Source organism: Salvia splendens, chromosome 1 (assembly GCF_004379255.2).
Source record: "Salvia splendens isolate huo1 chromosome 1, SspV2, whole genome shotgun sequence".
Taxonomy (NCBI): Eukaryota; Viridiplantae; Streptophyta; class Magnoliopsida; order Lamiales; family Lamiaceae; genus Salvia; species Salvia splendens.
Genome location: NC_056032.1, coordinates 34,907,569 through 35,042,403, shown reverse-complemented (window position 1 = coordinate 35,042,403; position 134,835 = coordinate 34,907,569). Strand labels below are relative to the sequence as shown.

General features: G+C 38.3%; 10 protein-coding genes across 10 annotated transcripts; 5 read left to right on the top strand and 5 right to left on the bottom strand.

Moving 5' to 3' along the window:
- Positions 1-34,390: 34,390 nt before the first annotated feature.
- LOC121798982 (heavy metal-associated isoprenylated plant protein 6-like) lies at positions 34,391-36,641 on the bottom strand. The gene is made up of 5 exons (XM_042198276.1): positions 36,493-36,641; positions 36,187-36,343; positions 35,558-35,790; positions 35,391-35,481; positions 34,391-35,189 (listed from the first exon to the last, which is right to left on the bottom strand). Exons 1-5 carry the CDS (start codon positions 36,499-36,501, stop codon positions 34,630-34,632), a joined length of 1,050 nt encoding a protein of 349 aa, XP_042054210.1. The 5' UTR covers positions 36,502-36,641; the 3' UTR covers positions 34,391-34,629.
- A 2,431-nt stretch (positions 36,642-39,072) lies between these two features.
- On the top strand, positions 39,073-40,233 carry LOC121779277 (zinc finger MYM-type protein 1-like). The gene has a single exon (XM_042176605.1). It carries the CDS (start codon positions 39,073-39,075, stop codon positions 40,231-40,233), a length of 1,161 nt encoding a protein of 386 aa, XP_042032539.1.
- A 5,397-nt stretch (positions 40,234-45,630) lies between these two features.
- On the top strand, positions 45,631-48,120 carry LOC121798974 (zinc finger protein 593-like). The gene is made up of 4 exons (XM_042198265.1): positions 45,631-45,780; positions 45,871-45,979; positions 46,063-46,125; positions 47,774-48,120. Exons 1-4 carry the CDS (start codon positions 45,696-45,698, stop codon positions 47,874-47,876), a joined length of 360 nt encoding a protein of 119 aa, XP_042054199.1. The 5' UTR covers positions 45,631-45,695; the 3' UTR covers positions 47,877-48,120.
- A 509-nt stretch (positions 48,121-48,629) lies between these two features.
- Positions 48,630-54,193, bottom strand: LOC121748191 (ABC transporter B family member 1-like). Its single transcript, XM_042142421.1, has 10 exons — positions 53,695-54,193; positions 53,564-53,618; positions 53,323-53,498; positions 53,025-53,225; positions 52,696-52,955; positions 52,294-52,610; positions 51,994-52,217; positions 50,945-51,321; positions 50,161-50,875; positions 48,630-50,075 (listed from the first exon to the last, which is right to left on the bottom strand). Exons 1-10 carry the CDS (start codon positions 54,127-54,129, stop codon positions 48,840-48,842), a joined length of 3,996 nt encoding a protein of 1,331 aa, XP_041998355.1. The 5' UTR covers positions 54,130-54,193; the 3' UTR covers positions 48,630-48,839.
- Positions 54,194-69,513: 15,320 nt separating this feature from the next.
- On the top strand, positions 69,514-70,335 carry LOC121805070 (TORTIFOLIA1-like protein 3). The gene is made up of 2 exons (XM_042204826.1): positions 69,514-69,908; positions 70,068-70,335. Exons 1-2 carry the CDS (start codon positions 69,516-69,518, stop codon positions 70,206-70,208), a joined length of 534 nt encoding a protein of 177 aa, XP_042060760.1. The 5' UTR covers positions 69,514-69,515; the 3' UTR covers positions 70,209-70,335.
- A 1,882-nt stretch (positions 70,336-72,217) lies between these two features.
- On the top strand, positions 72,218-75,103 carry LOC121798964. Its single transcript, XM_042198254.1, has 5 exons — positions 72,218-72,560; positions 72,680-72,780; positions 73,474-73,590; positions 73,668-73,769; positions 74,807-75,103. The coding sequence occupies exons 1-5, from the start codon at positions 72,314-72,316 to the stop codon at positions 74,975-74,977; spliced, it is 738 nt and encodes a 245-aa protein (XP_042054188.1). The 5' UTR covers positions 72,218-72,313; the 3' UTR covers positions 74,978-75,103.
- Positions 75,104-76,725: 1,622 nt separating this feature from the next.
- LOC121798957 (transcription factor RAX2-like) lies at positions 76,726-78,074 on the bottom strand. The gene is made up of 3 exons (XM_042198245.1): positions 77,717-78,074; positions 77,452-77,581; positions 76,726-77,370 (listed from the first exon to the last, which is right to left on the bottom strand). Exons 1-3 carry the CDS (start codon positions 77,853-77,855, stop codon positions 76,839-76,841), a joined length of 801 nt encoding a protein of 266 aa, XP_042054179.1. The 5' UTR covers positions 77,856-78,074; the 3' UTR covers positions 76,726-76,838.
- Positions 78,075-82,170: 4,096 nt separating this feature from the next.
- LOC121779185 (protein STABILIZED1-like) lies at positions 82,171-85,913 on the bottom strand. Its single transcript, XM_042176537.1, has 4 exons — positions 85,799-85,913; positions 85,466-85,638; positions 84,924-85,375; positions 82,171-82,273 (listed from the first exon to the last, which is right to left on the bottom strand). Exons 1-4 carry the CDS (start codon positions 85,911-85,913, stop codon positions 82,171-82,173), a joined length of 843 nt encoding a protein of 280 aa, XP_042032471.1.
- Positions 85,914-96,364: 10,451 nt separating this feature from the next.
- On the top strand, positions 96,365-98,038 carry LOC121798948 (probable xyloglucan endotransglucosylase/hydrolase protein 32). The gene is made up of 4 exons (XM_042198233.1): positions 96,365-96,593; positions 96,671-96,771; positions 96,947-97,164; positions 97,484-98,038. Exons 1-4 carry the CDS (start codon positions 96,392-96,394, stop codon positions 97,848-97,850), a joined length of 888 nt encoding a protein of 295 aa, XP_042054167.1. The 5' UTR covers positions 96,365-96,391; the 3' UTR covers positions 97,851-98,038.
- A 3,550-nt stretch (positions 98,039-101,588) lies between these two features.
- Positions 101,589-106,290, bottom strand: LOC121748181 (E3 ubiquitin-protein ligase RFWD3-like). The gene is made up of 13 exons (XM_042142408.1): positions 105,739-106,290; positions 105,575-105,647; positions 105,407-105,496; positions 105,277-105,321; positions 104,647-104,727; positions 104,364-104,448; positions 104,199-104,254; positions 103,648-103,758; positions 103,313-103,449; positions 103,183-103,222; positions 102,753-102,815; positions 102,486-102,679; positions 101,589-102,250 (listed from the first exon to the last, which is right to left on the bottom strand). Exons 1-13 carry the CDS (start codon positions 106,143-106,145, stop codon positions 101,761-101,763), a joined length of 1,872 nt encoding a protein of 623 aa, XP_041998342.1. The 5' UTR covers positions 106,146-106,290; the 3' UTR covers positions 101,589-101,760.
- Positions 106,291-134,835: the final 28,545 nt, after the last annotated feature.

Sequence of the window (134,835 nt, the reverse complement as noted above, 5' to 3'; positions counted from 1 at the left end):
AATGCATTTTAATTTTGTGGAAATGTTTTTATTTAAATTGAATAATAGAATGGTGGGACCCTTGAGCTTGTCTTTGCGGAAGAGCACGGATGTGGGTGTTGTGCTCTTGCCTAAGAGCAGGGAGTAAAAGTGGGTCTGTGTCCACATCTGTGCTCGTTGGCAAGAGCATGGATGGGGATGCTCTAATATCTTATCTCATTCTCCTTATCCTTTATACTATTATTATTAATCAATATTAATATTATTATTTTGAATTTATAAATTAATAATTAATTATTTTTTAATATCATTCAATATACTTAATTATAATTATAGTTATAATTATATTTAATTATTAATAAAATATTATTATTGTATTACTAAAAACTAGTAGTAAGTAATAAACGATTATAGTATAATTATTTAAATTATGAATCATATAATATAATTATTATTATTATTATTATTATATATTAAATTCCTAACTAATCAATATAGTTTTAATAAAATTTAAAATTTTGAAATGTATTCATAATGATATAAAGAGTTGAATATTTTTAGTTAGGTGTTTCAACCCTAAAATCAGTATAAAATAATTTAATAAAAAATAATTCAATTGATTTAATTTTTTAAATAATTAATTTAATTAAGTGTTTTGTTCTTGGTTTATATTATAAATGCAATTAAATGTATGTATAAAACTCTAAAAAGAATGAAGAAAGGAAAAAGAAAGAAGAAAATGAAAAAAAGAGAGAAGAAAATAAAAGAAATAAGAAAGGAAGAAAAAAAATCACATGTTTAGTACTATTTGATTGAAATTTCCAAAAATATCCCCTATAACAAAAAAATCACATGTTTGGTATCTAGGGTTATTTTTGTCGCGGAATACAAAAAATGATATAAAATAAAGATCAAATACCATTTATATGCGAAAGTGAAAAATCATGTACCATTTATGTAGTTCACACTTTTTTAAATAGCAACACACGTCTTTGAAACTTTGATATAATACCGAAGAAAGAACTTTTTAAAAAAATTTAACCTTAAAGGCAAAATACCCTTCAACCATGAATTGATTTAGAGTTATAATTCAATTTAAAAATAATTTATTTTTGGGTACTGAAATTGGAATTTTTATATACTTAGATTTAGGGATGTCAATCGGGTCGGACCGTCGGGTTTCGGGCCAGCCCTATCGGGTTACGGGTCAATCGGGTGCGGGCTAATCATGTTATGATTTCTTTCGGGTTGTAAAAGTTCAACCCTAACCCTGGAAAGCTCAGGTTTCGGGCTATCCCAGCGGGCTAATCGGGTTGTTGGCGATAAGATTAATATGTGATTAATCCAATAAATAATAATGAAAATAAGTTTTATTCATAAAATGTAAAATATCTAATCATGATAAATTTGAGATATATGTTTAAACTCAATTATTAACATGATCAAATACTAATATTTGAGATATTTTGTAAAATTTTAATTTATATTTTAGAAATTTAAATATTTTTAGTGAATTTGAAATTTATAATTTATTTAACAATTATTATATTTATAAAAATTCAATATGTAATTTGTATATTTAATATAAAATTGAAAGGTTTTTTTTAGTTATCTATATTATCAATGAAGTGTTGAATTAATAGTAAAAAAATAGAATAATCGGGTTTTCGGTCCAACCCATATGGTTTTCGGGTCTGATATAAACGGGAAGTCCAAGGCCCGGGCTGACCCGACCACGACTCCCCTTAAGCTGCCCGGAAGGCCCGTCACGAGATCAATGAGACAAAGGCTTCGGGAAGGCGTTTCAAACTTCATTAGGAGGGGAATGGAGGAGGCAGATGGAATGCCCGGTCGGGCGAATCCACACCTCCAAAACGCCCGACCGGGCGTTTGTGCGCTGAGCATCGTCCACAGTCCAGAAAGTTCGCCCGACCGGGCGATTTCACCATCCCAGAACGCCCGACCGGGCGTTTGTGCGCTGAGCATCGTCCACAGTCCAGAAAGTTTGCCCGACCGGGCGATTTCACCATCCCAGAACGCCCGACCGGGCGTTTGAAGAAGCAGCGCCGAATCCAGAAAGTTCGCCCGACCGGGCGATTTCACTTTCCCAAAACGCCCGGCCGGGCGATTCAACTTTTACATCCGATTTTCCTTGTGTTTTTAGCCCTTTTCTTGGGTTTCCAACCCTAACTATAAATATCCTTTTTGTAAGACTTTAAGGGCAGACTTTGATGAATGTTATTATGAAGACTCCTTTGAGAGCATCTCCCATGTGAGATTTCTATCCAAATTCCTACATTGTAGGTTGCTTGTTTTATGTTCATTTGGCTAAATCAAGTATAGGTATGCATTTATGGTTGTGTAGTCATGAATGTGGAGCCAATGGAGTGTTTGCTTTGGGTGAAAGTAGCCTAGGGTTGCCCACATCTCTTTGTGGGAGGTCATAGGTCCTCAAAGAGGATTCCTCCTTCTTTACACTTTCTTCTCACCTTCTTTCTCTCCATCCAAAACCATTTTGAGTTTAGTTTTTGTGGCTAGCTCAACTTATCTTTACTTTATCTTTGAAAACACAAAAAAATTGAAATCAAACACCGCTTTGGGTATTTCTTGGGCACATGGAAGGTTTCCCTCACAAGGAACCTTTATCATTTGGTATCTAGAGCCTAGGTGCCTACCAAGTGTTTGATTTTAAACCTCTATGAAATTTCATTTTCCTTGTTTTTCCTTATTTCTTTTGTTTTAGCCTTTGCTTGTTTATTGGTCAATTGTTGTAGGATTGAGCTGATTTTTGGTGTGCATGAACCTTGATATATGAACTATTGTCCTGAAAAATCTCAGCCAAAAATTCTATCATTTGATAGGTCAAATTAATGTGTGAAGTTGCTGCCCTGTTTTGTGCCCTAGTTTGACAGATTTGGGGAAAACGTAAAATCGAGGGTCTTCTCGAAAACCTGCTATATTGGGGATATTTTTCCCTCTTTCTAAACCCTTTAATCTTGTTATCTACCAAGTTTCATCAATTTTGGGGTTGGGTAGCCATATCAAAAAAATTTCCTAAAGATCAGCCAAGAGTTACATAAATTTTCAGCTCAACTAAGTTTGTTTGTTAGCTTCCTTAGGCATTGAACCTTACTTTCACATGCTTGATTGGCCTTACTTGCTTGGTTATATTGCCTATGTGTATACCTTGATTGATTTGTCTTAGCGCTTGCATTTTGGAAGTTGGATATTGAGAGTGAGTGAACCTAGCCCTCACTATATTCTAAGCCTTTTTCCGAGTGACATTGGTGAGTGAATTGGGGGTGGGATTACCAATTGGGAAGTGAGTTCTTACTAAAATCTCCCCTTCTTGTGTGTGTGAGTGTGGATTTTACTAACCCTTAGGACTAGATCCTAGTTTTTTTTTTTATTTCTTATTGTAGGTACCATTGTGAATGCCACCTCGTACTAGATCCACCACGATGGGGGATCCGCAACCGGGTGCGAGCACGAGTCTTAGTGTGGCGGGGGATGAGTTGAAAAACTTGATGGAAAAAATTATGACGGATTTGAGGGATCTAAAAGAAGGCCAAACCACAATGCATGTCACTCAAGATGCTATGTTCGGGGATTTGAAGGAACTCAAGGTGAACCAAGCATCCATCCATGAAAACCAAACTTTTCTCCACGACGAGCTCAACGCTTTGAAGGCCGTGCGACTATCAAGGTCAAACACCCCTAGGAGCAATCACACACATCATGATGCCTCCGAGGGGAGTAATGGAGAGGAAGAGCCATATGGTTGGTACGATCATGGGGGGCGCGGGGGACAAGGAGGAGGACGGAATGGGAATAGGAATGGTAGGTTCGGGAACATGATGGGCGGAAGAGGAAATGGAAACATGGGGCACCATGGGTGGAATGGTAGGCATGGAAGATATAGAAACTATGAGGAGGAGATGGAGCCGCGGTATGATGATCCCACCAAGTCTATCAAGCACACATTTCCCGAGTTCCACGGCAAGTTTGATCCCGAGGCCTACTTGGAATGGGAGTCACAAATGAGCAAAATTTTCTCACTCCATAACTTTTTGGAAGGTGATAAGGTGAAGGTGGCAATAGCCGAGTTTCGTGGCAATGCGGATACATGGTGGAATGATACGATGAGGAGGAGAAGGATGGTTAGGGGAGGGGAAGTGGGTTCGTGGGCGGAGTTGTGTGAGCTCATGAGGACTACCTTTGTACCAAAGTCCTATTTCCTCCGACTTCGAGGGGAGTTTCAAGATTTGAAGCAAGGGACGAAGAGCGTAATGGAGTACTACTATGAACTCCTATCATTGATGAGCAAGGTAGGGGTGGAGGAGCGAGAAGAGGCGACTCAAGATCGATTTATCCATGGCCTTAACATCAACTTGAAGCACAAGGTGCAAGTGGAGGCATTGAGGGGAATTTCCTTGGACGAGGTGATTGGGTTTGCCGACACTTTTGAGAGGCAAAGTAAGGAGTTGGTTTCTAGCCGGGCTAAATGGGCGTCTAGCCAAACCGGAGGGACGGGGACTAGCAAGTGGAGTGCTCCCGGCAAGAAGGTGGAAAACATGGTCAATCCAAACACCCAAGGGAGGCCGATCGCGAAGGCTCTACCGGGTACTCAACCTATTAAAGCTATAGCCCCTATGGAAGACAAGAAGGTTCAATGTTTCAAGTGCAAGGGGTATGGCCATTATGCACGCGAGTGCCCAAACCAACGGGTAATGGTTATCGGGCAAGATGGTAGCGTGTATCGTGAGGAAGATGAAGAAGATGGGGAGGGTGTGGGCACTAAAGAAGTGAGCCCGGACACCGACATAGCTTTTTCTAGTGGCGAAGAAGAAGATACACCCTTAAGGGCTATGGTTGTACTCCGAATGCTCAATGTACAACCCAACCTTGAGGAGCATAAGGAGCAAAGGTGCAACATCTTTCATATGAAGTGTAAGGTGAAGTCCAAGACGTGCTTGGTCATCATAGATGGAGGGAGTTGTACAAATGTGGTGTGTGACCGGTTGGTGGCCAAGTTGGGATTGAAGGTACTTAAACACCCAAACCCCTACAAATTGCAATGGTTAGGGGACTCCGGAGAGTTGAGGGTGAAGGCTCAATGCAAAGTTCCATTGAAGATTGGAGAAGTTGAGGAAGACATCCTATGTGATATCATTCCTATGACGGCATGTCATGTTTTGCTAGGGAGGCCATGGGAGTTTGATAGAAGGGCCTACAAAAATGGCTTCACGAATGAGTATTTCTACATGCTCAACGGGTTGAAGGTTCGTTTGAAGCCATTGCTACCTAGTGCCGTGTTTGAGGCTAGCCAACATCTACAAAAGGAAAGAGAGAGAGATAGGGAAAAAAGGCTAGTAGAAGAATGTGAGCTAAAAAAGCCAAGTGAGAGTGGGGGTGGTGAGAGAAAAATAAAAGCGCCCAAAGGAGAGCACCCACAAACAAGAGGGGGAAAGGAATGTTTGATAGCTAGTAAAACCGACCTTGGGTGGGCACTAAACAATCACCCCTCCGTTCTCCTCGTGGTCCGTAAGGATTTGTGCTTAGCTACTAACCTTGACCCGTATCCTTTGATTGTCCAAAGTGTGTTGCAGGAATTTGAAGATGTATTCCCGGAAGAACTCCCGAGTGAACTCCCTCCCATGAGGGGGATCGAGCATCAAATTGACCTTTTGCCGGGATCATCACTCCCAAACCGGGCCGCATACAAGGCGAACCCCAAGGAGACACAAGAGCTACAAAGGCAAGTCGAGGAACTCCTTGCCAAAGGTCTAATTCGTGAATCTCTATCTCCTTGTGCCGTACCCGTCATTCTTGTACCTAAGAAGGACGGAAGTTGGAGGATGTGTGTAGATTGTAGGGCAATTAACAAAATCACCATCAAATATAGACACCCTATACCTAGGTTAGACGACATGTTAGAGGATCTTTGTGGCTCTATATGTTTTTCTAAAATTGATTTGGCTAGTGGATATCACCAAATTCGCATGAAAGAGGGAGATGAATGGAAAACCGCTTTCAAAACCAAATTTGGCTTATATGAATGGCTTGTGATGCCTTTTGGTTTGACTAATGCCCCTTCTACATTCATGCGTTTGATGAATCATGTACTTCGTCCTTTTATTGGGAAATTTGTGGTGGTATATTTTGATGATATCTTGATTTATAGTCGTAGTGTTGAAGAGCATGCTAGTCATCTTAGGAATGTGCTTGAAGTGTTGAGAATGCATACTTTATATGCCAAGTTGCCTAAATGCACTTTTTGTGTTGAGGAAGTTGTGTTTCTTGGTTTTGTTGTGGGAAAGGAAGGAGTGCGGGTAGATGAGGAAAAGGTGAAAGCCATTAGGGAATGGCCAACACCTAGGAATGTGAGTGAGGTTAGGTCCTTTCATGGCCTTGCTAGCTTCTATAGGAGGTTTGTTAGGGATTTTTCCACAAAAGCTTCACCCTTGAACCACCTTGTCAAAAAAAATGTTGAGTTTAAGTGGGGGGAGGAGCAAGAGAGAGCGTTTAGTACTTTGAAAAATGACCTCACGCATGCTCCCTTACTAGCACTCCCCAATTTTGATAAAACTTTTGAACTTGAGTGTGATGCAAGTGGTGTGGGGATCGGGGGAGTTCTCATGCAAGAGGGTAAGCCCATAGCTTACTTCTCGGAAAAACTAAATCAAGCCCAATTGAACTACCCCACATACGACAAGGAGTTGTATGCTATAGTCCGTTGCCTTGAGAATTGGCAACACTACTTGATGCACAAGGAGTTTGTGATACACACGGATCATGAGTCTATTAAGTTCTTAGGAGGTCAACATAAACTTGATAAAAGGCATGCTAAATGGAGTGTTTTCCTAGAGACTTTTCCCTATGTCATTAGGTACAAGAAGGGAAAGGACAATGTGGTTGCCGATGCTCTTTCTAGGAAGCCTTTTGAGACCTTGCATGATGGCACTTTACTTGTGAGTGATACCGTGTGTTTGAGAAAGCGTGTGCTTACTATGCGTGCCTCCAAATATGTTGGATTTGAGTTTATTAAAGACCTTTATGAGCATGATCATGACTTTTCTTCTATTTACGGAGCTTGTGAAAAAGGTGCTTTTGATAAATACTATAAGTTGGATGGCTATCTTTTTAGAGAGAATAGGTTGTGCATACCTTCATGCTCTTTGAGAAACTTGTTGATTAAGGAGGCTCACCTAGGGGGCCTAATGGGTCATTTTGGGTTGCTTAAAACTTTTGACATACTAAGTGAGCATTTCTTTTGGCCTTGCATGAAGAAGCATGTTGAAAAGTTTTGTAGTAGTTGCTTAGAGTGTAGGCAAGCCAAGTCTAAATCTAACAATTATGGTCTTTACACCCCTTTGCCTACTCCTACACATCCTTGGGTAGACTTGTCCATGGACTTTGTTCTAGGTCTCCCAATGTCTCCTCGGAAAAATGATAGCATCTTTGTGGTGGTGGATAGGTTTTCCAAAATGGCTCACTTCATTCCATGTCGGAAGACAAGTGATGCCAAATTCATTGCTAGTTTATTTTTCAAGGAGGTTGTAAGAATCCATGGGGTCCCGAGAACTATTGTAAGTGATAGAGACGTCAAATTTTTGAGTTTCTTTTGGAAAACGCTTTGGGGTAGGATGGGCACCAAACTTCTTTTCTCTACCACCGCACATCCCCAAACGGATGGTCAAACGGAAGTCGTAAACCGCTCATTGGGAACTCTTCTCCGTGCCTTGGTTTTTGAAAATAAAACTTCTTGGGAAGAATGTTTGCCTATAGCCGAATTTGCTTATAATAGGACCATACATTCCACCACCCAACAATCTCCTTTTGAGGTTGTCTATGGTTTCAATCCACTCACCCCGTTGGACTTGTCCACGGCCGATTTGCCTTTGTCTTATATGGTTGATGTAGGTGGGATGAAGAAGGCCAAGTTTGTACAAGACTTGCACACTCGAGTGCAAGAACGAATCCGCAAGATGGGGGAACAAGTAGCTCAAAGGGTGAACAAAGGGCGAAAGAAAATGTTGTTCAAACCCGGAGATTGGGTTTGGGTACACTTTCGGAAAATACGTTTTCCCGACAAAGCAAAATCCAAGCTTGCCCCGCGAGGGGATGGCCCATTTATGGTCCTAGAGCGTGTGAACGACAATGCCTACATCATTGATCTTCCCGGTGAGTATAACGTGAGTTGTACTTTTAATGTGGCTGACTTGAGCCCGTTTGATTTTGTAGGGGACGACCCAGATTTGAGGACAAATCCTTCTCAAGAGGGAGAGGATGATATAAACGGGAAGTCCAAGGCCCGGGCTGACCCGACCACGACTCCCCTTAAGCTGCCCGGAAGGCCCGTCACGAGATCAATGAGACAAAGGCTTCGGGAAGGCGTTTCAAACTTCATTAGGAGGGGAATGGAGGAGGCAGATGGAATGCCCGGTCGGGCGAATCCACACCTCCAAAACGCCCGACCGGGCGTTTGTGCGCTGAGCATCGTCCACAGTCCAGAAAGTTCGCCCGACCGGGCGATTTCACCATCCCAGAACGCCCGACCGGGCGTTTGTGCGCTGAGCATCGTCCACAGTCCAGAAAGTTTGCCCGACCGGGCGATTTCACCATCCCAGAACGCCCGACCGGGCGTTTGAAGAAGCAGCGCCGAATCCAGAAAGTTCGCCCGACCGGGCGATTTCACTTTCCCAAAACGCCCGGCCGGGCGATTCAACTTTTACATCCGATTTTCCTTGTGTTTTTAGCCCTTTTCTTGGGTTTCCAACCCTAACTATAAATATCCTTTTTGTAAGACTTTAAGGGCAGACTTTGATGAATGTTATTATGAAGACTCCTTTGAGAGCATCTCCCATGTGAGATTTCTATCCAAATTCCTACATTGTAGGTTGCTTGTTTTATGTTCATTTGGCTAAATCAAGTATAGGTATGCATTTATGGTTGTGTAGTCATGAATGTGGAGCCAATGGAGTGTTTGCTTTGGGTGAAAGTAGCCTAGGGTTGCCCACATCTCTTTGTGGGAGGTCATAGGTCCTCAAAGAGGATTCCTCCTTCTTTACACTTTCTTCTCACCTTCTTTCTCTCCATCCAAAACCATTTTGAGTTTAGTTTTTGTGGCTAGCTCAACTTATCTTTACTTTATCTTTGAAAACACAAAAAAATTGAAATCAAACACCGCTTTGGGTATTTCTTGGGCACATGGAAGGTTTCCCTCACAAGGAACCTTTATCAGGGTCTGACCCTAACAGGTTGCGGGCTAATCGGTTGCAGGCTAATTGAGTTTTAATTTTAAATGATTAGAAATTTCCTGGCCTAACCTTATAAATTTAGCGAGTTATTCGTGTCAGCCCACATGTTGCGGGCTATACTAACATCCCTACCTAGATCGCAAAGTTTATAACAGCAGAAAGCAAAGAACTTCGTGTGTGTCTCCGATCTGTATGGGCTTCCGTGAACCCATCAATTATGGGCTTGTGGTCGATCATCAATTATGGGCTTAAACAAACTATAATTTCTCACTACCTAACACCAACTTTTAATACTCCTACTGATTAACTATGCATAACAAATGGACCCAAATTAAACTCATCAGTGTTAGAAATGTAAAACCCACATAATGGAATGGTCTATATGTGCGCCCACCATTAATTAAAATTCAAACTACGTACAGCTTATGCTAGAAAAAATTGTAGTATTAATTTGAGTTTGAAATATATGGCAGTTGGGTGATAGTGGTCTCCTCTCCTACGTACCTCTTCATCTTATCCAAAACACTGGAGGCAAAGTCAAATTCGACTAAACAATTTTTCACCAGCAAAAAATTCGTATCTCCCCATGTTTCAATAAACGTTCAAACAAGGCGAGTTTCTGTTATTAAAAATATATGTCCACAATGGAAGGCGTGTTACATTCGACTTCAATATTATTAATGGTAGGCTATGCTAGTAGCAGTTTTTTTGGGGGGCATGGGATTAGCCTTTTTTGACTTTTCAAACTGCCCTAATAAAATAGTTATAATCGTGTTTCCCCTACTTTGGAGTTGTTTCTAGAAAATTAATTCAGCATATATGCATTATTTCAAGGCTGTATCTTACCTCTGACTTAATTGATAAATATAGCACTCTTTCTACATTGACGTATATTTTTTCAAATTCTAATGTGCCCATACCACATTAATATAATGCATCGTACACAAAATTAATTACACCTTTTACTTGTAACTTGATATATAGTTTTGAAACATAAAAAGATGATCCATATAATGTTTCATATATATTCACTTTTAAAACTCACAATTGGTGAATATAAGTCACAGGTCCTATAATCTCTCTATTTGAAGAGAACATAGTGTTTCTCTCTCTTTATAAAAGTTTTCAAGAGAGGGAGTACATACAGTTTATTTAAATTTAAATTGTTGCAATCCCAATTAAAAATTGGCTATTATTGAAGGTCTACATACGCATATAGTAGTTTTTTTTTCTCTCATAAGATTATATTCAGTACAATATCTATGAATAAATTAAGAGTAAAAGTCAAAACTGGTTCTGAACATATGTCCATTTTATAATTTTGGTCATATACTTATCTTTTGAATTTTTGCTTCCTGAACATTTCAACTCGGATCACAATTGGTCCTACACTAACAATTCTGGCAATTTTTAAACGGTTTTAACTCGAATGGGACCGTTAAAACCATCAAAATCGGTCAAAATCGGGTTAAAACCGTTTAAAAATTGACGGAATTGTTAGTGTAGGACGAATTGTGATCCGAGTTAAAATGTTCTGGATGTAAAAATTCAAAAGATAAAGTATATAACAAAAATCATAAAATAGGCATATGTTCAGAACCAGTTTTGGCTTTTTCTCAATAAATTGATGGGCTTATAATACATCTAAAATATTGTTGGTGGCGTTACACATCAATCCATCTAGGAATTAGGAGACCGGTCACATACATCTATAAATAATACTATTAGTGTACCAGTACAATTTAGCTCGTATATAAAAATTAAATTATGATAAACTGGATGAAGATATCCAAAGTGGCTCCAAGCCAGAATGACGTGGATGTGGACCCACCGTCACACCGTAGTCATGTATTTGGCCCCCCTACACAAGAAATAAGAATTCCTAAATATATAGTATAATTACGTGGATTAAATAGTATTCCAGCAGATTCTCGAACCACTAGCCCATTCACACGTACTTCCACCACCTAATTTACGTATGCGTATGGGGTCATGACCCATCAATTCACCATACATCATCATACATACCATAACACTTGATGCATGAGCATGATGCCATACCAATTTCAACATGAATATGGCATTGCTGCTGGTTGATTAGATTAAAAAACGGAAATATGTTTTGTATTGAAAATGCAGTTAGTTCGGGATTAGTTTTGTGTTCGGTAAGAATCGTGAGAAAAACGGTTATATAAGAAAAAAAGATTTAAGAAGGTATTGTTGATGTTTTTATCTGTTAACGCATTGTCGGTCGGGGCTTTTCTAGAGGCTGGGAGATTTTTTAATTTAGGATAATGATTTCCATTAATATGTATTTTCAATTATCTTTTAATTTAGGATAATCAAACTTATGTTTACACACACTTATCCTCTATTTAGTATCCCTGCGTTTTTTGCTCCTTAATTTTTGTTGCAAAAAGGTTTATTTGTTTCATTCAACATATCATTAGTCGTGTATTACTTCAAACTATATAGGAGTGAGGCTATACAAAATAAGGTAAGATCTACCCTAATTCTAATTACCTTATTCTTGGTAATTTACAATCAATCTCATATCTCCACAATTATATGCACTTGATTTGATTCTTAGAAGCTTCTCACATTGATTTCTTTCCAACACTCCCCCTCAAGTTAAGTCAGGGGATCATCCATACTTAACTTGCCCAATACTTCACGGAAGCTTCTGGAGTCCACAGCTTTGGTAAGAATATCAGCCAGCTGGTCTTCTGATCGGACAAACGGTAGTTCCACAATTTTAGCGTCAATGTTGTCTTTAATGAAGTGTCTATCAACTTCAACATGTTTTGTCCGATCATGTTGTACTGGGTTCTCGGATATGCTGATAGCTGCCTTATTATCACAGAATAGTTTACAGGGTCCGGGAGGCATCACTCCCAACTCGGTCACTAGTCTTCTTAGCCACAGGATCTCAGTCAATCCACTCTTAATTCCACGAAATTCTGCTTCAGCACTTGACAAAGCTACCACCTTTTGTTTCTTACTTCGCCAGGTGACCAAATTGCCACCAACAAATGTGAAATATCCTGCGGTTGACTTTCGATCATTTGGATTTCCGGCCCAATCAGCATCTGTGAACCCGTATATGTCCATATGACAATGCTTCTTAAACATCACTCCATGACCCGGAGTTCCTTTCAGGTATCTAACAATCCTCAGTGCTACTTCCCAATGAGCTTCTTGGGGTTTGTGCATAAACTGGCTCACCACCCCAACTGCGTATGCGATATCTGGTCTCGTATGGGACAAGTAAATTAGCTTTCCAACCAAGCGTTGATACCTCGTGCGATTAGTAGGTTCTGCTCCCTCTACTATCTGTAGCCCATGATTCTGCACCATAGGAGTATCTGCTGGCTTGCAATCCAACATTCCAGTTTCCGCCAGTAGGTCGAGGACATACTTTCTCTGATTAATGAAGATTCCCTTCTTTGATCTCAATACTTCTATTCCCAGAAAGTATTTCAGCAGTCCAAGGTCCTTCATCTGAAATTCTGAAAACAAATTCTGTCTCAACAGTTCGATTTCTTCCTCATCGTCGCCGGTGAGGATCATGTCATCTACATAGATGATCAGGCAGGTAATCTTTCCTTCCTTCTTTTTCAGAAACAAAGTATGATCAGAGTTGCTCTGTTTGTACCCGTACTTCTTCATTACTTCGGTGAATCTCCCAAACCATGCTCGAGGTGACTGCTTTAATCCATACAACGTTTTCTTGAGTTTGCATACTTGTCCACCTTTGAAGTCTTCAGAGAAGCCTGGTGGGGCTTCCATGTATATTGGTTTTGAGAGTTCACCATGCAGGAAGGCATTAGTAACGTCAAACTGGTGTAGGGGCCACTCCATATTGGCTGCAATAGAGAATAGAACTCGGATAGTGTTCATTTTGGCAACTGGGGAGAATGTCTCGGCATAATCGACTCCATATGTTTGAGTGTACCCTTTGGCCACCAATCTCGCTTTGTATCTCTCAATTGATCCATCTGGTCTCCTTTTGATGGTGAAGACCCACCTACATCCTACAGCTCGCACACCTTCTGGTTTGGCACATACATCCCACGTCTCGCTCTTCATTAGTGCATTCATTTCTATCATCATCGCTTTCCTCCAATGAGGCATTTTCATCGCCTCCTCTGCTGTTTGAGGTACCTCTTCTTCTTCATACAGAGCGGTTGTGAATGCCTTAGCCATTTCTGTGAGGTTGGCTTTAGCAAGGTTTGCTATTGAATACCTGCTCTTAGCCCCGATTTTCTCCGGACTGTATCTTTTAGGTGGAATCCCTCGAGTGCTCCGCTGGGGAAGAATGTACCGACCAGTATCTCCATCAATGGCAGTGACTTCATCTGCGTCAGGACTGTTAATAGGAATAGAAGTACTTTCGGGTTCAGGATCGGAAGTTACCTCAGATATCACTGGAGGAGGATTGGACTGTGGCGTGGTTGGCTGAGGAGGGTCTACAGTAGACGTGACTTGCTCGGCGGTGGCACTAGCTTGTTCTGTTGGCTCCGCTTCGGAGTTGCTTGATTGAGGCACCAACCAACTTGGGGGTCCGCTTATCTCTCCTAGGTTATTTCCACTACTCTCCCCCTGACCTCTAAGTTGGGTTTGGTAAAAGTATTCGCACTCAAGGAAATTACAATGCATAGTAGTGATTATTTTCCTAGATGACGGATCATAGCACCTATATCCCTTTTGATTAATCCCATACCCAAGAAAGACACATTTCATAGCGCACGCAGAAAATTTCATCCTTTCGTGTTTCGGAATGTGTACATAGACAGAGCATCCAAAAATTTTTAGCGGAAGAGTGAGCGGTTCAGGGATCTTTGATATTTTTGACAAGACTTGAAGTGGTGTTTTCATATGAAGTACTTTCGTAGGAAGACGGTTAACAAGGTAGACCGAGGTAGCAACTGCTTCTGGCCAAAGAAATTTTGGGACATTTGAATCAAAAAAAAGAGCTCGAGTTATTTCAAGAAGAATTCGATTTTTTCTTTCAGCTACACCGTTTTGCTCCGGTGTATAGGGACAAGAGGTTTGGTGTACTAACCCGTGTGTTTTAAAAAATGTTTCCATGTCTTTATTGACAAATTCCCTCCCATTGTCTGACCTAAGGACCGAGATAGTTTGTGAAATTGTGTCTGAATCAGTTTTAAAAAAATGGCAAATTTTTCAAACACCTCAGATTTATTTCGCAAAAAATACACCCATGTCATTCTTGTGCAATCATCAACAAACAGGAGAAAATACTTAAGACCATGATTACCAGTAATAGGCGCAGGGCCCCATACATCAGCATGAACTAGGGAAAAAATGTTTTTAACACGCGTATTACTGGATTTAAAAGACTGTCTATGACTCTTAGCCAAAACACACGACTCACAAGAAATGTCTTTAAGATGCGAAAATTTTGGAAAAAGCAATTTAAAATAACCCGCAGACGGATGACCCAACCTTCGGTGCCACAACCAAGCTTCCCTATTAGCAGATCCGTGAGCAAGCATCGCGGCGCCACCTTGGTGAGCTATCTCGTCCACATAATAGAGGCCTTGACGCTCAGTGCCACGCCCAATTATCCTCCTCGTCCTGATATCCTACAATACACAGAAATTCGGGTGCATCAATAAAGTACAATTCAGCTCCTTACTCACGTGACTAATAGACATCAGTTTGTGAGACAATTTCGGCACATAGAGACAATTAGAGAGTTTCAAATTTGGAGATATTTCAATAGTTCCACTTCCATGTACAGATGTTAATTTGCCATCTGCGGTTTGAATCTGGCTTTTAATTGCTCCATTAAAAGTAGAGAAATCCTCCTTATCATAAGTCATAGTATCGGTAGCTCCGCAATCAAAAATCCACTCACTTTCCGTATGACTCTTCAAATTTTTTGCCATACACACAATATGGGTGTTTTCAAGGGGTGCAAAATAATTAGGGCTAACAAAAGGATTTTTCGAAACTGGGGGGTCAGTTTTAGTATTTTCAGCTTTTAGAGGGCTCAATTGCATAGGCAAAATATTCTGGGGCAAATTATGTGATTTATCGAATCTAGAGGACTTATGTGCAATTGGGAAAGCTGGATGGGGCAAGTCTTGACATTTCTGGGAACTATCGGACTGATATGTAAAGGAAAAAAGGGGGTTAGGGTTAAACAACCCCAACCCGTTACCTCCGAAAAGTCCGCCGTTCCTCCGAAATTCGGCGATTGCTGCCTCCCCAATTGCTCCTCCTCTGTTCGCCGGCCGTCCTTGAGCGTCGGCGGCCTCTTGGTTGCCCGCTCCGGTTGCCGGGAACGTGCCCCCTCTGCTTTCGGTTACACCGATCGCCAATCTTGCTTTGGCCTTTTGGTTGTCATCCCACCATTCCGGGAATCCAACAAGAAGGAAACATGATTCCTTCGTGTGTTTGTGTTTTCCACAGTGTGAGCACCACAATTTCGACTTGTCTTGTTTGAATGGCCGGCGATTTGGGGCAGTCGGTGTGCCGAGGCGATGCGGCGGTTGTCCACTCCTCTGCTGGTTGTGGGCCGCGAATCCAAGCCCTATCCCGCCCGATAATGATGTATCGTTGGTTGCGACGGTGGATTCGGTGGTGGTTGCCGGCATGACCCTAAGCCGGGCGGTCTCCCTCTTAATCCAACCGTACGCGGCCTCGGCTGAGGGCCAAGGTTTGTCTTTGAGCACCTCCCGTTTCAATTGGTCGTACCTCGGATTCAGGCCGGTAAGAAATTTGAACAGCCGCCGCGTTTCAATGTATTTTCGGAATTGTCCGACTCCTTTGTCACAGCACGTGACGGGCTGTTCTTGGCATCGATCCACGTCTATCCATGTTCCGTGTAAGTGCCGCCAATATGTTTCAAGGCTCTGTTCTCCTTGTTTAATATTTTCTGCCTTCTCCTCCAGATCAAACAGTAGGAATGGATCGGACGTGCTTTCAAACGTCACGGCTAGGCTTTTCCATAAGGCCTCTGCCGTTTGGTGATGGGCGAAATCGATGACGATATCGGTTTCGATGTTGTCTAGAATCCACGAGAAAACGATTAAGTCCGTTTCCTCCCACTCCGTGTAACCGGCCGTTCCTCGTTCGGGCGGTGGCGGGTTGCCGTTGATGTGTCGGAGTACCCTCCTACTCCCGATCTGAATTTTCATGAGCCGCGCCCATATCGAGTAATTTGTTCCATTAAGCTTCACCGCAACGGTAACATTCTTACTCACTCTCAGTTTTTGGTCGTCTGGGAGATTTGGTTTGGTTTCATCCTCGGCCATGACTTGATTTTTGCCTTAGGTCGGGAAAGGTTTATTGGGCTATGATGATGTTTTTTCTGAGCCTTTGCTCTGATGCCATGTTGCAAAAAGGTTTATTTGTTTCATTCAACATATCATTAGCCGTGTATTACTTCAAACTATATAGGAGTGAGGCTATACAAAATAAGGTAAGATCTACCCTTATTCTAATTACCTTATTCTTGGTAATTTACAATCAATCTCATATCTCCACAATTATATGCACTTGATTTGATTCTTAGAAGCTTCTCACATTGATTTCTTTCCAACAATTTTGAACAATTCAATGCACACATTGGTATATTAGAAAACAATTAGCTAAATTAAAGCAGCTGCAGTTTCGGTATAAAAATAATTTCATATTTATATGATATTTATATCAATCTAAAAACATATGCATGTGAAGTGATCTTCAAATATACGGCGTATTCTTCATTTGTAATCAAAGTCAATTTTCCCGGTGAACTTCATTTTAGAGATTTACTATAAATTCAATTTTTAAAAATGACTACATAAAAGTCCAGATTGATTACTATCAGTTAACGATAATGTAAATTATTGGCAATAACGAGGAACTAAGTTTTCTTGCTAATATCACTCGTTTATGATTGGATATGCATTTAATTTGAAATTGTGGATTCTTTCTTTCAAGTATACATGTCATCAATTTTTTGGTATAAAATGGCTAATATTATTACTTTAGTCTTGGCTATGCGAAATTAACAGTAACTAATAGAGATGCTCTGATCAAGTTTATGTCACTTAACTAAGTTGAATTTATAAGTATAGTATATAAAGTCATTTTAGAATTCATAGCACTCTTAGAAAAAAGAACTTAATTTTTTTATACTATTATGATAACAACTCAAAAAATTAATTAACATAAAATATCTTAAATATAAAAAATAAATTAAATTAAATCATAAAGGAGCTAGATTATTTGATCTGGATTTGGATAGTGCTCCATAGAGTTGTGATCAATGTGGTTAGGATTAATTTATAATTAATTTAATATTTTATTCAATAAATACTTTGTTTTTAATTTTATTTTTTTTAAAATTTTTAAATTTTTTTTATTCAATAAAAACTTGCCAGAGTAAATAATGAACTATATTCACTAAATAATGAACTAAATGAAGTATGTTACGAAGTAATTTTGACATGTTATTAAAATACATTAATGATATGAGAAATTTTAGTGTTAAACGTTAAGTGGTAGTAATGAACTATATTCAATAAATAATGAACCAAATGAAAGTTAGTAATGAAGTAAATATGACATTTTATTAAAATACAATGTTAACTGTGTTAAACGTCAAGCAGTAGTAATGAACTTATTACTTCATTTAGTCTTGCTATTACTTCATTCCATTAGTTTATTACTTCATTCAGTAATGTTATTACTTCATTCTATTAGTTTATTACTTCATTCCATTAGATTATTACTTCATACTATGTTATGACATAATTATCTTTCAGTTGAAGTAAATACGGTATGTAATGAATGCGAAAAATTACTTCATAACATACGTTCATTTAGTTCATTATGTAGTGAATATAGTTCATTATTTACTCCAGCAAGTTTTTATTGAACGAAAAAAATTAAAAATTTTAAAAAAATAAAAAAAAAATAAATAAATAAAAAAGTTTTTATTGAATAAAATATTAAATTAATAGTAAATTAATCCTAACCACAAGATTAAGAAAAAAAATGGATGGCTCAAATTTGGTCTCTAGTTCGGTCTTTAAGACTGGATTTGTGGATAATGGGACTCGTGCTCCATATATTTATTATTAATCACTGCTTTAACATTGATTAATATTCCTTAAAGAATTTAATCAAATTTGGCCAATTTGATTAAGAGTCTACTTGAATAAGGTCTCTTCAAATCTCCTTGGATACATACTCAAGTCCAGCAATTCTATAACTATGGTCTATGGAGAGAGAATCGGATCACAAGGCACTAATTTCAATGTTTGAGATTTTGAAAATTTTAAAATCCACAAAGGGATTATTCGAAATTCCCATGTCCTATCTATCGTGATATTTCCTGTCCCCTAGCTTTATAAGTTTGCTAGTTTATTGCCCATACAATATTCGAACTTTTGAATAAATGTAATTAGCTAGAAGATTTGAGGTTGAATCCAATTGAATGATTCTTATAAAATTTTATTACAAAATTAATGAATGATTCTTAAATATTTAAAGATCACGTTAGTAAATACTCTCTCTGTCATTTGGGGTGAGGACGTATTAAAGTAAAAAAGAAAGAGAAAACATAGTTGAAATTGTGTAGTGGATGGTGGAGTCCATAAATGATAATGTAAAAGAGAAGGAGAAAAATGTTTTCGTAAATGGATTAGAATATTTGTATAGGTCTATAGGACGGATAAAAAAAGAAATATGACATATTTCTATGGGACAGATGGAGTAGTTAAAAATAACATAAACCATGTGAATCCAAGGTGATAATAAAATATTCAATGATCCATGAAGAAAGTGACTCGATAATTGTCTTATTAAAACTAATTGTGACAATTGTAGTTGGTTTGAAAGGGGAAATCAGAAGAAGCCAACAAGTTAGGCTTTGCTTAGTCAGAGCTGAGTCAGAGATCTTCAAAGTCCAACTTCAAACCACTTTTTCTCTCAGATTATATTGATTTGATGTATTAATCACACACCAATCATAATTTAATTAGATCATGTACCTCATCTAAAATAGCTATCAAAATAAATAGTGTAGGAATACGAGTACAGGACTATGATTAATACTAAACCAGTCTTAAACCTTAAATGCCGAACATCATTATAAGACAACCTGGAGTTCATTATAATGAACTAATAACAAACTTATAATGAACTTCAAATCTTTATATTATGCTAGATGATGTCATTGTTTTTATATCTTTGAATTCTCTATAATGAACTATAAATAAAATTGTAATGAACTCCGCGTTGTTTTATAATGATGTGTTTGGTGTTTAGTTTTTAAAATTAGTTTGGTATATAAAACAACCCTACGAGTATATATATGTAAGGAGGCTGATAAATACTGGACCTATGCCATGCTTGATGCTTTAGGCCATGACAATATTGTTTTGAAATAAAAAACTAGCATCGAATAAATTTAACTAGAGCATGTCCTATCTTTGATTGAATTAGAGAGTTTGTTTAATTGTTTATCAAATTAGAGCTGATTTGAATGAGAAGATTCAAAGGACGTGATTTAGTAAATTTGTTCAAGTTGAAGGTTGAACTTGTATTTTTCAGAACAGTAGCATTATAGTTCGATATGAAATTTACACTTTAAATGCGTTGAAATTGAACTTAGGAGCTCTTTGGTAGTATAAATAAGCGCTATGTTATCGCTAAATATGAAAATAGATAATAATTATTTTAATCATAATATTTAATAAAATTCTAGCATGTCATGTACTATTTGAAAGCGAAATAAGAATATTAAATCACAAAATTTCAAAAAAAATTTCACTGTTCTACCTATGTGAGAAATGACATCTTTTGGTTATGCAAAAGCAACATTGTTCGATGAAAATGGGTATTTTCTTATCATTCATTTTCTTTTATTTTTTCTTTTTCCTTTTCTCATTTAATTAAACAACGATGCTCACATCACTAAAGACAACTTTTTGTACATTTTAAACTTTGTATTTTTCATTTCTTTTTCAAATTTTATGGGATTAGCCAGAACTTGATCAAATTTCAAAACAAAATTTAACTAAATATAATTCCATATTAAAATGGGGACAAAGTACAATTAGTTATATAAAAACTACTACTACTAAAACTATTTTTAGTTATATAAAGCACCTCGAAATATTGTATATTCTTTCATTTTCGCATGATTCTTCATGCAACCCGAAAGGTAACATATTATCTGTAACATATTACTATTAGTCAACAGAATGGTAAAAATTCTACCCCTAAATATTTTTCAATAAAGTAGATATGAAGATTTGAAAGTGACAGGACTCAAACTTGTGAAAAACGTAACAACCAATGAGTATAGTTTGCCAGATATAATAAGAGGCACAAGAATAACACAATTATACGACGAACTCATTGGAAAATTTTAATTAATGAAAGAAACAACTTAAGTTTTAAAAATCGGTCAATCTTGAAAATAAACTCGAAAAAGGTATAAATTAAATTTTGGCTTGCTTATTTATGCAGCCTTTGTTGCCGTGAAAAGTCAGCATATATATAGAAAAGACTCTCTGTGGAAATCAAGGGTTTTAATTTACATCCATCACCTATTAAAACTTCTCAAGGGTCATCATCAATTAGTAACACTCCATTGATTTGTCAACATGGATATGCAAATGTAACAATCAATTAACAAAAATAATTCATCTATATACATTATTGTTGTTTCAATATCGGCAACCAAAAATTCGCGTCAAACCTTGGAATTTTTCTTTGGAAGAGATGTAGATATCATTTTGAACGCAATTTGTAAAGTTGTTAATGAAATTGAAATTGAAATATGAATATTGTATTTATTGTTAAAGCAGGAAAGGATGAATAAAGTATAGCTTCCAAAACATCAGAATCAGAGGATGCAATTTGATGATTCCGCGAATTATTGATGATGAAGAATGCTCGTAAAAGTAAATTACGACACAGGGAATTTACGTGGTTCGATTTACTGAAGTAAATCTACGTCCACGGGAAGAAGGGAGGGCAAGATTGTATTGCTTGATCTGGGATTTACAGCTTACAACACAGACTTGTTATATGATGTTTTATCTCTAGAGAGCTTAACCTCCCTCTATCTGATCTAAGTTCTATTTATATCTTGAACTAAGATCGTGGCTTGCATCACCACCCTAAGTCGTGGATGTCGTGTAGGTCATGGCCTAAGATCGTGGATGTAGCGTAGGTCATGGCCTACGATCGTGGCCTGAGTTGACACCACGTGGTAGTGGGTGTGTTGGACATCCTGTATGGGTCCACTAACTCCTTGTTCGGTCGAATACTGAGACCGAACTGCTTTGGTTGCCAATCTGAGAGTAGAGCTTGATGCCGACCTGAGAGCAGAGCTTGATTGGATGGCTTTTACCGAGCTGTAGGCTGAGGCCGAACTCTTTGGTAATGCCGAACTCATACTCCTGCTTTGGTTGCCGATCTGAGAGTAGAGCTTGATGCCGACCTGAGAGCAGGGCTTGATAGGTTGGCTTTTACCGAGCTGTAGGCTGAGGCCGAACTCTTTGGTAATGCCGAACTCATACTCTTCCTTGGGCTTTGGGCTGATGGGCCGTCATTGCTGTTGGGCTTGTTTAGTACGCACCCCATCACTACCCCCCCCGAAAAGCGAAGTGAATCACTTCGGCGAAGCGAGTCACTTCGGCATTCTGGAAAAGGGTACGGGGGAGGATGAAGTCAGGGGACGTGCCCTGCGCGTGACTGCATTAAATGCGGCATTAAATGCGACAGTAAAATCCGGCCGTCGAATCCTGAAAAGGTGGAATATGAAACGGTGCGATGATTTGAAATCTTTTCCAAATCTGATAAATACCGCCTTTCTTCATCATTTGAACACCTTTGCTATTGGCTTCTTCTGCACTCTCTATCTTTTGCGTGAAAAATTTCCTTCCGCTTTCAAAAATTTCCTCAGGATTTCTTCAAACTTTCAAAGAGTAAGAACCATGTCTGCTTCTTCTTCGTCTGAGTCTGGTAGCGGTAGAAAAGGGGGTAAGGGGTCTTCTAGCCGGAAAGAATCCGGGGAGAAGACCGTAGAGTATTTTCACAGTATCTTGAGTAAGGATACTGTGATATCCCTTTACGAAAAATACTCTTTTCCTGGGGGGAAGGCGGTGGTTCCCGACGATGATCATAGGGCTAACGACCCGCCGGAGGGTTATGCCACCGTTTACGAAGCCTGCTTAGAATGCGGGCTTCGTTTCCCTCTTCCCCCACCTTTTATAGAGCTTCTTGATTTTTTTCAACTCCCTTTAGGTCAGGTGACTCCGAATTCTTGGAGGCACTTGTCGGCTTTTGCTGCCGAACTCCGTAGGTTAGATAAGGATCTGTCTCTGCGGGCAATCCTTAATTTTTTCCAATTTAAAAGGAAGGGATCTTGGTTTTACTTGATCCCCTTACAGCCTTTTAGGGCATTCTGCAAAACCAAGTGGCCGAAATGGCAAAACCGCTTCTTTTTTTATAATAGGACAGCGGCTCCGGGCTTCCCCTGGAGAGGGCCGAAGTCCGTGATTCCTCATCCTCGGTTAGAACCATTGGCCGAGCTCGATGGCGAGCTCAACAAGATTCCCGTAGTTAGGAAACAATACACGGAGTCTGAGCTCGTCAAGGGCGACGTCGTGTTCGACATCTCGTCTTCGGACGAAGAGGCCGAGGGTGAGGATTTCTCTTTACCTTTATGTTCTACTGCTTTAACGAAGAAAACTAACCTTGCTTTCTTGCTTTTTGGCAGTGTACATGCTGAACAAGGCTACCCGAAAATCTTCGGAGTCCAAGGAGCCGGAGAGGCCGAAAACCACCAGCTCGGCGTCTGATGCCGAGAGGACTCCGAAAAGGCAAAAAACCTCTTCGGATCCGAAGAAGCCGGAGTCAACTTCGGCAAAGGGGAGGGGGAAGGCCCAGAAGCCCCCGAGAGCGCCAGAGAAAGACGTGGTCTTGGCGCCTCCTTCGGAACATATCTGTGAGCCGTTTTTATGGCCCACGGACTTCGCCGAGGTGAATTCTCTTCTTGATTTTCTGGCCTTGCTTTTTTCCTGTATTTTTTGTGGTCCCTTTGTTGACTTTTTTCTTTATTCATTTTCAGAGGAACGATATGCTCTCCAAGCTCGTCGCCGTCGAACTCTCCAAAGCGTCCAACGACTATGCTGAGATGCAGAGGAAGTTGGCGGCTGCTTGTCATCGGGCCGAACAGGCTGAGGCTAACTTTGAGAAGGCCAGAGCTGCTAGGATTTCGGCCCAGGATGAAGCTCAGTTTGCCAAAAACCAGCTCGTCATCCAGCGGGAGCAGACGAAACGGAGGGATGCTGCTGCCGTGGTTGCCCAAGGGGAGGCTCTCCGTGTTTACACGGAGAAACTCTTTTTGAGCAGCCAGTTCTCGGCCTTTGTCGGTAGTCTGGTAAGGCTAATTGCCGATAAGGGCGAGCAGGGGGCCGACGTCGTGCTGCCTCTGTACAGCCGAGAGATAGCAGCTCGGCTTCAGAATCTGCCGCTCCTTGAGGAGCTCGCTTCATCCTCGGTCCTGCTTTCTGCAGACCGAGTCCGGAGTTGTCGAGCTGATCGGGACGAGAACCTGGAGGCTATCTTTGCCTCCGTGGGACCCGTTTCACCCGCTTCGACTTACAACGGAGAGGGTGAGGCCGAGCCGCTGGAGCCGGAGGCCGAAGTCGAGCGGGCCGGGCATCCGGAGAAGGAAGCCGATCAGGAGGCGGAGGCGAGGCCGGCAGGAGGCGAGGCTGAGGCTGAGGTAGCCCAGGAGAAAGAAGCTGTACCAGACCGAGGAGCCGGAGACGAAGCTGGCGGAGTATGATTTCGTCTCCCTTCTCTAGTCTAGTTTCTTCCTTGTAAAATGGCCTTGAAGCCCTAGTGTAAAAAATTTTCCTTGTGAATGAAAAATTCTCTACACTTGTCTTCGTATAGCTTTTCGTACTCGCCTTTATTCCTGTTGTATTTTACTATCTGCTCGGTACAGCTGCCGAACTAATATAGCTGCTTTGTACCCAAGGAGATGGAGATACTTCACTGGAAACGGCTGTACTCTTCGGCTTTGGACGAAGCTGAGAGAAGAGCTATAGCCGATCAGACGAAGAATGACGAGCTTCTGGCTCGTTTAGTGAAGCTGGAGGCCGATATCAAGGACTTAGAGTCCGATAAGAAAGATCTGGAGGCCGAGCTGAATACGGCCATTGCTGAGAGGACTGCGTACGAGGATTACATCCGTGTGCGCGGGGGAATGACCATATCAGATGTTCAGAGTCGAGTTGACGAACTGTGGGAGGAATATCATGTACTCCGTATGAACAATGTGCTGGAGAGCCCGGCTTGCCAACAAGTTGTGACATCACTACGGCGTTGGGCTTCTCGGTACAACATTGTTCTTTCTCGGCGCCCCTCCATAGAAAGATTCCTTCGGCATATCGTGCCAACAGATGCTCGCACTCCAGATCAAACCTCTGGTTCCCTTGTTCAAAATCCTACTCCCAGCCAACAACGAACTCCGGGACAGCCGGAAACGTCAAGACGAGAACGGGCTCAGGAGCAACCGGAATCGTCAAGACAGGGACGGACTGAAATTCGCCGAGGAGTTGTGACTATGAGCGAGCAAGATCAGCAGATGCTTATTGCAGAGACTCTTCATCGCCGAGGTGTTAGGACTTCTCGGGCTCGGGGAAGAGGCGTTGGGTCGAGGATAGCATCTCGTCGACCTGCTTATTCTTCATCTGCTCGGAACAACCGAACTCGGCTTCCAGAGGATTTTGCAGATAGGTGGCTTAACTTCAGCAACCCTGGACAGTAGAATAGTCCTTTGTAATAGCGTAACGCCATTTTGTAGGGTAGCTAAGTTGTATGCCGAACAAGATTTGAAAAATGAAATTTTGTTTTCGCTTCTAACACTGTATTTACAGCTTAGCGAAAAAATTTCATCGTACTCGTCCTCGGTCTTATGAAGTAAACTTCTTTGACCGGACTTGGTCCTTGGTCTGATGAAATAAACATCTTTGACCGGACTCGTCTTTGGTCTGATGAAATAAACATCTTTGACCGGACTCGTCTTTGGTTTGATGAAATAAACATCTTTGACCGGACTCGTCTTTGATCTGATGAAATAAACATCTTTGACCGGACTCGTCTTTGGTCTGATGAAATAAACATCTTTGACCGGACTTGGTTTGTGTTCTAATTTGGCGATTTTTGTCGCCGGGATCGAACTTTCCCTTGTCCTAATTCGGCGAGTTTTATCGCGTGGATCGGACTTTCCCTGTTAACCGAAGTGGTCTTATGCAGTAAACCTCTTTGACTAGACATGGTCGTCCCCGGTCTTATGAGGTAAACTTCTTTGACCGATCTTGGTCGTCCTAATTCGGCGAGGTTTATCGCGTGGATCGGACTTTCCCTTATTGCAGTTCGTTTCAGACGAAGTGCTTGTTAAGCTGAATTGCGGTCTTGTATCCTCCTTGGAAGCTTGGACTCACAATCGTTGGCTTATTGCAGTTCGTTTCAGACGGACTGCTTGTTAAGCTGACTTGTGGTCTTATATCCTCCTTAGAAGCTTGGACTCACAATAGTCTTTAATAATCGATCTAAAAAGGGGATCAGTCTTTAAAGAACGATATACCTTGGTACCATTTGTAAGAGACGACAAGCACATAGAGACAAAACACATAGGGAAAAAATGAAAAAGACGAAAGAAAAAGACTTTAAACCTTTTATAAAACGACAAGTAAAAGGTGCAAGTAAGAAACAAACAAATAAAAACATATACCCCTATGACCGAACTAGACACGAGACGGACTGACCGGACTGTCTCTTACAAGTGGAACTTCTTGAGGTTGGAGATGTGCCAGGTTCGGGGTACTTGTTCTCCTGACATGTGAGTCAATTTATAAGACCCTTTGCCGAGGACTTCTGACACCCGATATGGACCCTCCCATGTGGGTTCGAGTTTGCCCAGCTTTTCTGCTCGGCTTACTTCGTTGTTTCTCAAGACGAGATCTCCCACTTGAAATTGAAGCTTTTTCACCCTTTGGTTATAATACCGGGCTACTTGCTCCTTATACTTGGCTGCTTTTATGCACGCCAATTCTCTTCTTTCTTCGGCGAGATCTAGTTCTGCTCTCAGTCCGTCGTCATTCATTTCTGAGGAGAAATTTAGAGTTCGGGGACTGGGTACGCCGATCTCCACCGGAATTACGGCTTCAGTGCCGTACACCAGACTATACGGAGTTTCACCGTTGGAGGATTTGGGTGTAGTTCGGTAGGACCATAGGACTTGAGGGAGATTTTCTACCCATTGTCCTTTGGCTTGTTCTAACCGAGCTTTTAACCCTTTCACCAGAATCCGGTTCGTTACTTCCGTTTGTCCGTTTGCTTGGGGATGGGAGACCGAAGTGAACCGCTGTTGAATGTTCAGCTCTTGGCACCAATTCTTGAACGTCTTGTCGGTGAACTGAGTCCCATTATCCGAGATGAGGATGTGGGGTATGCCAAATCGGCACACTATGTTCTTCCAGACGAAGTCCAATGCCTTTGAGCTCGTTATCGTAGCTAATGGTTCAGCCTCCACCCACTTCGTGAAGTAGTCCACGGCAACGATAAGGAATTTCATTTGCCGAGGAGCTTGAGGAAGTGGTCCCACTATGTCTATGCCCCATTGCATGAAAGGCCAAGGGCTTTGCATAGTGTATAGATCGGTCTGCGGCATCCTTGGGACATTTGCATGAATTTGGCACTTCGTACACTTCTTGACGAGCTGCACTGCCTCTTGTACCATGGTTGGCCAATAATATCCCCATCTCAGAACTTTTTTAGCTAAAGCTCTGGCTCCGATGTGGCTACCGCACGATCCTTCATGAACTTCTCTGAGGATGTAGTCCGTCTCTTCTGGTCCTACGCACCGCAATAACGGCTGGAGGTAAGACTTTCTAAAGAGGACTCCTTCATGAAGTTCGTACCGAAGAGCTCGGCACGTGATCTTCCGAGCTTCTCTCTTATCCTCGGGCAATTGTCCTTGATCCAGATACTGCAAGATCGGCGTCATCCAGTTCGGCGAGCTGGATACTGAATGTACCTCGGCTTCATCAATGCTTCGATGCATTAATTCTTCCGCCTTTGAGCTCGGATCTGAGGCCAATTTACTTAAGGCATCTGCTCGGCTATTTTCCGCTCTGGGAATGCGGATTATCCGAAAATAGGAGAAACTTCGGCTGATGCTTTGCGCTTTGTCCAAATACTTCTTCATTCTCTCGTCACGAGCTTCACTTGTACCCAACATGTGATTTACTATGACTTGTGAATCACAATGGACTTTGAGAGATTTGACGAGCAGACTTTGCGCTAACTGGAGTCCGGCCAGGAGGGCTTCGTACTCGGCTTCATTATTAGTAGTGGGGAATAGGAAACGAAGTGAGTAGGTTACCTCGTGTCCGTCGGGAGCGACAAGTAAAATACCAGCTCCACTTCCCATCTTGTTTGAAGCTCCATCTACGAATCCGCTCCAGCAGTCCGGCGGCTCTACTTCGGATTCCAAGGGCTGTGCTAGTTCGGCATTGGCAGAATTCTTCTGTTCGGCAATAACGGGAATTGCTTGATCGAACTTCGCTTCTGCAAGAAAATCCGCCAAGGCTTGTCCCTTGATGGCTTTCCGAGGTAGATATTCAATTGTGTGCTCTCCCAACTCTATAGCCCACTTGGCGATTCTGCCTGATGCTTCTGGTTTGGTCAACACTTGCCGAAGTGGCAGATCAGTTAAGACGCATACCTTGTGAGCATAGAAGTATGGCCGCAGTCTCCTTGCTGCATTTACTAATGCTAGAGCAATCTTTTCCAGAGGTGGATACCTGGTTTCTGGACCTCTTAATGCTCGGCTTGTAAAATAGATGGGAAGCTGCTTTAGGCCTTCTTCTCGTACAAGCACCGCGCTGATGGTTTGATCCGATGCCGCTAAGTATAAGAATATTACTTCGGCTTCGGTTGGAGCAGAGAGAATAGGAAGCTCGGCTAGATAACTTTTGAGCTCGTCAAAGGCCCTTTTCTGCTCGGCTCCCCACTCGAACTTTGGTGCCTTTTTCAACACCTTGAAGAACGGCAGTTGCTTTTCGGCTGCTTGGGAAAAGAATCGATTCAGTGCGGCTAGACATCCGGTTAGCCTTTGCACGTCATGTATGGACTTCGGCATTGCCATGTTCTGAACGTCTTGAACTTTTGAGGGGTTTGCCTTGAGTCCGTCCTTTGAAACCCAACAACCCAGAAACTTTCCCGAATCTACCAAAAAGGTACACTTTTGGGGATTAAGTTTGAGGTTGGCTTTCTTGAGCACGTTGAGAGTGGACTTGAGGTTGTGCTCGTACTCCGAAGTGCTTTTGCTTTTGACGACTATATCGTCAACATATACTTCGACCTCCTTTCCAATCAGGTGCCGAAAAAGCTTGTCTACCATCCTTTGATAAGTGGCTCCGGCATTCTTTAAACCGAATGGCATCTTTTTATAAGCGAAAATGCCGAAATCAGTAATGAAGGCCGTTTTTGAAGCGTCAATCTCATCCATTAAAACCTGATGGTATCCTTTGTATAGATCAAGAAAACAAAAAATTTCAAAGCCTATCAGAGCTTCTACTTTTTTATCTATGTTCGGAAGGGGATAGCAATCTTTGGGACAGTGCTTATTTAGATCGGTGAAATCTATGCACATCCGCCATCCTCCTTCCTTTTTCTTGATCATGACAGGATTGGCCACCCACGAAGGATACTTCACTTCGAATAACACATCCGCCTTCAATAATTGACGGACTTCGTCATGGATGACTTGACTTCGTTCTGCCGCAAAGAGTCTTTGCTTCTGTTTTATCGGCCGGACCGAAGGATCAATATTTAAACGATGAGTGATTACCTCGGGGGGCACTCCGGTCATGTCCAACAGAGACCATGCAAAGACGTCTTTGTACTCCTTGAGGAGCTGGATGGTTTTTTTCCGAAGTAGAGGCGTTCCCGCGAAGCCGATCTTAACCGTTCTGGATGGATCGTCTTCGTACAGCTGAACTGTCATCGAATTCGGCTCCGGTATGACTTCGGTCATTGCCTCTGACTCCGGCTGCTGTGATTGCTATGCTTGGTGGTGCCGATCTGACTGCTCGGCACTTCTAAGCGCAATTTGCAGACATTCCTTTGCTCTCTTTTGGTCACCTCGGATGACCGCTATCCCTCCCTTAGTAGGGATCTTGATGGTGAGGTGATAAGTGGAGCAAATGGCCCGAACTGTGTTGAGCCAGTCTCTTCCCAGGATGACGTTGTACGGGGACCGAGCTTTCACCACGAAAAACTCAATCATCGTACTGGAGCTAGTAGGCGCTTTCCCCACCGTGATCGGAAGGCTGATAATACCTTCAGGGCGGGTGTCCTCCTGGGCGAAGCTCTTCAGGGGAAGCGGAGCCGGGCTGAGCCGAGCTGGGTCCACTTCTAGTTTGTCGAAGCACTCTTTAAAAAGAATGCTGACTGACGCTCCTGTATCCACAAACACCCTGTGGATCAGTTTGTTTGCCACTCCGGCTTGGATGACAATGGCGTCTTGGTGAGGAGAGATGGCCGGGACGGGATCAGCATCCGAGAACGTAATCACTTCGTCCTGCTTCAGCCTTTTATGCGTTGGCTCTTCTTGATTGGAGCCTCTGCGCTCTGACTTCAGGGACGACTTGGTCTTCCCGGCAGGGAGAGCGTCAATAGTCAGGATTACTCCATCATATTGCGGCTCGTCATCGTCTTCGGGATCCGGCTGCCTTTTCGGATCCTGAGGAGCGCAGTTCGCACCTCTCTGCTTCTTATTCTTCTTTGACTGCTTGTTTTGGTATTTTTTCAATGTCCCTGCCCTCACAAGAACATCGATACCTGCAGCCAAGTTTCTGCACTCCTCGGTATCGTGACCGTGGTCTTGATGGTAGGAGCAGTAGTTATCCTGGGGTCGGCGCGCGGCAGATTTCGTCATCCGCTTTGGCTTTTCGAACAGGTCAGAGTGTAGTTCGAAAATTTCCGCTCTCGGCTTGTTCAGCGGTACGAACTGAGCGGGCGGCTTCTCGGGATTGAGACGGGGTCCCAATCTGTCTTGCACCGGAGTCCTTTGAATCCTTTCAAAAGGAGTTCGGCGAGGATGTCCCTGATCGCCAAAAGGAGTTCGGCGAGGATGTCCCTGATCGCTATGATCGGGCTTCCTCCTGTCTCCTCGGGACGATGAGCTGTCTAACGACCGTTTGCGACGGTCTGCCTCATCGGCCCGGGAGTACTGGTCCGCAATGTCCCACATTTCCTGAGCTGTCTGCGGACCGCACTCAACGAGCTTCCTGTAGAGAGCTCCGGGCAGGATTCCATTTTGGAATGCCGAGATGACAAGCAGATCGTTGAGATCGTCTACTTGCAGGCATTCCTTGTGGAATCTTGTCATAAAGTCGCTGATTTTTTCGTCGCGACCTTGACGAATGGAAAGCAGCTGAGCCGAAGTGATTCGGGCTTCCACTTTCTGAAAGAACCTCCTGTGGAAGGCATCCATTAGATCTCGGTAAGATCTGATGCTGCCCTGGGGGAGGCTATCGAACCACCTTCTCGCGTTCCCGATGAGCAGCTCGGGAAACAGCTTGCACATGTGGACCTCGTTGAGACCCTGGTTCGCCATGTTATACTGATAGCGCCCCAAGAAATCGTGAGGGTCCACGAGCCCGTCGTAAGTCATCGACGGAGTTCGGTAGTTCTGTGGTAGGGGAGTTCGGGTGATGTCGTCCGAGAACGGAGTCTTCAGTGCTCCGTACACGGCGAATCCGATATCTCGTCGGTATGGAGGAGATTGAGTTCTCCTGTGATTCCGGTACCGAGGAAGAACAGGAATATGTCGGGGTTGAGGATTCTTCTTCCTGGAAGACACGGCACTACTGCGGTAGTGACTTTCATGTCTGGATGAGGAAGGTGAATCCTCCGTTTTCGTCTTCGGCTCTTGGCTCTTTTGCAGGAAGGCTAAGAACTCATCCTGCTTCTCAGCCAAGAACAGCTTGACAGCCTCATTCAAATCAGGCTGCTGGGAAGACTCAGTGGGACGATTTTTGGAGCGGCCTGTTCCTTCGCCATGAGAACTGGTGGTGGATTTATCCCTAGGCTGTTTTCCAGACCTATGGGATGGATTGGCTTCCTCCTGGTTCTCACGGGCAGGAATACGGGTACTCTGCGATCTGGTATGCATTTTTTGGGTGGAAAAAATGGATCAAAAATTCGCTTTATCACAAATTTTGTTCTTATGTTCCCACAGACGGCGCCAGTGATGATTCCGCGAATTATTGATGATGAAGAATGCTCGTAAAAGTAAATTACGACACAGGGAATTTACGTGGTTCGATTTACTGAAGTAAATCTACGTCCACGGGAAGAAGGGAGGGCAAGATTGTATTGCTTGATCTGGGATTTACAGCTTACAACACAGACTTGTTATATGATGTTTTATCTCTAGAGAGCTTAACCTCCCTCTATCTGATCTAAGTTCTATTTATATCTTGAACTAAGATCGTGGCTTGCATCACCACCCTAAGTCGTGGATGTCGTGTAGGTCATGGCCTAAGATCGTGGATGTAGCGTAGGTCATGGCCTACGATCGTGGCCTGAGTTGACACCACGTGGTAGTGGGTGTGTTGGACATCCTGTATGGGTCCACTAACTCCTTGTTCGGTCGAATACTGAGACCGAACTGCTTTGGTTGCCAATCTGAGAGTAGAGCTTGATGCCGACCTGAGAGCAGAGCTTGATTGGATGGCTTTTACCGAGCTGTAGGCTGAGGCCGAACTCTTTGGTAATGCCGAACTCATACTCCTGCTTTGGTTGCCGATCTGAGAGTAGAGCTTGATGCCGACCTGAGAGCAGGGCTTGATAGGTTGGCTTTTACCGAGCTGTAGGCTGAGGCCGAACTCTTTGGTAATGCCGAACTCATACTCTTCCTTGGGCTTTGGGCTGATGGGCCGTCATTGCTGTTGGGCTTGTTTAGTACGCACCCCATCACAATTCAAACGGACTGTGAAGTCACTAGCTAGTCGACTTAATTTGATCATATTCACTCTAATTGAATTATGTTTAAGAGTGTGGTTGGCACGTATATATTTTTAAAATACTAGTACCACATAAACTCTCTCCAAACATATGAAGAAGCTAACGGAAGCCTTTTTTTCACGACTTGTCTTTCACTCCATGCAATGCACTTGGTTAACCTTTTCCATAGGAAGTGTCAGATATACTTCCTCCTCTCCTCTTTAACTCACACATATTTGATCGGATTGATTTTAAGAAATTGTTTGATTTTGCTAAGAAATGTAAGAGTTGAAAGTTAGTGAAATGTAGTCCTATATTTTATTAGTTTTATGGAGTATTAATTATGAGTAGAATGTGTTGTAGGAATTGAAGTTCACCTACTAAAAATGACAAAATGAGATAATTAATGAAAACTCGAGAGTATATAACTTTTTTCATCGATTTTATGGGATTTCGTGTTTCGTGCAATTCTAACTCCAATGAATTCCTATCCCAAAAGATTAATAAATAAGGACAAAACACGTCTATAGGTCCTTGTACTAATGCATTTTATTTTATTAGGTCCTACTACAATTTTTTTGTTTTATTAGATACTTATACTAGTACTCCATATATTTTGTTTCATTAGGTCATTTTTCAGTTTTTTTATTTATTTCATTGGGTCCTTATATTATTACATTTTAATTTAAGAGATTCTTTGGTTGAATATTTATTGAATGGACTTCATAATTTAATTAACTTTTCTTGTCTTAATTAAAATTTTTAATTTTCCTCTTTTCTCTTATTTATTTTGAAATTAATCTAGTTTCAATATCGACTTAAGAATCAGTGAAAAATGATAAATTTATAAATTGATAACAGACAATATCAATAAATTTTTATTTTTCCAATTATTATTGAGTTGATATTGCAAATGAATTAATTCCAAAATTAATATGAGAAAAAGAAAAACAAATAAATTCATCACATAAAAAGTTAATTTAATTCATAATTCCATTAAATAAAGATCCAACCAAATCAAAATAAAAGTATAAAAACTTTTAAAATAGTATATAGACCTATTGAAAAAAAAATTGTACAAGGATCTAATGAAATAAAATGCATTGATACAACAATTTAATGAACTAAAAATTTGTAGAGAATTCTAATGGTATTGGTGGGGATAAGTTAAATGTACTAGAAGTAGCATCCTTAACGCCACGGGCCGGACCGCACCTGGGTCCTGGCCCGCGGCCCCGCGCGATGGAGATGACGAATTTGCTGCCCTGGCCGGTCCCGGGGACTCAGTCGCGGCCCAGGGACGCGCCCGGGGTTCGGCCTGGTGACGACGAAGCTTCCGGTTGGAGGGGGTTCGGGCCGCTCCTGTGCCCCAAGTTCTGAATTTTTATGCATTTGGAAGAGGAAGAAGAGGGAGAGGGAGAGGAAGAAGAAGATGCAGATGCAGATGGAGGGGTGAGATTTTTTTGCACTTTTTTTTAATTTTTTAAATTTTTTTTGCACTTTTTTTTAATATTCTAATTTTTTTATATTTTTAGTTTATAATTTATTATTTTTGTATTAAAAATGAATTTCTCGTGTTATAATTGCTCAACGTTTTCAATTTTTACAAGTAATATAGGCTGGAGTTGTGAATAGTGCAATTTAATAGTTGTGGACCGGGATGAGGCCTATAGGGTTAAAGCAGTTATGGCTTGAGACTCAAATTTAGGGGAATGATGACGTGGAGGAGACTTGGGGCCTAAATCCGGGCCGGGGTTAATGGGAGTAATATACTCCTACAAGTCTAACTTAGGAGGGTAAAAGCGTCCAAAATATCCGTAAGGGACGACATAGCCGCTTTTAATTTGTCAAGATTAAGTGGACGCAAGTGATCCAACAACCAGGCTGCTCTACATTAATTAATTCAATGTGACATACGAGTAATTTTTATTTAGTACTCCTAACAAGTTAATTTTTACTTGAATAAGAAGACATAATCATTTTAACGATAAGTGAAAAAACAAAGTATCTACGCCAGGCTGAGCGATGCTCACATCACTATTAATTTATTAATCAGACTAAAGATAATCTAAAATAAAACTTGATTAGCGAAGCAAAAATTGAGTTGATTTTATTAACTAACAACTGATCGATAGCAACATACAAGTCAAACAATAAACCCACCTCGCAAACACCGGTCCTGCCCTGGTTTGCATTCATATACTACACCGTTACAATGTATATTTAATTTTCTAATTTGCTCTCCTATAACGTATTTTCTTTTAATTTTTCTAACTTTTATTTACATTTATAAATCCCAACCCCTTCCGCTACCTAGCGCCGTTCACATCACGGAGCATCCGTTAGGATTCTCGTCACTAAACATTTGATCGTTCATGTTCATGTTCATGCCCATATTCGTGTTCGTATACGTTGGAGGGGGAGGGGGAGGTCCCGAAGCGTATTGTACGACGTAGCCAGTGTTACCGTAACCATAGTTAGGTGGGTAATCTTGATAGTGGCTAACTGGGAGGCCATAATCTTGATTGTAATAATTTTGGTTGTAAATTGGCATGGCGTAGTGCGTTTGTAGATTCAAACCATGGTACTCCATCTTGTTAACTTCTACCTTTGCTCCCTCGCCTCCTTTGCTTCCTTCCCCTCCGCCACTCACCGCCTTCGCCTCTGCTCCCTTCTTGTCTCCTCCGCCCTCTTTTTTCTCCTCCTTCTTGCCTTCTCCGCCTTCTTTCTTGTCACCTCCGCCATCGTCTTTCTTCGGAGGAGGAACGATTTCTACACTTCTCTTGAGTTTCTCTTTCAAGTACGATGTGAGCTCCTTCACATTCATCGTCCCGGTCACCGTGACCAAGTCCTTTGCTACGTCAGTTTTAACCGACTGCACCCCTATAATTAAAATAAACCAACCATAATTAATTATGAAATTGTCATCGTAGTACTACTATACAGGTTAAGATGTCATATTTTTAGTAATTACTACATGAGTTGAAAGCCACCAAGACTACAATTAATATATACCTAATAGATTTGAATATTTAATGATACTATATACTAAATGAAATGCAATAAAATTGAAACCAAACTCACCATCAATGTGCTTTGTTATTGCCCGCTTGACCTTATGTGCGCATCCGTCACAGTGCAGCCTCACTTTCATCACCACTGTGCTAATCGCAGGCTGGATTATAATAAAACATTTATTAAGTCGGCTAACAATACTAATTAAAAATTAAATGGTCAGCTAAAAAATTCACCTCTTGGGGTTTCTTGTCACCCCCCTTTTTCTCCTCTGCCTTTTTCTCAGGTTTCTCTTCAGCCTTCTTATCTCCACCACCGGCGGCGGCGGCTTCCTTTTTGGGCTGAGGAGATACGAGCTCAACCTTCTTTTTGGTTTTGTACGCTACCCTCTCGCACAGCGCCGCCGGGTCAACATTGCCGGTGACAGTCAACTTGTTAGCTTCATAGTCGGTCTTCACTTTCTCAACACCTTCACAACGCATAATAATACTACTAATTATAAACCATATATAATTATATTGATAATACTGAATTTTGAAATTGAAAAGGTAACGGAAAATTCATAAAAAGTTTGTTCCTTGTTATCTCCGCAAAGTTCTATGTTGGTTGCGACCAAATCAAGATAATATCGGAACACACTGTTGTTGTGATAATTGATGTATAATTACTGTATATTATTAATAAAAAGTTGCATTATTTACCTAACTTATCACCCAAGAAAATTAGGCAGTTTGATTTCTAAAACAAAACAAACTTTATGTATTTTCACTTGTACCACGGTACTACTAATTAGAGTAATTAATCTGCCAATATATAAATTATTCCACTGAATTTCTTTTTTTTTTTAAAGGAAAAATTTAAGTACCTTCGAAATGGCTAACGGAGCGTTTGACCTTTTTCGCGCAACCTTCGCAATGCAAGTCAAGCTTCATCACGACCGCGATCGGTCCGGCCTCCTCCTTCTTTCCTCCGGCGTCTGCCGCCTTCTTCTCCGGCGCCGCTGCCTTCTTTTCTCCATCTTTCTGAAAGAGGGAACAGAAAACTGAGCAAAACGGCCAATTCTTCGAAATAATCACAGGAAATAGATCGAGTAGAATTCACGAATAGAAAAAAAATTAAGATTTAGGTTAGAATTAAGATGAAAATTGAAGGGCTGAAGGTGATTAGTTACCTCTCCCATTTCACAAAATCTCCTCTCTTTACTTAATAGGGGAAGAATTATAGGTTATAGTGTGGAAATAGAAACTGATGAATGGTTTGAAGAGGGAAATATAGAGGCAGCCGTTAAGATATATAAAGACCCAGGAACAGAGAAAATTAGCTGTTTCGTAGGGGCGGGGCCCACCCACCAAAATTAGACCGAAGAGAAAATTCACAATCGAATAGAATTATAGAGGTTGGAAGAATAGAATTTTAGGCGTATGTACATATGGATGCATGTATGGGCATTGCATGTATGATGTCATGGCATGAATGTCCGGCCGAATCAGATTGGATCTCGTATATGCTATATGCTTACGTGACAAATCAGCAGTGTTTGACTAATAATTACTTACTAATTAATTAGCATGACCCTTAAGCAAGTGAGATTACTATTCTACCCACTAAATTTACCAATTTCCAAAGTCCAAACGAATTGGGTGGACTTGGTACTAATTACTTTACACATACCTCCAAAGATCATGACCCAATAAAACAATAATTAGAATGATTTGTATAAATGTGTGATTGAATTAGTTTAGTAAAAGACGTGTGGTCATACGTGCATTCAACTTTTTCATGAAATACTTTGATTTGGTAAAGTTATAGTTTACTTAGGACAAGATTAAGCATAAATAAATTTGTTCTGTCACTTTGCATTGTAAGTTTGTAGCAGAGGAATACTCTGACTCATGTACATTGTTATTTTCAGTTGTATATTTACCTATGGAATTAATATGGCAATATTACCGAAATTCTTTCTCAATGTCACGAAGCATGATTGACAAGGACTACTAATTCAAGGACTATTTTGTTATACCATTAACATGTGATTGCGATAAGAAGTGAACCGTGTCATACTCAAATAAATTTGACAGATATTATAGTGATTTGCCTTTTTCTTTTTTTTTTTTATTAATGAGATAAATGCGGAATTGAACCCTAGAACTCAAAATAACAATGAAAAGTTTAAACTTATAGTACTTACAAATTTGTGATTGACATAGATGCGTCACAAATCAATATAGTGATCCAGTTAGTTTCAATTCAAATACTGAATCATAGACATAGTAGTTCTTAAGACAGGGATGTCGAAGTTATTTTTTATTTTTATTTTTTTAAGAAATAAAGTGCTACTTGATTTAGGTGCTGAATTGGTTTTTGTACAAGAACTATATTATTGGTCTCTAAAAAATTAAGATGCAGTATATGAATGGAGAATGTAATTCTCAAATAAAATTGGGGAATGGACTATTAATATTTTAAAATTTTTAATAATAACATTTAAGAATAATTCATAAAATAAATATCACCAAAATGATGAGACGCAAAATGACTACACAGATTTTGGGAAGCAAGATGACTGTACATATTCCGACGTTTCTCGCCAACGTTTTATCCACGTTGTATCGAAAAATCCATCTATTTAGATCAATACCATTGAAAACTAGAAATCAACATATAAAAAAAAACTTATTCCTTACTTTTAAGATAAAAAAATTGAGTCAAGTGCTGGAAAATTTTTAAAAATAATTAAAATCTATGACGCAAAGCAAATGGTTCCTAAATTAATGACAAATTAACTTAATCTTTTATTTTTTTAGGACGTTTTATTTGCATCCTCTAATTTTAGTTGGAACACCAACAATAAAGATGCTTTTTGAAGCGTTGGTGGCAGAAACTCAAATTAGCTTTCTTAATTGCATTAAAAAATGTCCTTAATGATTTTTTATTGCAGTGCAACCTCCGTCTGTCGCATCACATAATATTGAGCAGACGAATATGAACCATCCAAGACTAGAATCATCTTCATTCAGGGGCGGATCTAGGTGGGGTCGGGGGGGGTCGGCCGACCCCACCGCTGTCCCCGGAGAATCGCCGGATAATGCCCTCCCTCAGCCGCCGACCCCACGCCGGCAATCTCCTGCCCCGCGTCGCCGATTTTGCAGAGGAGAAGGTCTCCTGCCCACTGCCCAGCGTCGCCATTTTTTGCAGAGGAGGAGGAAGAAAGATTGCTAATTTGGGCTTTTACAATTGGGCTTTACAATTTGGGCTTCATTATTTTAATTGACCCAATTCTAATATGAGTAGACCACATTTTAACCTATTAAAATAGTAGACAGTAGTTCACGATTTCACTCATATTTTTGCCTCACCTCAAACTAATGATACCCCACAACACAGGCAAAGAGAGAATTCAAATCAGTAAGGCATACAACAAAAATTGATCTCCACTCCCAAAAACCAGGCTAATTAGCTATACGCAGTAAGAAAACAGCTTCGATTTCTGCCTTATTCATTGTATCAAGGATTCGAGGTAGGTAAAATCAATAAATCATAATTCAAGTTTAAGTTAGTAATACTATTATTTGTTTGTTTTTTTCAGTTTTTACATTTAAGTAGCCGTTAGCACTATTAAATTGATCATCATTTAAGTAGATATTGCAAATTCTTTGCTTAATTGCTTTGGAGTTGTGGATTATTCATTTATTTTGTATATGAAAAATGATTAAATATAAATTCTAAATTTATGTTACTTTTTTTTAGGTTAATGGATAAATATCTTATTAAAAGACCTCGAGTTTCTATCGGTTCTTCTAGTGCTAATGTTGAGCAAGAACCACAACAATTGGGAAATAATGTGGTAGTTGAAAATAATCCGGACGAGATTGAAATTGATAAAGAGAAAATCAAAGCCGACCCCGGATTACGAGACCCTATAGATAGTTTTGATGTGAATATTCGTGATCGAATTCGTAGAGAATATGTTGCCAAAGGCCCTTGCCAACCAAAAGGCCATGACTTTCCAAAAAAAACATATGGGAAAGATAAGAGAGGTTTTAGGGATGTTTGGTATAAAGATTATATTTGGCTTGAATATAGTACGACAACAGATGCTGCGTATTGTTTTTGGTGTTTTCTTTTCAAGCGTGGTTATTTAGCTCCAGGAGATGAAGCATTTGTTAGTGGTGGTTTCTCTAATTGGAAGAAGGCTAATGAAAGATTTAGAGCTCATGTTGGATCAACGGGTAGTGCACACCACAAAGCTAGAATTGAATATGAAAATTTTGTAAATCAAAAGCAGAGTGTGCCTTATATCGTTAGTAGAGTTGGTTCAAAACAAGAGAAGGAATATAGGATTCGTTTGACTGCAACTCTTGATGTTATTCGATTCCTTTTGAATCAAGGTTTGGCTTTTAGAGGACATGATGAGACATCAACTTCTTCAAATAGGGGCAACTTTCTGGAGTTATTATATTGGTATAGTTTAAGGAATGATGAAGTTGGTCAAGTTGTATTGAAGAATGCTCCCGGAAATAATCAAATGATTGCTCCATCAGTTCAAAAAGATATCGTTAATGCGTGTGCAGTTGAAACTACACTTGAAATAATGAAGGAACTTGGTGATGGATTATTTTCCATAATGGTTTATGAGTCTCGAGATTGCTCGGTGAAGGAGCAAATGGCTATTGTTATTAGATATGTGAATAAAAATGGAGAGATAATAGAAAGATTTTTAGCCTTAGTTCATGTTAAAGAGACTTCATCAAGATGCTTGAAAATGGCAATTGATTTTGTATTTTCTAAGATGGAATTATCTTTGTCAAGATTGAGGGGTCAGGGATATGATGGAGCTTCAAATATGAGGGGTGAATTTAATGGACTTAAAGCACTTATTTTAAAAGAAAATCCATTGAGCTTAACTTGTTAACTAAACAACTTCAAAGTTTTGTGAGTGATGTAAGAAGAGATGCACGTTTTTCAGATGTTGAAGATTTGGGAACTCTTTCAAAGAAGATGGTTGAAACGATGAAAGATAAGATTTTTCAATTGGTTTATCGATTGATAAAATTGGTCTTACTTTTACCAGTAGCTGTTTTCTGCAATGAAATTTATGAAGTCAGAGCTGAGAAATAGGATGGGAGATGACTGGTTGAACGACAGTTTGACGGTATATAGCGAGAAGGATGTGTTTGCAACTATTCCAAATGAAAGGATTTTGAGTCGTTTTCAGAAAATGGATACTCGAAGAAGCCAACTATCTCGCATAGCATAAGATTGTGGTATTTATATTTTTACGTATTTTTGTTTAGAGATATTTATTAAAATATTATATTTATAATCTTGTTCGGTTCGACCCCACGATTTTTGATTCCTGGATCCGCCACTGTCTTCATTATCGGCTTGAAGTTTTTCCATAAGCTTGGTTTGTTGAACATTCAGAACAACAAAGTCATCACGTGGCCAATCGCGCCTTCAATTGGCCTGATCGCGCAACCAATCATTTTAAATCACTTGATCGTGTTTGGATCGACATTGAATAGGATCGATCAAGGAAGCTGATACCACTTGGTGTGGTCTAGGGTTATCAAAACTCAAATGGTAACCCATAAGATATAGGAGAATAATGTAGAATTGATAGAGTTATACATATAACTGAGAGTTATATTCTTTGATTGATAAATATTGCAATCTTGTAACATATTTTAAGTATATTTACACAAAGAAAGACCACATATATAATTTATATAAATAAATAAATAAGAATGTTTAAAATTTGATTTAAAAAATTATAGCATCTGACAAAAAGAAAATGAGAACGATTCTTTTATCTTCCAACAATTACACGTATAATACTCAACAAAGGGAATGTGATTGGAGGATTATTGCCACTTAAACATGCGTTTGGTGAACATTTTATTCGGTTGTTATCAATAATCTTATTCAAATAAATAGAATCTTGTATATCTTAGGGCATGCGCAGCGGTGGCGTCCGTCGCCACCGCTGGCACGGACGCCATCCGCCGCCGCTGCGCTCGCGCCGCTGGCACGGCGCTGCTCGATGTATCGAGCACGTCCGTGCCAGCGGACGCACACGTGGCGCGCTCCCATTCGTCAACGGCATAGCCATTGTGTTTAAACATTTTTTATTTTTTTTAAAAAAAAATCGGTATTTAATTATAAATAATGCTAAAAAATAAAAAAAAAATATTTTCCAAATCCCAAAAATATGGCCGTTTTTTCCGTTTTTTCTGAATTTTTTTGATTTTTTTTATTTTTTATTTCCCCAAAATCATCTATAAATACACACATTCATCACTCATTTATCACATCAATTCATCTCTCATTCATAATTCTTATACAAACTATCAACACATTCAACATTCACTCAAAACATCAAATGGATTCCACTCATCACAATGCGCGATACTCGAATCCACAATCAACTACAAGAAGACCTAATCAACCACATGTGGGCGAAATTCGGCAACGAGTAGTGGTTTTTTTAATTTTTAGGATTTTAATTATGTAATTTTTAATTTTTAGGATTTTAATTATGTAATTTTTCATTTTTAGGATTTTAATTATGTAATGTTTAATTTTATTTGTCGTTTGTAATATTTATTGTGGTTTTTAAATGAATTTTAATATTATGGAAATGTTATTGTTTAATTGAATTTTAAATTAATTGTGCTCGTACTTGCGGAAGAGCACAGTTGTGGGTGTTGTGCTCTTGCCAGAGAGCAGGCATGAATAGTACCGCCCGGGCCCACAACCGTGCCGCTGGCAAGAGCACGGTTGTGGATGCTCTTATGTTTTATCGTCCTACGCAATATTCTTCTCAGCTTCAGTGACAATTATTTTTTCCCTTGCAATCTTTATATTAATAAGGTGTAGTACTATGACCACGTTTACAAATTTATGTAGTCAAATAAAATAAGTTGAGAGTGGGAGTACATTAACAAATACTAGTAACTAACATACTCAATTAAAATTAAGTTTACAAGCAATATAGTTTGTGTTGTGAATAAATTTGTGATAAGCTTGTCAGAGTAATTAGTACTAAGAATTAATATTTTTTTAAAATCTATTTTCTTGATTATTATATGATTATTATATGTAACTACGAATTTGCTTATATCAGTCGAAACGAATAATTACATTGAATTTCTCCTACTCCAGAACATCAATACATTAATAGAACTAATATTTTAAAGGTACGCGAATGCTTATAGGTTTAGGTAGGTAACCCATGACATATAACCAAATAATTTATAGCCTAAAATGTGGCCATTAATAAAACATGGTGCAGAGTTTATTCGTTTTCTTTATATTGTTACATGTATAATAATGCATTTTAATTAACATTATTTTGGTAGTCTTGCAGCGTCGTTATAACTAATTGATGTTATTTGAGAACCTTGTTTCTCATATAGTTTTGAGTACATAGTCCATAGCATTTTAGCACTGAGGATTGGAATTCGGAACTCATACTAAAACGAGGATTGGAATTCGAAATTCAATACTAAAAATCAAGTGGAGTTCCTTCCCAAACCTCAAAGATGCATTTCTAAAGCCCATGGACATAAGGTCATCGGCAACGCTGTCTCTTATCCGTCTCTTATATTACTATTCATGGGTCTCATTGTACTTTTTTTACTTCATCTGTTAACTAAGGGACGGAACCTGCAACCCTCCATCTCTTATCCGTCCTTTAACCGTCTCTTAAATTACTATTCATTCAATTTCATTTTTTATTTTTATTTCCAACCAAATTCAATTAATAAAAACAAACTTCATCAAATAAAATAAAATTACAACATAAAATAAAAATACAACTTAAAATTCAAAAAATAAAAAAAATACATAATTAAAATCCTAAAAAAATAAAAATTACATAATTTAAAATACAATTTTATAGAAAATAAAAAAACTACTCCGCCGGCGAATCATCCCCCGAAGGCGGTGGAGGTGCCCTGAAGTCACCTAGAGGAGGAATACCAAGTTGTCTTGCCATAAACTCAATTCCGACAAGATAGACTTGGTATTGGGGAGGCATCATGCGGGAAGTGTCCGCCATTGTGGCGGTCATGTACATGGACATTAGGGAGTTCGAGGTTGCCCCCGAGCCCGAGCCCGTCTGGCTTTATTCGGCCCGGCCCTTCCTCCCTCAAGTCGCCTTCGCCGCATTTCTCCCTTGCGGCCGACGGCGCCCTCAAGAGGACCCCCCGGCATCGTCTGTCGTGCCCTCAACCTCTTGCGAGGCAAACTCTTGTGCGGCGCTGCCCGAACCGCCCTCACTAAACGAGTATTGGCCACCCGCCGTGTGCTTCGTGCGCTTCGAGGTCGAGCCCGAGCTGGACCGGACACCGCCGACCTACCTTTCCTCGTCTTTGACGACCTCCCAAACATCGACATGTTTGAATTGTTTGGCGGTGTCGTCGAAGTAGACTCGCAAAGCCGACCTCAGAATGTCGGCTCCCGTGGCTCCGCTTTGGTAATGAGCCGCTTCACTCTTGTAGATGGCGCAAAATTTTTTGACCTCTCTGTTGACTCGGTCAAAGTGAACGCGGAACATCTTATATGTGCATCGGCGGGACCCCTTCGACTTAATCTCGTGGTAGGCCTCGGTGACCTTTTCCCAGAAGCACTTCCGGGATTGTTGATTCCCGACAATGGGATCGTATGAGATGCTGATCCAGGCGTTGTACACCGCCAGCGTTTCTTTGGGGCTGTACGGATGCCGACTTAGATCCTCCTCCTCCTTGTCCGCCTCCGCCTCCGCCCTGGAGCTTCCACCGCCTCGGCCTCCTCCACCGCCTCGACCTTCTTCCGGAGTGGGTTCAACGGAATAATCCTCCCGAATCTGGGATAATCCCTGCGAATACCTCGGCGCGGAGGGACGGGCGTATGCATCCACATCAAAATGGGGTGATTGGTACCCCCCGGCATCGACGAACCGGAACCACCACCCAAGACATTGTACATGCCCCCAGTCGCCGAACGCGTTGATGTCGAACCCGCCGGAGCCGCCACCGCCAGAGTTTCCGTCGCCGGACATTTTGTGATGAGAGGTTAGGTGAAAATTGGAGAGGAAATGGAGATGATTTGGGAAGAATAGATGTGTATTTGTGTGTGAAATGAGGATGAATTAGGAGTATTTATAGAGTAAAAAATGGTAATATTAACGGTAATATTGTCGTTTTTCATTTTTTAAATTTTTTTATTCAAAGTTTAAAAAAAATAATTTATTGCGTCAGCGTGACGATGCCCACTCGCGGCCCGGCGAGTGGGCGTCACGCATGGCGCCCGAGCGCGCCATGTCGCGCTGGCGTGTGGCGAGACGTCTCGCCATCCGTCTCGGCGGGCTGGGGACGAGACGGGGCGCTGCAACGAATCACGTCGCCGTCTCGTCCCGGCGTGACGAATTACGGGCCACCCGCGTGACGCGTTGCGGGTGGCCTAATGATTTTTTCTTGTAGTAACTAGGTGAGGAGCGTGCAATAACTTGTCCATTATCATATTTTAGGATGTCCAATGCCAAAATCGACCTAACAACATAAGACTAAGTGCTTGTTAAGAGACAACCCAACCAAGTTATCTCATACTACTCCCTCTGTCATAAAAAAATAGTCTAATTTGTGGAGACACGAGTTTTAATGAGAAATTGATAAAGTAAGAGAGATTATGAGAAAAAATGAGTAAAGTACGAGAAAAAAGAGAAAAAGTGGAAAAAGATGAAAGAGAAATGTTTCATTTTTAGAAATGAGACTATTTTTCGTGAACATTCCAAAATGACAAAAAAAACTATTTTTAGGTAGAAGTTTTTAATTTTTGTACAATTTATGATCCTATCGATTTTCAAACTTATTTTTGACGCAGATTTAAATAAGTTTGGGGATGAAGTGGTGAATCGTGAGTTTCAATTTTATAGAGTCCATTTTAATGTTTTTTAACTTTATTTTCTCTCATATTTTATTATTATTTCTTCTACTTTATTCTAAACATTTTTTTAAAATTCATGTTTCTAAAAGAAAAACATCTTGATACACTTGATACTGGACGAGGGGGTAAAAGTAAACAAAATGCTATATTTTAGTTAAAATTTAAAGAATATTTAAAATATTATTTGATGATATATTATTTGAAGAATATTTAAAATATTATTTCATGGTATAAGACCTAGCCCAATATGTTATGGGCTTTGAAAGCTCCTGAGTCCTCTGTACTGCCATGGCCCAATAAGTTTTGTGTTGATCCCCATCCACAAGCCGACTTATATGCTTGGCCCAATAAGTTTTGTTTTGGATGTAGCTTATATGCTTCAGCTAGGGTTTTTGATTTCTGAATCCCAACCAAATCAAAACTCGAATCTCCGATTTCACTCATACAATGGGTGGAAAGTGTCCGCACAGGAGTGTGAAGAAGCGCCGCTATTCTCACAAGTCTTTTAGGCGCTCCAAATTTCTTGTGAAGGATATCCTTTTATTGATAATTTCTGAGGAATTTCTGTCGTGCTAGTAGTTTTCTGTTGAAAATATTGTTTCCTTGACTCTGGAGTGCTCACGCGACGACGCCGTTTACGATGAGCTTCAGAAAGGGGAGGAAGAGAGAAAGCCCTTGCCCGTGGATGAAGATCTTCCGGGAATGGGGCAGTACTATTGTTTTCACTGCGAGTAATGTTCTAATTCACAACTTTCTTGTTATTATGACGTATATTGATCGTTATTAAAAATTTGATTTTTCATCCTTTTTGCAGTCGCTATTTTGCTAATGTCTCTGTCAGAGACGAACATTTCAAGACCAAACGGCATAGGAAGCGGTACGTTTGATTTGTTCCATCTTTTATCTAAGACCAAACGTCATATTATCAATTGGTTATTTATTAGTCATATGATAACCCTAGAATAAAATTTTTACCCTAAGCACAAAGAAGAAATGATACATTGCTGAATGAGCTAGTTTAAAACGTTGTTATTCTGAAAGTATGGTGATTTCTCAAGAATCAGATCGGTTTATCTTATTGGATTTTCTGTTGAGTCGCTTGATAGCTAGCAAACTCTAATAATTATACATCTGATTAAGAAGATCGGCATTATCTTTGGCTTGAATAACACAGTATACAAATTTAATGCCCTCTCTCTTTCTTTTTCTGCATATGCTATCATATTTTAGTAGTATATATACATATTTTTTTCTTATAAGTACTCACTTCATACAGATCTATAACGTATAGGTCTAATAACTATTTTTATTAATGATAAATTTTCTAATATGAATCATATTCTTGCCTATCTATTTAATAGAACTAACCAAAATATATAAAACAAACTATTATTAGTGCTTAAATTTGTCAAAACTTTATATGTATATAAAATTCTCAATGTTTTAAAAAACTATAGCTAAAAGGTTTTCAATGCAACCTAGTATGTTGCATATTTTCTTCTTTTGCAGTTCTTTTATGTTCAAGCCTTTTGTTTTATTGCGATTCAAATTCTAGTATGATATCATTCCAAATTTTATCTTGGATTTAATTTTTAAGTTGACATAATACTATTAACTAGTAGTTATAACTTGGAATAAGACAATGGTAAAATCAGAGTATTGACTACAGCATACAGTTTTTTGAAAAATATTACTGCTGTAGCAGTACGCGCATTATGGATGCTAAATTGTATTGGAAATCTTTTAGCTGCCATAACATGTTTGGAAGATGATGAGAATTTTGGCTACGGAAATTTTGATGACTTGGAAGGGCTAATTACAGTTTATTTCTATATATAGATTTTGTTTTGTTCTTCTTAGCATAAATAATATAAACTCATCAGCTTCAATTGCCATTGAATTTCAAATTCCGATTTTGTTCGACTAAAATAATGCAACGAATAGGATTCGTATTAGAAAATTCATCATTAATACAATATTATATTTATATGAAGTTTTGAATTATAAATAAGTAACTATTAGAGTATATATATGCAGAGAGGGCATTGAACTTACATGCATATAGATTTAAGAGTATATCCTACCAAAATCTGAAATTACAAATATCTTAAAATAAAAGTAAGTATTATATGCACGCTAATATTTGGTGATAGCATTGAACTTGTATAGAAATGGTGCCGTCTGGTGTAGAACATGGCCTACTGTGTTACTGAACACAATAGGGGATCCTTGACCAATTTAACTATTTTTAGCATGGAAAAGGACATTCTGGAGTGGTTATTGTAATGATTAAGTGCTCGGTTTTAGAATAGTTGAGAATGGGGTTGCTTATTTAGGTTTAGCAATTGTCATAGTAGATTTGCTGAACTTATGATTTATCAGTAAGGATGAAAAGGATATTTGCAGAATTAGAACTTCAGCCAAGTAGAGAAATACTACACAACATGGTTTTTTTGTGTTGCTTTAACTGACCAACATGCTACATTCAGCACTTGTATTAGAATGCTAACGTACATTTGCTGCAGTGTGAAGGTAATGTTGGGACCTGCACCGCACACGCAACTGGACGCTGATGTAGCTGCTGGAATGGGCAAGCCAGACAATGGCCCCAAGTTAATGGCAATGTAAACTTATTCCTGTGTTTTTTATGTTCCTGAAGTTTGTGTTTGTACGAATTCTAGGCTCCCTGCCTTTACCCCTTGTTTATTACAATGATACAACTAGTGGCTTAGGAGTTAGGGCTGAGAATTCTATTTTTGATCGTATTTTTGTCTGCGAGATACAACAATCTTAATTTTTAGAGAATATAAATCCATAATAATTTGATATTTTCAGAAATTCAATTCTGAAAATCTCAAATTTTGTAACAAAAGTGGAACTGTAAAAATTATACTTACTCTGTCCCTAAAGAATATGTACTTTGGGGTGTGCACGAGTTTTAGTGTAAAATTGGTAAAGTTTGAGAGAGGTTGAGAGAAAAAGGAATTAAAGTATTGATAGTGGAGAATGAGAGTCTCATCTCATTAGAGAGAAAGGACTTTTTAAAATTATAAAGTGCATAAGATGAAGGGATTACAATATACATTGGGTTGGATTATACTTAATTCTGGTTTTTATATTTATGGTTTGAAAAGAAGAATCTTAAAATCCAAAATTTTAAGGACAAAACGTGTAATACGAAAAATTCGACTAGCTTAAAATTTTCAGCGGTCCAAGTCAATTAGGTCTTAGCTTCTAATGTACAGATTCTCATGGCGAATTGCAACTCTATTTGAATTTCTCTCAAGTGTGAATTTCTTTTGAAGTTTGTTTAGTATTCTGATCATGTGTATTTTTTTAGGAGTGGTTTTACTTGTTGTTTTGTGTTGAGGTTCCTCCCTGTTTCCGGCACAATCCCACAACAATCATTACGTTGTCATTTTGCCAATTCCAAATCATCAACCATCTCATCTCCTCCAAAGCATTACCAACACCAAAGTGTTGGGTTATGAGAGAGGTAGGTCGATTCAAGGCCACATTTGTAAGAGCAGTTTAAGGCTATAATTAGATAATCCACAATATATAAACAAAACAAGGCTACATACACATCGCTCACTGCGTAGAAGAAGTGGAAGCATTCCCCAATCTCTGCAGCTGTATCATCCGTGCATACACCCCCTCCGGGCAGTTCTTCAACAGATGCGAATGCGACCCCTGCTCCGCCACCTTCCCTTCATCCAGCACCGCTATCACATGCGCGCTTCTGATCGTCGTCAGCCTATGCGCCACCACAATCGTCGTCTTCCCTCCACACGCCCTCTCCAGTGCCTCCTGTATGCACCTCTCCGACTCCGCATCTAGTGCACTCGTTGCCTCGTCCAGCAGCATCACCTCCGCCTTCCTCAGGAATGCCCGAGCCAGAGCCACCCGCTGCTTCTGCCCTCCCGACAGCTGCACCCCTCTCTCCCCTGCATACGTCTTGTACCCCTCTGGCAACGACGATATGAACTTGTGCGCATTCGCCAGCGTTGCTGCCTCTATTATTTCAGCCTCCGTTGCTGCTTCGTGCCCGTAGGCGATGTTCTCGTAGATCGTTGCACCAAAGAGGCATGGCTCTTGCGGCACCACAGCTATGTGTCTCCTCAATGACTTTAGATTATACTTCCTTATATCCTTCCCATCGATCATCACGCGACCGGACGAAGGCTCATAGAATCTCTGTATCAGGGCGATCACAGAGCTCTTCCCACAGCCACTCGGGCCGACGAGAGCTAAGGTCTTCCCTGCCCGAGCACGGAGGTTCAGGTCGCGGAAGACTGACACATCGGGTCTCGTAGGGTATGCGAAGTCCACGTGCTTGAATTCAACCTCGCCACGGAGCTTATCAGGGACAGTGATGGTGTCTTGGTCATCTGGTTCTATCTCGGTCTTGCGGTCTAGGAGCTCAAACACGGACCGCATTGCGCGGCCTCCCTTGATAAAGTCGGGGGCAAGGGTGAGCGTCTCTGCAGCGCCATTGGCGGAGACCATCAGCACCATAAAGACGCGTATCGTCTTTGAGAAGTCGGAGATGCCATGCTTCACCAGCCAAGAAGCGTACCATAGGCCTAACGCGTAGGAAGCGTAGAGCAAGAACTGAGCAATGCCATAGCCACTCCCAGCTATCTGCCCCTTCCAAAAGCAACGCCTTAGGGGAGTGTTGAGGCTCAAGCTGAATAGGCCGACGATCTTCTCTTCCGAATTGAATGCTGCAACGGTTCTCACATTCGCTACAGCCTCCCCGGCTAGCTGCGTCGCCTTTGCGTGTGAAGCTTCCAAGTCACCGGAGAATCCATTCATGAACATTTTCTGTCCATCCCCCAAAAAACTAAAAGTTAGCACTTTTTTTTGTTACTAATGTATGACTTTTAACTATGAATAAATCTATTTGTACCTGTAAAACAGTTGCTGCAACGACGATGGGGAAGACAGCAACGAGGACGAGGGCGAGGCGCCACTGCAACACGAAGCCAGCAGTGCAGGCAACAAGCATGAGAGCAGAATTCTGCATTATAACAGAAATCCTGTCTCCAATTGCAGACCTAACATTGTTCGCATCCAGAGCTAGCCTAGCTGCAACTCTCGAGCTCTCGTTCTCTTCCTGATCGAACCACGCCATTTCGTTCTTCACGACTGCAGCCAGCATCTTCTCCCTAACACGTTTTGTCAAGTTCTCCCCGACTCTATCCCAGAAGTAATGTTGCATTGTGTTGAAAATGAGGGCAGCCGACGACACACCAATCAAGAGGTAGCAGTATTTTGCAATCTCCCTTATCATGTAGGCATGATTCGGGCTGTAGTAGACGCTGAGAACGGCACTCAGCACATATGCAAAGAATGCACTGAGAGTGCCACAGACGACTGAGCCTATCGAGCCAAACAAGGCATAACTCCACTCGGGCGAATTCATCTTTGCAAGACGCAAGAATGAGCTTGCTTGCTCCTTAAACGCAAGCTTTTCATGGCGATAGTTAGGGTATCCAGCATCTAAGGAGAGGCTAAAGTCCGAGGTGGAGAAGTCGGACAGTCTTCTCGAGTAAGGCGATCTTCCATAGGACGAATTTCTAGTGATTATTGGTGAGCTCACCGAGTTTCTCGCACTAGAAGGCCTGCAGAGGAATCAAACCACATAAATACTAGTAAGTCTTAATTCAATCAAAACTTAAACATTTTAATACCTTGCACTGCTCTTCCTGGCATTATTGAGGGCCGCTTCATTAGCTGCTGCTTCTTGCATTCTGATTAGCTTGGCGTAGATGCCACTCTCTCCCCTGGCTAAGAGCTCATCGTGAGTCCCGATTTCAGTGACACTGCCTTGCTGCAACACAGCAACAAGGTCAGATTTTCGGATGGTGGAGAGGCGATGGGCGATGACTAGAGTAGTCCTTCCAATCATGAAACGGTCAAGTGCCTCTTGCACTAGCTTCTCCGACTCGGAATCTAATGCACTGGTTGCTTCATCCAAGAGCAAGATGGCTGGATTCTTGAGCATTGCCCTTGCTATAGCTATTCTCTGCTTCTGCCCGCCCGACAGCTGGACCCCTCTCTCCCCGACCTGCCACCATCCAAGTGCATCAAAACAAGAAGAGATAACTAGATTTTCTTATTCATGAAATTTAACTTTCTTGAAATTGGCCATTTGTGAACTGTTGTTTTGTTCATTTTTTAGGCAACAAATATCAAATGCAAAGTCCTTATATCTCATTTGACACCCCACTCTTAGTAGTTCTTACTCAAAAAAATATAGTATTTCTTTCTCCTCGTGTTATCCTAGTTTAGTGGCATTAATTCCTTATCCTCTGGTTTGACCATTTCCCAAAAATTAGAGAAATTCAAGAATGAATAGAAAGTAGAAACCCACCTATACTCTGCACATGCATTGTTACTGCAAACCATGTTACCTTTTATTTTTAATGCATGACCAAACATTTCCACACTTATGACTTTAATAGAAAATGTTTAGGTTTGATTGTTGACCAAACAATCCCATTTAGTCCGCGGCAGTGTGTGAGATCCATGGCTTTTTTAATGCAGCATGTGAAGTTGATGAACATTTAAGGTGAAGTGAACATGGCGAAGATTTCAGTAGAGGGCACGAAAACAAAGTCTAGATATCTAACTAACGTGTTGTTAGGTCTCTCTTCAAATCAATCCAGCATTGATGAGTAGGTACACCATAAGCAATCATAATTGAAGTGCAAGCCAAAGATTAATGTGACAATCTAACCTGAGTGTCATAGCCATCTGGGAGCTTTGCAATGAATGAATGTGCGTTGGCAACTCGCGCAGCCTCTTCAATCTCGACTAAACTTGCATCCCCTCTGCCCAACAGTATGTTTTCTTTGATGGTTGTGGCAAACAGAGCAGGCTCTTGGCTCACCAGCCCAATCTGCTGCCTCAGCCATCTCAACTTCAACGTTGTTATGTCATGACCGTCTAGCAGCACTTGCCCTGCAAAAATAAGCTATTATTAACCAACCCTTGATTGAAATAACAATAAGGAAAGATATGGGATGGTGATCATCACCCGAGGAAGGATCATAGAATCTCTCGATGAGGGACACCACCGTGCTTTTACCCGAGCCACTGCTTCCGACAAGGGCTATCGTTTTCCCAGCCGAAACAGTTAGACAGAAATTGTTAAGTATTTGAGTTTCTGGCCTTGAAGGGTAGCAGAAATCAACATTTTTCAGCTCCAATTTTCCGGTTACGACTTCCAGCTCCAGGCCAGATTCACTGTCTGAGACGACGCCCGGCTTGTGGTCTATCACTCGGAAGATTTTAGCAGCTGCAATTCTTGCCTTTGCAAATGCAGCCATGCTGGGAGCAGACTGCCCCAAAGCACTATGAAATTCAAGAAATGTATTAAGTCCAAAACAATATGATATTGAAAAAAAACAAAGAGTGCAGATAGGAGTAAAGAACATACAGGCCACCAATCATGACAGCAAACATGGTTGCAATAGCAAGACCTCCATTAGTATAATGGTGCCTAACCAAGTAGCCTCCATACCAGAGCAGAAGGGCATAGCAGCAGAAAACAGTGAAATAAGTAGCTCCAAGTCCCAACCCTTTGGCCAATCCAATCTTGTATCCGAGCCTCTGAGCAACCCTCAGCGCTGCTGAATACGACTGCAACGCCCTCGATTCTCCCACGTATGCCAATACTGTCCGAATTTGAGCTATAGTCTGCAATATAACATTAGTCATTAGGCCAATCCAACCTTCATGGACTATTATTAATCATGAAAATTTCACCTGTTCAGCAATGTTTCCTGCTTCCGACAGAGCATCCTGGCTCTTGGCGGAGAGCTTGGAGAGCGTGGTGGCGTGGATGCCTCCGATCACAGCGATGAGGGGAACCACTGCGAGAGTGACAAGAGCTAGCTGCCACGCCGCGGTGAACCCCACCACAAATCCAGAAACAAATGTAGCCATGTAGTGCAAGAAATTCCCCAACTGCCCAAAAAAACAATCACAAAATGCCGAATCAAAAACTGGACGACTTAAGTGTTTTTTTTACAGTCACACGCGGAAAAAGATCCTTTTTTTTCACCTTTTCACTAATGGCATCTTGGACCATGACGGCGTCGGTGTTGATGGCGAAAACAACATCGGATGTCCGAACCTCTGTGTCGAAGAATTGAATGTCTTGGTTCAAAGCCGCCTCCAAATACTTGATCCTCATCTTAGTGGACTGCCTCTCCCCCGTCCACATCCAGCACGATATTTCTGCAAACTCATCCATTTACCAATCAATTTTAATTGAAAAAAATGATAAAGATTGAAAATCTCACCTGCCCAAGAAGACGCCCATATCGCAGCTCCAACCACAAGAAAGTAAAAGGCATACTGAAAACCAGCAAGAAAGGAATAATGTAAGTAGCATTTCTCGATATCTAGAAATACAAAGTGAAAAATCTGGGACCTTCAAAACTTGCTGCGTCATCTTATCGACATCGTTGGCATTGGAGCCGAAAGAATTAACGAGATCAGCAAAGAATCTGAGAAACAGAGGCAGCGAGCTGCCATGGACAATCGCACCAACTGTACCGATTCCCATTAGAGCGTAATCCAATCCATCGGCAAACCGGAAGAGGTCTTTGAGCGCAACCGGTGGAGGCGAGGCGGGCTTCTCCGGGTCGGCGGCGCTGGCCTCAACTTCCATGGTGGTGATGTGGTTTTGTTGAAGTTGAGTTGGAGAAGGAATAGCAGCAGCTGATGATGTGGGTGTGGTGTTAGGGAATTTAATAGACGGAGAGTTGGTGTGAGTTTGAGTTTGAGTTTGAGTTTGAGTTTGAGCTGACACCACAATTTCAACCCCTCTCCTACTTTCACTCCATCTCCACTCCTCTTCACTCATTAGTATTATTAAAATTACTATTAGTTCTCTCTCTTTATTATTACGACAAGTTTTTTTTGTTCAACGGCTGCAAATGATGGGACAATATTTCTCAATCTCTATTGAGATGGCTTTATTGGTGAAATGTAGGAGTTGTTTTTTACAGCGTCAGGTAAAAAGAGCAACACACGCACAAGTGACATCAAATTGACAGCTGATAGGGATGGTAAGGTGAGGTGATCCAGAGAGAATGTGAGGAGTGAGAGACTTTGGCACCCGACAAAAAATACTGTATGTAAACTTGAGATTGGGTTTTTGACCAAAGACGGATTCCAATTCCAAAGATGGGTGGATAATATAATAAGCAAAATGGAGTAGTAATTTTGCTTAAACAAATGTTAAAATTGAAATTAGGTGTGATTGCAGTTTTGACGGTGAATAATGTGAGTGAGGCTTCAGGTCCACGCTTGTGTGAAAATCCATCATCAAACTATTCCTCAATGTCTGTCTGTCTGTCTCCTATAAATCCGGCGCGCTTTACCCCTCTCCACCCCATCCTATTTCTCTTTTCTCGCACTCTCTTTTAAATAGTTAAAATGCTGATAAACTAAAATAATAATAGAGATAATAATATGGAAGATAATTTTTTTTACTTTTTCACACTCTCTTTATTTTTTATACTCTTTTCTAGGTTATTCTCTTTTATATTGTACTTTTGCAAAAATAAAACATCTCACTTAGGCTTAGATAGAAGGAATATTTCTTTTTCTTCATTTTACTAGAGGTCAATTTCACTTCATTTAGTTTTCTACAGTTGCAAGGTAACTTATTGCATACAGCATTTTGTATATAACACATGGAGAATAGTACCCTCCAAGTTTCTTGCTTCGTTACTAAGGACATCCACAATGGTCCAATCGCAATCCATTTTGGAGGATGATATGACAATTCTTTATATTTCTTAAAATCCGTGTCAACAATAAGAATGACTCATATTGTGGGACGAATGGAGTATTCATCTAGTATATAAATATATCTCTTTAGCCAAATTCAATGCTCACACCTTTCGCCATTCATCTCAATTTTCAATATTTTCCTTTCAATACATGTATGAATTCCAACAATGACAACAATTCATTGGATGATGAGGTTAACAATCTTATTGTGTTTGTTCAACAAGCTCATGATCAGTACTTATGTCATTATGTGAATTCTCAGATAACTAAACCAAAAACTAGGCGATAGGTTCATCGTGAGCGATAACTTTTTGCGGAAAGGCCCGTTAAGGATTACTTTGTTGAGGAGTCACTAAAGGACCAAACATGATTAATTGGTTCGACGAAGATGCTCCAGGTCGTCAAGCTCCGTTCAGCAGCTAACTACGCAGTCAGAAGTCGTCATATGATTCCGCCACCAATGACGTACTCCAACAAGATCTAGTTGAATACATTTGGGCAAACATTGGCAATAACAACGAATTATACATTTTCGATTATGTACTTTATCGTTTTCAATCAAGTGCAATTTTAGGATTTAGGTATATTTTATGACTTTTAATAGAATATAGTACTCCCTCCGTCCCGGGCTACTCGCCCCTTTCCTTTTCGGCACGGAGATTAAGGAATGAGTGTATAGGAAAGTAAAAAATGACGGCTGTAGGTGAAAATTTTTACTAAAAATGGAAAGGGTGCAAGTAATTTGGGACGCCCAAAAAGGAAATAAGTGCGAGTAGCTTGGGACGGAGGGAGTACTAATTTTGAAATTTTAATAATTTTCTTATCTTAATTAAACTATGATAATAAGTTGCTATTTCGCACAACGCAGTTATTGGATGACCTTACCCACGCTTCCTTTAAAGACTAAAGTTTATTCATTAAAAATCCAAGATTTTAAAAGTATGACGATACTAGGTAGAAAGATTCTAAAAAATTCAATAACTGAAATCCAGGGCAGATGTAATGGAATCCACGGATGCCGTGACAAAATTTAGTAATCCAGGTGCTGTAAATCCTTGATTCATTATTAATTACTAGTATAATATTCTGTGATATTTTTCTATCAACTTAAATCTTACGTACATAATAATGGATAGAAGGTGGAAACGTGTGGTGTATGTATTAGATGACAAATAGGCTAACGACGAAGAGTTATGGACAAATTTTAGTGGATACTTGATTGGATGTAGTACGTTCTTATTCCCCTCTCTCGTCTGCAAAACATAATTATTAGTGGAACAATACTTTCTTTTTAATTTATACAACACTCTTATTATATAACACAATAATTATTAAAAATAATATACTACTAGTTCTTTTCGAATTTTAGGTTATAAATTCAGAAAATATATACCGTGTGAGATGAGATATATTAAAATTTAAAAATGAAGATGCTGGCATGAAAGGAAAAGGGAAGCAAATTATGTAGATACATAAAATTAGATGAGAGAAAATGTTGGGAAAGAATGATGTAAGTTAAGATGAATCATGAAAGGCATGTTAAAAAATAATAAAAAAAAAAATAGTGGAAGGAGTGTGAGAAAAAAAGATGGAAGTAGGAAAGACATGAGTAGTTGATACTACATATAATATATAATTATAAAGGTGAGTGAATACGGTAGAGTTGTTGTAATCACACAAAAGCAATACATCGCCATTATTTGGCACCGCAATCCCTTCATATTCTTTCTTCATTTATTCTCTCAGTCTTTTGTTGTAACACATTATTGGGGAAAAGGTGAAACAAGAAGAGACCAATTAAGGTACCAAAAAGAAGAGGCATAATTCGTCAAAATTAGGGGATCTTCTGTCTTTATAACCTCAAAACAGAAACACATACACTATTGCTATTCCTTTTCTTTTCATACAATTGGAGACCAAACTTACTCAAGTTTAAACTTTGAATTCATTACTCAACCACTCACCTATTAAATTCATTACCACAAACTCAGAACTGAAGATTTTGATATTGAACATTAATCATTCTACCGCTATGTCCACACACAAACATAGCATAGCATAGCATATCAGTAGTGCATAATTTATTTATTTTTTTGAGGTGATAGACGGATTTGATAGTGAAGGCGTGTAACTAATTCAGTTACTCCTTTTCATAATTGTCGAATTTATTTTATGTTAGTCGGTGGGCGATCATTTGTCCCTATTGTTTGATAAAAATCGATTAGATTATTTATTTTAGTACATATATAGGGTCTCAGTGATTGGCTACAAGTAACATACACTATGATATTAAAAATTTAAGGCGTATACACATTTTGTTTATGAACAGGTTTTGGAGAATGAATTACAGTATTAGAATATGTTCAAAATATTTTTAGAAAATCATCAGAAATCTAGTTTGAATATATAGTAGTAGCATATTTCTGCATAAGTATATATTGCAGCATTTGCTTCAGCATCCGTACTTCCTTAGTGGCATCCACACTACTTGTGGGATCTCAAATTTTATGTTTTCTCCAATCATCATTCACGGCTGGAAAATATTCCGTGATATTAGGAATATTGCTGGAAAGAGATCTAAAAACTTTAATAAAAATTAGGTTCAGCATTTACTTTTGAGGATAAAAATAGTATAGGTACTTAATCTTGTGTTTATTTTGAAGGAGTGGAGTTCTTCAATAACTTACTACTATCATTTAAGATAATTTTACTTGATTTTTATCCCATTAAAAATGTGAGATTAGAGAAATCTCAACAATAATCATAAACTTTTTTTTATCAATCATAAAATGTAAAACATGTAAGCAAGTATTTTTAAAAACAATAAAAAAAAGGTTGAGATTTCATTTGGGATGTGATATGAGATATTATAAGAATTTGGCATTAGGTTCAAACGTGATACCATTGCAATATTTAAACTAATATCTTATATATTCATTAGTTATGTTTTTAAAAGAACATATCACTACCGATTGATCTCCCCAACAAAAAAGAGAAACATGTCACTATCAATTTTGGGATTAATAGCTACACTAGTAAAAAGTGCAAGCTATATTAGGAAAAAGTATATTAATTAAATCCTTATCTTAATTTATGAAGCAACGGTAATGTGAATGACTATTTGAAACGTTAAATATCTTTTATAGATAGCTTGAAAGAGAACTGCCTACCATGATAAAAGAATCATAATTTATTTATGAGTGATGATTTAGAGAGATAAGAGCATCCACATTGGGGTGGATGATAGGCTGCTCAATGTCTCGGGCGCGCCATCGTCCGCCACTGTGGGTGCGCGGACGATGGAGCAGACGATACAACACATTTTTCTTAGCCGAGAGTCGAACCCTGGTCTATTGCTTGGAAGGCAATTATCCTAATCATTGGACTACAAACGCTAGTTGAGATATTTTGAAAACTAATTATTAAAAATGCTTAGTGCCTCACTAATGATTTGTTAGCTTCGTTAAAGTAGGCCCCTAAATAGTTTTAGATTTACACGAATTTATTCACAATAAGGTTATATTTAATTAGTATGCTTGGGAAAATGAATAAATAAAATTATGATTAAAAAGTATAATTTGGTGAAACGAGAATTTGCTTTTTTGAGTTATTAAGATGATTAATTTTATAAATGAAATGAAGGGTTTTCCTAATTTTTGTAGTTATTTAAATATTCAAATAAAAGAAAATGCTTAGGGCGCCCCACTACAGGTGAAAGGGTAGGAGGATAAAATGCTGATGTGGCGGTACATAGAGCGGGCTTTAGGGCGCCCCACTGTGGATGCTCTAATGTCTCCAAGCCATAATACCACTTTGCCATAAGCCAAATTATTATATGGACTAATATACCCTTATTTTGAATTAAATAATAATTGAATAAATAAATATATATCAATTAATCATAAAAGGAAAGACAATTCATATCAAATTACTATCTTTTATCTAAATATACATCAATCAAATTATTATCAAAAGTTAACTCATCAAATTTCACTCTTTTACCTTAATATACTCAATCAAAAATAAAGAGATTGACAACTGCAGAAATATCTTCATTCCTCCCTCCGTCGACCAGCCCCCACCGTCTCCGTCGACCAGCCTAGTAGTATATAGATGTATGTTACTTAATTTTTACTTGTTTTTATAATCTAATGAAGGAAGGGTTGTGTAAAAAAAATGAAATTTCTTAATTGTGAAACATGACTATTAAATTTCTATAGCTAAAACGCATTATTTTGACACCATGTAACAATTTAATTCTAGTATACAAATTTAAATTGTTGTTCCCTAACATTTTGTCCATTAATAAAATAAAGCATGTATAAATTTCGAATCTTTATTTTGATGCTATAAGAACTCAAGCAATTAAATTGATTTATTAATTTTATAAATATAAATTCTAGATTCAATAATGTTTTGTAATAATAAAATTAAGATTGAGTATTAAATCTATTAAGTACCTATAAGTTTAGAATTTAAAAAATTTAATTGTATAATGTATTATTTAAAATAAAGTTTAAATTGATTATATTAGATTAAATTTTTTAACAAAAAATTGTGATTGAAGTTAGAAAGAATAATTCAAAAATTTAGCGTCATTGGAACATTTAAAATTTTGAAATTTATGTACACTTCCTAAACAAAATAGTGGAGTATAAAATTAAAGGCAATATAATGATGCAGCCGATTAGGTAGAGAGATTGGAGATTGTGGTGAGATGATTAGAGTATATATTTGCTTAAATCTAGCCATCCAAATAAATGCACACAACTTTCCTAAGCAAATAATTCTTAAATATAAATAAATATTTTATATGCACAAGGGTAATATGGTATATGTACAAAACATTTATTTAAATAAATATATAAAACAATCTAAAATGACTATTTTAACCTCATTATGGCATTGCCATTATGTCTCTAAAACATTTCTCTTTATTTATTTATTTGATAAAACACGAGTTAGACTAAAAATTTAATTAGTTTCCAACCATATTTCAATTTTAATATGCGGCGCGTCATTTTCGCAGTTTTAAATACTCCATATAGTATATCCAAACATAGTTTCGTGCTCACATTCAATTCGATGCAATTAATTTAATAATATTACTGATAAAAACTCACATAAAATAGAAAGCATATAAGAGACGTAAGTATATAAATTGATAGCTAGATACGATATTACAGTTAACTAATGTTTGGATAGGTCGTTTTCAATATAGGTATTATGCTTGACTAAAATAAATTGATAGTCATGGTTAAAACCAGACAACGTGATATACACCTGCGTGGTTCTGATTCTGTTTAATTATTTTTAATTATATTGAGATAATGTTTTTGGTTTTAACATCCTCCGTGAGTCCGTTTAATTTAACTTCAATGTTTTAAGTTTTAATCTCCAAAATATGTGTTTTCAATTCACCCAACTAATTAAATTAGTTGTTTTAAGTTCAGATATTACTAGCTAACATACAATAAACAATTCGATGAAAAGTAATTTAAAGAATTATTAAAAAGAGTTGATAGTAGATGAATTGGAAGAAGAAGAAGAAAGAAGACAAAAAATGTCAATTATGAGCATGTGGTGGAGGAAAAGCAAAAATCTAAAGATTCAATAATTTCTATTAAGATAGGTGTAAAGGGAAGAGGCAGGTGGTCTATCAAGATTACTGGTACGCACTTAAGTTTTTTAACCATCATTAATTAACACAAAATTACAAAGTAATCACCTTCATTATTTAATTGGTGGGGCCTAAACATTAATTTCAGACGATTGTATTTAAATCTCGTAAACTACACATGATGTTGAATCAAGGATATCATACTGTATTTTATTGTACTAACTCATAATTACTCTATTATGACTCGTAAAATGGGGAGGAAAAATAAACAAATTAAAAACTCAAGTTGAGAACAGAGGTGCATGTGATTTTCTATGACATTTCATTTTCTTGTACTCTTGTTTGTGCTAAAGTATGCCTATCTAAATGTGTTTAGGTTGAGTAACAAATATACAATTATTTAATTGCCATTTCACAAATTAAATAACATGGTCTAAAGCATATCCAGAAATTATACGAACATCACATCGACTTCTTCTCTTTTTTTTTCCTTTCTTTTTCATATAATATTTCCTAATTATTGGGGCTAGTATACCTAACAAAGGCCAAAAGATTGTGGAACTAATTCCTGATTAATTGATTGAATAGGAAGGCCTATATTAAAGTGGTAAAATGAAGACTTCAAATTTAAGTAAAAAATATCATGCTTGCGACTTATAAAACACTTTCTCTTTTTTTTTTTAAGAATTTTTGTAGTATAAGTGAACAAAGATAAAATCCCAATAATTGGCTATCGAAAAAACATTTGTTAAAAGAAATTGTGATATAGTTTGAGTCTGTTTCTATCCAGTCATATTTATGATAAAAGCAAAAATAAGGCTAAAGGTTCACTTGTGGTTATGAAGCTTTCCCGTACATAATTAGATCCGAAATATTGGGTGACTAAGAAAGTCCACTCATAATTTAAATGTTTCTTAAACTAATAAGAAATACTCTGAATGTCTGAATCATATGTTAATATCTGAACTATCAAATGATTAGTCAGGTTTAGTATGAATGTGAAATAGAAGAAAGCAAAATTTTTTGGGAAGCATATACTATATTAGAGCATCCACTACGTGTCCCGCGCGCGGCTCGCGTTCCATCCCGGAGGGACGGTTCTGTCGCGGGACGCGTTGCAACGTTCGTCCCGTCGAGTAGCCCGTCCCCAGCCCGTCCCGTAGCCCGTATCCGCAAGACAAGGGACGCGCCGGCCCGTCACGCGCCCGGGCGACGTGGCGCGCCCCCGATCCACTCGCTGGCCCGCGAGTGGGCGTCGTCACGGATGACGCAATAATTCGATTTTTTTTAAAAAAAATCGAATTTTAATAAAAAAAAATATTTTTCAAACGGTAATGTTACCGTTAATTTTTTATTTTCTTTTTTTTAATTTTTTTTATTTATTTACTCTATAAATAATCCTATTTCATACTCATTTCACACACAAACACACATCTATTCCTCTCAAATCCTCTCTATCACTCCAATTTCCATCTTAAATCAACTCAAACAAATGGATACTTTTGAGCAAATGCGTCAATTAATAGAACAATCACTTAAAGAAGATCGACGACGAGAGGCGGAGGAAGCCGCGCCACCCCCACGACGCTCCAGAAAGTACATCAATCGGAACCGGGAGGAAGCCGCCGCACGGTTAGTACGCGACTACTTCTGCGATAACCCGATTTGGGGAGATACCTACTTCCGTCGCCGTTCCGCATGAGTAAACCGCTATTTCTCCACATAGTGAATCCTTTGGCGGCCCGGGAAGAGTTCTTCCGAGAAGGGTTCGACGCGGTCGGCCGTCCCAGCCACACAACGCTGCAGAAATGTACTGCAGCCATCCGTCAGCTTGCGACTGGACAAACGGCCGACATATTCGACGAATACCTCCACATCGGAGACACCACTGGGCTCATGTGCTTGCTCAACTTCTGCAGAGGCGTCCGGGCAGCCTTCAGTGACGAATTTCTCTGGAGGCCAAGCACGGACGATTGTCAGTTCCTCCTCAACCTGCACGAACAAGTGCACGGATTCCCCGGGATGCTTGGCAGTGTCGATTGCATGCACTGGCAATGGAAGAATTGCCTGGTGGCTTGGAGGGGGTCCTACACGAGCGGCCACAAAGGCACCCACCAAACCGTTGTACTCGAGGCCGTTGCCGACTACCGGCTTTGGATCTGGCACGCGTACTTCGGGGTCCCTGGCTTGAACAACGACGTAAACGTGCTCCACCAGTCCGATCTCTTTACCGAAGTTTTGGATGGTAAAGCGCCGGCCATCAACTTCGTCGCCAACAACCGGCCATCAAAGTCCCGGCTAGTTCGTGGTTCATGGAGAGCATGGTCGATATCATGTATACGTGCATAATCTTGCACAACATGATTGTCCGAGACGAAGGACCCTATGCGGGAAATTGGTTCGACCCCGAATCCCCCGGAAGCTCAACCGCAAGTAGTCCGCCGCGAAGTGGAGCGCATCCGTCTATACATGAACGGTTGGCTATTCGGGCAAGAACACGCGACTCTAGCGCCCACACCCAACTCCAAGAGGATCTAATTGAGCACATTTGGGAAAACTTTGGCGGAGAAGATTAAATTATGTCATTTTTATTTTTTTAGAATTTTAATTATGTCTTTTTTTCTTTTTTTTAAGTTTAAGTTGTAATGTTGTTTTAATTTTAATGAATTGTGTTTGTTTAAATTTAATTGGGTTGTAAAAAAAATAAAAAATGAAATTGAATGAATAGTAATTAAGGGACGGTTAAGGGACGGAGCGTTGCAGGTTCCGTCCCTTAGTTAAGGGATGGAGGAAAAAAGGACAGTGGAGCCCTCAAATAGTGGTCAAATAGTAGTTAAGGGACGGTATAGAGACAGCGTAGTGGATGGTCTTAGATTCTAATTGAATACTATGTCTTAATTTAATTAAGTCATAATTCTTTAAGGAAAAATGGTCTGTCCAAATATCCTTAAATTTCTAAATAAGTATGTCAATATTCTATAAATAAGGGAAATAAAATTAGATCACAACATTTCATCCAAATCTCCTTAAATTTTTAATTAAGTATGTCAATATTCTATAAATAAGGGAAGAAAAATTAGATCACAACGTATTTTTTAAAAATAATACTCCCCATGTTCCACAGTAGTTGAGTTTATTCATTTTCTGCACTTGTTTTGAAAAAATAATAATAAATAGTTAAAATGAAGATAAAGTAAATCAAGTGACAAAATAAAGTAAATAAGAGTTTTATCTACATTATTCCGTCTTTTACTTTATCTTTTCTCAACTTTAACTATTATCATTTTTCTAAAACGAGTCCAGAAAATGAAATGACTCAACTACCGCGGAACGGAGGGAGTAGTACCTCTAATTTCCAGAAGCTCATATCTCCGTATGTGAAATTGTCTCCTTTTTAAATTTAAGATTTAATAATTTATTGTTCATATAATATTAAAACTTTGAGTAAGGTTTATTAATTAACTCCTTCCGTCTCATTCAAGATGACCATCTTTCATTTTTGTTTGGCCCAATCAAGATGACCACTTTCTAATTTTGGAAATAACCTCATCTCTTCTTATTAAAATATTCAACTATATTTTTTCTCTCTAATTTATTCCAGTTAACAACACTTCTTCAAATCTCGTGCCACTCAAGAATATGGCCCTCTTAAGTTCGATAGAGAGAGTAGAAAATTGAGATCCAGATATCATGTAAACATATAAAAATTTAGGGATTTTTGTGCAATATAAAAAGTGGATTATCTACATTCTACATAGTGCACCCTATACCTTTTAACAGATTAATTATTAGTACTTGAAATGTTTTGGTAGCAGGTCAGGTCAGCTGTCTCCATAAATTGAACCTGCTCTTCCAGCTTCCCTCGAAGAAAATCTTTTCGATCAAAATTCCCTTTTTAGCTGTATTCCCACCATCATAGCCCCATTATTACGAATTATTGATTAGAAAGTGATTACATATAGAATCAACCTAAGCATCTTTTAGTATATACATTTTACAAAAGCTAGTCCCAAAAAACGAGAAAAAAATACTCTAAAATTAAAAGTATATATACATAAAAAATCATCACAGCATCTCCAAATGGTAATAGGTCGGTCATAGGCCAGTCATAGGCCAGTCACAAACTCCTTCTGCCACATCATCAGCACTAAAAACTCCTCATGCCACATCATCAGGACAAGCAACTGGACAAGTAATACGCTAGCCACAATAAACAAAATTATAAAAAACAAATAATTAACAATCACACAAAATACAGAATTAAATTTACGACACAGATACGGGAAAATTCAATAATAATAGTAAAATTAAAAAAAAGTATATTAATTAAAAAAATGTACATTAATTTAAAAAAACCCCTCTTCCACACACGAGCCCCCCGCCTCACTCCTCGTGGCCGTCGCCGTTGTCGCCGCTATCCAGGACCCCCAAATCTGCGGCATCTGAGCCCGCGTCTGAGCCCTCCAACTGTGCCGAGGCGACATCCAAATCGACCCGCATACTCTCGAGCATTGAGTGAAGAAACCTCTTCTCCACGGGGTCAGTTGTCGCCCTCCATTCAGCTAAGATCTTGTGCATTTGAGCTCGCGTTTGTTGACGCGCGAAGAAGGCGAGCTCGGTTGGCGACTTGCCAACATGGGGGGATGCCGAATGGACCTCCTGGGCGACCCCCCTCGCTACCCATTGCACCCGCCTTTGACCAACCGGGCGAGTGCGGCGAGTAAACGATGGAGGGGACGGGAACTCCTGAACATTTCGGGGAGGTCGTGGGAACCGCCGCTGCTGCCGCTGTAATCACCGGTACCCTCTGCCCGCCCTGCATCCCCTGCCATCCCGGTATACTACCCCCCACTGCCATCCCGGGCATCATCTGCTGCCAAGGGTACATGTTGTAGTACCCGGCCATCGGACCCCATCCACCTCCCACGGGTACCGTGGGAGTTTGAGACCCGCTCGTCACTAGAGTAGACTCGTTGTTTTTCTTCATTTTGCTTTATTGCTCTTGTACAAAAATTAAGTGAGAGAGAAAACTCGTTAAAACAAGCGGTGCGAATGAAAATGACGTGCAAATCGAGTATATATAGTGTTTTAAAAAAAAAGTGTTGGCCGATCGCTCGCCGATCGCCAGCCTACAATGGCGGCCAGCCGATCAGCCAGCGCCAGGTAGGGATGTCAATGTAACCCGAACCAGCGGGCTGGCCCGAATAACCCGATAAAAATACAAGGTTAGGGTTGTAATTTCGCAGCCCGAATTTAAAATCGGGCCATTCGGGCTGACCCGTTCGGGTTGTCGGGTTAGGCGGGCTGACCCGTTCGGGTTACGGGTCGGCCCGTCGGGTTGAAGGCTTCTGCACAACGAGCAGTTTTTGGAACGATCATACCTTTCTCTACAAAGCTCCGATTGAGGCGTGAAATATATCCACGCGAAGCTCTTTCGAAGACGAAGAAAATGATATGTATTAGAGGTTTATCAGACTTCAAAATCGCGAGAAACATTGACTCAAACAGGGCTGCTGCACATCCACATATTTTGTGTACATTTTCTAATCCATTTTCTATCATTTCTCAACAAACATGTAAACATACCAAAATATAGAAATATAATCAAAATAATCCAAGACAACCCTCTAAACCCCATGCAAAATCCAAATACGTCAACCGACTATATAAGATCACGAAAAAAATCACTATGTGGTTCATGGATTCATAAATACTCGTATATAAAAGCTTCCTTTTAGTATATTTCCAATATAATAGTGCAAAGTGTGTTGACGCTGCTTCGTCATTGAATTATGCATACTTTGATGATTCTTAAAACAAAGATAAATTATTATTTGACTTATTTACAGCTGGAATAAATTAAATTTGACCTATCATAATTCAAGAAAACTTAGAGTTACTCCAATTAGCTAGAATCTTGATAATTCACTCTTTAACAATTCAAAATATTTTTGTTACATCTACGATGCACCTCTCACGTTGTGAAAATTTTATTTAATATTTTACGAATTGATTTATGTTTGAATTTTGAAACAAAATGTTGATTTATGTTTTAAATACATAAACATAAACATACTATTGATAGATATTTTGTAAATAATTATGTAATGAATAAGTTATTTAAATTTAAATAACTTAATCTTTTTTAAAAATATTAAAGAAAATTAAAAATATGTATTTCATTGTTGAATGATTAATTAAAAATATGTATATAATTAAATAAAATTTAAAATACGTATTATTTTTTAAAAATATTAAAAGAATTAAAAATACGCATTGGCCCGAATAACCCGGTGGGTTAGCCCGAAACCCAAAGGGTTAGGGTCGGACTTTTATAACCCGAAAAAATCATAACCCGAATAGCCCGTACCCGAATGGCCCGACAACCCGAACGGGTTGGCCCGAATGACATCCCTAGAGCCAGGAATCGGCTAGCCGGTCCGCTAGCCTCTATTGGAGATGCTCTCGTAGCTGTGCTGTGAGCATAAACCTCTACAAAGACTTAGACTTCAAACATTATATTTAGAAAGTAACTCGTCTTTATCAACTATGTTAGGCGGTTAAAATTAAATGGCATCTCACTCAACTAAATTTCGACTATGTGTGAATGGTATACCTAGGCTCTGACAGGAGGAAGACAAATTATCTTATGGAATTAGAATAAAAAGAAATAAAGTGGATATTAAAGAATTTGATACGATTGATTATAGGATTGCTAGTGGGATACCTGCTGGATGGAAAGAATCAGAAAAAGGGGCTGAAAAAATGGATATTTAATCTTGAGAGTCCTTAACGGGAGCAAATCTGCAATTAATGAAACAAGCCCCATTAAATAATTAAGATATTTTATAGTATACTCTGTTTTTTAATTAAATGTCCACATATTACGAAAATTTGCAATTTGTAACCATACTAATCATCATAACGATAAATGAAAAGAATATATACTTTCACATTTTTCAAATTTGGCACTTATGTAAGAAATACTATGAAAAATGATAAGGAAAACACTTAATTAGCATTTACCTACAATATTCTTGAGGGTATCAACTAATAAAGTTAAAAAAAAACTTAAAGAAAATGAAAAAAAAAACGAGACAACAGTAATTAATCGGTGGTACAAAAACAGAAGCAAAACAATTACTAATAAAACTAGAGTGTTTAAAATCTATACAACCAAAATGCAAATAAATTAGATTGACACCCACCCCAACCATCCCTCGAAAACCATCCCCACCCCGTGCTTGTCATGGATCGAGCAGCCACAATGGGCGTCGCTGACCACCCGCGCCTCTCCCCAGGCCCGTCTCCAAGCACCCTGCCCGTCCATGTTGGGGATGCTCTTGGGGCATCATCTAATTTTTGTTAATTTTTCGTTTATTTGTGGTTTTTATATTATATGTATTGATTTAAATTAAAATATGAAAAGTTGTCTATATGTAAACTGATTAAATAAGTCATTTTTCTTTCGCTGTTTATTTTTATAACTATATTCGCCTTATTGGAATTGCAAATTAATTCATGCGAAAAGTGAAATGGTTGTGTGCATATATGACTCTTTCCTATTTTTTGTGTAGAGATTACATTGCCGGTTGATTGATTAATTACATGGATAAATTTCTATTTCTTATTATTTCAAGAGATCTTTGGTGGGTGATATTGTATATTTCATCACAATATACTGGGTGTGGTGTGCATTTATACACAATTATCAATATGTACTTAAAGAATACTACCACGTATTAATAAAAAAAAAATGAAATCCCATTATAATCATTAGTTTGAAGCCCATTATGATCTTTTTGTCATTTGTTCCTTTTAAATTACTCCAAATTCTTCTTCTTTTAGTCAAACAGCACAACTTACCCACCATTGATTGTACGGATTTCCAACCTGGCAGGCTGGTGGATGCGATGAGACTTTATTTCTAATCACTACCTTCTATTAATAAATGATTTGGTCGATTTTTCTTCATTTTTTCAGATGCGATCATTAATTATTCATTTAATTTGAGTGAGCCCCTGCACTATCAAAAGTTTATAGCCAAAATTAAATGTTGTCAATCAATCGGTGCAGTATTGCTTAATTTATTTAGAATGCTTCTCATTTTTTAGGTAAAAACACAACATAGTTTGCGGCATTTTTATACTAGACTCCCGTTTCATTATTGCAAAGTAGTACTACTAGTACTATTTTACTCGTGTATTATTTTTCATTATTTTGCTATTCGGCCATCACCAAAAATTATTCTTAAATTTTTCCCATTGAAACAGCATCGCATTAGTATAATTTGAATCTATTTTAGTTTATTGTGTTTGCATTTTTATATACATTTCTTTTAAGTAGCTAGGTCAGTACCGCATACATTCTTGAATCTTGACTTTATAGTAAGTAATTTGGTTGCTCGATAATAGGAATAGGTGATTTGAAAGAAGTGGTGGGAACAAACACCTGCTTAAATTGACTTGGAATTGGTGGGGAAGAAAAAATGCAGTTTAATGTTGACCTTTTTGTTATCACCAAACCAAAATGATGAAAAACAAATGTAGTAGTAGTAGTACTATCTTTTTGTAGAAATGGTTTTACATACTTATGTGATTTAATAAACCAAATCGTCTTATAGTATATAGGAAGTAGATAAGAAGACTAAAGGCCCATTTTGGTTCTTAATATATTGCGATTTTATGATTTTGGTCCAAAGCATTAGTTTTTGAATTATTCGGTCCCTCACAAATAAAAACGGGTCACATTTGGTTCGAATTTGACGGAACTGTTAAAATTTAACATTCAACGAATCTTAATTCGATTTTGACCGGATTAAGTTAATAATTATGTTCACGGAGCAGGATTCCAGCGCGCAGACGGGCGCGGTGCTGTGCCTGGCGGCGGCGATTGAAGGATCGAGGAGTCCTGACGCCGCGAGCTTGAGGAGGCTGCTACCGAGGATCGAGAAGCTGGCGAGGAGTGACTGTTTCAAGGCGAAGCCGGCGCTTCTGTCGCTGGTGGGGAGTGTTGTTGCGGTGGAGGGAGTGCTGCGTGTTGGCGCATGGAATGTGGTCTGGAATTTGCTCAATTTGTTGGTGGATTTCCTGAGCATTGATGACTGGGCCGCGAGGAAGGCGGCTGCAGAGGCGTTGGCGAAGATCGCCGCCGTGGAGAAGGACTCGCTCTCTGAGTATAAGGCGTCGTGCTTGAAGACTTTTGAGGCCACGAGATTTGATAAGGTCTGTGATTTTAAGCTGATTAAATTGATTGATTTCAATGACCTAAAATTTGGGTGAATTTGCCGAAGCAATTGATTTTTAATAATGACCTAGAATTCAGTTTCTTAGCAATTAGATTTGTGATTGTGTGTGTTGATGAGTATGGATTGATCTGATCAGGTGAAGGCAGCACGGGAGACGATGAATCAGATGACCTTCTCCACGGCAGCGATCTTCGCCAATGCCTCTGCAGTCGTGAACATAATTATTAACAAGATTATAAACTTAATTATTAACTTAATCCGGTCAAAATTGAATTAAGATTCATAGACCGTTAAATTTTAACAGTTTCGTCATATTCGGACCAAATGTGACCAGTTTTTATTTGTGAGGGACCGAATAATTTAAAAGATAATATTTTGGACCAAAATTATAAAATCACAATATGTTAAAGACCAAAATGGGCCTTTAGTCTAGATAAGAATAAAGACCAATCTTATTGGTCCTAACTAAATACTCCATCCGTCCCAATAAATATGCAACATTTACTTTTCGGCACGAGATTTTATGCAGTGTTGTTTTGAGAGTTAATGAAGAGATAGTAAAGTAAGAGAGAAGAAAAAGTAGATATAGTATTGTTTCCATTTTAGGAAACGTTTCATTTTTATTAGGACAACCCAAAAAGAAAAACGTTTCATTTATAATGGAACTGATGGAGTACTAACTAGAGTTTAAGATTTGATTGTTGAGGGGACTAAGGTTTCGTATGGGTTTTATTTAGTCAACTAAAAGATCCATAGAACTTCTTGGCTAGGATAAAACAAGAAATTTTAGAGTGTCCACGATAGGGAGGACACGGCGGCCGCCGCGCCTCCCTATAGTGGAGGACAAGGGCGCCGGGGCGGGACAGCCCTCCGCCGAGTATTCGGCGTGGACGAGGCGGGGTAGCAGCCGCGGCGGGTTACTGCGCGGCCCTGTGAGCCGCGGCGCCGCCGGATTTCCTTTTTTTTAATTATTTTCCGTCTTTCTTTTGATTTTTATTTTTTTTATTTTTTTGAGAGAATGCAGCAAAACTACAGTGAAGAAGAAGATGGGTTGATGAAGGAGATGAAATTTTTGATTTTTTGATTTTTTTTTATTTTTCTTTTTTTTGGTTTTGACTTGAAAAGGGGAGCTGGGTAAATTTAATTAAAACTTTTATTCTAACTGAATTAAATATCACATTTATATATATTAGTTTTAAATAAAATGTGACTAGAATGGGTTAGTGGAATGTGAAGCCTATATAACATTTATAGTAAAAATGAACTGAAATTTCTATTTGTGGACGTACCGAAATAAAAAAATAGGATTCGTATTTGCGGACAGAGGAAGTATTTAGTTATTGTGTGCAATGTTTATGTTAAGATAACTTTTTATCATATAAGTAGGGATGTCAGTGTAGCCCGCAACCCTTGGACTGGTCCGAATAGCCCGCCAAATTTGTAGGGTTAGAACTGAAAATTTCTAGCCCGATAAAATTAAAACCCGATTAGCCGGCACCCGATTAACTCGCAACCCGTTAGGGCCAGACCCGAAAACCCGACGGACTGCTGAAAACTCGATAAAATTGATATTATTCTTTTTTTTACTCTTAATTCGACACTTCATTGATTAATTTTATAATATAGATAACTAAAAAAATATCTTCCAATTTTATATTAAATAAACAAATTACATATTGAATTTTTATTAATATAATAATTGATAAATAAATTATAAATTTCAAATTCACTAAAAAAATAATTAAATTTCTAAACTATGCATTAAAATTTCACGAAATATCTCAAATATTAGTATTTAATCATGTTTATGATTGAGTTTAAGCATATATCTCATATTTATCATAATTAAATATTTTACATTTTATGAATATAACTAATTTTCATAATTATTTATTAGATTGATTGCATGTTAATCATATCAGTAGCAACCCGATTAACCCGTAGGGCTAGCCCGATACCCGAGCTTTTAGGGTTAGGGTTGAACTTTTATAACCCGAAAGAAATTACAACCCGATTAGCTCGCACTCGATAGACCCATAACTCGAATAGGATTGGCCCGAAGCTCGACGGGCTGACCCGATTGATATCTTCGGACTGACCCGATTGACATCCCTACCTATAAGTTATCAAGCAAATGAATAAAATTAATCAATAATAATATTCATTTCGTTTATATTTCTTGCGCTTACTCGTATCTTTGTGAATAACCGCATTGAACCGGATTCTCCTCCTCCACTGATGCAATTGAACCGCGCACGTGTCACCCCCAACACATGTGGCCTCAAACACCTTTTTTTTTCTTTTTTCTTTTCCCCTCAAGAATTGAGATTCATTCTCTCTCGGATTCACCTCCTCTCCCACAAATTTGCAGAACACAAATCTATGGCTGAAACCACCTCAACGCTATGCTTCTCCACCTTGTCTGCCTCGATTCCCTTCTCCATGGACTCCTCCTCCAGAAATTGGACTTCAACATCTTTTGCTACCGCACCTAAATTCTCTTCCCACTTTCACCGTCACCGATCGCCCTACCTCAGCTTCACTCTCAAAGCCTCCGGTTCTTCCCATTTCCTCGGCGACGATACTTTCGGATTCTATCCATGGGAGAATAATGACTCTGCTGATTCCTGTATTTCTCTTTTATTTCTCTCTTTTTTCTCATAATCAATTACTCTTGAAGATTTAGGTATAAATTGTATCGTAAATTTTACTATTTCTTCTTTCTTTTAAATATTTGCTTTTTTGTAGCGATACAATGGGTTTCGGAGGAAAAGATTACGTTATTTACTTCTGACGGGCTGATTCAGATCGGCGGGAATCTTGTCCCGCGCCGTGTTTCTTCGGCTCATGTACGTCTTTCTTAATTCTGATCCATGGTCATTGATGTCATGCCCAATGTTCTTAATTCCATTTGTGGTTTCTGTATAAATGACAAAACATTTTTTGTGTTGAAGATAGGAATGTAATGATCTTCTTAAAATAAATTAGTACCTCTACGCAACGCAGAGCCTGCAAAAGTTTGTTTCTTTATATGTTCATCGACTGATTGATGCTAGTTTATGTCTGTTATATGTCTAGATCCAAATTATACACTCATCTCATGCCATATCTTGCAACTTCTTCTCGTATTAGTTTTTAATCATAAAAATGTGTTGTTATGACTATTAGAGGGGTGTTTACTATTGTTAATACGAGAGATAAATAGATGAAAATACCATCTCTTTTTTTATGGATTAATTAATTTTAACCTGTTTAGTCATATAATCCTTCAAATAATCATATGTTTTATCAAAATCTATCACAACAAGGAAGTGCCCCTTTAGAGTCCCAATGCTCCCCTTCCTTCTACCCTATATCTCATTTATGCGAGTCAAAGTTTATTTGCGGATTATCTAGGGAAGCTATTTGCAGATTTTTTGTATTTGCTTCACAATTTTCATTGTTTCCTCTTAAGTTTAGTATTTTCTAAATTTAGTCTCTCTGAATCTTTTGTTGCTTAACGAATGAACTATGTAATATATATATTGAACTTTACCATGCAGAAGAAACAAGGGAATGCAAAAATGTCCCAGAAATCTCAACGGTATCAGGAGAGCAAGTACATGGATCCAAACCAAAGCCTATGTCTCGGGGCTCTGTTTGATATTGCAGCAACAAATGTAAAATTCTTACCCTTGTGGTGGTAGCATACATTTCAAACTTTGTTTTTTAACCTTTTGACATCGCTCTATACTAGGGACTTGATACTGGTAGACGCCTTTGTATATTTGGCTTCTGTCGCTCCATTGAGATGCTTTGCGATGTAGTGGAAGACACTGTCTTGGAACATGGTGGAGAGGTACAAGTTATTCTGTTTGAATAAAATTTGGAGTTCTTTACTTTTTGGGTGGGGGATTCTAATCTGATCTTCTAATGTGCTCACTTGGATGTTATTTTCTGAAAACCACTGTGCTTGTGGATGGGTGAGGTGCCTGAATTTCATGTGGATTCTGAACCAGGGGAGGCCCTCATGTGGTCGGTGTTACCCCATGCACTTGCTTAGCCATTCCAAGGCTAAGTATCTAGCTCTGTCCTGCTCTAAATGATAATATCTACTATCACAGAAATGTTCTTATTATTATGTTTTAATTTATGTATTTGCTTGAAAAAGTTGAGGTAGAGTCGTAGGGTACTTCAGGAGAACAACTTAATTACATATTACTTCAAGAAACCTATTAGCCGATGTCACTGAAGTACAGATTCCCTTCTCTTGTTCTCCTTTTTTTGATGGCAAAGGCGGCATTTTGGGGGATTTACATAATGAGAAGTTGGGAACTCTAAAAAAAACTCTGACGATCTTTAGCCAAGAGTGATAAGAAAATAACGTGCTAAAAAGATGGTTTGCCTTACTGAAAGTATATAGCATAAATTACTGATACTCGTTCTGGAATTTTTTGTTTGTTTGTGTGTGTGGATGCGGGGAGTGTGATCTGGTTTGGCTGCATGGTTACGATATCCAAAGCAAGATTGGCGTCTAGAATATTAAATTTGCTCAAGTAGGGATATTTATACTTAATTTATATATAGCCTGCTAATGCACTGGTTTATAGTATTACTTGATAGTCCTTCAATAAGGGGCTTGCAGGTGTTGTCATCTGTTGGCAATATATGGATTGATCTGATGAGTATTATACTCAATAATAGATTGTCATATCCAGCAATGTCTGAGACCGCTTCATTAATATTCATAGTTGGGTCAGCTGAAATTCTCCTGTGTAGCCCGGCTCCCAACCACCATAGTCTTGCTACAAACATTGAATGTCTAATTATAAACTTTGATCGTCTTTCACCAAATTGACGTGACTCACCCCATTAGAGTTTGTATTTGAAATCCAGGTAGTGGCAGCGGAGAAGGCAAGCAAGGGAGGGTTGCATGAAAAGCTAAAGATGACTGTTGCAGTGCCGTTACTCTGGGGAGTTCCTCCAGCATCCGAAACCCTTCATCTCGCCGTTAGGAGTGGAGGTGGGATTGTGGACAAGATTTATTGGCAGTGGAACTTCCTGTAAATGATCAAATCCTTCTCACCATATTCTTAAAGTTTGTAAATAACATTGTGTACAAAGTTCCAATTTGTAACTAATTAATCACATGTACTCATACTCTGTCAATATAATTTAACGATTCTTCCAATAGCTTTCTCTCTCTGCATTGACTTTGTTGTCATGGGACATCGACAATTTCTTAAACACTACACTCTCTGCTGTCATTGATTCAGTTCAGCTTTTCAACACAAATTCATTGCATCTCGATGCACTTTATGGTGGGATCAAATCACAGGAGTTTTGAAGTTTCAAACGCATACCTAACATTTGACAAAGGTTTCAACATAGTAAATTAGTCCAATAGCAATTTTGTTTTGTGGAACACAAGACTTTGTTGCCACCTCAAGTCATAAACAATCAAATGTTTCAAAATGTGAAAATTTTCAGAAAGACTTTTGCCCTTAACAGCTGTTCCGAGAGCCCTAAATATTGCTGCCTTCATTACTTAATTTAGATGACAGCTAAGATAATCCTATATTAATCCCGTTTTTCTTACTAATGCTTTATCACTCAACTTTAACAAAAAGTTATGCTGCTGTTTCAAATGTTTGCTGTACTTTAAGCAAATGAGTGCAATTGTACTTCGTTCTTGCCTTTAGAAAATCATTGTGCTCCTCCAACTGCTATATTTTGTAATACTATCTTTTGACTATATTTGCTCTCTCTCTCTCTCCATTTTAGGCACATTATCCCATCTTAGGATAACCAAAGCCCAAAATTGATAGTAGTACTACATTAAAATGTCTCGGTTTGAAATTTATCAAGTTAACTAAAATTTTCAGCAGTGAAGAAATGTAGGCACATATTATTATGAAAAACCCATATTTATTACATGGTGATTTTGTTGCTGTTGAAGAACTAGTCCTGACAAGTGAAACCTTTATAATTCAAGAATATCATTTGATTTCTTATTTTTTTAGCAATATTAGCATTTAAATAGGGAAGGCATCGACAGGGTAAAACTCTCCCTTGATGCTAATAGTTGGCAGCTGCAATAATTTAGGGTTTGTTTCTTTCATAAGCAGACAAAATCGATGAAGAGGTCAATGCATTAGTTTTTTTTAAAAGCTAATTGCTTTTCTTAAATAAACTTATTTCAATTAATTTAAGTTTTATAGGACTGTACTAGCTTTCTTATATCAGCAACCTATTTAATTGTTTATTATAGTATCTACGTCTAATTAGTCTTGGTCTTCCTTCAAGTGGGATTTTTTACTTTTACTGCGTTAAAACAAGTCGATGAAATCAAGTTTAAATAGTGGGTGCATTTGTATTTTGTTACAAAATGGGCATATATTCAGTCATTACTAATCTTATATTGATAGAATAAAATAAAAAACAATTAAGTGAATTTATTGGATTGACTGCACAAGGTTATGACAACTAGTCTTACTGGAGGTAAAGATTATTGAGTTGCGTGAATTGTTCAAAATCTTCATTTTTCTGTGCAAATAAAATCTGCATTATATCTTTGACAAGGACTCAAAATCAATTTTGAATTCAGGGCATCTCAATCATTAACCAATGTTGGTGTTAAACTATATGAAAGCCTGTCAGAACACTGAGATAAGGATTGAAAATATTTAGCTTGAAACATAAAAAATAAAAAATAAAAACACAGGTTCCTTGCACAGGTGTACATGTTGGATTGGATAAAAAATTGCAGAACTAATCAAACAAACTCAGATTTCATTAAAAAACTAGTACTCATATGTTTAATGAATCTTGATTCCAATGGCAAATGCAGAGAGTAAAAGTATTTTAATTTCGATTATGTACTATCAAAACAAAGTTTTTTCTCACAGATAAATAAAAAGAAAAGACATTAGTAGTACAATGTTGTTGCTTGTTCTGTCTTAATCTCATCCACAAAGAAGTTGAGATTAGTGGAAATGTGATTAGTGCAAATCAGCTGCTTAATATCTTCCATGCTGTAATCCAGTGGATTTTCATGACCGAAACAGTTCCCACTTACATCTCCCTTGCTGGGATCATAGAAATTTTGAGTTTCATCATCGACGCTTAAGTAGCTCTGATGATGAAACCCTAATTGGTTGTTGGTGTCTGAGGAGCTGCAGCTGGCTTCGTTGCCTCCGAAGATGACTTGATTATTGTAACTCCGGTGCAACGGGGTCTTGTCTCCAGCGGTGGTGGAGAAAGCCCCAAATGAGTTGTTGGTGGAGTATTGCAATTGATTATATGGTGAAGTGATTTGGGAAGTGAGATTTGGAAGGAAAGGAGAGATTGGTGTTGGCCTAATGTTTCCTCCTAGTAGTTTCTTCTTCAGCTTTGTGTTCCAGTAGTTCTTGATGTCGTTGTCTGTTCTGCCCGGTAATTGGCCTGCTATTATTGACCACCTGCACTCACTCACCACTTCATATATATAATTCCTTCATCAGATATAACAAAAAAAAGATAGGGAGATGAAGAGAGATTACCTGCTTCCTATGCGAGTGTAGAGGCTGCAGATGATTCTATCTTCATCATCAGAAAACTCTCCATGTTTGATGTTTGGTCTGAGGTAGTTGAGCCATCTTAATCTGCAGCTTTTCCCACATCTTTTCAGACCTAATTTTAACATGGAAAAAAGCACTAATTAAGCATTCAGAAGCACTAATCAATTAATTACCAAAAGAAACTAATCCATATGATTAATTAAATTGTGAGAAAAACAAACATATAAATAAATAAATAAATAAATACCAGCTCTTTGAGGGAGAGCAATCCAATTGCTAACAGTAGTGCCATGCTTCTCTATGTAAGCCTTTAGCTTTGCATCTTCTTCAGGTGACCATGGCCCTTTCTTCACATTTGCGTTGTCACAACATGGAGCTCTTCCCATCTCTCTCTCTCTTTCTAGGAAAATATGCTTTGTTTGTTTATAAGACTTGATCTTTGGAACAATGTGATGATGTATGTATATATTATATCCTATTGAGAGAGATACACACAAGTCAAAGTAGATGCACTTAAATTTCAATTAAAAAGTGGTGTACTAATAATCATCTCTCTTGTGTGATTAGAAAAAAAGGAAGCTTAAATAATTTAACCATATATCCCATGTGCAAACACAAAGACATTCACTGTTATCTTCCTTCTAGCTATTGGATTCATATATATGCTGCCAAATTAGTGCCATGCTATTCACAGCTGAAAAAGATTAGTCACTTAAAGCTTCAATCTTTTTTTAGTGATTGGTAGTTTAATTAACATTTATTTATGAGTCAAGTCGTAGCTAGGGCTCGGCGCCATTGTCAAATTGATAGGTCCCCCACCCCAATTTTTTTGAATGCCAATACTAGCATAGTCTATTAATTATTTGACATGCTATACATGTTTGTTTGACCAACTTGTAATGGTTGCTAATTTTGTCAAGCTTTAATGAATGTGCCTGATGAACTCACTATCAGTATACTCGATTATATAAAGTGGTCGGACTACTAATTCAAAGGCATAATACAAAAGGATCATTAATTTTCGAACTACATGTATTATTTTTTTAATTCTTTCTCTTGGTCTTTTTTTCTATGAAAAAGTTCATTTTTAGTTTATGTCTCCAATTATATATTTGCTTACTAATTTGTTAATGTGTATTGAAATGACCCTTGTCAATATTCTGGAGAGGTCACATTAAAAAGAGCTGTGATATTATAAGTTAGGTTAGTAGTATATCATTTGCAAGTTATAGTTTTAAATGGGTCTTAGAAACAATTTCAGGCCTGAGAATTTGTCATATACTAATTCATAATTAGCATTTCTCACCAAAGACAAATTTATATGCTCCAAACAGAGTCATAAAATCTATCCATATCTATCTAGTCTTTTAAAGTAAACACAGGCCATAAATAAATAGCCGTATTGGGCCGAACTGGACCAAGCCCACTAGACTATATGGAACCGATCAGGTTAAAATAATTTGCGGTATAGATTCGTCCAGATCAGAATTGGGCCGGTCCCGTCCAGGCTTCTTAGTCGCATATTCACATATTACTGTCGTCCATATCGTGTTAAACCAATGATTTTAACACATAAAATTTTGGTCTAAATAATGTAAATTGTGAAGCTAAGCAAAGTTCCTTGGCCTAAATCTAACGTGATTTATTTTGATTTTTTTTTTTGCAGAAGTTAATTACTTTTTCCCATGATAATTAATTTGGGATTAGATAGTGTAGAGTAAAAGAGAACGGACCATTTGTTCCACTATCCAGAAACAAGTTATGTACTACGATAATTGTACTTTGTAACGCTGAGATTGAGGAAATGAAATTGACATTTCAGAAGTTTGATATAATGATCATTTATACTATTTTATGGTTATATGATTATGTCATGTAAACCAATTTAAAAATAAAAGTTTTTTATTAGTCTGTCTTGTAATTTTGTATCATTCAATATAATGATTAAGATGCTTAAAAGCACTCATAATGCAGCATTCAACACGGGAAAACGAGATGGCGGCCCGGCAAACTACCTCGCGGCGGCCACCGCCGCAGGTAAATTTTTTTTTAATATTTGTATTTATTTTAGCATTTTAAGGTATCTAATTTTCATAACTTTTTGGTGTTGGGAAATAAACACAACAATCACGAATATGAAAGAGAATGAACACAAGAAATTGTTGACCTAGTTCGATACAATGTGTATCTACGTCTGAGGGCGATGCCAAGCCAGAGATTTCACTATATAATTTCAGAATAAGCATGATTTAACAATGAGGCTCCCTCTATTTATAAGCAACTAGAGAGCCATAATTCTAGTCAAACTAGGAAACATATATCACAAGAAAAAAATACTTCAAGGAAACAAATCCTAAATATGGTAGGAGATAAATTAGGCTCCATAATTAACAATCTCCCACTTGGAGACTAACAACTCCTAAACAACCATTTCCTAGTGATCTCATCCCTTCATCCGCTTAGCATCGTCTAACCTTCTTTTCAAGTTCCAAGGCCAATTGAAGCTATGCATAGCTTCAATTTCTCTAAGGTCACCACCTTAGTAAACATGTCTGCAGGATTCTCACTTCCAAGTATCTTCACAAGTTGCAGGATTTTCATCTCCACTAGGTGTCGGATGTAATGATACTTCAACTCCACATGCTTTGTCCTAGAATGAAACGCTGGATTCTTCGCCAAGAAAATAACACTCTGACTATCACTGTAGAGTATGCTACCCTTGTTCTCCTTCCCAAGTTCATCTAATAAACTCTGCAACCACACCATCTCCTTGCTTGCCTCTGTCGCAGCTACATATTCAGCCTCCGTACTAGACAAAGCAACGGTCTTCTGCAACTTAGAAGTCCATAAAATAGCAGTACCACCATAAGTAAATACATACCCGGTTGTGCTTCTTCTCCCATCAAGATCATTGGACGCCAAGTCTGCATCCACATAACCTGCCAGCTCGACATTCTTGCCATTGAAACATAAGACACTTTCTGTAGTACCTCTCAAGTATCGAAGGATCCATTTAACTGCTTCCCAATGTTGCTTGCCCGGATCACCCATGAACCGGTTCACTACTCCTACTGCTTGTGCAATATCAGGCCTCGTACACACCATTGCATACATAATACTGCCAATTGCTGAAGCATAAGGAATTTTCTTCATTTCAGCACGTTCTTCTTTTGTACTCGACGACTCCTTCTTTGACAGCTTAAAGTGACTGCCTAAAGGCACACTTACTGGCTTCGAATTATCCATGTTGAATCTTTCCAAAACCTTACCAGTGTAAGCAGCTTGCGAAAGATACAATTTTCCTGCGGCCTTGTCACGCTCGATTCTCATGCCCAAAATTTGATTAGCCTCTCCAAGATCTTTCATGGAGAATCATTCAGACAATTGCCTTTTCAACTTATCCATCTCCTTTTGATCACCTCCTGCGATCAACATATCATCAACATATATTAACAGAATAAGATAGCTCTTGTCAAACCTCTTGTAGTAACAACAATGGTCAGCGTAGCATCTTTTATAGCCAATCTCCATCATGAATCTATCAAACTTCTTGTACCACTGCTTTGGAGCTTGCTTTAAACCATACAAGCTCTTCTTCAACTTGCACACAAGTTTTTCCATTCCTTTTACTACGAATCCTTCAGGCTGTGTCATGTACAACTCATCCTCCAAATCACCATGAAGGAATGCCGTCTTTACATCCATCTGATGTAACAATAGATTTTCTGCAACTACCATACTCAACACTAAACGAATAGTAGTTAGTTTCACAACAGGAGTGAACACATCTGTATAATCAATACCGTATCGTTGCTCAAATCCCTTGACAACCAGCCTAGCCTTGTAGCGCTTGCTACCATCAGCTTCACATTTGATTCGATAGACCCACTTGCAATGCAATGCCTTTTTCCCTTTAGGAAGTTCCACAAGCTCCCATGTGCCATTTAGGAGAAGAGAGGCAAACTCATCATCCATGGCAATTTTCCACCTTCGTTTATCAGGGCCTTCTCCTGCCTTTGCATAACACTCGGGCTCACCACCATCAGTAAGTAACAAATAGAAATTAGAGAGCGAGTACCTATCAGGTGCACGTCGTTGTCTAGTCGATTTAGGCAGCGGAATAGTCGGTGGTGGAGTGCTTGGTTCTTCTTCAAGCACCTCTTCAGCATTCTGACTCTCCTTGCTCCCACTCGAGTTTGAGATGTCTAGCTCGACCACTTGTGGCTCAGAACTGCTGGGACTCGACGCCTCCAATCTATCCTTGTACAATACTTGTTCATTGAAAATGACATCTCTACTGCGAATAACCTTACGGTTCTGCTAATCCCAGAGTCTATAACCGAACTCATCGCCTCCATAACCAATGAACGTACACTTAATAGATTTAGCATCCAACTTACTTCTCTCAACGGAACTAACATGAGCATAAGCAACACAACCAAAGATGCGTAGGAAAGATAGATTTACCTCTTTTCCTGTCCAAACCTCCTCGGGTATCCGAAACTCCAAGGGAACTGATGGACCTCTATTAATTAGGAATGCAGCTGTGTTGACTGCATCTGCCCAAAAACTCTTTGGCAATCCACTTTTCAATCTCATGCATCTTGCTCGCTCGTTCAACGTTCTGTTCATACGCTCTGCGATTCCATTCTACTGTGGAGTTCCTTTCACAGTTTTCTCCATGCGGATTCCATTCTCGGATCAGAACTCCTTGAACTTTGCAAGTTCATATTCTCCTCCATTATCGGATCTTAGACATTTCACCTTCAGCCAGGTTTCAGTTTCAACAAGGGCTTTCCACTTCCTAAAAACGTCAAACGCATCAGATTTACTCTTCAGAAAATAAACCCATAGCTTTCGAGTAGAGTCGTCGATGAAAGTTATATAATATTCAGAGCCTCCTAGGGACTTCACAGGTGCTGGTCCCCATAGATCCGTGTGGACCATCTCCAACTTCTGTGTCTTCAATTTTCTGCCTCCTCTTGAGAAACTCACCCTTTTCTGTTTCCCAAACATGCAATCCTCGCACAGGCCAACTTCAACAGTTTTCAGGCCAGACAGTAAACCTCTTGAGCACATTATCTTCATCCCTTTCTCGCTCATGTGGCCAAGACGACAGTGCCACAAATCTGCATTATTTGCCTCACTTGCAATATCAATGCAATCTTTGGAGTTAGTTGTGGTATACAACGTACCCTCCTTCTTACCTCGAGCTACTATCATAGCTCCCTTGGTAATCTTCCAATTGTTGCAGCCAAACGTCACGGTGTACCCTTCTGCATCAAGCTGCCCAATCGAAATCAAACTTCTCTGCAATCCAGGAATGTGTCTGACTCCATTCAGTTTTATCACGGATCCATTGGACGTCACTACCTTCACGTTTCCCTTTCCCACGATATCTAAGGGCTCGTCATCAGCCAGATGTACATTCCCAAAATCGCCAGAAACGTAGTCTTCCATTATCTCCACATTGCTGCAGGAGTGGAATGACGCTCCAGAATCCAATACCCACGATTCCATCGGACTACTGACACTCAAGACCAACGTCTCGCCATCGTCATCAGACGTGGTAGCGTTTGCTGTCTTCTTGTTCTTTTGATCCTTATTCTTATACTTCTTCGGTGCCTCACACTGATTTCTAAAATGCCCAAACTCATCACAATTCCAGCATTTAACTTTATCCAAATCCTTCTTGGATTGGCTCATTCCTCTGGAATTTGATCTTCCACGATTTTGCTTTCCCTTCGATCTGCCTCTATGTTCTGTATTCAGTGCTGATCCCGAAGTAGAAGATCTTGATTTTCTCCGGCGAACTTCCTCACCAATCATCAGATCTCTTACTGTGTCAACTGTTAGGTTTGTCTCTGCAGCAGTAACTGCTGTCACTGTGCCAGCCCAACTCTCAGGCAGAGACGATAGCAAAATCAGGGCATGAATTTCATCATCGAATTTTATATCAACCGAGTTCAGTTGCGAAGTAATCATGTTGAACTCATTGAGATGTTGTTGCACCAGCTTTCCCTCTTGCATTCTAAAATTAAACAATCGTCTAATCAGATGTACCTTGTTTGCCGTTGATGGTTTCTGATACATGTCCTCCAAGATCTTCATCATCTCCTTTGTCGACTTTGCTGCAGTCGTGTGATAAGCCACATCCTTGGACAACGATAGCCTAATCGCGCTCATCGCTTTTCTGTCCAGCAGCTCCCACTCCTCATGTTCCATCTTTTCGGGTTTGGTTTTTAAAGGCTTCCAGAGATCTTTACCGTACAGGTAATCCTCAATCTGCATCTTCCAAAATCCGAAATCAGATCCGTCGAACTTCTCTACAGCAATTTTCTCGTCGATCCCCATCGTGATTTCTGCCTCTTAAATCCTAGGCTCTTGATACCAGTTGTTGGGAAATAAACACAGGCAATCACGAATATGAAAGAGAATGAACACAAGAAATTGTTGACCCAGTTCGATACAATGTGTATCTACGTCTGGGGGCGATGCCAAGCCAGGGATTTCACTATATAATTTCAGAATAAGCATGATTTAACAATGAGGGAACACCTCTATTTATAAGCAACTAGAGAGCCCTAATTCTAGTCAAACTAGGAAACATATAGCACAAGGAAAAAATATTTCAAGGAAACAAATCCTAAACATGGTAGGAGATAAATTAGGCTCCATAATTAACATTTGGGTATTTAAATTATTGCATTTTTCCATAGATATATATTTTTCGATTTCAATAAATATAGTTTTAAATTAAAATTTAATTATTTAATTGGCTAAAAATAAGGTTAATCATTGGGTTTAAAAATTTATGTATTGCCGGTGTTGGAATTGAAATGACAAAAACTGACGTGACAACTGAAAAAATGGGGTTAAAGTTGGATTTTTCAGGACGCATTGTGGATCCTCTAAACCAATATTAAGGCATAATGGAATTATTAATATTATTGCATCTGAGTTTCTAGCGTAATCAAGACAAATATGATTTCACGTTGTTAATTTAAAATTAATATATTAATTTAGATGTTCGGCAAAAGCTTGCCCTTTATAGCATGTTTAGGTCACCACAAGACCACACCGTAAGTCTTAATACCACTTTAACCTCATATCTAGATATCTAGGGGTTGGACGGTATGATATATTGTACGGAAGTGTCATACAATATACATATATACGAAAACATCATTTGAAAATCGGTATATATCGTATACCGATACCGAACATAACAGTACATACTGAATGTATCAGTATATATTGTATGTTCGTTATATTTCAGTATACTGCGGTATACGAAATTCATATCATTATTCTGGTACAATTTTGAAAGTTACGGTATATCAAAAATTTGGTAATTTTAAGTATTTTTTCGATACAATAAGTGCGATACACCGGTATTTCAGTGGTTTTACCCACCCCTACATAGAACAATACTATGGGGACAATGAACCAACCCCCGCTCATGAAATTCAATGGCTTGTAAGTTTAATTCCTCGAGGCCTTCTAAATTGTTATGGCGAAACTCCATCATATCCCTCATCTTCCAAAGCTCAGCGTAAAAAGAGAATAACACAAGCCACTCATAAAGAAATCTCTCTGCATCTCCGCCTACCATCCTCTCAATCCAGACACACTTGATCCACATTCCCACCATTGCTACTAGCTCTCGCGCCTTTGCAAGAAGCATGTTCTCTTTCATTGGCATACCATTTTTCAACTCAAACCTTGCTGCATCAAGGAAAATCTCCTTAGAGTCGAGAAGTTCAACACATGCTTTAACAAAAATTGTCCGAGCTACAAGCACATTACCATGCAACTGCTCAAATAATGAAACCTCCTGCCAAGTTTGAATACCCCTCTCTATAATCTTCCCACCCGAGGTAGTATTCCCATTAGCCTCTATCAACTTAGCAACATTGATCCATAGAATAGACTCGTCTAGAAGGTTTTCAAATTGTTTCCCTCAACATTTTCTTAGCATTGTCGTAACTTTTACACTAGCAAGATTAACCCACAACTCCACATTTATCGTGCAGCAAAGCACAACCTTATGCAACACCATCCTCTCATCTTCCCCATTATTAAGGTTAGCAAGAGCCTTCCAAAGGCTCTCCAAGCCTGGTACATGCTTAATTGCTTCCTTCAATACTCTACTCTTATTTACATCATCTGGCTCAAGCCACACATGCATAATCATTTCGTTCAGCATGTACTCTTGTTCACATCATTCGGCTCAATCTTTGCCACTTGCATCCTTAAGTTCACGGACAATTGAATCCACCTCATTACCACAACCTTGGCAGCAGCGATGCCGGGGATGCCAAGCAACATGCCTCCAACCATATATCTTCACTTTTAGAGTATTCTTCACACCCTTTCATGCCCAACTGTTGAGAAGCCCGAAGCTCCCCTGCTACCTCTTCAAACCTAGCCACTGCAGCCATGATGGTGCTTTGGATTCGTCTTCGTAAATGATTTCATCTCTAATATTTTTTTTCTTATATCAAACATGATGTCCATTTCAGTAGTAGTCGGATAAAACTCCTTTTTCTTCTTACTCAACAAACCATCCTCCAAAACATCCAGTATACCCTCCTACTCCTTGATCAAAAATGTGCGTAGTTCCAATAGAAGCTGCTCTCTTATCTTTTGTGTTGGGTTGCAAATCTATCCCACGTCGGATAATGAAAGTATTGTTCAACTCTAATTAATTTGAAGTCGGGAGTGATGCAAAAGTAAATGTCACGCCCGCATTTTCTAAGGATAGAAAACACGGTTGATCGCGATTAGGGGAGGGTTAAAGAAGCGGGGAAGAAAGGGGAAGACAACGCAACTCGACCATAGCTCGAAACAAATGAGAATAGCTCGAATAAAATCACAGTGTCACAACGATCAACAACTCCAAATGAAAATATCTCAACAATAAACGAACTCAAAAGAAACAATATTTATCTGAAGCATTTCGAGAGTAGAATAATGCTATGTATGAAGACACAACATATTCTAGACATTTGATAGACATTCTTCACTTTTATGCTCAACACCCACCGCGCTCGTCACCGCTCAACCTGCACATAGGGAAAACACATGCAGGGCTGAGTACTTGATGTACTCAGTGAACAAATGCCAAAACAATTTTGTAAAAACAGTTATATCATGCCACCATTGAGTGACCTCGGGGTTTTAACTTGAAAAGGCCCGAGACACTAAAAATCATCTCAAACACAAACTTTCAACTCATCCTCAAATCCTTTTTCCTCATCATTTCAAAACACAACCATTTCTCCTTGAATTATTTAAGAAACTGCCATATCTGTTCTTTAGGGTGCCGTGTAAGGGAGCCACTTTCCACGAGCACGAAAACCGGCCAACCCGTTCGATGACTCACGGTCCTCATCGTGTACACTAGTCCGAGTAGGGACGCACCCTTGCTAGGACCCGAATTCGATTAACTCATAGTAGGGACTCACTCCCCACTAAATAATCATAATCTCAACAACCTCAACCTCAACAACAACATCAACATCAACATCAACATCCTGTGAACGAGAATGTGGCCGCAAACTCGATCACTAGACCGGGTGACTCAAGAGACGGCTCACGATCCCCATTGGTGTACACTAGCCTGAGAAGATACTACTATTGAAAAGATACTACTATTGGAATTCATTGGGCCAATTTTTATGAGAAGTCGTACATCTACTAAAGTTATTGCCTTTCTTAATCACACAATTATATAAGAATATCTTTTCAACCTTAATTTTTGGCTTTCTCTATTAAATCAAAACTTTTTACTTTTTTAAAAAAAAAATACCTTAAAAAGTTAGACAAAGAGTGTACAGCTCTAAAAATTATACTCTCTTTCATCTTCTAAAAGTAAAAATGTTAGGGATGGTATAAATTCTAATATGAATTGATAAAACACGGGATACAGAGAAAATATAGTTAAAATAAGGGAACTTACATTTTTAGTGGTGGTGTGGTGCAGAATTTTAAAAATAAAAGTAGATTGATTTTGATTAATAGATTTAAATAACAAATGACACTATTTTCTAGAAGTGGAGAAAGTCCTATACTCCTTATGGCAAATATCATATAACTTTTAAAAAGTTGAGTTTTTCCCACAAATTTTATAATTGGCAAATAATATCACGAACTTTACCCGAGTTTGTTATTTCCCACAGGCGAAAAAGTTATGACAAATAATATCATCATACGAATATTTTTTTCCTAATTTCTCGACAACAACTTCGAGAGATTCAAGTTCTTCAATATTTAAGGATAGTTTTTCTTGAAGTACACCCTCCAAAATTGTTCTTCAATCCATTAATTTAGCAAGAATTTTTGGTTGGTGAGAAATAACAAACTCAGGTAAAGTCCATGATATTATTTGCTAATTTTAAAGTTCGTGGGAAAATCCAACTTTTGAAACTTCCATGATATTAGTGGCCAATATTCCATATACTTTTAGTTGGATACGAGTTTTAATGCACAATTAGTAAAGTAAGAGAAGTAGAAAGGGAAAATAATTAAAGTATTATTAGTGGATAATGAGTATCATCTATTAAAGAAAAAATAGTTTTTTAAATTTAGAAAATGCATATTCTTGTGGGACGGACTATAAAGAAAAGATTTTATATTCTTGTGGGAGAAATGAAGTATTTTTTTTTTTTTGAAATGAAGTATTAGTTACAATCGTATGAAATCCAAATAAATTATACTACTGTTATATGTATACGCAACTATAACATCATTATAAAATCAAATTTAAAATTATGCGTGTGTAAAAAAAAAACTTTCATTAGTAACTACTTTTGGTACCTATAAATTGATGTTGAAAGAATGCTTATAATATGAGCAAATTGTTAAATAAATCAATATATTCCGTTCAGTTATGGTTCATCTCATACTATTTAAAAATGGAACTATAAATATCAATTTTGAAAATTTTGCAAGTATCTCATCTTTTTTTTTTGGTGGTCATCATATACAACATGACGTATACATATGCTAATTTAAATGATATCGCTAATATAATTAGGAGTAGAATTTATATATACAATTAATAATTATCTAAATCTTAAATTAAGAGCAGATTTTGGTATGTCTTCATAAAGTTTTAAAAATTAAATATTAAATTATAAAGTTTTAATTTTTTTTCATTTGCTAATTCGTGTCAAATAATGTCTTTTGATTATATATACATAAAATGATGTTATTTATTTAAAAAAAAATATATTTTTTAATATTTACCTTTTTGTTATCTCAATAAAATTGGTATCTCTCTCCCTCCTCATCTCTCTCTAACCTCATACACTCACCGCCACACCCACACGTCCCTTTCTCATGTTATAGCCAGTCAACATTGTCGACATAGAAGAAAGAAAAGTTTTAAGGGGAGAGAGAGATATTCAGGAAAGATAAAGTAAAAAAGGACCAAAAAAAAAGAAAAGAAAGGGGAAAACAAAAAAAAATATTTCAATAATGAGATGTCGTTAGTGTTATGACCTCATTTTTTCCTCTCGAAATTTTGTCCTTATAGATAATTTTAGATATATCAACCTCGATCGCTCGAATTAGGAAGGATGATATAGTTGCACATCTTTCAAATTTGGTGATTTATAGTTCTATTTGTTGAAAAGTGTGAGATCGAATAAATTTTGACCAAACATATAATAGTAGTTCCATTTTTTAATACAAGATTTAATAAATTTTGATTAATTTATTTTTTTAGTGTTACTAGAATTTGTCTTTTTTGTCCACATACACATTTTCTGATGATGATCAGCGTTGATTTTACATAATTTAAGAAAATGATTATTTCGAAAATTGTGAAACTTAATGATATATAGTTCCACTTTAAAAAGATTGGAATCGATAAGAATTTGGGCAGGTGATTTATTTGGAATTTACCTTATGATATATTATATCCTTCTCATTAATTATGAAGTGTTTCCCTTTCTGGATTATCTATTTAAAGTGATATTTTAAAAATGAAAATGATATTATATCTATTTTATTTTCTTTCATGTTTTCTTTTAATAAAAGTTACAAAATATCATTACATAAAATTGTGCAGCAAAAAATAAATGTTTGATATTTAGTGGGTATAAATATATAGATAGATATATACAGAGTATTAAATAATGAAATTATTGCAGTAAAATATTGACAGCTGGCAGCATAATAAATGATTCCCTATATTGTCGGTAGATATCAAAATTTGTTGATCCCGTGTACTTGCCCCCCTCGTACAATATACCTTAGCCAAAACAATAGTAAAAATGAGTAGTATAGTACTAGTATCAAATACTACTATTGATCAGTGAAATTATTCGCATGAAATTTTACAGTTGAATGAATTATTTGCAACAGTTTTGCAGTTCCTGCATTCCAATTTAGTTGACTTTGGACACCGTTGGTTATAAATTGTATGTCAAAATATAAAATGAGATACAATTATTTTGCTTTAATTTCAAAAGTTATTTTATGTATGATAATTAATTGAGTAGAGCAGAATTGTGAGATGTGGCCGTAAATATGTAGGAGTATTAAATTTGCATGTATTGTCCCTATTTTGGGATATTGTCCTTTCTGTTCATGAGGATTTAATGTAGTGTAAGATCATAAAGGCAAAGAGATTGTCTTCAACATTTTGGAGCCCAGATGCTGCTCTTTAGGGCTTGAAAGAGAAATGTCACTTGCTCGACTACCTAGGATAATCCTAATTGTAAGTTCAACTTTTTCTTCTTCATCTCAAATTGATTGAGGGGAACAAATTATTGATTGGGTTCTCTTCAATTCCAATTACAACATAAATTTTTCAATTGTCATTTTCGCGATGCCCTCAAACAATTCTCCCCTAGTAATTTCGGCTAAAATATCACCGACACGTAATATGAAAAAGTTGTCTTACTAGATGAGATGGAAGGAAGAAGGCATGTGTGAAGGGAGTATGTACGTCTTTTGGTAATGAATCTCATATTCCACTAAGTCACTTCACTCACATTATATTAAAAACTTGTGGGAAGAGAGTGATCTAATTCTAAGAACAACGGATAAACAAACCTCTCCAATTTGCAATAATATTTTAATAGCACAATATACTAGCACTTAATGTAGATGGATCAACCAGATAATAATGAGAAACTATGACTGAAAATAACAACACCAAGATTTTACATAGAAAACTCACTTCAACGAGAAGAGATAAAACCCACGAGATCCATCAATTTAACATATCCACTATCACCAAGGAGAGAAATACATCAAGAAGTTTAAAATGATATCTAATCCTTAACAATACAACTCAAAAACACATCTCAAGAAACAACTGCTAGTTTCAATATTTATTGACTGGAGATCCAACCATTCAAATTCAATTTCCTTCAGTCAGAATGAAGCTTGACGAGTTTTCTACCTCCAGTTAAAATTTCAGGACGATCAGACAATGTTTGGACCTTTGATCGTGATGAATACCGTGACTGCGTTGTGCTTAAAACGTGATGAGCACACTTTTGCTCTTCAATCCTTCTACACATTTTTCTCTCTCGGTTCTCTATATGCACGACTCTTATGCTGAAGGTAGGGTTTTTTTTTCATCACACATAGGAGTTCGAGATACATTTGGCAAGCGAACTAGCCCAACACAGCCCCTCGTGGCTCGAATACTTAGCTTCCCTCCGACGGGTTCGGCCCGTGAACTAGCCAATGTCCGGCTCGTAGACTAGCCTCCCTCCGACGAGTTCAGCCCCGTAGACTACCCGCCACCCTCAGACGCGTCCAGGCTCGAAAGCTTGCCAAGCCCCAAGGAAACAACCTTGAACAGGCCCACAGGGAAATTAATCCCCAAGTCGCACCATCCAGGAGTCGAACTCAAGACCTCCAGGATGGCGCCATATCCGCCCCCATGACCAACTGCGCCAATGGGCTTGGATTATACTGAAGGTAGGGTTTATATGTTCTTCTTTGACCGATTTAAGTGGTTTAATGGGTCAGTTCCATAACTTGTCATTAGTTTCATTTTCGATCCATCTTCCATACTTGTCACACTTACTTTTTACTACTACTTTAGGTAATAGCTCAACATTCCACTGACTCATTTTATTCACATTTTAGTATAAAATTAATATAAAATAGTAGAATTCACATTTTACTAACTTTTTTCATGCACTTTCCTTTTAACTTTTTAAAACTTGAGTTGCGTCAACTTGTAACAGTTAATGGCAAACAGAAAGAGTAATCTTTTTGCTATATAAATTTTTAATTTAACCTACTTTATTTGTCCTTTTTACTTGACTCCATAATTTAATAAAGTAGTAGAAATAAAAATATTTTCATCCATTCAATTCAAAATGATAATTTTTGTGAGATGTTCCATTCAATGTGATAATTTAAAAAATTATAACATCATGCTCTATATTTTATTTTATTTTATTTTATTTTTATTTCATTCTCTATCTCCACTAATCATATGGTAGTATTTCATAGTCCGTACAGTTCAATTCTAAGAAAAATATTTCAGTTTAAATGAAATGAATAGTACTTATAAGTCATTCCGGGCAAAAGGGGCTGCAAAATGGCGCATACAAATAGGAACTAAAAGTGAAGAATATGGAAATTCGCATGAACGAGGTCCCTCATTAATAAAACTGTCGAATTGATGCCGATTTCAAATGCATATACTTGTATAATGTTCCGTGCACAATTATTAGTTTGGTGTCGTGAGTTGGGTGGTCTATTTATTGCACACGTCTCACCTAAAGGGGAAAGAGCAAAATATGTATACCCATAATGGGATAATGTCATGCCCGCCCACCCTAGGGGTGTTACAAACGAGGCGATCGTGACCAAGGGACAAACATTAAGAATAGCATTTAAGGATAACAGTTCATAAGAAAGGCTCAATTAGCTTAAAAGAATAATATTTATCAGAGTGTATGATACACAGAGTGCAAACTCGACTTTAGCTCCAAACAAATGGGAAAAGCTCGAATAAAATCAGAGTGTCTTTTCAACAATCAGCAATTCGAGATAAAATTATCTCAACAACACTTGGCGGAAGCATTCGAGAGTAGAATACTATTATGTATGAAGACATAATATATTTTATTTACAATCTTCTTCACTTTCATGCTCAACACCCACCGCGCTCGTCACCGCTCAACCTGCACATAGAGAAAACATATGCAGGGCTGAGTACTTGGTGTACTCAGTGGACACGTGCCAAAATATATTTTATAAAAACAGATTTTGTCAGGCCACTCTATGAGTGAACTCGAGATTTTAGGAAAAGTCCGAGAACACTAAACATTTTTCTTTTCCTTTTTCAAAAGCGATCTTTCGATCTATTTTCCTGGAACATATGCCGTATCTGACAAACCCGATTTCACTATCTCTTGTTCATTCATCAGTCCATTCATCATTCATCATTCCTTTCATCATTCATCATATCTTAACATTCAAGTGCCGGGGAAGTGGTTATCTCCCACGGTCTCCCATCAATCCATTCCATTCATCGTTGCATTCAGATAGGCATAGTTCCAAAACAAAATATGGCTTGACATAATCTTTTCAACTTTATTTTCCTCAAAACGTTTTTGAAACATAAATCATTTTTTTGTTCCGTCAAGATCGAGCATCATCTCATATCACATCAACAAGTCGAGCAAATCACAAATCACTCGATAAATCAACACATATATCACATAACATCACTTTCACCTTAATTATTTCACTTTAAGCACATAATCACATCAACATCGAATAAAATTAATAATACTCGCAATCTCAGTTAAAAGAAATTTCGTCACATAAAATGATGCTCGAATCAAAATATTAAAACTAAAGCTCTTGAAAACACTTTAGTTCGAAAGCCCACGTAAAATACTTTTCGTAAAAACTGTAACTTTAACAGAAAGCCCACGAAAAACGTAGTTAGAAAGCCCTACCTCGTTCATTTAAAGCCTTCACGCCGTGCTCCTCTCTTTCTCCTCTCGGTCGAAGGTAAGGCTGCACTTCCCTCGATCAAAACGTAGCGCCGCCACCGCTGCGGGTCCGCCGTCGTCGCGGATCCGCCTCAGCCCTCGACGCCGGCCGCCGCTCACCGTCGAAATCACGATGCCGCTGTTGCTGTCGGAAATCGCGACGCCGCTGCTCCGTCGCCGCCGGGAGACGCTGTCGTCGCCCAATCCCGCCGACGCCGCCGCTGCCTTCGGGCTCCTTCGCCGCCCCAGCATACACCGTCGTCGTCGCTCGGCGTCGCCGCTCCGGCAGCCCCGATTCCACCCCGAAACAGCCCCGTTTTCCCATTAAAGGTTCGTTCTTGATTGTGAAGTAAAGAAATGAAGTGAAGGGAGGTTATATTTATAGAAATTTTTTTTCACAAAAGACAAAAATTCACGTCTTTTCATTTTGATGCGACGAGTAATTAATGCGGCCGTCGTTGGAAAACGTGCCTGATGCGACGTGGTTCTTATCCAACTTTTCGTCTTGATGTGACGCGGTTCTTATCCAACTTTTCGTCTTGATTTATTGTCGAAAGTGTATTTGATACGTGGTCTATTCTTTCGTGTAGGTATCATTTTGGGCTCGTAACAACTGGGTTTCAAATTGGGCTAGGAAAGAATAATTGTTTGGCCCCAAAAGTGAAATACTTCTCTCGATAAAAGAAACAAGGTCGAAAAATTTTCAAGTGCACAAACGACGGTCCTTTCAAGAACACAATAAAAAGGTAGAAAAAGTCGGGGTGTTACAGATAATTTATCAGTTTTGCATAATTATTGATTTCAACGATGTTATAAAATAATGCTCATGTGATTCATTCATAATTTACTTGTAGCGTTAGCATCTCTCTAGAGATACATCAGCAAATTTGCAATTTAAATGGGTACAAATATTGATGGGAATTTAGTCATTTATAGATGTTTTTTTAGAATAACTACAAATAATTAATGTATTCTTTGAGAACTTCCTATATATCCATGGTCACCCCCAACTTAAAATTCATATGCAATATAACAATTCTAAGTCATCGACCAACTTATTCCTTAACCATATTCATCACATTTTTTATGTAACTCATATCACTTTTTATCTCATTCTTTATTAAAGAAATCCATCATTCTTTCACTTCATGGATCCCACTTGTTTTTATCGTTTTCCATATATTTTATATTGAATTAAAAACACAAAATTTATAAAATCCTAAAAAAATTACTCTTCAAAACAGGAAAAGAAATAATTGTGAAACTAAAATATATTTTATGAAAAGCGATAAAATACATAATCTAAATTAAGATCACAAGTTGTTGTGGTCAAACTTTGTCCAAACGAGTTAGATTAGATCTTGTTGTAGTGCGTCGTGGGTGGCGGAATCGCGAGACGACTCCTGAGGGTGTATGAATTCGAGTAATGGTAGCGGCACACCTTGTTGCAAGGGGTTGGACCTTTGACTATTGTGAAGCGCGCATGTAGAACTAAATACTCATTCGACATTTGCTTTCGTGCAAGAAAAACATGTTTTAGGTTTTGAGGGCAAGTGAATGACTTCACAAAGGTCTGTCATCCTTGATAGATACCATCGACGAGATAATAATCTGTGATGTAATGCCGATAGTTGGTCGTTTGAGTGATTGAGCACGTTTATATCGTTGTTCGATCTAGGGACACCAAAAGATGCATGTCAAATCCGGAGACGGTAGTCATAGTATAACAATAAATCATAAAACAAGCTAAATAACTATACTTTGCTTTAATTTCCGTATAAATAGTACGGGGACATTAGCTTCAGTGTAGAATAAAAATTGCTTCGAATAAAAGTACGCGATATTTCGTTAGTATGGTCCTCATAAGAATTTTGATCCAAATTATTAATTTTGAGATATAGCTTATTCAAACCCATTTTGGCATTTATTAAAATAATATGAATACATCCGAAATATTTTCGGAAAATATATATAATTTCAGATTCATTGAATGTATAATTTGAATAAAATAAAGTCGTCATAAATTAATGGAATGATTGCCACTACATTTCTACTTTTTCTCACTATTAGTTAAATTTTGTTTGTATTCAATTCTTGACACTGCACCGATTCTTTAATCTAGTAATAGTTTGTGGTAGGAAAAATACTTATACCACCTTCTTTCGCTGGAAATTGTATTCCCATGCGCATGTAGTTGATATATTGTATTCAAAGAAAATGACTATACTATGGTATAAGCCTAATATATGATAGAGGAAAAAAAGCGTTGGCTCTGAACCTCTCTATGTACTTTAAATCAAATCACATAAAGATTTTCTTGTCCCTACTTAATGAAAGAAAAATTACTCTAAGTTGAATTTGATGTATTTATTGTTTTAGGTAACACGAAGGTCTCCACCTTGGCAATTTACCATCTCTCACTCACAAGTTGCAACCTTAAAATTTCAGACCCCACGAGTGTGGTCATGGCTAGTTAGTAGGAATATTGAGAGAGAGGTAAAAATGTGACAGTGGAGTATGTAATCTGAGTCGTAGCTTTAAAGGATGAGACAATGCTACATGTTGCTTTCAGCAAAGGCTACATGTAAAAGGAAAATTTCTATCATTGTGGAGACATATAATTGGTGTGTATATGCAAATCGGGAATGATTTTACAAAATGAAGATGGGCAAAATTTCTTGTCTGTGTGATTAAGTTTCTACAAGAAATTTTTGTGGAACTAGAATAATTGGGTCATGCAATAATAGACCACAGTTCATCTTCATATAATTCGAATTTGTTGTAATTATTTGAGAGTAATTCTTCATCACCACAAAAGTTGACCTATATAATAGTCTGAGTTACTCGTACAAATGGGGTTGGGCCCACCGTTTTTCCATTATTTATATCCAATCCACACTCTCACATTAAACACTCTCTTGTCTAAGTATAGAGAGATGGCTTCTGCAGTTGTTGTTCTTCTTCTCTTGTTCATTTCCAGTGTAGCCAATGCAGGTGAATGGCCTCCCTCCCCGGGCTACTATCCTAGCTCTCGTTATCGCACCATGTCCTTCTACCAAGGTTACAAGAATCTATGGGGCCCGGCTCACCAGACCGTTGATCATAACGGTGTCACTATTTGGCTCGATAAAACTACCGGTTTGTCTCCAACTCCCATACTACTTAACCCTAAACTCACTTACTTATTTTGTAGCTTGTTGCTTTTGGGATGCTAGGAAGCGGGTTCAAGTCGGTTAAACCATTTCGTTCCGGCTACTTTGGAGCCTCCATTAAGCTTCAATCTGGCTATACAGCCGGAGTTATTACAGCTTTTTATGTAAGCCTTTTCTTCTTTTTTCCTTCTTATTGATAAATAAATAGAATTTTAAAAGTCGCGTTAAAATGGACTTGAATCTTAGACATTTAGCTAGCCGCAGATATTAATCAATCTACCATTAAACCAATACACACACATTTTATTGAATCGGGTCAACTGAATGTTAATTTTGCAGCTATCCAATAGTGAAGCGCATCCGGGATACCATGATGAGGTGGACATCGAGTTCCTCGGGACAACATTCGGGAAGCCATACACTCTACAAACAAATGTTTATGTGAGAGGAAGTGGGGATGGAAGAATTGTTGGAAGGGAGATGAAATTTCATTTATGGTTTGATCCCACACAGAATTTTCATCATTATGCCATTTTATGGACCCCTAAGGAGATCACGTAAGACTCTAATTCAATATGCTTTAGGAGAAATTGGGAGACTCATTTTCTATTCAATATGCTTTATTGACAACACCTTCTTCCATCTAATAATAAATGCTAGCCCATAACAATATGAGGTGTTGGCATCGAAAAAAGTAGTACTACTATAACATGATCCATGCGACATTCTTCAATACTATTAAACCAAATAATTGCAAGGATGTTAGATATGCATACCTAAGGTCCATTTGGGCATTGACAATATCATAATGATATATGATGTGATCTATTTTGTAGCGTTGCACTTTGTAATTATTTGATAGAAATTAAATTTCAGATTCTTTGTGGATGATGTGCCGATAAGGAGGTATCCAAGAAAGAGTGATGCAACATTTCCACTAAGGCCAATGTGGGTTTATGGGTCGATTTGGGATGCATCATCATGGGCTACAGAAGATGGAAAATATAAGGCCGATTACCACTACCAACCCTTTGTTGGAAAATTCACTAATTTCAAGGCTAGCGGCTGCTCCGCCTACTCCCCGCCCCGTTGTCGCCCTGTCTCGGGCTCCCCGTACCAGTCGGGCCGGCTGACGGGGCAACAGGGCAGGGCTATGCAATGGGTGCAAAGTCACTATTTGGTATATGACTATTGCAAGGACTATAAAAGGGACCATTCCCACACACCGGAATGCTTCCGTTAATTAATTCGAATTTAATGCATCACTAGATCTTGTGATGGCTATCTTGATTTCGATATTCTTAAATTTCTTGAGATGTGTTCCTAGCTCCCCTCTTGCAACTAAAAAACGTGCAAGAGTGGAAAAATTTGCTAATTATATTATAATTTTAATATTGTTCTCAGTCGTATTATAATCTTGAATTTCAGAAATTATGTGTATAATGTGAATCACGGAAAATACTGTATGGACAAAACCTTCGACTACTTAAACGGCATCGTTTAATACAACTGGTCAGCCACGCCTTTAATAATTTCACATGTACGCGCAACGTCAATAAATTCAACTACGTAGCATGTAAAAAAATTTCGTCATAGGACAATTGAAAAAAATATGAAAGTTATGATATGTCGTTAAAAACACCTAGTCAATTGATCTTTAATTTTTCAAATGTGTGTGCCACGTCAATAAATCTAGATATGTAGATAGCATGCCAAAATTTTTCCTCATGGAATAATTGAAAAAATCTATAATCAACCATTTCTAAAGTATGAATAAGACTAACCAGAAACTAACCAAACTTTGTGTTTTTTCTAGCAATTTGCCCAATATTTTACCACGCGCATGAATAAATTTGATGTTCGAAATAGTAAAAAATGCCTGATGGATTTCCTACACACAGCTAATTATGATTATGCGTCACAAGTGATGTGTAACTAACACTTCAGTTTTTTTCTTAAAAAAAAAGACTCCAGTTTTTAGTAGTGGAAGGAGGTTAATATATGTTGTGTAATTATTTAATTTTGAAAAAACATTGAAATTCAATACGAGAGTGGGTGAGATGCGATAACAAGAAAATGAGTGAGGCAAGTGGTATTATATAATACGCTATTTTCGCATCGAGTTGAGTATATTCAATTGTCAATTCTCAAATAAAGCAAGATCTTTTTTCAGTGTTTGTCTTCCTGATATGTCAAATTTTTGTTTGTATATATATTTCTAGCTGCGGAAAGTTAAAATCAACGTTATTTTTCATATTTTCTCTGTATGTATATACTACTCCCAAATAATTATTCAATAACGCATATATATACTAACATACAGAGTTTATAAAAACATACTCATTGATGTCATGATGTGGAAGGGGAGTGATCAATGACAATTTGATAGACACATGTATGGGTGGTGGTGCTGCTGCCACGACAACCATCACCATCTCTAAATATCAAATATGTGAATTAAATAAATTATGGGTTACATGTCAAATAAATCCATCCATATATAACTTGGTATTCTTCACTCGTGTAATTAGGGTGCCATTTCCAACTGATGAACTGATTTTCAAGTTTGTTGCATTTTTTATTAGTTTTAGTTTTAGTGGTGGTGGTGGTAGTAGTAGTGTCATTTCTAGTTAAATTTAAAAATCTATGCTGGATAATGTTTGTTACTAATTACAATTCGAAATTGGAGTGTTAGCATAAATATAAATTATATGCAATCAGCCAATTAAATTTACTTGATAATTTAAATAAAAAGGAAAAACGTACACGTTAGTATATTTAATTTTAACTATTTTCAGTTTGGCCAATGTACTGTTTTAGACTACGTGAGGCATCTAATCGTTATTTGTCTTTGTATCATAATTAGTTAGTTGAAAATTAATTATCAAATGACAATTCATTTAGAGAATTGAAAGACAATTGTTAATCAAACATAAATCGGTAAGCCTTCGCCTTCAGGAGACAGACACATATATAACTAGGGAATCCCATTATCGCCAATTATTGTCACTTTATTTATTTTCTACATTCTTCTTCGTCTTCTTCCAATTATAGTCACTTTATTTAGTTTTTTCTGCTTCTTGTTTTCTCTTTTTTTTTCTTTCTGTTTTTGGATAGTTAGTGACGAACCTATGCATTCCCTCACTTTTCGTCTGAGCCACAGTTCCCAAATTGATTGTATTTTAGTAAGGATATTATAATTTGAAAAATATTAAATAATGTGTGGAGTTGGATCTAAACCACTAATTTGATATTCCCCCATCACACAAGAATATGCACTGTTTTCTTTTTAGTCCGTCTTACATTCTAAATTTGAAAACTCTTTTCTCTCTAATGAGGTGAGACTCATTCTCCACTAACAATACTTTAATTACTTTTTCTTTCTACTTCTCTCTTACTTTATCAATCGTGTATTAAAACTCGTGTCAAATCAAAAGTGCATATTCTTGTGGGACGGAGGAAGTACGTTAGTATATATATTAATATATTATAATTATAATACTCTGATTACATTTTGTGGATGATTTATAAATTTAGAATACTTCTTTTCTGAGATAAAAAAAATTAAAATATATTTTTTTCAAAATTATAGTAAAATTTATGTGTGTTCAATATTGTACTATAAATTAATTATTTGTATGTCGCTTCGTCGTAATCATTAAAATTGACAATGTAATGGATTTTGACGACTAAAATTGATGATATAATATTATAGAACTACTAACAAAAAATAAAAATGATCCAATTCCCTAATTAATATAATTATATCATGTACCAGACATCCACAATGTGGTTGCATTCCATAACTTCATTTCAATTGGGAGTTTGAGAAGAAATGAATTCTGGTGTTTCGGAATTGGGATGAGAGGTTGGTGGTTGGAATTTCCTTTCACATCGGGACATATGATTAAAATTTTTACGACATCAGGTTCCAGCGAGCTCAATGCGATGATCCAGCTCGCAACGTGGTGGGTGGATTATTATTTTTACTGGTGCCTTCTAATGTTGTGTTTCACTAGTCTTTGGTGTTGATTTCCATTGATGTATTATCCCTCACATTGTTGTGACTTGTTTTTTTTTTTGCTTGTGGGTAATCAACTTGCTACTGATACTTTTGCTTATAACTTGGTAGTTTGCCGCTGATTTTTTTTAATTTTTTTTTATTTAGACTTGAAGGTAATTTCTGTAAAACTTAGGCCTCGCCCCTTGCGGAGCGCCGGAGCCTAGAGCATGCAGTTTCTCGAACTCAAAAACTGACAAGAAGAAATCATTCTAGCAGCCCATCATACTTTTGGACGAGTAACTATTTATGTCTTTGCTGATCCAATAATGCAATTAAACTTTTCAATAATGATTGTCTGGAAAAAGCATATGACGCTCCATAATATTTAATCATTAAATTAGGAGCCAAAAAGGAAAATTGATAAAAAAGTTGACTAGTTTTTGTTGCGGAATTGATACCACTCTTTGTGACAGCAAAATTATTTGCTAAGATTGGTGTTTTTCAGGACCAACCAATATTGCTAAAACTGGAAGTCTATTTCGGGACCAACCATAAGTCTGAGAAAGAGAGAGAGGACCAACCATTATCACGGCTAGGAATATTCATGATGTTAGGTTGGCAGCTCCTGGTGGTGATCACGAAGAGGCCACATTTACTGGGAGTTCTAAAGTTGTATATGGATGCTTCCCCATAGCAGACATCTGACCGTGCCTATGGCGGAGGACTTATTACAAATGATGCAAGTAATTGGAGACAAATTTGTGGCCAATATTGAGATTTATTCTATTTTGCTTGCTGAGGTTTAGTGTATTTTTCATAGATTAGAGCTAGCAAGAACTTTGGGAGTGCAAATATTAGTATAGAGCGATAGTTGTATGGAAATTGCTATGAACTTTGGGAGAGCTAGTTTTGTAATATTTGTACAAGTATGATTGACTAGATACACATACACAACCTAAAAACATGTCCGGACTAAAATTTTATTTGAAATCATTGAGAAGTAGTGTTATCATAAATCATAAAATCTTTAACATTGGTGCAGTTTGTCAACTTTCCTAAGTAACCGAATACTTGAGTAATAAGGCTAACATCATAAATCCTCAAACATTTACAGAACCTAATTTAACACAAAAATAAGATCACAAAAAAACTAGGGGTAGAGGAGGAGGCGGGCAGAATATAGGCGAAAGGAGTTGTCACTCAAGCAGCCAACTAGTCCAGAACTTGATATGCTGCTATACTTGACATCATAAATAGGGGTATCTTGTGGTTTAAGACGCTCCAAAACCATTAGAGATGGTAACTCTTGAATTACAACTTCAGACCTCAGTTCATCCACACAAGCAAAAACAGGATTCTGGTAAACCCTGTCCACAACTGCACATCTAATCGGCATTCTGATATCACTCACATTGCCATAGCTTGCTCCCACCTTTTGGTATGCTGCACCCATTTTTGTGTAGACGATATGATTTCCCATTATTGCTTGCCCCGCTGCATTAAGCACCGGTTGAGAAACTCCCATCTCCCAAGGTACCTCGATTTTTGGACGAAATGAGGCTGTGATATAATCACTGTAGTTGGAACAAGCAAGAGATACACAAACTCCTTCCTTATCTGATTCAGGAATCAGATAAGATCTGGAACCAAGATAAGGGGTTAGTGGATCCATACAAGCAAAATTTATTCATTTTCAGATAAAGGTTATTTGGCTGCCAAGGAAGAGTAAAACCGAGCAAATATGTATCTACATTGTACAGTTAAGCTGATAAAGTATATTACACCTTGTTAATCTTCATAACAAACTCTTTTTCTCCCAAACTGCATTTTGTTATGTCATTATCATTAATAAAGACATAAGCTCAGAAAGCATACCCTTCTTCACTCCCACCAAAGTTCAATTGGCATAAGCCAAGTGCGGATGCAGTTAGGATACTTCTGCCACCAGAACCGCAAGATGAATCGGACTGAAGAGAATGCATTGTATGAACTAACTTGTCTGACAATCCAGTTAAGGATCCTACATGTTTCGCAGTCTGACGCATGTCAAACTGTAAAACTGTGCCATTCTGCAGCAATTTTATAGTTACATATTAGACCACAAACTAATGATATAACTAATCAAGACAGATGTAGCAGTACCTGCAAGCCTGCGTATAAATAATGTGAGTTGCAAATATCCCAAGAGCATGACCAGGCAGAAGCCTGAAGATATAAACACATCAAATTTAAATCCACAAACTTAACAAATACATAAAGAATATTATATATACTTTAGACAAAGTAAGCAAATAATGCAAAAAATAAAAATAATGTTATCATATCTGAGGCTTTGAGGCTTCAATAAAAAATAGTGCACCCAATAGCAGGCTTCCCCAGAAAGGATACTTTAGATAATTTAAAATTTTTACTCATTTCATCCTGGCCTACTACTGATTTCATATTATTGTCTTACTTGATCATCAAAGCTATACTTACCACAAGAAATAAATAAATGAAAACATGCTACACGGATATCAGACATCCAAGAAGCATCAGAACTTAAATCTGACTCATAGGAAAAGTGAGTTACCGGTAGATCATACGTAATTACAGTGTTGTTGCTTTGCGTGCTGAAACATCAATAACAAAAAGAAACATAATCAGTGATGACCACTTCTAAGAATTGCTAAATATGATATCAGAGAGGAAAATGAATATACCTAAGAACTGATAGTTTCTTTCCTAGGGATGCTAACAGCACAAGTCCACCATGAGGGGAAACCTTTAGATCCTTAACAGCTTTGGTGGTCTCAGCAAGATGAATGTCCTCCCTTTCTTGGTCAGAAATCAAGCTCACCTATTAAAACCCAAAACTGAGTTACACAGATATACTAACCGAGCATAAGATACTGATACATCCAAATAATGTGAAAACTGAAAAGCATTACAAACTACCTATAGTGTAGTATGTTCGCATAAGAAAGCATCATAACAGGTAGACAAAACATTAAAGAGTACATATTCATTATCCAGAAGACCATGAAAGCAACTTTACTTTGGTCAGCACATTGCCTCCCCCCATTCCTGAAAGCCTTCGAGCAAATAATAAAATTTTATTGGAAGAATCTACACCAAAGAGGCGGGCACCTTGTATCTGAATGTCCATCTGAAAGTATCAACAAACCATTATTCCAAAATTAATAAATGCAATTAGTGTTGCTAGGATGAGTGGTAAAGTTAAATCTTCACAAAAACCATAGAGGAGGTAATAATAAAGAACATAAAGATATTACAGTGATTTGTCTCCAATCATTTTTCTATCTGTTGATATTAGAAAATATAATCAAATATTTGTCCCCAATTAACTTCTGCATTGGACTTTGATATTACAGTGATTTGTCTTCAGATCATATACATCAAGCATTACAATTTGTTACTTCTCTTGTAAAATATAAATGTCTTCAATGCACATCGATGTGAAACCAATTAGTTGAAACGTAAAAGACACTGAAGTTCATCGCATTTTAGAGCATAAGTTAGACATGTTCTCCCCCATTAAAATTAGACTAAATTGCAAAACCATAAAATTCAATCAAGAATTAAAACCTGCATTTCAAATTTATGAGATCCTCCACTGTGGAAACTAGGGATGGAATCAACTCCTGCAGGTAAACAACAGAAAGATGATCTATACAGGAATAGGAACCTAAAACAGATAGATTAATTATCTAACTACCAAACTATATGATGTAAAGCTACAACCATTCAAACCTCTTGGATAATTCGAATGTGATGCAGATGACCCAGATGCCCTGCGTTCCATATCTTCCAAAAGATCCTCTAAGTCAGAAGTCCTCTAGAAGACCATAATTTCACAAGTACAAAACGTCAGTAATGCTACTAATGCTTGGACAGAAGCAAAGTGATAACAAAAAGCTAATGTAGTAAAAGGCCTCATATCAAGCAATCCGTGTAAATGTTTGTTTCAGCATCCTATAACCGAACCTGGTGTGAATACAATAAAATAGTGCTAATAACATATGCATGTACACACCTCTTTGAGATATTGCACTTCCTTTCGCAGACCAGCTTCTCTCTTCTTCCATTCTATTTCCTTTTTGCCCCAGTCAGCACTCTACAAAGTTTTGAGGACAGGTAAGGAGCATTATATAATTAGTATTAGGACAAACTGCCAATTTTCTAAACAAATAAATTCCATATAGTTGAACTCCTCTTAGATAACCATGAGTCTGCACAATATGGAACATAGATGTGTATTAATACTGAGTTTTACAAGGGTGGCATCAGTTAGGTTAATGCATCAGTGACAACAAATACTCAAAGTGGATTTAAAGTTGGATTTTCTGTTCAATAACCACCATAATCCATATACATAATTAATACATCTAACGACAACATTAAATGAGTCTAACACAAACAACGAAATAAACAAAATATTGCCCCAATGTCACAAAAACAGAATTTTTCTTTAACTGGTCAGCATTAGTGAAGAATACTCTTCAACATAAATTAATTTAGTAGTATATTAAGGAACTAGTAGCAGCAAAAAATAAGCAGGAATCCAAGGTTGCTGCTTTTGTAGAGCCATTTTGTTATAAAAGTAAAATTTCAAGTAGAGTGTGAAGTGGTTTATGAAGACTGTTTCTTCAATTTCCTTTCTCACCTTTTTCTCAAGGGACGAACATTTTGCTTCAAATGATATTACTCTCTGCGGAGATTGAATAAAAGACAAGTCACAACCAAAATCAACCAACCCCAAATATAACAATAAATTTTTTTTCTCTAAATGGCACCTTTTGAAGATGTTCATCAATAGCAACAAGCCGAGTTGCATAAAGAAGCCTAATGTCCTTTATCCTGCATTTCGTTTTACAATGCGGACACTACAACACAGAAATACACAATCAGCAAAGAATTTACAGTATGGATATGTTGATGTATGCAAACGAAACTGAAAGCACCTTGTGCGAGCCTTGACGACCCAACCATTTCTTGATGCACGATAACCCATATATGTGCCCACATGGCAAACAACTACATACTCAGCAAGATGAACATAAAGGTGAACAAGAAAATTCGCTTTTTACAATTAAAGATGAGATCAACAAAAACAACGAGTAATTACCAGGCATGGTGGTCTCCACCAGAGGTCCAAGCCTCAAGGCAAATGGGGCAAAAGAGGCCATCAATTTCGCCCCTATTGAACTCTCCCAACAATCCATCATCATCACCATCACCCTTTACCAACGCCGTCGAAACCCCTTTATTGCAACTGACGCCCTTCTCCGGACTGCTGCATTCACGTTCAGGCTCTGCAGCATCATCACCGCCATCCTCAGAGGCCGTATCGTCAACAATCACAACTTCGTCCCCATGATTGTCGTTGATCAAGTGAGCCGGCGTCGTAATGGTAATTCCGGCCGCGTCATCTCCATCCTGCTCCTCGTCATCGCGATCGGATGTTGGCAGCAGTTCAATTGCGTGGCCTGCCATTACCTCCATATTATGTATGTAGTCAGGATCAATACTCATAATCTTCGAACAATTTGGGCTGAGCTATAGCTAAGGGGAGTTGGAGTAATGGAGTTAGGGTTTGAGAATTGTGGCGTCCCCATTGAAATGAAACCGATAGAAGGGAACAATAAAGCGGGAATTTTTTCTCCTATTTCAGAATGTGGAAAAATTGCGCTGCATTTAAAAACAGAATAAACTTATTCATAGTTTGGGGTTAAAAATCTGCTTTATCATTATTTTCTAATTTAATAAAATAATATTACAAAAAAAATTTTAAAAAGAAAAAAGAAAAAGTTAACTAGTTTGAGGCTTTTGGCCTTTAATCCCTGAAATACTATTTCATTGCAAATAGAATCAACCAATTTCTAGTAAATTCAGGTTCAGTCTCCGGAATACTAGAAACAGTCAACAGAGCCCTCATCAATACTACTTAAAAGTGACAGTTGGTTAAAATTACTTTAACACCCTTCTTGGATGTGCATGTATACTAGCTGTATTTAGAAAATTCTCTAATTGGATGAATTGTGTCAAAAATTCTTGGAGGAAAATTGGTCCAATGAAATGATAGCTTCCCAAATAAGATTTGGAACAATTATAAAGTAACATTGAATCTGCAAAATGAAACATAGAGAGAGAAGGGTGAGAAGAAGAAAGAAGAAGGAGAAAGAGTGCATCGAGGCGGTTGTGCAGACCCCCAATCATCGCCAGAGCGGCGGCGGACGGCAGCAGCGGCTGTGGCGTGATAATGAGAGAGAAAGGTGAGAAGAAGGAGAGAGAGAGAAGCGCGGCGACGCGGCACAGCCGGGACAGCACAGTGGTGCGCTGGGTGAGACGGCGAGAGAGATGCCGAAGATGAGGAGTAGGAGGCGGCGATGCAGCTTTGCAGGAGGGGTGACGACGACGTTAGTTGGAGCATGTTAGTATCATTTTTTCGGTGTTACGGTTTTGCGAAAAATAAAAATGCGCAAATTGATAAATGAAGTGTACATAACTTTTTACACCTTCTCTTTGTTAAGTTTTTTAAGAACAATGTATAGGATTACACTTTTTATGAAGATTCATAATTATTTATGTTAATTGTGATTTATTATAAAATTTCCAATTATATTGTGAATTATATCTCCAGTTGATATGTTAGTTTCTTTAAAAAGCTACAAATCTAAAGTGTTTGTATTAAAATGATACTACTAAATAAATTCCGGTATCAAAATTAATAAGCTTCATCATTTTTTTAACTATGGTATTTATGTCTATTTTACCCTTATAAAAATAATTTAAACATTTTTGTTTTACAATTTAATGCATAATTGGTAAAGTAGGAGATATATATAGAAAGAATTGTTTTTAAAAATATTGTTAATGGATAATAAGTCCCACCTAATTAGAGAGAAAAAAGTTTTTAAAATTAGAAAGTTCATTATCAAAAAAAAGAACAATATTGCATAACATTAATTGTTGTTGTGTATAATAATATACAATTTTATATATAATATATTAGTTTAATAAATTATGTTGAAATTACTTATAAATATATATATTTATATTCAAGATATATAATTTATAAATATATTTATATTTAAATTACTAGAAGTACACATAGTTTTAATTTAGTTGATTTTGATTTATTCTACGTGACATAATTTTGTTTACAACTTTGAGTTCTATTTCTTTTTTATAATTTAAAAATATTATTATGTACTATTGAATTTAATTTCGATGAAAATAAATTTATTAATTGTGATTTTTTATTCGTTTTATCATGTCTACTAAATTCTAAAAAAATATATTTTAGTTATAAACAATTATGTTGCAATTTTAAAACTTATGAACTACTGGATTGTTATTGTTTTTCTTATGTTTTTGTTTGCATTTATGAATACTTATGTTTTGTTAATCAAAACTAGTGAACTATTTATTCGTTCAAATAGTTTGTTTTTTTATATTTTGTATATCTTATTTTATATGAATACTTATATTTTGTTAATCGAAACTGGTGAACTATTTATTCGTTCAAATAGTTTGTCTTTATTTGTATGTCTTATTCTATTTCATCAACATATCTCCTCTTTTGTTATTTCTTTTATTTTATACTACTATACTCATATCAAATATTAAAATAGTATACAATCATCTGCTAAAATATGAAATGTTTCATAGAGAGTGGGTTGAGAGAAGTACAACTATCTTTTTGTTGTTGTTTATAATATTTTTAATTGTTTATAATATTACAAATACTTATTTTAATTAGTTCTTATCTGTAAATATATTTTTATACTTATTTACTCTATATTATTTATTTTAGGTTAATATATCTTTATTATTTAAAAATCTATTGTCATGTGCATAGTACATGTGTTAACACTAGTTTATTGACAAACCACGGTCTTGTCCTTCCACCTATGAAAATTGCAAATTGCTCTCTAGTTTCTACTAGTCGTCAAATTGCAAATTCCACCTTTGAAAATCGCAAATTGCAACCGCCGGCGAGATGTACTAGTCAATCCTTGCATCCATTCACACCCTAAGCAGTGAGCGATCCGACGACGGAGGTGAAAGTGATCAATGATCTGCATCCTTTTATAACTTCTTTAGTAGTCAAAGTTCGTTGTGTTTTTGTTCATGAAGTCGGCATGCTAATGAATTGTGTAGTGGCACACGATTGGTCATTACACATTTAGGTGATCATGTTGTAGAAGACTAAGTCTAGAGATGTGATAATCAAGATCATAAAATGTTGATTCCTTGGATGTCATTAATAAATTATGATCCAATGCTGTTATTCAAATTTCATTGTCGACAAGTTTTTTGGTTGTGTTGTATGGCATGACAATCAACAAAAATTAAGATTAATCTCTTGCTCATGTAAGATTATTTTTTTAAAAATACTCCATCTTTAGTTGTGGGCAATTATCCCTCTGTTGCTCATGTTAGATTATTTTTTTAAAGATACTCCATCTTTAGCTGTGGCCAATTACACTCCCTCTGTTCCTGAAAAGTATAAACTATTTTCTTTTAAGTCCGTTCCTGAAAAGTAAACCGCCGGCGAGATGTACTAGTCAATCTTTGCATCCATTCACACCCTAAGCAGTGAGCGATCCGACGACGGAGGTGAAAGTGATCAATGATCTGCATCCTTTTACAACTTCTTTAGTAGTCAAAGTTCGTTGTGTTTTTGTTCATGAAGTCGGCATGCTAATGAATTGTGTAGTGGCACACGATTGGTCATTACACATTTAGGTGATCATGTTGTAGAAGACTAAGTCTAGAGATGTGATAATCAAGATCATAAAATGTTGATTCCTTGGATGTCATTAATAAATTATGATCCAATGTTGTTATTCAAATTTCATTGTCGACAAGTTTTTTGGTTGTGTTGTATGGCATGACAATCAACAAAAATTAAGATTAATCTCTTGCTCATGTAAGATTATTTTTTTAAAAAATACTCCATCTTTAGCTGTGGGCAATTATACCTCTGTTGCTCATGTTAGATTATTTTTTTAAAGATACTCCATCTTTAGCTGTGGCCAATTACACTCCCTCTGTTCCTGAAAAATATAAACTATTTTCTTTTAAGTCCGTTCCTGAAAAGTAAACCGCCGGCGAGATGTACTAGTCAATCTTTGCATCCATTCACACCCTAAGTAGTGAGCGATCCGACGACGGAGGTGAAAGTGATCAATGATCTGCATCCTTTTATAACTTCTTTAGTAGTCAAAGTTCGTTGTGTTTTTGTTCATGAAGTCGACATGCTAATGAATTGTGTAGTGGCACACGATTGGTCATTACACATTTAGGTGATCATGTTGTAGAAGACTAAGTCTAGAGATGTGATAATCAAGATCATAAAATGTTGATTCCTTGGATGTCATTAATAAATTATGATCCAATGTTGTTATTCAAATTTCATTGTCGACAAGTTTTTTGGTTGTGTTGTATGGCATGACAATCAACAAAAATTAAGATTAATCTCTTGCTCATGTAAGATTATTTTTTTAAAAAATACTCCATCTTTAGCTGTGGGCAATTATCCCTCTGTTGCTCATGTTAGATTATTTTTTTAAAGATACTCCATCTTCAGCTGTGGCCAATTACACTCCCTCTGTTCCTGAAAAGTATAAACTATTTTCTTTTAAGTCCGTTCCTAAAAAGTAAGAACTTTTTAATTTTGGAAACATTTTTCTCTTTAATGAGGTAAGACTCATTCTCTATTAGCAATACTTTAATTACTTTTTCTTTCTATCTCTCTCTTATTTTACCAAATATGCATTAAAATTTGTGCCAAACCAAATGATCATACTTTTTGGAGGGAGTATAATGCTATTTCTGGAGTCACTATTGAACAATATATGTTCTTAGTTATATGTGTTTGAAGTTTTTTTTATCAGACATCCAAAATATTTTAATAATTATTTATGAGTTAATTTTAATATTTTTATTATTATTTTGGTGTATAATAATTTGATAATCCATTCATCCCAACTAAGTTAATGAATTGGAGACAAAAATTAAGAAATTGTGTTAAATAAGTTAAATGATGATAAAACACAATAGGGGAGATAAGAGATAGTAAATTAAGAGAGTGGATAAAGTAAGAATGATTAGATGTTTAGTTTTCTGCCAAAAAAAATATGACTCAACTTAATTGAGACACCCCGAAAAGGAATATGACTCAACTTAGTTGGAATAAAGAGAGACAGAGAGTATAAATTTAGGAATGAAATACTATATGTCATGTGTCTCATGGGTGATGAGATACTAGTTTATGCAGTACGAAGCATATAAGCAATTGACTCAACTTATTTTAACACAAGCAATACCCACAAGTGTACGAGGCTAGTGTAACAATTAACAAGCAAGAGTATCGAATCATACAAAGACAAATTTATACCAACTTAAGTACCACAAACCAAGTTGACTACTATCTAGACAATAAAACAAATTTATTTTGTTGTAACAACTTAATCTATAAAGTGTACAAATTCTCGAGTGGTGGGGGATATGGCACCCTCCGTCGCCATTTGGTGACAAAGCATCCGGTAGAATGCAACACTACCTCTACCCAAACCTAACTAAACTTCCAACCCGGTGGCTCGGGTTAGTCAGGTACGCCTCTTTTTAAATATGATCAATTTTTTTTTTCTGATGTTATGACTAGATGTGCGGGAATGAAGCATTTTTCTTTTAACGTTTATGATGACAAAAAATTTGAGGTTACTATGCAAAGTGGTTTAAACGTAGCTATCAAAAGAATAGGTAGAATGACCGTTCAACGATCTACCGTTAGGCAATGTTTAGAGAAAAAGGTTGAATTAGCACGTTATTTAGTTAACTTGGGCCACAAAGTGAACATTTGCTCAGATGTGTGGACTGATTGTTTTAACCGCCATTCATACATGGGCATTACGGTTCACTTTGTGGACAATAGTTGGACTTTAAACAAGCGTTTAATAGGTTTTAGAGAATTTAAAACTCCACACACTGCACCCGAAATTGCTTCTTTGATTATACAAGTTTTGAATGAGTTTCAATTATGCAACAAGATATTTTCTATTGGTTTTGATAATGCAATTGCTAACACCGCAAGTATTAGCGAGTTGATTGCGGCTTGTTCTCCGGTAATTGGAGGTAAGTATTTTCATCAAAGATGCATATGTCATATTTTAAATTTATGCGTATAAGATGTGCTTGAATTATGACAAAAGCATGTTAGTCCTATTAGAACTGTAGTTAGATTAATCCATCAAAAGCCAGCTATTGGCAAAGCATGGAAGAAATATTGTCATCAAAAGAATGTTAGATACTATAATTTTACTATGGATGTGTCTCATAGATGGAATTCAACATATGATTGTTTGAATTCCACTTTGACGCATAAAGATTCTTTATGTGATTTTTTTAGAACATATCTCGTACATGATTTATATCTTCACATAGTTGTTGGGAACATAGTGTCGCTTTATTTAAATTATTCAAATATTTCAAAAATGCTACTGTTGAATTATCGGGTGTTTATTATTGCACCGATGTACGTGTTTTAGAGCATTGCATGTATATATCACTTGGTTTTAAAATTGCAATGAAAAATGCTTCATCTTCACCTGAATTAATGTGTGTTTTATATTATATGATTGAAAAATGGCTTAAGTATTTTAGTGAGATTCCAACCGTGTTTTTTATTACAAAGGTATTGGATCCAAAATGGAAATTAGTCGGTACCTCTATGATTTTAGATTTTTATTATAACAATTTGAGTTCAATTGATCTTGGCCCCCTTAAGCAATCCAATTCGATACCAGTGACGAATTTTGAGTAGACCTCTCAGAAACCTTTCAAATAACCCTCCCGGACCGGTCCACTATCCAACATACCTTCGAGTTTAACTTGCGCGCTCGCTGCACCGAATATGAAACCAAGTATAACAATACCCACCAAGTCAGAAGACCCCCCATCCTCAACAACATAACTATGGCTTTGCATTTCAAGCCGATTATGATGACCCCGACGCGCAATCCCAACTAGCCGACCTATACAGCTACAGCACCGGCGGAAGGTCCTCGGGTATGGTAAGTGAATTAGATTTATATTTCGATTCAGTCTTTTCCTTTGGTGATGAAGGTCCTACTCCTCCCGCCTAAATCGACTTCCTCGATTGGTGGGGAACCCACGAGAAAGATTTTCCCATCCTTGCGTCAATGGCCAAGGAGATTTTTTCTGTTCCGGCTTCCACTGTCACCGCCGAGTCCGCTTTTAGTGTTGGCTCGCGTGTGTTGGATGAATCAAGAAGTAAGCTCCCGGTGAAAAATATGGAAGCCGTGATGTTACTTGATGATTGGGCCAAAGCCGACGTCAGAGAACAAGAAAATGATTGGGATGATCGTCAGGAGGGATCACAAGATGAATTCACCGGGGATGAATCGTAGGCCAATCGTCAACCGCCGTCGGCCAAGCCAAATAGGTAAGTAAGGTAAGAGAACTACGTGGGCTTTGATTCCCTTTTGCAAATGAGCATTGGGGATACGTAGGCACCTCAACTTAAATTTTAAATTTAAGTTGAGCTCAAGTCCTTTTTCCTTTATTTCTTTTTTTCCCATTTGTTCTTACTTTAAAAATATGCAAATACAATTACATAATTGTATTTGTATATACTCTAGTCGATGAAGTAGATTTCTCTATACGGCTAAATCCGGGAAACTTTTGACAATTCTACTATAATTGTTGATTGTTAGACTAAACTCAACATTTAAAGTTGAATTGCTAAAGGTGTCCTTAATTTAGTTATGTAGAAAGATCTCCTTCGCCGATTAAGAGTATATATACTTATAAGTTTTTTTATAAGAACTTCTACGTCGTTTTTGTCATTTGTAATTAGCTTCGTTGTTGACTAGTAGTCTCGTTTGTATTTATATTTTTGTTTGAGACTTCAAGGCCTCAAGGTTTTTCGATTTGTAATTGTTGTAACGTGTAATATCAATAAAATTGCAACTTTCATCGTATTTTTTTGAATTTTAGTTACGCACATTTCATACATAAACAATTAAAAAAATGCAAAAATAAAATTGGACGAACCGCCGAACCGGCCCGGAATCGGCGGTTCAGGCCGAAAACCGGCGATTTCGAACCACCGCGTAAACCGAACCGAAACCGCCGGGACCCTTGGCGGGCCGGTTCCGGTTCATGCATATCTTGAACCGTGAACCGCCGGTTCATGAACCGGAATCGGCGGTTCCGAACCGTTGTGCATGCCTACGGGATACACCATGGACCGTCAGAGACCTTTTGTCTCCCGTTATGCGTCGGGGTGCGTCGGGGTCCAGCGGGGACCTTTTGTCTCCCGTTATACGTCGAGGTCCAGCGGGGACATGACGTGGACCAGGACCACCAGAGTCGCGGTCCGTCGGGGATAGCGTGAAGTTTGAGGTGGTCTAAAAAGAACAAGCGGGACTTGAACCACGCTCAACGACCAGCTCTAAAGAGCAGGCCAAAGACCAATTGCCAAGGCACAAGGCACACGGCGCCCGGTGCACGGGTCACGGTGTGCGGCTCGCGGCGCGCGCGTGTGAGCTCTGTCACCCATCTTATTCCACAATAATTATTACACATAATAATTTATCTTATTAAATACTTCATCAAAGAAGTTTATCATCCCCGATGTGGGATAATTAACACTCAGTTAATTAATCCCTTAATATATTATTTTTTCACTCACCGGGAATCGGATTTGAGAAAATGAATATACTACGGTCATCTACTCGGAACGTAGATCGACGCTATTGCATTTAATATCACAAAGCTAAATGTCTTGTAACATTTATTATTAGTCAAAGTCGTTTGACCAAGCACGATTCCAACACACCCCAACCCTGACCATGTTGCTCAAGACCTTCACAGGCAACCCTGACCATGTTGCTCAAAACCTTCACAGGCAACCCACTAACTTCCTTTTTTTGCTCTTCCATTCCCTTTTATACTCTTCACATTCGTTTTTCTATGTTTTTTTCGTGAAATTCTTTTTTATTCTAGTAGTATTTGTCTTGAATCTTGAACCAGAGTACCTACATTTTGTGTTTTATGTTTGAAAATTTTGTTAGTACTTAGTATAGTAGGAAGTTTGTTAGTGAATGTTGGCCTAATTGGATGAAAATTTGAGCTTATTATGTTCTTGCCCCTGTTGTTTTTGAGTAATGCTAAAGTTTTGTAGATAAATTCTGCATTACGAGTTACACACTTTATTTCTTTTGTATAATGTTAGAGCATCCACATTCGTGCTCTTGCCAACGAGCACGGATATAGGCCCATGCCCACTTTTTCTGCCTGCTCTTAGGCAAGACCACAACACCCACATCCGTGCTCTTCCGCAAAGACGAGCACAAGGGTCCCACCATTCCATTATTCAATTTAAATAAAAACATTTCCACAAAATTAAAATACATTAAAAATACCCAAAATAATATTACAAAATACATTAAAAATTAAAAATTACATAATTAAAATCCTAAAAAATAAAAATTACATAATTAAAATCATAAAAAATAAAAATTACATAATTAAACTCCTAATCAATAAAAAATACATAATTGAACTCCTAAAATAAAAAAACCACTACTCGTGACCGAATTTCGCCCAAATGTGTTTGATTAGGTCTTCTTGTAGCTCACGTGGGTTCGGGTATCGCGCATTGTGTGCCTTATTTCGATCCTCTTACCCACCGACGTATGCACACCTCGGCGTAGGGGAGACCTCGCGCTTGAGCTTCCGGCTTCATCCTCGTCGTAAAAGCTAGCCGCCATCAGTCCTTCGTCGGCTATAATCATGTTGTGTAAGATAATACACGTGTACATGATGTCGGTGATATTTTTCACATACCACAGCCGAGACGGGACCTTCACAATGTTGAATCGGGCTTTAAGGACCCCAAAGGCTTTTTCAACGTCTTTTCGCGCGAACTCTTGACGCTCCACAAAAAGAACCCGTCTCGGGTCTTGCGGGTTGCTGAGCGTCTTCACGAAAGTCGACCACCTTGGGTAGATACCATCGGCGAGATAGTAACCCATGCGGTATACATTTCCGTTGACGGTGAAGTCGATCGTCGGTGCTACACCATTCAACACATCATTGAAGAGGGGTGAAGAATAGAGCACGTTCAAGTCGTTGTTGGATCCGGCAACACCGAAATATGCATGCAAAATCCATAGGCGGTAGTCGGCGACCACTTCAAGGATAAGTGTTGGGCCGCCGTCTTTGTGGCCGCTTATGTGTTGCCCCCTCCAAGCAGTCGGGCAATTCTTCCACCTCCAATGCATGCAGTCAATGCTGCCAAGGATACCGGGAAAGCCATGGATTGTTTCGTGAAGACGAAGCAACCGTTGGCAATCATCGGTGGTGGGTGCCCGAAAGAATTTGATAAGGCTTGTTTCATGCATCTACTTTACGTATGAATTCTCTGAATTCTAAGGTGCTAATATGCATTTATAAGTCCAGGTGCGTGAAGAATCTGCCAAACTCAGGAATGAAAGACGATTACTAGAGCAGAGAGAATAGAGAAGAAAAGTGAAGAAAAAGAGCAAATTCCGTGAGGGTACAATCGTCAAATCAAGATGACCGTTGCCCTAGGGATTTGAGCCACGCCTATAAATACCAGGAAGCTTACAAAGAAAGAGGAGACGAAGTTAGAGAATTTTCCTTAGTATTTTTGGGCTCACTCTTCACACACTCACTCGCGCACTTGGTTCCATGGAGATTTGGGGTAGTTAGTGGTGGTTTGTTTTTGTTCAGCTGAAGGTGTAACACCACTCCGAGAAGGAGTGAAGAAACAATTTACTTTCTGCACGTACTATTTCCTCGCCGATTTCCTTGCCGGAAATTCGACGATTGCTTTGTGACTCATTTTAGTTTAGGTTTAGTCTAGTTTAAATTTCTATTTTCGTTTGATTCTATCGTTTACTGCTCTTATTTCTGCTTTGGGTGCTTTTCGCAATTGTTTTGTTGATCGGAGCTGATATTGGTGTTGATCGGAGTTGGATTTCTGAATTGAGGTTGAATCGGAGTTGGGATGATGTTGAGAATGGTGGATCTAATTTGTTTGGTTTTGATTCTGGTAGATCTAGCTTAGATTTCTGTTAATCGTTTGAATCTGGAATACGTGTATTCGGATCTGCATGGAAAACTCTGTTACCGCTTGTTTACTTAGTCCAGTAGTTTAGATCTGATAGCTTTCAGTTTAATTGAAGTGTTCGGCATTTGATTTGAGGTATGCTCTGTTTTTTTCATGTCTGCTCTGTTCATTCAGTGCTCGTTTGTTGGAGAAGATGAAGTCGATCGGTAGTTGTAATCGTACTGCTTTAGTTTGTTAATCGCAGCTTTCTGTTAGTAGCTAATTCGAGTAATCTGTTTTGCTGTTTACTTTTGTTTGCCTTGTGTTTGGTTAATTTAGGAAACTCTTTTACTTGATCCAGGAATTTTGCGAATACTCTCAAATTACTGTTTGATACAAATCATGCATGCATTTACGTTTTACGTACTTTCAATTCTCCAGATTTGGTAGTTAGCATAGACTAGATTTTATTTCCCAGGCCTAGTAGTTTAAAACTCGACCCTCATGTTGCGTGGCAGCAGCCAAACCCCTCCAAAGGTTCTCTCTATGCATTCCAACCCTTCCGTCCTCGTGGATTCGATCCCGACTTCCCTATACTAACCAATAGTGTAGAGGGTTGAGGTTTTGAGGTAAGGTTGTTACAACAACGACTGTATTTTGAAGGTTCACGATCTCCTAGACCCTGTGCTCTAGTGAATCATCTGGACCTAAGAATTAGGCGCACACACAGCGTAACGAAAACCATGCAGCTTCAAATGGCACCGTTGTTGGGGATGGATGGCGTTATTTATGTTTGCATCTAGAGATTTTTGGTGTATATAGTTTTTTTTATTCGTTGTTTTTCGTTTTGATTACAGTTTATGCACAGAGGCTCAGAGTCAGGACACTGGAGCAACTCATTTGGTTGGAGAGACACTCAGACTAGTTGGCAGATTAAGAAGACAGTCTCCCCTGTTACTACCCGATCTGGGTTGACAACAGGAGATCCAGTCCAGCTGAGTTCGGAAAGTGAAGACGACTTAGTCCCACCCATCAAGGAGAAAGTTGAGTCAGCTACAGACTCAGAAGAAGGAACCGTCAGAATGGCGGCTGAACCATACAATGATCCAGAGATTGGCTCGCTCAATGCTCATTTGAACGGCGAGCCGGCACAAGCAATAGTAATGACCCAAGCTCAGAGATTGATAGACATCAAGACCAATGTACTGGCTATCATGCCACACTTCTATGGCTGCAAGATAGAATGTCCCTACGAGTTTCTACTTGAGTTTTGCAAGCTCTGCAGCATTCAGAAGAGGCCGCCTAACTCAACTGAGGAAGATTATAGGCTGCGTGCTCTACCATTCGCACTAAAGGGAGAGGCGAATACCTGGTTACTAAGGTTGCTGGCAAATTCTATAAGCTCATGGGCAGATTTCAGGTTACTGTTCTTGGATTACTTCTTTCCATCGAACAAGACGAATGCAATCAAGAAGGAGATTCTGGCATGCCGACAAGATTATGATGAGGCGTTGAGTTAGTATCGGTCATGATTCAAGGGTTTGCTCGATTCATGCCCTAATAACTGAATGTGCGAAGCTGAGGTCTACAACATCTTTTATGAAGGGGCAAATCCGGAGTCCAAGGATTTATTAAACTCCTCGAGCGGGGGAAATTTTACCAAGAAATGAGTAAGTGAGGCCCGAGAGATTTTGAGCAGGCTGATTGATGCCAAGAAGGCGTACGACTCTCCTCGCACCATCCTTAAGAGGGGGAGTGTGGAAGCAGTGAACGTGCAAAGTGAAGACCGGATAGATCAAATGATAGATAAGCTGGAGAAGGCAATCCTAATTGCCTTGGTAAAGAGCAATTCCCTAGACCTAGGAGAGAAGACCAAACAATTGTCTGGTCCAGAGGGAGTGTATCAATGCTATAGTCAGCAGAACGAAGGAGATTGCCAAGCTCAAGCAAATGCAATGGGAAGCTGGAATCCAAACGGAAGTTGGAACCCAGGCAGGCAAAGGGATGCTCCCTGGAGGGATCACCCAAATTTAAGATGGTCTGACAACGATCCGAATTTTCCGCCACCACAACAAGGAAACCACTATGCAAACCCTCAGGAGCGACAACCGAATTGGATTAACATATATCAGGAGGGGAACAATTGGGGCAATCGGCAGCAGAATGACCAACCCAACTGGGCAAACAGGAATCAGAACAATCCAGCCAGTTCTTATGTGCCACCACACCAGAGGAATTATCAAGGCAACAATCAGAACTCTCAGCCCAATCATCAAAATCAACAAGGACAGAATCCACAGTATCACAACACAGGAGGTCCAGGTAATTTAAGGTCGAATAAGGGACATGGTCCAAACCACCCTCAAGACCCGAACACCAGCCAGCCGAGTACCAGACAACCGAAGAGCATTGAAGAATTGGTGAGTGATCTGGTGAACTCGCAACATCACATTCAGAACAACATGCAGTCCAACAATGACGTGGTTCATAAGCTTCAAGATGCGCAGACTGAGCAGAAGGCGGCCATGGACATGTTAGCGAAACAGCTCTCTCAGATCGCAACTTCTTTGAGTGAGATGCGCGGGGACGAAGGAAGAATACCTGCCTCGGTTAAACCACCAGATAGGGAAAATATCAGCCAGATAACCCTGAGATCGGGGCGAGGATATGATGGGCCAATGTCACGACCGCTCTAACAAGGGGTACCACAACGCGGCGATCGTGACCGACATGCATGGACAACAATTTAAAAGAACACCTTACTTAAAAGATTTTAAGGTAAATTTTTTTTGAAAAGACCTAAGATAAAATACTTAAAAAAAAGGATAACGGAAATATTAGACTTAAGAAAACACAACAATTAAATAACTAAAGTAAAGCACACATTAACTCAAATCCCGAAGAATACCATTTTCAAAAGACGACGTAAACACACGTTTAAATCCTAACACCACCATACATGTTCAAACACAAAAACATAAAGATCAAGGTCTTAAGACACGATTTAAAACATAGCAGCGGATAAATAAGGTTCAAGAGAGTCAAGGATCACGCCTATGTATGACGACACAACGTATCCTAGGGTCTTTAGCCAGCTCAACATCCACCGCAACATCCCGCTCAACCTGCAAAATTTTTAAAAGAAATTGCAGGGCTGAGTACTTGTTGTACTCAATGGGCTCATGCCGAAAACATTTATATAGTTATGTCATCCATACCAGTGATCTCGAGTTTTATACGTAGTAAAGAAAATATCACGAGAACACAAAAATATTTCATAGACTGGCCAGTCAAATAATCTCCCCACTTTTCACATCAATCCAACAATCACAACCACAGTGCGACGGAAGTGTGGCCACACTATTCGCCCACGAGACCGGCCGACTTGCAAGGACGGCTCACGATCCCACCAGTGTACACAGCCCGATAGGGTTTACGGCCCTACTCGGACCCGAATTCGTTTCACAAAACAGCCATATAGCCTAACGGAGTAAACTCATACGAACTAGGCATCAGGTACACAATCTCATAACAAAACAGTCCATGGCATGACATAACAGTTAAACCACCCTTGTATCTCCACATAATATTTTTCGGAAAAATAAAGAGGTTTGAAAAGAAAGCCCACCTCGTTCTCTTAGCAATTCACAACCCACTTAGCAACTCTCGATCCTCGAGTTCACGACTACACAACACCCTCGTCAAAGACAACACAATTAGTTTCCCCCAACAACATATTAATATGCATGTCCTATCGATTCTCTCGTCGTTTTTCTCAAATCCCCGACCCAACATACGTCACAAAGATGGGAGAACACATCGTAACACATTTCGATTTACCACACGTGATCACATCATTTAGACACGTTCCTTGGACATACATGCATCATACAATACTTTTAGACTTGAAAATAAGAGATATTTTAACAAGGCAGAAAACTGGCAGAACTGCGCGACCGTTTTGTAAAAATCACCATAAATTCACCCGACCTCAAAAGAAGCTAAATTTTGGTCACAATACAGAATACACATTCAAGTTCATACATGAAAATTTTCACACCGAAATCACGTCATTTAGTCAGTCATATCACATATTGAACTCTCTGGTCGTAGCATACAATTTCCGACAGTATTGCGCAGTTCATTTGAAAAATTCACCATAAATTCATCCAATGCCCAAAAAGGCTGAAAATTTAACACGACTCAGAAGACACTTCATATTTTCATATGGTTCAAGAATCACATCAATCTAAGGTCATTTGGTTAGTCAAACAGAAAACGAAACATTCATGGCGAGAACTCACGTTTCTGGCAGATTTGCGCAGTCAACTTCAAAAATTTATTAAAAATTCATTTTTCGATAAAACAGGCTGAAATTTACACGAGACACAGAAAACAACTTGAAGTTTACTAAGTAAAAATTTCGTAGTAAAATTCGTTTGTTTGATGGATCGAATACAGATCATAAGTTACTGGTTGTGCATCACAGATTTCTGGTTCAAATTCGGGATTAGGGTTTTTTAAACTTCCACAACACAACCACCGATTTTTCATGCTCGAAAACACATAATCATGCTTACACGTTCTTCATACACATACTTGCATACAAACTCATATTATTCACCAATTAATTCAATCCAACACACATGATTCCAATCAACAACGTAAAAATCAAACAAGTTCTTATGAACACACAATTTCCCTCCCGTTAAAACTTGCGATCTATCAAACCTACACTCTCTACATGCATGTAGGACTCAAAACATGGTTCAAAAGTGAAGGAGAAGAAAAAAGTGTGCAATTATACCTTCCTTTACAAAACCAATCGGTAGAAGAGAAGAACGAAGCGATCCGTCGGAAACTCTCGAAGGTACTTTCAATGGATGCAAGAATAAGCTTGAATGGAAGATTTTTGGAGATGGGAGAGTGGAAGAAGAGTGAAAAACGTGTGGGAGAGGGAGAGAAGAGAGGGGACGATTTTTTTTGTAGGGAGAATGGGGGCTAGGGTTTGTTTAATTGCTATTTATTTGTTAGGTTTAAAATCCCACACATAAGGAATTAATTAAATTGGAGGTGATATATAAAAAATGAAATTCCCACAATTAAAATAAAAGTAGGCGTGTGGTTTGAAGGTGGGGAAGTCAAAATTTTGTGATTTAATTACAAGGAAATATAGCAATATTTACTTGGAGAGAATATATTCATAATTTAGGAAATAAAAATCATGAATACAAGGGAACAATTAAATTAAATCTCCAAGTAGGAAATAATAGGAGGGGGCCGAAAATTTAAGGAGAAATTGTACAAGGAAATTATTTAAATCCCCAATTAAACAAAATAGGATTTAAATTAGTAATTTCTTTATAGGAAAAAGGCTCCCATAAAATAGGCAACAATTAATTAAATTCCCACAAGGAAAAATAATGCAAAGGGGCGTGTGATATGGAGGAAAAATAGAAGGAAAATATTCACATCCCTAATTAATTAGACATGGGAATTCATTTGAATAAAATGGGGTTCCACAAAATAGGAAACAAATAAAATATCCTCCATATTTTATTGGAGGGGCCGAAATTATTAGGCTAAAATAGCCAAGGAAATGTTCCAACTCTCTATTTATTTTGGGTGAAGAAATAATATGTGGTATGATTTAATTGGATTTAATTTAAAAGAAGAGAGTCAATAAAGCACCAATTAAATCAAATGAAAAAAAATAATCCAATCTCCTATTGGAGATTTTCGAAACTCCCAAGGATAAAAGGATGGAGTTCGAATTTCATGTAGTGTAATTTAAGGTCCATTGGTTTGGATTTAATTTGGAATAATGTCCCAAAACAATTAATTAAATCCACAAAAAGAAGTACTATTTCAATAATTTGGGAGGGCCGAATTTTTCAATGAGTTGACTTGAGAAAGAATAAATGCATGATCCTATTAATTATTTCCCCACATTGGAATAACATAAATCTCAAGCTCGTCATTCCATAATAACCACGTCAATTTTTTTCACACAAAGCACTTAATCACATAGAATCAAACGTTTCAGAATTCCCCAAAATTCCAATTACATGAAAAGAAGTCACAAAAGTTTGGGATGTTACATCCTTCCCCTCTAAACAGAAATTTCGTCCCGAAATTTAAACGTCTCACACAAACAGCTCGGGAAACTTTTCTTTCATCCTATCTTCTAACTCCCACGTAGCTTCCTCGGGACCATGGTGCTTCCACAACACCTTCACGGACGCTATCGACTTGTTTCGAAGCTCTTGTACCTTCCGATCTAGTATTGCTTCGGGCCTTTCCTCGTAGCTCATGTCGGGGGTTAGGATCACTTCCTCTTGGTGAATCACATGTTTGGGGTCGAACACGTACTTGCGCAACTGCGACACGTGGAATACGTTGTGCACGTTCCCAAAGCTGGGAGGTAACGCTAATCGATACGCTACAGGACCTACTTCGTCGATGATCTCGTACGGTCCCACAAAACGCGGTTTCAGCTTGCCTTTCACTCCAAATCTCACAACTCCTCTCGTCGGGGACACCTTCAGGAACACTTTGTCACCAACGTCGAATTTGATTTCCGTTCGACACACGTCAGCATATGATTTTTGCCTAACTTGAGCTTCCTTGATCCTTGCACGGATTCGACGCACAATTTCGGTCATCTCATTTATGGCGTCGGGTCCTAACATCTTTCTCTCGCCAACTTCATCCCAATAAAGTGGGGATTGACACTTTCTGCCGTACAAGGCTTCGTACGGAGCCATATCGATCGTCGCTTGATAGCTATTGTTGTAGGCGAATTCGACCAATGGTAGAACCGTTTCCCAACATTCTCCTCGATCTAAGACAACTGCTCGCAACATATCTTCAAGTGTCTGAATCGTCCTCTCGGACTGCCCATCCGATTGCGGGTGATATGCAGTGCTGAAGTTCAGTTGTGTGCCCAATTCGCGTTGCATACTCATCCAAAACTTTGATGTGAACTTCGTATCGCGGTCGGATACAATGGTCTTTGGCACTCCGTGCAATCGCACAATCTCGTTCACGTAGAGCTTTGCTAGTTTGTCCGCGCCATAAGTAATCTTAATCGGTAAGAAGTGCGCGCTTTTAGTAAGTCGATCAATGATCACCCAGATCGCAGTGTTGCCCCTCTGTGACCTTGGCAAACCCGTCACGAAATCCATAGCTAGATGCTCCCACTTCCATTCAGGAATTTCGAGCGGTTGCAACTTCCTATATGGCCGCTGGTGTAAAGCCTTCACTTGTTGGCATGCTAGACATCGTTCCACATATGACGCTACATCCCCTTTCATCCCATTCCACCAAAACCGTTGCTTCAAATCCCGATACATCTTCGTGCTTCCGGGGTGTGCGGTGTAAGGCGTGTCGTGCGCTTCACTCAAAATCTCCTCTTTTAGCACCTCATCGCTTGGCACACACAATCGTCCATCGTATGTCAAGGCATTATCCGCCTCCTCGAGGTAATGATCAAGCTTCTCGGCTCTCACTTTCGCGCGTAATTCCTCCAACTTTCCATCACGTCGCTGGGCTTCTATGAGTTTGGTTCTCAAATCTGGCTCAATCACTAGTGTCGCCAATTTTGCACCTACTGTCTCGGGCGCTTTCACTATTTCCAAACTCATCTTGTCAAACTCGTGAATTAAAGCTTCCTCTTGCGTTAGGAAATAAGCTAGTTGAGGTTGGTTCTTCCTACTCAAGGCATCGGCGACCACGTTCGCCTTGCCTGGATGGTAATTAATACCGCAGTCATAGTCTTTCACGACCTCTAACCAACGTCGTTGTCGCATGTTTAGCTCCTTCTGCTCGAAGAAGTACTTGAGACTCTTGTGATCGGTGTAGATTTCGCATCTCACTCCATAGAGATGATGTCTCCAAATTTTCAGTGCATGCACCACTACTGCTAACTCCAAATCATGCGTCGGAAAATTCGACTCATTCGGTCTCAGATGTCGGGAAGCATATGCTATCACCTTCCCATCTTGCATTAACACACATCCTAGTCCTACTTTCGACGCATCCGTATAGACGGCGAAGTCCTTGTCGGGTTCTGGTACCGCTAGGACTGGTGCTGTAGTCAAATTCTCCTTCAATAATTGGAAACTCGCCTTGCACTCTGGCGTCCAAACTACCTTAATTAAGCTTTAGTAGTTGCGTCATCGGTCTCGCAATCTTAGAGAATCCCTCGATGAATCGTCGATAATATCCCGCCAATCCCAAGAAACTGCGGATTTCACTTGGCGCTTTCGGCGATTTCCAATTCTGTACGGCCTCGACCTTTGCTGGGTCTACTTGAATCCCGTTTGCCGTCACAATATGACCAAGGAAGTTCACTCGAGTCAACCAAAACTCACACTTACTAAACTTGGCATAAAGTTTATCCCTTTGCAACGTTTCCAACACTATTCGTAGGTGCTGTCCATGCTCCTCTTCGTTCTTCGAGTATACCAACACGTCGTCGATGAAGACTAACACAAACTTGTCAAGATACTCGTGGAAAACTCGGTTCATTAAGTCAATGAAAACGGCTGGGGCGTTGGTCAGCCCAAATGGCATCACGACGAATTCGTAATGGCCATAGCGAGTGCGAAAAGTAGTCTTAGGCACATCCTCTCGTCGGACCTTTAGTTGATGATACCCTGATCTCAAATCCATTTTCGAGAATACGTCCGCTCCTCGAAGTTGGTCAAACAAGTCATCAATCCTAGGCAGTGGGTACTTATTCTTCAAGGTCATCTTGTTGAGCTCACGATAGTCGATGCACATCCTCATCGTCCCATCCTTCTTCTTAACGAACAAAACTGGCGCTCCCCATGGTGACACACTGGGTCGAATGAAACCAAAGTCTAACAGTTCCTGCAACTGGACCTTCAACTCGGCCAACTCCTTAGGGGCGATTCGGTATGACGCCTTTGATACTGGCGCTGACCCTGGTTCTAAATCAATGGTGAACTCCACCTGTCTGTTGGGTGGCGGTCCTGGCAAGGCTTCGGAGAACACCTCGGGAAAATCTCGCACCACTGCCACGTCTTCCACTCTCAATTCTTTCTTTTCTTCCTCATTCAAGTATACCAGATACGCCGGACGCCCTTTTCTTATCATCGTAGTTGCTTGCAAAGCAGAGATTATGGAGGTTCGTCGGTTCATGGAGATCTCATATAAGATAGTCGGCTCTTCACCCGGGGCTTGAAATGAAATCTGTCTCTCTTTACAGTGAATCGTCGCGTGGTTCTTGGCAAGCAAATCCCTTCCCAAAATAAGGTCAACGCTCTCCAAGGCATGACGTGCAAAAGTCGAGCTACTACTCCTAACTCTCCTAACACAAACTTTAGTCAAACAGTCCTATCTTGGATATGAACCGATTTTGAATTGTAACAATTAGTTATGATCATCCCCTCGGAGCTTGAAAGAACATAAGATAGGTCATGAATATGGGATGGAATCAAATTAATGTCAACTCTCATAGTAGGCTACCAAAAGATAATTTAGTTGTTCGACCAAATTTGAAAGGTCCACACATCAATGGATAATGACTTAAAGGGTTGAGGAAAAGAAATAATCAGTTGCATGATGATTGAGAAATGTAGGCAGTTGTCACAAAGCGGTACTGATCATGGTTCAAGGAAAATTATAATATGGACTGACAGAATCACATCAATGGGTTCATGAGTTTGTGAAAGGCAATCAAAGTCAAAGGGGCTATTGAAAACAAAAATCAAGTGGATTAAGTTTGTTAAGGCAAGGAACAAAATGTAGGCCTTAACTTCATTTGGTAGAAAGAAAGGTTCTATTATGGAAAGGATACATGAACTGAACCAAAAAGAATTTCACTCTGTAAGAAAGAACTTCACACAGACATGGTGACAAAATAAAAGGCTGAACAAAAGTTCGAAGAAGAATATCCCATAGAAAACATGTCTGTGAAACGTGATTATATTGAAGGACGTAACTGCAAGCAGCCTTAGGAATGAAGCTCAATAGCAAAGGCTCATAGAGTCAAAGTATGGTCCGTATAAATAATAGGTCAAAGAAGACTACAATCAATCCAAGTGTCCAAAGTTATGAAGGCAACACCATTTTCCAAGAACTGAAAGTGAGTTATGACTCAATGGAGGAAAAGAAGCAACATGCATCACTTGCAAGGGGTGAATGAAACAAGCTGTTAAATAGACAATGGCTCACGGCTATTTGAAAGGTCCTGAAAGATAACTTCTTATAATCCAAGTAAGAACTGTTGATTAGAATAGTTTGTTCCAGCTATTAAAGTCGCACCTCCTTGTTCATCTTTCGCAAGCCGAAACTGGTAACATCGCTCTAAGAATTGTGGATTCCACGCTGAGATTCTTCGTGTCCTTGCCACTAACAACGATAGTTGAAATCGATATCTTCATGAAATTCTTTGCCTGTCATAATGTTTATCCTCGTAGGACATGGTTATCATCCTCGTGCTCCTTAGCAGGGTATGGAGATCATCTCCATCGTGCTTCCACTTACGCAAGATTAAACTATACTAATTTAAAACGCGAGTATGATCGCTCGTCGTTGCATGAAAATATCTCTTAGCATCGGTTCTTCTTGTCTCGCACCTTGACTTAAGCGTTTGCCTAAACTCTCATATTCTCGTACGTTTCATTGCTCGGAAAAGCAATTGTTAAGTTTTCAACTTAGAACTACGATTCACGCGGTCAACTAGGCTTATGTTTTAGGTACTCTAAGTTCACAACACAATTCATCATCTCATAGATCATCATCTACTTCAATTTACGTCATTCATACCTCAAGATAAACACACCACATTTTCACATCCCATAGCAAAACACTTTCTAACTTCACATTATATTCAAAACTTTTGAAACAAATTTTCTTTACACTTCACACTTTCCTAAAAATTTTCCACATCTCACTTTTAAAGTAAAAGTTTTGACTCAAACAAAATCGTAATTTCGCATCAACTTTCATCATTCGTATAAAACATTCCATAGAATAACACATCATACCTCGCACCTCATAACATATAACATCACACTTCCACAACTCAATTTCCGAACGAAGTAAAATTTTTTTTGTCAAAACTCATTTTTTTTTAATAATTCATAAACACAACATTTTCCATTGATCAATTAATTTTCTCGAAAGAAAGAACTAACATATTTTCATTTAAAGTTCGAAGATATTTTTTTTTTCAAAAATTCCGACAACTTTCCACAACATAAACATTTTTCCTTAATCAAACTCCACTAGAACAAAAAGTCATTAATATTGCAAAACTCATAACACATTTGTATTCCAAACAAAACACTCATGCACTTCACATATATGTTTGAAACAACATTTTTAGATTACTCATCTTTTCAAAAAAAAAAAATTTCAACATTCTCAAAACAACTCATTAATTTTCATCTTTCATGTAAAACACACCATATTCCCATAATCACATGCTTACGTCATAACACTTTCACACACATAGCACATACTTAAATCATCAGGCCAATCTTGCTCATGCTTCACATAATCAAACCATAACAATATCACATTCAAACATACAACACGTGCTTAAATCATCTTCTCAATTCATGCTCATATACCACATGTTCACACTATCACAATATTGTTTTCACCCATAATACACGCGTTTAAATCATCATGCTCACATTCAACATATGTATGTCATCATATCATTTATTCTCGAATTTCAACATGAAAATAACATCACATCATCACGTAGTTACATGCTCATGCATTCTTTTGCCCAAAACATCCTCATCATATCGTCAATTTTATACATCGTTCACACATTTCATCAACACTTAAAACATACCTCACTTTCCTTGGTTGAGCGTGATGCTTTGGATGTTGAGCCTTCGTGACACTTCTAGTCAATAAGGGTTCACTAACTTAGACTTAAAGTGAAAGAAGACTCTCGGACCAGAGCGAAAGAACAAAGCTCTGATACCACTCTGTCACGACCGCCCTAACAAGGGGTACCACAACGCGGCAATCGTGACCGACATGCATGGACAACAATTTAAAAGAACACCTTACTTAAAAGATTTTAAGGTAAATTTTTTTTGAAAAGACCTAAGATAAAATACTTAAAAAAAAAGGATAACGGAAATATTAGACTTAAGAAAACACAACAATTAAATAACTAAAGTAAAGCACACATTAACTCAAATCCCGAAGAATACCATTTTCAAAAGACGACGTAAACACACGTTTAAATCCTAACACCACCATACATGTTCAAACACAAAAACATAAAGATCAAGGTCTTAAGACACGATTTAAAACATAGCAGCGGATAAATAAGGTTCAAGAGAGTCAAGGATCACGCCTATGTATGACGACACAACGTATCCTAGGGTCTTTAGCCAGCTCAACATCCACCGCAACATCCCGCTCAACCTGCAAAATTTTTAAAAGAAATTGCAGGGCTGAGTACTTGTTGTACTCAATGGGCTCATGCCGAAAACATTTATATAGTTATGTCATCCATACCAGTGATCTCGAGTTTTATACGTAGTAAAGAAAATATCACGAGAATACAAAAATGTTTCATAGACTGGCCAGTCAAATAATCTCCCCACTTTTCACATCAATCCAACAATCACAACCACAGTGCGACGGAAGTGTGGCCACACTATTCGCCCACGAGACCGGCCGACTTGCAAGGACGGCTCACGATCCCACCAGTGTACACAGCCCGATAGGGTTAACGGCCCTACTCGGACCCGAATTCGTTTCACAAAACAGTCATATAGCCTAACGGAGTAAACTCATACGAACTAGGCATCAGGCACACAATCTCATAACAAAACAGTCCATGGCATGACCTAACAGTTAAACCACCCTTGTATCTCCACATAATATTTTTCGGAAAAATAAAGAGGTTTGAAAAGAAAGCCCACCTCGTTCTCTTAGCAATTCACAACCCACTTAGCAACTCTCGATCCTCGAGTTCACGACTACACAACACCCTCGTCAAAGACAACACAATTAGTTTCCCCCAACAACATATTACTATGCATGTCCTATCGATTCTCTCGTTGTTTTTCTCAAATCCCCGACCCAACATACGTCACAAAGATGGGAGAACACATCGTAACACATTTCGATTTACCACACGTGATCACATCATTTAGACACGTTCCTTGGACATACATGCATCATACAATACTTTTAGACTTGAAAATAAGAGATATTTTAACAAGGCAGAAAACTGGCAGAACTGCGCGACCGTTTTGTAAAAATCACCATAAATTCACCCGACCTCAAAAGAAGCTAAATTTTGGTCACAATATAGAATACACATTCAAGTTCATACATGAAAATTTTCACATCGAAATCACGTCATTTATTCAGTCATATCACATATTGAACTCTCTGGTCGTAGCATACAATTTCCGACAGTATTGCGCAGTTCATTTGAAAAATTCACCATAAATTCATCCAATGCCCAAAAAGGCTGAAAATTTAACACGACTCAGAAGACACTTCATAGTTTCATATAGTTCAAGAATCACATCAATCGAAGGTCATTTGGTCAGTCAAACAGAAAACGAAACATTCATGGCGAGAACTCACGTTTCTGGCAGATTTGCGCAGTCAACTTCAAAAATTTATTAAAAATTCATTTTTCGATAAAACAGGCTGAAGTTTACACGAGACACAGAAAACACCTTGAAGTTTACTCAGTAAAAATTTCGTAGTAAAATTCGTTTGTTTGATGGATCGAATACAGATCATAAGTTACTGGTTGTGCATCACAGATTTCTGGTTCAAATTCGGGATTAGGGTTTTTTAAACTTCCACAACACAACCACCGATTTTTCATGCTCGAAAACACATAATCATGCTTACACGTTCTTCATACACATATTTGCATACAAACTCATATTATTCACCAATTAATTCAATCCAACACACATGATTCCAATCAACAACGTAAAAATCAAACAAGTTCTTATGAACACACAATTTCCCTCCCGTTAAAACTTGCGATCTATCAAACCTACACTCTCTACATGCATGTAGGACTCAAAACATGGTTCAAAAGAGAAGGAGAAGAAAAAAGTGTGCAATTATACCTTCCTTTACAAAAACCAATCGGTAGAAGAGAAGAACGAAGCGATCCGTCGGAAACTCTCGAAGGTACTTTCAATGGATGCAAGAATAAGCTTGAATGGAAGATTTTTGGAGATGGGAGAGTGGAAGAAGAGTGAAAAACGTGTGGGAGAGGGAGAGAAGAGAGGGGACGATTTTTTTTGTAGGGAGAATGGGGGCTAGGGTTTGTTTAATTGCTATTTATTTGTTAGGTTTAAAATCCCACACATAAGGAATTAATTAAATTGGAGGTGATATATAAAAAATGAAATTCCCACAATTAAAATAAAAGTAGGCGTGTGGTTTGAAGGTGGGGAAGTCAAAATTTTGTGATTTAATTACAAGGAAATATAGCAATATTTACTTGGAGAGAATATATTCATAATTTAGGAAATAAAAATCATGAATACAAGGGAACAATTAAATTAAATCTCCAAGTAGGAAATAATAGGAGGGGGCCGAAAATTTAAGGAGAAATTGTACAAGGAAATTATTTAAATCCCCAATTAAACAAAATAGGATTTAAATTAGTAATTTCTTTATAGGAAAAAGGCTCCCATAAAATAGGCAACAATTAATTAAATTCCCACAAGGAAAAATAATGCAAAGGGGCGTGTGATATGGAGGAAAAATAGAAGGAAAATATTCACATCCCTAATTAATTAGACATGGGAATTCATTTGAATAAAATGGGGTTCCACAAAATAGGAAACAAATAAAATATCCTCCATATTTTATTGGAGGGGCCGAAATTATTAGGCTAAAATAGCCAAGGAAATGTTCCAACTCTCTATTTATTTTGGGTGAAGAAATAATATGTGGTATGATTTAATTGGATTTAATTTAAAAGAAGAGAGTCAATAAAGCACCAATTAAATCAAATGAAAAAAAATAATCCAATCTCCTATTGGAGATTTTCGAAACTCCCAAGGATAAAAGGATGGAGTTCGAATTTCATGTAGTGTAATTTAAGGTCCATTGGTTTGGATTTAATTTGGAATAATGTCCCAAAACAATTAATTAAATCCACAAAAAGAAGTACTATTTCAATAATTTGGGAGGGCCGAATTTTTCAATGAGTTGACTTGAGAAAGAATAAATGCATGATCCTATTAATTATTTCCCCACATTGGAATAACATAAATCTCAAGCTCGTCATTCCATAATAACCACGTCAATTTTTTTCACACAAAGCACTTAATCACATAGAATCAAACGTTTCAGAATTCCCCAAAATTCCAATTACATGAAAAGAAGTCACAAAAGTTTGGGATGTTACAGCCAAGTATGAAGAAAGATGGAGAGTCCATTCTCACTCCATTAGAAAAGGAAACCGGAACAGGGGAAACTGAAACAGGGGAGGTCGGAACATGGAGTGCCAACCAGAGTACAGACAGTGAGAAAACAATACCCTGGACAGCTGACCAACATCCCCCAGGTCCAGGAGTTGAGGAGGAGATAGAAGAAATCAGTAGAGAAACTGGAGAATCTTCCAAGGGAAACGTTAGCAACAGTAACAGGCAAGTGAAACTCTTCCCCCACTGAGGTGAACCTAGGAAGAAGAACAAAGATCCAGCGGACTTCATGGAAATTTTTGAGAAGTTGGAAATTAACCTACCGTTTCTTTAGGCTCTTAAGCTTCCCTTCTTCAGTAAGTTTATCAAGGAATTCATTGCTGGGAAGACCAAACCCAGCGGGAAGATTGTGATTGGAGAAACTGTGTCAGCCGTGATCTAGAAGAGAAGAATGCCTTCCAAGGGTACTGACCCAGGTATGTTCACTCTCCCTATCTCGATTGGGAACATTAATGTTGAGCATGCCATGTGTGACTTAGGTGCTTCGATAAATGTTTTACCGCTTTCGCTTTATAAGAAATTGGAGGGAGTAAGGATGGTGGAAACAAAGGTGGTAATTCAGTTAGCTGATAGGTCATGCATCAGTCCTGAGGGCGTTTTAGAAAATGTAATCGTTAAGGTGCACGATTTTCTGTATCCTGCTGATTTCTATGTAATTAAGATGAGTGAGTACCAATCTGCTGAGTCTAGCGGAGTGCTTTTAGGAAGACCATTTTTACGCACCGCTAATTAGGGCTGGCAAAATATACCGAAATAATGAAATACCGCACTTACCGTACCGAAAAAATACCGAAAATACCGCATTTTCGGTATACCGCATTTTTCGGTACGGTATGATACCTTACCGTTAGATTAAGGTACGGCAAAGGTATGAATTTTGCATATACCGCAGTATACCGCATCATACCGCATTATACCGCAATTACGGTATATACCGCAAAATTGCGGTATATACCGTAATTTTGCGGTATATACCGTTAATAATTATATATATTTAATATATTTATTATTTATAATATTATAATATTTAATATATTTATTATTTATAAATCAAACAAGTATGATTTGCGGTATACCGCGGTATACCGCAACACGGTATGGTATACCGCAATGTCGGTAAGGTAAAGGTTTTCAAATATTGACATACCGAATTTTCGGTATACCGCAATGCGGTATACGGAAAAATTCGGTAAGGTATAGGTATGACATTTTCTCATACCGCAATTTGCGGTACGGTATGCGGTATGACATTTTCGGTGCGGTATACCGTACCGTGCCACCCCTACCGCTAATACAATCATTGATGTGTTTGATGGAACCATTTGTCTAGATTATCATGGAGAGAAGTTTACTTTTAACATTGATGAGGCTATGAAAAAGCCATTGGATATAGAGAATATGCAGGATGTGGATGTAATTAACCCCCTAGTCCAAGAATTTCTTGAGACAGAGTTGATGCAGGATCAGGTGGAAAATTCAGAGTTGAGTCATTCCATCGGCAAGGAGGTAGCCAGATGGTGTGAGACAGTCAACACAGTGGGAATGACTGATGAAGAATTAGCAGAAGCAATTCTGGAGTTTTGTGAAAGTCCCAATTTTGCCAGGTCTAAGGAATTAGCTTGTGTCGCTAGTGGGGAACATTTACCAGCACCTGAAGGATTAATAACCAAAGAGCAAAAGAAGAATCCATTACCCCAGGAGACAAGTGCAACGAAGAAGGAACTGAAGACATTACCCCCAGGCCTCAGATATGCCTATTTGGAAGAGAACGAGATGTTCCCAGTGATTGTCAACAGTAGCCTAACCAGAGAACAGGAAGACGAGTTACTGGAAGTCCTCAGGAAGAATAAGACCGCTATAGGATGGACTCTATCAGACATGGTGGGGATCAGTCCTGATCTCTGCATGCACCATATCCGCCTGGAGGATGGAGCCAAACCTCACAGAGACCTACAGAGGAAGCTTAATCCGAATATGAGAGAAGAGGTTCTTAAAGAAGTACTCAAGCTGCTATCGCCGGGTATCATATTCTATTCCAGACAGCAAGTGGGTAAGCCCGGTCCATATGGTACCTAAGAAGTCAGGCATCCAAGTGGTTACAAATGAGAAGAATGAGTTGGTGCCCATGAGATTAGTAACTGGGTGGCGGATGTGTATAGATTACCGGAAATTGAATGAGGCTACGAAGAAGGACCACTTTCCGTTACCATTCATAGATCAGATGCTGGAAAGATTGACAGGCAAGAAGTTTTTCTGTTTTCTGGACGGATACAGTGGATACTTCTAAATTTACGTTGATCCGGAAGATCAGGAGAAAACAACCTTCACATGCCCGTTTGGGACATACGCATATAAGAGGATGCCCTTTGGATTGTGCAATGCGCCATGCACTTTTCAGAGGTGCATGATGAGTACTTTCTCAGACCTGTTGGAGGAGTGTATCGAGATTTTTATGGATGACTTCACAGTCTACGAGAATTCTTTCGAAGCTTGCCTAGCCAATTTGGATCGAGTATTACAGAGATGCACAGAGAAGAATCTGGTACTAAATTTTGAAAAGTGCCACTTCATGGTACATGAGGGAATTGTTCTGGGACATGTGGTCTCGGAAAAGAGTATTCAAGTGGATAAGGTG

Coding starts and splice junctions, on each gene's coding strand:
- LOC121798982 (XM_042198276.1), bottom strand. Junction 35,482..35,557: donor GTGACAAGAAACCCCAAGAG/GTGAATTTTTTA, acceptor ATTATAATCCAG/CCTGCGATTAGCACAGTGGT. Junction 35,190..35,390: donor AATAACAAAGCACATTGATG/GTGAGTTTGGTT, acceptor TTTTAATTATAG/GGGTGCAGTCGGTTAAAACT.
- LOC121779277 (XM_042176605.1), top strand. CDS start 39,073: ATGGATAAATATCTTATTAAAAGACCTCGAGTTTCTATCGGTTCTTCT.
- LOC121798974 (XM_042198265.1), top strand. CDS start 45,696: ATGGGTGGAAAGTGTCCGCACAGGAGTGTGAAGAAGCGCCGCTATTCT. Junction 45,781..45,870: donor CTCCAAATTTCTTGTGAAGG/ATATCCTTTTAT, acceptor TGGAGTGCTCAC/GCGACGACGCCGTTTACGAT. Junction 46,126..47,773: donor ACCAAACGGCATAGGAAGCG/GTACGTTTGATT, acceptor CATTTGCTGCAG/TGTGAAGGTAATGTTGGGAC.
- LOC121748191 (XM_042142421.1), bottom strand. CDS start 54,129: ATGAGTGAAGAGGAGTGGAGATGGAGTGAAAGTAGGAGAGGGGTTGAA. Junction 52,611..52,695: donor GCTGTCATGATTGGTGGCCT/GTATGTTCTTTA, acceptor TGAATTTCATAG/TGCTTTGGGGCAGTCTGCTC. Junction 50,876..50,944: donor GCCAGGAAGAGCAGTGCAAG/GTATTAAAATGT, acceptor ATTCCTCTGCAG/GCCTTCTAGTGCGAGAAACT.
- LOC121805070 (XM_042204826.1), top strand. CDS start 69,516: ATGTTCACGGAGCAGGATTCCAGCGCGCAGACGGGCGCGGTGCTGTGC. Junction 69,909..70,067: donor AGGCCACGAGATTTGATAAG/GTCTGTGATTTT, acceptor TGATCTGATCAG/GTGAAGGCAGCACGGGAGAC.
- LOC121798964 (XM_042198254.1), top strand. CDS start 72,314: ATGGCTGAAACCACCTCAACGCTATGCTTCTCCACCTTGTCTGCCTCG. Junction 72,781..73,473: donor GCCGTGTTTCTTCGGCTCAT/GTACGTCTTTCT, acceptor TTTACCATGCAG/AAGAAACAAGGGAATGCAAA. Junction 73,591..73,667: donor TTGATATTGCAGCAACAAAT/GTAAAATTCTTA, acceptor GCTCTATACTAG/GGACTTGATACTGGTAGACG.
- LOC121798957 (XM_042198245.1), bottom strand. CDS start 77,855: ATGGGAAGAGCTCCATGTTGTGACAACGCAAATGTGAAGAAAGGGCCA. Junction 77,582..77,716: donor TGCTCTCCCTCAAAGAGCTG/GTATTTATTTAT, acceptor TGTTAAAATTAG/GTCTGAAAAGATGTGGGAAA. Junction 77,371..77,451: donor TACACTCGCATAGGAAGCAG/GTAATCTCTCTT, acceptor GAGTGAGTGCAG/GTGGTCAATAATAGCAGGCC.
- LOC121779185 (XM_042176537.1), bottom strand. CDS start 85,913: ATGGCTGCAGTGGCTAGGTTTGAAGAGGTAGCAGGGGAGCTTCGGGCT. Junction 85,639..85,798: donor AGATATATGGTTGGAGGCAT/GTTGCTTGGCAT, acceptor GGCTTGAGCCAG/ATGATGTAAATAAGAGTAGA. Junction 85,376..85,465: donor TGTGGGTTAATCTTGCTAGT/GTAAAAGTTACG, acceptor AATGTTGCTAAG/TTGATAGAGGCTAATGGGAA.
- LOC121798948 (XM_042198233.1), top strand. CDS start 96,392: ATGGCTTCTGCAGTTGTTGTTCTTCTTCTCTTGTTCATTTCCAGTGTA. Junction 96,772..96,946: donor GAGTTATTACAGCTTTTTAT/GTAAGCCTTTTC, acceptor TTAATTTTGCAG/CTATCCAATAGTGAAGCGCA. Junction 97,165..97,483: donor TGGACCCCTAAGGAGATCAC/GTAAGACTCTAA, acceptor ATTAAATTTCAG/ATTCTTTGTGGATGATGTGC.
- LOC121748181 (XM_042142408.1), bottom strand. CDS start 106,145: ATGAGTATTGATCCTGACTACATACATAATATGGAGGTAATGGCAGGC. Junction 104,449..104,646: donor AAGTGCAATATCTCAAAGAG/GTGTGTACATGC, acceptor ATGGTCTTCTAG/AGGACTTCTGACTTAGAGGA. Junction 102,816..103,182: donor TAATTACGTATGATCTACCG/GTAACTCACTTT, acceptor TTATATCTTCAG/GCTTCTGCCTGGTCATGCTC.